Here is a 144,179-nt window from a genome sequence, read left to right on the forward strand (position 1 = left end):
GTACTTTATCCATGCATCAATGCCCTTTATGCAGCCTAATACTATACACCCATGGCAGCCGCTGTTCCCCTACAACAGTCATAATGTCCCAATGACAACTACATTCAGTGTTCCCTATAAGGTGCGCGGCTGCACGGCCGCGCATCTTCCACGGCCCCCCCGCTCACTGAACTTTAAAGCCTGCGCACTGTCAGTGCGGCGGGCAGACGTTTCTCAATCTCTTCCCTCACTCACCTTCACGGAGCGACCACCCAATGACAACTCCCGGAAGGTGAGAGAGGGAGGAGATAGCCCAGAGTATCAGAGTATCAGAGATGGCATGCAGGCCGTCCGCTGACAAGTGAGGTTGGTGCCGGGAGTGGACCAATCCAGTCACCTGACATGAGGTCAGGTGACTGAACTGGTCCAGTCCTGCGCCGTCACCGACCCCAGACAAAAGTGATCCGATCTTCACCACATGGCCACCTTCTCCTCCTCCTCCTCCTCCTGACGGTGAGTCGTCTCAGGTAGAGCAGAGAGTTGTAGCGGTGGGCTACCGCCCTCCGCTCTGTTTGCACGAAGTACAAGGGAAGGGGGGAGGCTGTGCGGCGCTTTTTACAAGGGAATGGGGGGGCGCTATCTAGAAGGGGGTCAGTGTGTAGCTATCTACAAGGGGGGCTGTGTGTGGCTATCTACATAGGGGGCTGTGTGTGGCTATCTACAAGGGGGGCTGTGTGTGACTATTTAAAAGGGGGGCTGTGTGTGGCTATCTACAAGGGGGGCTATGTGTGGCTATCTACAAGGGGGGGCTGTGTGTGGCAGTATATACAAGGGGGGCTGTGTGTCAGTATATACTGGGGTCTGTGTGGCAGTATATACGGGGCTCTGCGTGGCAGTATATACAAGGGGGTCTGTGTGGCAGTATATACAAGGGGGGCTGTGTGGCAATATATGCAAGGGGGATGTGTGGCAGTATATACAAGGGGGGCCTGTGTGGCAGTATATAAAAGGGGTCTGTGTGGCAGTATATATGGGGGTCTGTGTGGCAGTATATACAAGGGGGCTGTGTGGCAGTATATACAAGGGGGCTGTGTGGCAGTATATACAAAGGGGGCTGTGTGGCAGTATATACGGGGGTCTGTGTGGCAGTATATGCAAGAGGGGTTGTGTGGCAGTATATACAAGGGGGGGCTGTGTGGCAGTATATACAAGAGGGGTTGAGTGGCAGTATATACAAGGGGGGTTGTGTGGCAGTATATACAAGGGGCTCTGTGTGGCACTACATACAAGGGGGGCTGTGTGGCAGTATATACAGTATCAATAAATGAATAGAAATATCAGCTCATCCTCCCAGGTGTACGAAAAAGACAGCGATCTCCACGCTATAGGAACAGCATTCAAGAGGAAAAGATCAGAACTCCTTGTGGAAAAGAGAGGACGAACGTTTTATGTATTGTGTCAACTTTAAGCTGTTCAGCCTTTCCTCTGGCTATCTAAATAAATAAAGAAGATTTATTTTCAAAATTCCACAAGGAGTGCTGATCTTTTCCTCTTGAATGCAGTATATACAGTATCAACATGGGGTAGTATCTACATTGGGGTTGGGTGGCACTATCTACAGGGGGGTCTGTGTGGCGCTATCCACCTGGGGGGTCTGTGTGGCGCTATCTACAGGGGGGTATGTGTGGTGCTACCTACTGGGGGGGGGGTCTGTGTGGCCCAATCTACTTGGGGGGTCTGTGTGGCGCTATCTACAGGGTGGTCTGTGTGGCGCTATCTACAGGGGGTCTGTGTGATGATATCTACAGCAGGGTCTGTGTGTCGCTATCTACGGGGCGGTCTGTGTGGTGCTATCTACAGGGGTATGTGTGGCGCTATCTATAGGGGCAGTGGTGTAATGAGGGATTCTTTAATTGATTCCTTAAATTGATGTTTATAACGATCTATTTTTCTGCTTGACTTGTAATATTATAGTATTTAAAAAAGTAATTAAAACTAATTTAACATAAGTTTTCTTATTCTCTTATTTAGTCGCTATATTAGCGTTTACTGGGGGTATTACTTATGGTCATCAGATCGCCCACCATTGATGGAGACTCGCCCTGCTCCCTAACTGTCCCGCTCAGGAGCTCCCAAGACTTAGAGGGAACATTAACTACAATGCACTCAAAACCCTTTTTACCACTCACAAATGCCCACAATTACCTCAATCCTCTCCATGCCATTCACAATAACTTCATAACAGTATGCTCTGTCTCTAATCCCAGACACAGTGCCCCCATGAAAGACACAAAGTCCTTATGACAACATGACAGCCAAAAATTTCCCACTGGGGAAATGGAGATAGTGATGAATGTGTATTATGGAATGTCAAATGTGAAAAATACAAATTAATTTTTAATGCCCTTAAATATCTAAAACCAATATATGTACTACTAGACATATATCCTTATATACCGAGAAGGTATTACCACACCTCTGAAAGTCCAGAGCTAGAAACTAGCCTGATAATTGTCAATAATTAATAATAATATTAATTACCAGTCCTCTGATTCCTCTATTGCCGCTGACTGGAGGATTCCATATCTTGCTTCTCTTCACTTTCAAATAGGCATCTAGAAAAAAAACAAGAAAGAGGTGTGATAATACATTCCTGGTATATGCTATAGATGTACTGGACCAGAGATGTTAGTCTGCCTAGTTTCTGATAAAACAAAATGTATTTTTAAGAGGCAAGTAAACCCTTTCTGTGATATCTTCTGAGGAGCCAAACTAGACCTCCCACCTCAAGTCCTACCATGCAAGAGGATGCACAGACGACCCCATCCTGACTAGAAGCCTCAAGAAGCCATAAGTAGCATATATTCGTCTCTGAGCACAACCCCTAAATGAGTCCCCATGCACATGACTGTATTTTCTATCTGCGGACCCATTCATTTTTATAGGCCGTGGACACATTTCCGTATTTATACGGATGTCTGTCTAGGCCGTAGAAATGATCTGCAAAATATAGAACATGTCCTATTTCTGTCCACAATTGCGGCACAGACTCACCCATAGAAGTCTATGGGCGCGTGCAAAATTGCGGAGGGCTACGGATGTGCACCAAATTGTGAAAAACCACACCGAATTGTGGTGCAGTTTTTTTAGGCGGACTCTCCACTGCTAGAAATAGTTATAGAAAAAAGTTTATACTGATCAGGTTTTCCATTGTCAAAGCGACGCGTCCCTCTAGCGTCGGACTGAGATACCTTGGGGCCCCAGGAAAAAATCTCAAGGACCCACTCTCCATCTATACAGTAAATTAGCATGTCCACTTTTAATTGTATAATAATCTTTGTTATCATTGCACATACAGAACATATGATCAATAAGATCTAATAGGTAATTTGTTAATCAGTTGATAAGAAATAGACCCTAGTTGGCAAGTGGTTATCTCCAAAGTCATATCCAAATGGGGTTGTCCTCTGATAGACCTTTTGGACCCACCATAGGATCCTCTGGTGGGCCAGTCCGACCCTGCGTCCCTCTGCTCTGAGTACAGCTCGGCCTCCTGGGACGATGCTGCAGCAATCACATGGGATAAAACCTCACCCCAGGAGGCCATTCTGCACATAGAACAGAGGATCGCGCCGCTATGACAATGCCCAGAGCGAAGTATGAAGATTTCTATTATTTTTAAACCTTATTTTTTTCAGATTTGCAATTTCTGCAGCATTTCCACCATAAAAACCGCCACATTTGCCTATTTATTGCGGGTTTTACCTCCCCTTTGAATTCAATGGGGAAAACCTACAACAGAAGAGCAGCGATTCCGCAACATAAATTCATAGGCTGCGGATTGAAAGTACAGCAGCACAGGTCAATTTCTGAACAGTTTCTTGGCACATTTTTTCGCATATCACCCACTCTGCTGCTACTATAATACGCTGCGGATGATCCACAATGAAATCCCTTGCAGAAAATCTGTAGTGTTTTATGCTGTGTGTTACCCTACCCATAACCAGCAATTTCACCTGTGAGCCCACTCCCCTACATAATACTATATGACATGTCTACACTCTTCTTTACACTAGTATTTTAACCCTTAAAAGGGAATGCATCATCCGAAAATGACCCATTATCAAATTTTTTGTTAAACATATTTTTAAAGAATTTTTGGTGATGATGATTTTTTATTGACATTTTCCATGTCATTATCTATAATCAAAAATAATCCAAAAATTTTGCAGTTTTCACTTCGGCCACTAAACCTCATAATAGACTGACACCCTGCTCTGTAGAGATCACTTCTCAGCAGTCATTCCATTATGATCATAGGTAGGGCTAAACTAGAACTAAAAAGCAGCCCTTGCACACAAACCCCACCAGCTCACATACAATATGGCCCCCGTCACCGGCATATTGCAGAAAAATAGCAGCGACTATTGCTTTACTTTGGTCACACTCCTCGCCACTCACTTAAAGAGGCTCTGTCACCACATTATAAGTGCCTCATCTCCTACATAAGGAGATCGGCGCTGTAATGTAGGTGACAGTAATGCTTTTTATTTAGAAAAACGATCTATTTTAAACGACTTTATTAGCGATTTTTAGCTTTATGCTAATGAGTTTCTTAATGAACAAGTGGGCGTGTTTTTACTTTTGACCAAGTGGGCGTTGTACAGAGTGTATGACGCTGACCAATCAGTGACCAGTCAGCGTCATACACTCCTCTCCATTCATTTACACAGCAGCATCACGTTCTTACTAGAACACGATGTGCAGCCACATACACAAACATTAACGTTAATCAAGTGTCCTGATAATGAATATACATGACCTCCAGCCTGGACGTCATGTGTATTCAGAATCCTGACACTTCTGAATCTTTTCTGTGAGATTCCAGCAAGCCACGCGTAATCTCGCGAGATTACGAGGTAAACGAGATTTCATTTCCCTTGCTGGAAATCTCACAGAAAAGATTCAGAAGTGTCAGGATTCTAAATACACATGACGTCCTGGCTGGAGGTCATGTATATTCATTATCAGGACACTTGATTAACGTTAATGTCTGTGTATGTGGCTGCACATCGCGTTCTAGTAAGAACGCGATGCTGCTGTGTAAATGGAGATGAATGGTCACTGATTGGTCAGCGTCATACACTCCTCTGTACAATGCCCCACTTGGTCGAGAGTAAAAGCACGCCCACTTGGGCATTAAGAAACTCATTAGCAAAAAACAAAATCGCTAATAAAGTGGTAAAAATAGATCGTTTTTTTTAAATAAAAAGCATTACTGTCACCTACAATATAGCGCCGATCTCCTTATGTAGGAGATAGGCCACTTATAATGTGGTGACGGAGCCTCTTTAAATATGTAAACAACGTCATCAACACAAGGAGGAAAATAAAAGCAAACATAGAAATGCCTAGTCACACGGTCAGGGACAGGCGCATGCTACCACTAAACAAACACCAAAATAACCAATGATACCGCCATACAGTGACCATATAGTGGTCAGACACCAATTCTATACTGATGCTCTGCATAGTAATATTACACTGCAGACTATAGAGGAGAATACAGTAACTGACAGAATACATAATAATTGAAGAGGACCTATCAGCTCTCCTGACATGTCTGTTTTAACAAATACTTGTATTACCCATTAAATAACAATTTTGGAGCATCCTTTCTTAGGACTCTACATTGTGCTATTCTTCTGTTATTCCTACTGGAAATGTATTAATAAATTGACAACTGGGTGTTGCTTTTCCCCTTGTCAAACGGCTGTGTCTCTAACACACTCTAAAACTGTTCAATCATCACTGACAGTATCCATTTTTTTTTTACTTTTTGAGATGCATCTTCTATCTACCCTGTATACATAGAAGCTGTATCCTGCCGTCAAAGCCCTTTCCAACAGGTCAGCTGCACTGACGGCTCCAGTGAAACCTGGTCGAGGCATGTAGGATACAGCTAATAATGATCACACCTAAATTCACGAACCTGCTGACCTGACAGAATAGGTTTTGACGGCAGGATACAGCTTCCATGTAACCAGAGTACATATAAGCTGTATTTCAAAAGTTATTTTTTTTTTATAAAAACCAATGTAAAAGTTGGTTAAAATCAAATAAAACATTAAATAAATTAAAAGAAAATTGGCTTCAAACGCGTACATAGCCTTTACGTGTTTTAAAGGTTCTATTTTGAGTGTGCTTTCTATTATATCTTTGTAAAAAAAGAGTGAATGTTAAATTACTTGGTGTGAGAGAATATTATATATTCCTTGCTTTGCTTTCTTTTTCTTATTTTTGTGTTTTTGGGAGTGTATTATGCTTGTACGTGTAGTTTACTGTGTCAATTTTTTGTGACATATGCCATGAACAGAAGTGTAACTTGACGCTCCTGGGCCTCAATGCAAAAATGTGTAACAGGGCCCCCCTACCTACCATGTTCCATGTATATTAATGGTATTATATCTTTCAAAGGGGTCTCTTTGCAGCCTTTAAGCAAGAGTGCCCGGGTGCAACTGCACCCTAGATCAACTGGGTTACCACTATCAGGAACAAATGTTCACAGCTCCCTAATTCTAAAGAGGTTCTCTCATCAAGACAACCCCTGTGCATATGCCTATCAGGGCATATGGACGTCATAGTGGGGGTTGGCTGGCTCCACTGAATCTGGCGCGTCAATTCATTACATGGATAGTTATTTGCTTAAACAGCCGGTATGTAGTGCTACATTTACCTTGCAGTAGTGGCTTTACATTTTATCTTTGGTCTCCTCAGTAGGATCCAAACATATAGAGAACATCCGGGAAAAAAAGCCTCTGCCTCCCATTGCAATCAAAGGGGGGGGGCGATTTTGGCCGTTTATTGGCGCAGATTCCAACGCGTGTACGCACCAAAAAACTCTGTGTGAACGGGGCCTAAAAAGGAAACATTGTACTCACATGAAGAAAATGTATACCGAGCATCATAGGTACAGCCGTGTTCCTGCTGGTTACTTCATCAATCATGTACACTGTAGACAATTATAAGCCCTATGATGATGTCACAATGTTAGTTACAATAATCAGAATTCTACCTATAATCATAAAGCAACCTAAATTATTGGTTGTAATGGACAACCAGGCCAGTTTTTTTGTACCAAAACAAAATTATTAGTAGTAGCATTGCGGCCTATTCTTTATTTTTTTTAAATTAATTTCTAGACTGTTTTCCTTTAACGTACTGAGAGTAGAGGCTAATACAATTTACTTTTATACTTTTCATACTTTTACTGTATGTCTGACATAAAAGTTGATTTCTATTTTTATTTTAACCAACATTATGACATGTTCCTTTTTTGTTTCCTTTATTGTGTCAGTGGCAGCAGGTACTTTACTGTGTACATGCCAGCTTCAAAATGTATTATATTTAAAGGGAAACTACACTTTCAAACTTTTAATATGTCACGGGGCCCCGTGTTCATGGGGCTATAGAAAAAAATGTGTCCGCAATTTACCTGCAAAAATGCGAATACATTGCAGCCGCAAAAATACGGTTGCATGCATGATGCCTAACACTACAAATAGATCCTGTGTAGTATAATTCTGCAGTTATACTTCACTCCATCTATCCTCTACTTGGTTCTAATATACATTCAATAGGTCAGCAAGAAAAATGGGACAAAAAAAGGGAGTTTGACTGTGGAATTAGGCACCCTCCAAACGCCGTAAATGTGTGTACGGTCCGTGAATATGGCACAAACGGGCCACGGAGTATCATGCACTGGTCGTCCGCAATCACGGACCGCGCACACAGAAGATGTGCAGTGATTCCTATGAGCCCGGGCCGCAAATGCAACCCGGATAATGACATGTCCTATTTTTTTTGTGGTCTTGGCTCCAGGTAATAGGAAATTATGCATTTTATACTATCCGCAATTACGGATAGTATACGGCTGCAAGACTGCAGTCGTGTGCATGACGCTTAAGACTACACGTATAAGTGGTTGTTTATTGTCAGTTACCTTGGAGACTCATAGACCTGCATAGAAGCTGAAGACACAGAATGGTAGGGAATTTACAATATGGCTTAATTTTTCATTTTGGATATACTAGGGAAAAAAAAGAAAATTGATTACAAAAAGTGTACATAGCCTAAAAGTACACAAGACTTACTGCTTTAATATAATAAAAGATGACTAAGTCTAGTTTTAAAAATTATTGATTACTTACCGGTAATCGGTTTTTCATCAACCTACTATAGCACCCGTGGAGAGACATCCAGTCTTAGGAAGAACTCAGGATGAGAATCAGTTTTGTTTTGGTTTTTTTGCACCACCCAAGTGGAATTACATCACACCTTCATATATAGGGTATGTGCACACACACTAATTACGTCCGTAATTGACGGACGTATTTCGGCCGCAAGTCCCGGACCGAACACAGTGCAGGGAGCCGGGCTCCTAGCATCATACTTATGTACGACGCTAGGAGTCCCTGCCTCGCTGCAGGACAACTGTCCCGTACTGAAAACATGATTACAGTACGGGACAGTTGTCTTGCAGCGAGGCAGGGACTTCTAGCATCGTACATAAGTATGATGCTAGGAGCCCGGCTCCCTGCAGTGTGTTCGGTCCGGGACTTGCGGCCGAAATACGTCCGTCAATTACGGACGTAATTAGTGTGTGTGCACATACCCATACAGTATTTACAAGGAATCCCTTTGTATTCGTGTTGACAACTTTACAGTTTCTGAGGACTATATATGCTATAAGAATAGGGATGGTAACAGAGGGGTGCTGTCATAGGTTCATGAAAAAACGATTACTGGTAAGCAATCAATCTTTTACCCTTTCACCTATGACAGCACCCCTGGAGATGTACAATAGAAGTCAATATTTAGGGTGGGACCACAGCTTGTAGTACTTTTCTACCAAAGGCCAAGTCAGGGGCTGTATACAGCTGTAATCGGTAATACTTGAGGAAGGTGTGAGGAGAGCTCCATGTAGCAGCGTTGCATATCTGATTTAGGCATGCTTCTGCTCTCTCAGCCCAGGAAGTGGACACAGCCTTGGTAGAGTGACCCGGAAGAACTCTGGAGGCTGGAGATTCTGATTTACATAAGCTAAATGCATGGCCTGTTTAATCCATCGAGCTATAGTGGATCTACTGGCTGCCGAATCCTTGAAAGGACCCTTGAACTGAATAAACAATTTTTCTGAGGTTCTTAAATCATTAGTTATTTTCACGCCATCCCTGTGTATTACCTCATCATCCCTGTATATTAACCCCCATCATCCCTGTGTATTACCTCATCATCCATGTATTACCCCATCATCTCTGTATATAACCCCCATCATCCCTGTGTATTACCCCATTATACAACCCCCATTAAGTGTATTACCTCATCATCCCTGTATATAACGCCCATCATCCTGTGTATTACACCCCATTATCCCTGTGCATTACCCCGAACATCCTATACAGGGATGAAGGCGGTTATACAGAGCGATGAAGGGGATTATATACAGTGTTAATAGGGGTAATACACAGGGATGATGGGGGTTATACACAGGGACGATGGGAGTTATATTCAGGGATGATGGCCCCATAATTTCTGTATTTAACCCCCATCATCCCTGTATTTATATAACCCCCATCATCCATGTATTTATATAACCCCTGTAATAACTGTATATACCTACGGGGGGCGCCGTGGGCAATGAGAGGAGACGGGCAGGCAGTGCGGGAACTCCGAGATAGGATGAGGAGGGGGCGTGTACAAGCAGAGACGACGTTCCGTGTCTATGCTCAGCAAGCACTTCCTGCTGTGTAAAGACATGGCGTGTCATCAACTATGTTTACAGGCGGCGGGACCAGAGGAGGCGGAGATTTGAAGAGCTCATGAAACATCCTCCCGACCCACTGACTGTAAATGTAGTTGATGACATGCCGTGCCCTACGCAGCCGGAAGTGCTGGCTGAGCAAAGACACGGAACCTCACAGGAAATTAAAAATGTACTCTTGTTGCGGTCACGTGACCGCAAATCAGGACAGAGTAACGAAGCCAGAGGTAAATTTACATTATATTAGAAAGTTACTTATATATGTCCAATTAAGTTAAAATATAAGTAACATTTAATCCCGGACAACCCCTTTAATGCGGATATCTGAACCTTAAGGCCTCATTCACACGGCAGGGTTTCCCGGCCGGGTGCCGGCCGTTCATAAATCGGCCGGCACCCGGCTGCATTAGGAATAATAGACCCCTAATGGGGCTATTCACACGACCGATTTTTTGACGGCCGGAAAATCCGGCCGTCAAAAAATAGGACATGCTCTATCTTTGCCCGGACACCCGGCCGCCCGGCTCCCATAGAAGTCTATGGGGCCGGGTATTACACGGCCATCACCGGAATGTGTTCCGAGTGATGGCCGGGTTTCCCGGCGCTTGCGCTCTATCTCCTCCTCCTCACAGCGCAGAGTGCATGTCAGGAGGTGGAGTTGATGCCATTCTGACGAATGGCATCGCTGTACACTGTGTTGCAGGGCCGGGGTGTACAGCATGTGGAGGGAGCGCTGCGCTGGCTCCCTTCCCCTGCTTGTTAAAAGCACCCTGGCTCGGCGACACCTTCGATGGCGCCGCTAGTAGTAGTAGCAGCAGCTGCTGCTGCTACTACTGTAGCGACGCCACTATAGCAGAGCGGGGAGGTATCTCCCCGCTCTGCTATGTGCTAGCCGCACTTTAGCTCCTTGAAGGAGCGGAATCCCCGTGTTTTCGGGGATTCCGCTCCTGGACAGAGCGCTTGATGTCTCTGTCCATATCTGGGCAGTGACATCAGGGGAAACTCCTGAAGCGGAATCCCCGAACACATGGGGATTCCCCTTCAGGAGCTGCCGCTGATGTCACTGTCCGGATCTGCCCGGCCCGGCACGGATGCATAACTTTATGCAAACCGGCCGGGCAAAATGGCCGATTTTACCGGCCGACACTCGGGCTCGGGAACGACCCGGTCGTGTGAATCCCGCCTTAAGGTGTTAGGCTTGAGGTTTTTATTTACTCCTGCTTGGAGAAAATCTAATATCAAAGGGATATCTGGTTTGGTTAGAGGATTTATGTCTACACCTGCAAAATTTGTAAATGCTTTCCAGGCTCTTAGATATATTTCTGAGGTAACCTGTTTCCTGCTTGCTAGCAGAGTGGAAATGACAGACTCTGAGAACCCTATCTGTCTAAGGATTACCCTTTCAGTGAATTTCAGGGTGAATTACTGGGCCCTGGTATAGGAGATCTGGTATGATCGGGAGAATCCTGGGCTGGTCTGAGAACATTCTCCTTAAAGAGGCTCTGTCACCAGATTATCAAATCCCTATCTCCTATTGAATGTGATCGGCGCTGCAATGTAGATAACAGTAATGTTTTTTTTTGTTTTTTTTAAAACGATCATTTTTGGCTAAGTTACGAGCAATTTTATATTTATGCAAATGTGCCTTTCTAATGGACAACTGGGCGTGTTTTTTTCTTATTTCCAACTGGGCGTGTACTGTGTTTTTAGCAACTGGGCGTGTTTACTTATTTCACTGCACAATCACACTGTGCTGTGGATCATGCTGGGTTGGAACAATGAGAAGTGCAGGACGCTGATTGGTCAGTGATTGGTCAGCCTCAAACACTCCTCTGTACAACACCCAGTTGGTAAAAAGTAAAAACACGCCCAGTTGTCCATTGAGAGTCATTAGCATAAATCTAAACTAGCTCATAACTTGCTAAAAAATGAACGTTTTTCAAAATAAAAACCACTGCGGTTATCTACATTACAGCGCCAATCAGATTATGTAGGAGATAGGGCACTTATAATCTGGTGACAGAGCCTCTTTAAGCATGTAAACCATGGTCTCTTGACCAGAAGGGGGCTATTAGAATTATTGAAGCCTTGTCTTCCCTAATTTTCTGATCACCCTTGGGAGAAAACATGGGGGGGGGCATAACCCCTCTCTTGACTCCAACACTGGGAAAATGCATCTACTGCTGTTGGGTAGTCTGAGGGATCCAGAGAGAAGAATCTCCTGACTTTCCTGTTTTCTCTGGATGCAAACAGGTCTATTGAGGGAACCTCCCATTTGTAAACAATCTTCTGAAATATTTCGGCATTCAGAGACCATTCTGACTGGTGTAACCTTTTCCGGCTCAGGAAGTCTGCTACCTGGTTGTCCCTTCCCTTCAGGTGGACAGCTGAGAGGGTCACCAGGTGGCGCACTGCCAGAAAGAATACCTGGAAGATAAATCCATTAGTGGAAAGGATCTCGCCCTCCCCCCCACCCCCCGGATTATTTATATAAGCCACTGTCGTTGTGTTGTCTGAATATATTTTTAAACTCTAACCTGAAATTGCTGGTATAGAGTTTTTCATAGTCTGAAAAACTGCTGCCAGTTCCCTGAAGTTGAAGGACCTTTGTGCGGTCTGGTGGTCCCACTGATCCTGGAGAAAAAAAGGAGTCGTAATGAGCTCCCCAACCACAGGGGCTTGTGTTATATTGAGAGTAGGGGATGTTATCCATGGAATGCCCCTCTTGAGTTTCTCCCTGTTTAGTCACCATCTGAGGGATAGCCTGGCTGCGGATGAAATGTGGAGGAATTGATCTATGGAGAGATTGCTCTTGTCCCACTGATCTAGAATGTCCCATTGTAGAGCCCTGGATCTGAAATGAGCCCACAATACTGCTGGAATGCATGACGTCATGAGGCCCAGAACAGACATAGTTTTCCTGAAAGATGTTGTATGTGTTAAATAGATTTCTGAGACTCTGTCTATCAGGGGATTAATCTCCCCTTCTGGAAGGAAGGACATCTGCCTGGAGGAGTCTAGAAGAATCCCTAGAAAGACAAACCTGTTTGAGGGAATCAACTTTGATTTCTTCAGATTTATGTCCCACCCTAAGTTCGTTAGGATAGAACAAATTAGTTCTATCTGTTGAATCAGGGTCTTAGTTGTTTCTGCCACTATTAGGAAATCGTCCAGGTAGGGAATCAGGAGGATGTCCCTCGTCCTGATATATGCCATTTCCACTATTAATTTTGAAAACACCCTTGGGGCTTGTAAAAGGCCAAAGAGGAGGACTCTGTACTGGAGGTGAAAAAAAAACTGTTGAGGGTCACTGTTAGGGTATGTTCACACGAGGGCGTCCGTTACGGCTGAAATTACGGGGATGTTTCAGCCTGAAAACATCCCCGTAATTTCAGCCGTACCGGCATGTGCAGGCGCTTGAACGCCGCGTCCATTACGGCCGTAATTAGCGCTGCTATTCATTGGACTCAATGAATAACGGCTCCAATTACGGCCAAAGAAGTGACAGGTCACTTCTTTGACGCGGGCGTCTATTTACGCGCCGTCATTTGACAGTGGCGCGTAAATATACGCCTCGTGTGAACAGACAAACGTCTGCCCATTGCTTTCAATGGGCAGATGTTTGTCAGCGCTATTGAGGCGCTATTTTCAGACGTAATTCGGGGCAAAAACGCCCGAATTACGTCCGTAAATAGGCCGTGTGAACATACCCTTACTCTTAGATATTTCTGGTGGACTGCATATTGGTACATGATAATATGCATCCTCCAGATCTAGTGATGTCATCACACAGTCTTTGGAGAGGAGATTTATGGTTGATGAAATGCTCTCCATGGAAAAAATGTTGTAGGTGAAATAAGAATTCCGTTCTTTTAGATTTATTATGACCCTGTATTTCCCTTCTGAATTCTTCACCAGGAAGAGTGGGGAATAAAAGCCTTTGCCTGTTTCTGCACTTGGGACTTGAATTAGAAGTAACAGAATTTCTGACTCTAAGGGTATGTTCACACGTAGTCAACAAAAACGTCTGAAAATCCAGAGCTGTTTTCAAGGGAAAACAGACCCTGCTTTTCAGACGTTTTTTTACCAACTCGCATTTTTCGCGGCGTTTTCACGCTGTTTTCGTGGCGTTTTTTACGTCCGTTTTTGGAGCTGTTTTCATTGGAGTCTATGAGAAAACAGCTCCAAAAACGTCCAAAGAAGTGTCCTGCACTTCTTTTGACGAGGCTGTATTTTTCCGCGTCGTCGTTTGACAGCTGTCAAACGACGACGCGTAAATAACAGGTCGTCTGCACAGTACGTCGGCAAACCCATTCAAATGAATGGGCAGATGTTTGCCGACGTATTGGAGCCGTATTTTCAGACGTAAAACGAGGCATAATACGCCTCGTATACGTCTGAAATTTGGCCGTGTGAACATACCCTAATGCCCTTTGTTTATCTGGGTCTTTGTAGGAAAGAATCTGTTTGGAGGAAGAGTTCTGAATTCTGCAACATAACCGGTTTTTATAATTCCTCGGATCCATTCATTTGTTGACATTTTTTCCCAATTTTTGAAAAAAGGGACAGACGACCCCCCCCCCCCCACCATCTTCTGGCGTCAATGTTGCTGGTCTCTGTTTTTCGGGTCGTTTTGAGGCTTGAAAAGGAAGCCCTTGTTCTTCTTAGGAAACTTTGAGGTCTTAAACTCCTGTCCCCTGGGGTTAGGTCTTTTTTTAACCCCTTCAGGACTGAGCGTGTTTTGGCCTTAATGACGAAGCCGATTTTTCAAATCTGACGTGTCACTTTATGTGGTAATAACTTCGGAATGCTTTTACCTATCCAAGGGATTCTCAGAATGTTTTCTCATGACATATTGTATTTTAAGATAGTGAAAAAATTTGGTCGATAAATTCAATATTTATTTGTAAAAAAAAACACCAAGATTTGGAGAAAATTAGCAAAAATTAGCATTTTTCGAAGTTTAAATGTATCTACTTGTAAAACAGATAATAATACCACACAAAATAGTTACTAGTTTACATTTCCCATATATCTACTTTATGTTTGCATCGTTTTTTGAACATTCTTTTATTTTTCTAGGACGTTACAAGGCTTAGAACTTTAGCAGCAATTTCTCATATTTTCAAGAAAATGTCAAAAGGCTATTTTTTTCAGGCACCAGTTCAGAAGTGGCTTTGAGGGCCTTATATATTAGTAAGTCCACATAAATCACCCCATTTTGAAAACTGCATCCCTCAAAGTATTCAAAACAGCATTCAGAAAGTGTTTTAATCCTTTAGGCGTTTCACAGTTATTAAAGCAAAGTAGAGGTGAAATTTACAAATTCATTTTTTTTGCCAAAATTCATTTGTAATAAAAAAAAATCTGTACCACAGAAGGTTTTACCAGAGAAATGCAACTCAATATTTATTGCCCAGATTCTGTAGTTTTTAGAAATATCCCACATGTGGCCCTAGTGCGGTAATGGACTGAAACACAGGCCTCAGAAGCAAAGAAGCACCTAGTGGATTTTGGGGCCTCCTTTTTTTAGAATATATTTTAGGCACCATGTCAGGTTTGAAGAGGTCTTGTGGTGCCAAAACAGTAAAGACCCCCCAAAAGTGACCCCATTTTGGAAACTACACCCCTCAAGGAATTCATCTAGGGGTAAAGTTAGCATTTTAAACCCACAGTTTTTTTGCTAAATTTATTTGAATTAGTACATGAAGATGAAAATCTACTTTTTTTCTGAAAAAACGTACATTTTTTTAATTTTTACAAGGAGTAAAGGAGAAAAAACACCCCAACACATGTAAAGCAATTTCTCCCGATTATAGCAATACCCGATATGTGGTAAGAAACTGCTGTTTGGACCCACAGCAAGGCTCAGAAGAGACGGAGCACCATTTGGATTTCTGATTTTGCTGGAATAGTTTTCAGTGCCGTGTCACGTTTGAAATGCACTGGAGGGACCAAAACAGTGGAAACAGGTTTGAAGAGGTCTTGTGGTGCCAAATCAGTAAAGACCCCACAAAAGTGACCCCATTTTGGAAACTACACCCCTCAAGGAATTTTTCTAGAGGTAAAGTTAGCATTTTGATCCCACAGTTGTTTTGCGGAATTCATTGGAATTAGTCTGTAAAGGTAAAAATCGACTTTTTTTCTGAAAAAACTTAGACATTTTTAATTTTTACAAGGAATAAATGAGAAAAAGCACCCCAACATTTGTAAACCAGTTTCTCCCGATTACGTAAATACGCCATATATGGTAATAAACTGCTGTTTGGACCTACAACGGGGCTTAGAAGGGAAGGAGCACTATTTAGCTTTTGGAGCTCAAATTTAGCTGAAATGGTTTACGGGTGCCATGTAGAATTTGCAAAGCCCCTGAGAGACCAAAACAGTGGAAACCACACAAAAGTGACCCTATTTAGGAAACTAAACGACTTAAAAAAAAATCGATCTAGGAGTATAGTGAGCATTTAGACCCCACAGGTCTTTTGCAGAATTTATTAGAATTAGGATGTGAAAATGAATATCAACATTATTTCCACTAAAATGTTGAATTTTTTCAATTTCACAAAGGATAAAGGAGGAAAGAGCACCCCAACATTTGTAAAGCAATTTCTCCCGAGTACGGCTATAACCCCACATGTGGTCATAAATGATTTTTCATTAGAAAGTAATTAACCCTTTCCGGACTGATCCATATTTGCTTTTTCTTTTTTCCCTCTCCGATTACCAAGAGCCATAACTTTTTTATTTTTCCATCAATAGTGGTGTGAGGGCTTAGTTTTTATTGGTACCACTTTTTGGTACATACAACTTTTTGAGCACTATTTATTAAATTTTTTGGTAGAGCCAAGGTGACCAAAAAAAAAGCGATTTTGCCGTTTTAAATTCTTTATTTTTCACGGCGTTCACCGAGCGAGTTAAACAATGCTATATTGTACTAGTTTGGACTTTTACGGACGCAGCGATACCAATTTTGTGTATTTTTTTTACATTACTTTAGAGAAAAAATGGGAAAAGATTTTTTTTTTTACTTTAAATATTTATTTAATTTTTTTCACTAATAATAATCTACTTTTGTTTTTACACATTTTATTAGTCCCCCTAGGGGACTTGAACCAGCAATCATTTTACACTACGTGGGAACCCAGCCTAAGGATGTATTCAGATACTGTTGTTAAGATGCAGTTAGTATGGCATAAAAAACACTCCATAAATCATATTTTTAGTACGATATGGTGATCTTTCTATGCATATTGCATTTTTTTACTGCACCAGAATCACACCATATCGCAATAAAAACACTAGCGGCTTTCGGATGCCTTTTTATGCCTCTATCGCAACGTCTGAATATACCCTAAGGCAAGTTTTACCGCAAATTGCTGTGGTTTTGCAATGTGGTTTTCACCCATGCAGTTTCTACAGGTGAAACTGTAAAATAATTGTTTTACCTGTAAAAACCGAATGGGTGAAAACCGCATCGCAAATCCCCGGCAACTCACGGTAAAACCGTATGCTGTCGTGCCTGCAATTCTTGATGAGGTTTTTACTGCTCGGCCAAAAACAAATTATGCAGTGCACCATTAGGCCCCATGCACACGACCGTTGAATTTGACCATAATTGTGGACCGTAATTACGGTCCGCAATTACATACCGATGAACTTGTATTGCCCACAGACACCTTCCTGTATATTTACGGGAAGGTGTCCGTGCCGGAGAAAGGCTCCGTAAAAGATAGGACTTGTCCTATCTTTTGCTTTGTACGGACCGTGCTCCCATACTTTATATGGAAGCTCGGCCCGCAAATGCGGGTGGCTGTTCGCGGCTGTAATCACAGACAGTGATTACGGGCACGGCCATGTGCATGAGGCCTTAACGTACGTGTGGTTTTTGCTGATAAAACTGCCTTGTAAGGCCTCATTTAGACAGCCATAATTCTGAGACATTTTAAGCTTCGACTATCTGGACTTGTCCACACGTAACAGAATTGCTGGGTATTGCAGACGGAAAATACGCAGCGGAACACAGTAGCAGCATAATGGGTGTAATTTAACAATTTAATCCATTTCCGTCCTGAAATTCACATGCGGTGCGTTTTTTCCGGTTTGCAGCATGTGAATTTATTTTCCTGTTGTGGAAAGTGGAATGAATTGTTTTTCAGAGATGTCACCATCTCCCAGCATTGAAAAAAAACGCAGCAAAATACGCACCATTTTCTGCAGTAAAAAAACGCAGGAAACGGTGTGGTTTTTCCATAGCGGAACATCTACTAGTTCTAGCGGAAATTTTCTGAAGCAATTCTGTTATGTGTGGACAAGCCCTTAGGCCTCGTGCACACTTCAGACACCATTTTCACGGCCGTTTTTGACGGATCCGTGTGCCCGTTTTAGCGGCCGTGTGCATTCCTGTGTTTCCGTTTCCGAGCGCCGATCATGGTACTGTCCAGGGTGCTGAAAGAGTTAATGGGCTGCACTGATCGGAGGTAACTCTTTCAGCACCCTGGAGAGTACCATGCTCGGCGCTCGGAAAATACAATTATAATGAAATAAAAAAAAAAAAATATAAGTTCATACTTATTTTGCTCCTGTCCGGCCTCCAGCGATGAAGTTTCATCCATGTCACCGCTGCAGCCAATCACAGGCTGTAGTGGCGGTCACGCACGTCAGGATGACGTCAGGAGGCCGGCCTCCAGGGATGACACTTCATCCCACGTGCCGCCTCTGCAGCCAATCACAGGCTGCAGCGGCCTCTACAGCCAATCACAGGCTGCCGCGTCAGAAAGGAAGGTCGGACTGAAGGAAGAAGAGGGACTCGTCACCAAGACAACGACCGGGTACGTATGAACTGCTTTTTATTTTATTTTTAATCAGCAGCCTCTTTTCTCTATCAGTGATTGATAGAGACAAGTGGCTGCCGATTAGTGTAATATTTCTGTAATGTATTTCTGCCTGCCCGGCCGTTGCTAGGCAACGGCTCCGTCACACACGGACGGCACACGGATGCCTTCCGTGTGCCATCAGTTTTTTTGACGGTCCCATTGACTTGCATGGGCCTCACAGTCACGGAATCTCGGACCAAAGTAGGACATGCTGTACTTTGGATCGGAATGGAGAAACGGGACCGTCAAAAAAACTGAAGTGTGCATTGCCCCATTGAAATGAATGGGTCAGGGTGCTAGCCGTCAGAAAAACGGATAGCACCCTGAAGGAAAAAACTGAAGTGGGCAAGGGGCCTGAGGGCCCCAAGTCCCAGCCAGACCACAGGTTCAATGGCCTGAAGTAACCGCATCATAGATCCCGATAATGCAGTTAATTCGGGTCCCGTCATAACCAGGGTTGACAACATATTTGACAGAAAAATTGAAAAACCTGTAAAAACCGCATGGGTGAAAAATGAATGATAATGATAAGTAATAAATGTAACTATTAGAATAGTGATATGAACACAAGCAGCATGTACTGTGACCTCTAAAATTATGATTATTACAATCACAAAAATATGTACAAGATACTTAAAAAAATAATAATTCTGGACACTGGGAAAAAAAGACCTGTTTTTACGGACGGTGCAGGAATTTACAGACGGTTGACAACCCGTAACACGGTCGTTAAAATGTTGATGAAATACAGCAGTTTGAGACATTTTACAACTGCAACGATTTGCGGCAACACCACGTCTGCCAACGTGTTCCGCTAGGTGTAGTTCTGAGAAATGTCTGCTATCCATCTCCTTACTATACTGCTTGAATTAAAAGATATGTGAAAAAGAAAAAAACTTTACATGGGGCATCCTTACTTTTTTAACATGACTGTGTAAAAGCGTATACACACACATAATATATATATTTACACACACTTTTTTTGTCAAACGTAAGCCATACGTTTCGCACTGTCCGAAGTGTCCGTTGCTAAGGTGTGACAGAAACATGGCGCTTCCTGAGGCAACATAAGCAGTGTCCAATAACGATATAATATAAATTACGTCAGGGATAGACTACACAGACCAGCCGTACATCAGCAACAGAGAACTGAACTCGCTGGTAATGACGCTGCTGCGCACGCAGAGCACGCACAATAGCTTCCGCCCTCCTACTATACCCTACAGCCTATTCTGCCCTTAACAATCATGGCCGCCGACTTTCCCACACCACGTGACATTTGGTAAGCCTCCTTAGCGGTGGTCGCCGTCCAGCCGCTGTCACTCTGTGCCCGCCTCTTGTCACGTGACGCGGCCGCCAGCGCTCCTCCCCCCTGTTCATCGGTTCGAGCCCGTCCCCTGCCTGGCAGTGTCCGTCTCAGCCATGATGGTGAGTAGCGGGGGAAGGGCGGGGTATAGGTACCGCTAGTTGAGCTGTAGTTGTCGGTGGTGCTATAATGGAGTCGCGGTGGTCGGTAACTATGTCTTGTTTTTTCTCTACAGCAGGAAGGCCTGGATGACGGACCCGACTTCCTGTCAGAGGAGGACAGAGCGGTAAGTCTGCTTATATCCCAAATCTCACCCAAAGATTGTCCCCTCACTGGGAATTGACAAATGTCATTGGTCTTGGTTGGGCTCTGGTGCTCATCTCCACGCTGACTGTCCCGTTATTTTAGTGACTGCTGCAGGATCAGGATGTCCAGCGCACGTATTTTTCCACATTTTTGGGTGACTTTTTCGCCAGAGTCCATTGACGCTAATGCAAGGACTGTGGGTAAAAATATTCAGAAACCAGCAAGAAAAGACATGCTGCTTTTTTTTTAATTTCCCGTGAGCGTCCGAAAGCTCTGCTGGAGAAGAAATACGCCCCTGTCTTCCACTGACATCAATGGGGGGGGGGGGGGGGTGATTTCATCTGTTTTTTTGCGTTGATTCTGATATGGTTTCTGTCAAAAACTGACCCTGACCCTTCCAAAAGAACTCTTCTTGAAAACATCAAAATATACTTGCAAGCCCCAAAAACTGTCTGAAAATCTGCTCCAAAAATACCTGGATTTCGAGTGGGTTATTTCTTGAAATCGGCCCTATGTTTTTCTGACTCAAACGTATTCTGTGTGAACATGGCCTTAAAGTGGTGTGGTCGCTGCTATTATTTTACAAAGAACTGCTGAAAAACTGACAGAATCCGACTGGTTGCTATGGGGGACTAGTCCACTTTTCCTCGCACTGGTTTTGATGATCAGCTCGGCATCAGCCATGGGTTTTCCCCAGGTCAGACTGCGATGTTAAGCACATATTTATTTTGACTGGTTCGTAGACTTTACAGGGGACTGCAGGCTTTTTGTATGTATATTTTGTTTTAGGCTACATGCATGCAACGGTTTGTATTTTGCGGTCTGTAAACTGATCCGCAAAACACAGACAACACACGGATGAGCGGAATAGGGCATGCTATGAATTTTGTGGCTCTGTCCCATGTCACACATGGATCTAAAACCCGCGGTCATGTGCATGAGGCCATATAAATTAATAGATCGTTGTGCTATCCGTAAAAAAAAAAAAAAAAACACCGATGGCACATTGATAAGTGGTCGTGCGTGAGACTTTACTAACAGCATCAGGAAGTGGTCTTTACCTATGCTTTCACTTCGCTTCTTTACGTGCTTGGAATGCTTTTCTTGGTAGATTTTAGTGTTTGCAGTTAATTGGTTATCCTTTTAGGACATGTTTTGCTGCTTCTGTTAAAAAGCAGAACAGTTGGAGAATGCGTTTTTTTTTCAGTAATTATCACGCTGAGCGGATACCAAATGCTAAATAAATTCAATAGGAAACCGTATCAAGTGGTGTTTGTGTAATTTAAAGGCGGTTTTTCTCATAAATGTGTAATTTATTCTCCTTTAAAAAAAAAATTTTTAAAGTAGCTTTGCGACTCGTTTTGCATTTACAGCAAACCTGTGTCTCCATGGTAAGCAACATCAAGCCCTGTTTAGTCAGATCTTGTAGTTCTACTCTCCCATTATGGCCCAAAATTCTTACTAACCTACATACAGTTAGGTAAGCAAGAATTAGGGACGTATGGGTGGCAATATATCAGCAGGACCAGACTAACCTGACTAGGTAACCACCAACTCCTAAGTGGAGGCTTCATAAGAGCAAGCTTCCATAGGAAAAAAATAGTGGAGGCAAGGAGCGGAGGAGTGTAAGGAGGCAATCAAACACATTCGGACTTATGAAATGGAAAATGACATAGAAAACAGGTCTGTTCACATCTCCGTTTGGGGCCTCTGTCGCAGATCTAGCCGAAAACACCAGAAACCATAGTGCACAAGAGCCATGAACACTCAGACAGAAACCCCATAGGTCCCATTAAAATCAATGGGTTGTGTTGGCGGCCGGCTGGTGTCTGTCATACAATTGAACCTGCGCTTCTGTTTTCGTTGGTCTTCTCGGACAGCAGAACAGCGAAAATACCAACACAGATGTGAACAAATAATCAAAAGATTAAAAAATTGATAAATAATATTGGGGATCATGAAGGAGGTTGGTTATTTGATAAATGTCATATATGAATGATTAATACAACTTCTGTAAATGGGTATATAAGGTGGAAACTCATTGGGGTGGATAATTCTCACACAATTGGTAAATGGGGGAGACAACAACAAGAAAAATAAGAAATGACATCTATATGTTGGGATGTAGTGAGACTAGATGTAGATCCGTTCTATAGGATTATTGCCACAAATGTTAATTGGTGTTCAGGCCTTGAGACACTTTGCATCTGGTATTCCACTTTTCCTGTTCTAGCGGCGGTTATTGATTAAAGCCTAATCAGGTTTGTGCTGTCTTTTCTCAAATGGAAAGACTCCTCTTAAGGTCCTTTTACACGGGCCAATTATCGGGCAAACTATCGTTTATAGAATGTTCATTCTGGATTGCCCTGTCTAAACAGGGCACCAATCAGCAGATCAACGAGCAAACACTTGTTCATCTTCTGATCGTATCGTTTTAAAAAAACAAAATATCTTTAGTCTGCAGCACATTTCCCTGTGTAAACAGAGAGACTCACTGCCGACGTGATGATGATTATTATGTATGAGGACGAGTGGTTGGAGTAACGAGCGCTCGTCCCCATGCATAGCGCCTTGTGACTGTAGCAAACTATCGCCGATCACTAGCTGTCTCGTTGATCGGAGCTCGTTACACTGGCCAAAATTGGCCGGTGTAAGAGTACCTTTTAGGAAGGAAGGAGGCCAAGGAGTTTGGGACTGCCAGATAAGTCTCCAGGCTGTAGCCGAGGGTATTTGATCTCTGAAAGGCGAAGCTCTGTTTGTTTGTAACAGATTTTCTCAAAGGCTTTATAGAAAGTGTTGGATTCATCTTCTGAAACCGAGGAAAAAAACAGACCAATTCTTTTGCAGTAGTATTTAATGTTGGCTAAAGTTGGTGTCAAAATACCCCGTAAACAAATTTGCATATTGGGTCCCCATAGCAGAGCCCGTTTATCCACTTTTTTCTTTTAGAAAGTTCATTAAACTTTGGATGGAAAAACTAGTGTAGAGTTTAATCCAGTCAAACCGCTCAGGAGCAGAGTTGACATTTTTAACTGACCTCAATAGAAAACCACCCTAAAATAGTTCGCCACCAGTAGCAATTTGCTAGGCAAATTGGCTTCCTACTTATGTTAAAATGTTTACGTCTATAATTCTCTTGCATTTCTGAAATGTCAATGTTTAATGGGTGGAGAACATTCTTTGATTGTATCCTGCTAGGAGTTATTTAGTTTTCTGCTTAGTAATCTCTTGAAAGTGACCTACACTCTTGTGTGCTTTCTAATGTGATAATTTTCTGTTTTTTTCTCCTGTAAAGCCACGTGCAATTAATGTAGATCTGCAGCCTGATGCCACTTTGCAAGTTGATATATCTGATGCATTAAGTGAGAGAGACAAAGTGAAATTCACTGTGCATACAAAGGTAGGTGTTCTTGAACTACTAAAAAAAAAAAAAAAAACTGCTGAAATTCCTTCTTGGAATGCATTTAGAAAATTTAGCAAAACATTTATTATATGACATTTTTTTTCTGTTGACATTTACACTGAGTCCTCCACACTCTTGCCAGAAAGTAATTTCAGCAGATAAACAAACTGGAGGTGCAGATCCCCAAACCAGGTTGAGCGCTGCTTGGTAGAGCTAGACACCATTACGTTAAACCATTTATGGACGTCTGGTAGATGTCCCTGCTTAAAGGGGTTGTACAAAATTACCAGAACACGGCTGCATGAAAACCGCACCACACCTATCTAGAAGTTCTATTTGGTGCTGCAGATCTGCTATATTAAAGTGAATAGAGCTGAGCTGCAATAACACACACAACCTGTGGGAAGGCGTGGTGTTTTTATTTATTTTTTTCTGACTAATGGAACCATGTTTTTGTAATCTTGTACAACTCCTTTAAACCCTTCCCGCCAAATCACGTAACTGTACGGGTTAAGGGGAAGTATGGAGCGAGCTCATGGGCTGAGCTCGTACCATACACAGCGGGTGATGGCTGCTACACCTCACTGCAACGGGCAGAATCAAAGTTCACTTTGATTCAGTCCAACACCTTAAATGCCGCGGTCAATTGTTACTGCAGCATTTAAAGTGTTAGAATCAGGGGGGGCACCCCCTCAAACACGCCATCGCAACCCCTCGCGGTGCGATCGGCAGGTAACAACGGTTGCTATGGCAGCCTAGGGGCCTAACAAAGGCCTCCAGGTCCAGGTCTGCCATCTTTGCACTCCTTTGAGGCTTGGCCTCCGGCAGGGCTTCAAAGGAGACTGTCAGAATCACAATATACTGCAATACATTAATATTGCAGTATATCATGCAAGTGATCCAACGATCGCTGCTTCAAGTATCCTAGGGGCACTTATAAAAAAAAGTAAACAGTCAGTTTTTTTTTTTTTTTTGTTCCAATAAAATAAAGTATTAAAAGTTAAAGAAACCAAACCTTTTCCCTTTTTTTTTCCATATATATAATAATCTGTCTGTCTGTCACCTTAGCACTCCAAAAAAATGAAATAAAAAGATCAAGAAGTCGCATATACTCCAAAATGGGATCAGTGAAAGCTACAGCTCGCCCTGCAGAATTTAAGCCCTCACATCGCTAAATTTATGTTCTTTTTGCCCTTTTCACACCACAATTTTTTTTTTACATCTTCCCAGTACTTTTATGCGGTAGAATAAATGGTGCCATGAAAAACTACAACTCGTCCCGCACAAAACAAGCTTTTGTATGGCTATATAGACGGAAAAATAAAAAAATTATAGCTTTTGGAAGGTTGGGAAGAGAAAACAAAAGTAAAAATCCATAAAATGGCTGTGGAGGGAAGCGGTTAAGGTCTCTTTCACATGGCAGTATTTGGATGCCAAAGCCAGGAGTGACACCTAGAAAAAAAAAAGTATAAAAGAAAGATTTGTACCTCCTCCATGTTTTGGACCCACTCCTGGTTTTGGCTTACAAATACTGATGCAAAATACTGCAATGTGAAAGAGGCCTAAAGTGCATCGTTCTCATTACGGGTGCACTTTTAAGGGGTTGCATAGACCATCCCTTTCCATATGGCAAACTTTACCAAAGCAGAATGTTTTTGTAAAGAGCAAAACTTTTAAAGATTCACTGGAGCAATAAAACAAAATTTGACGTAAGTAGCTCCTGGAGAATAAGCACTGCATCTAGTCGTTCAGGATCATATATCCAACTTTTCAGGTTTCAGCAGTGCATCTAGCACCAGCATTAATGGATATGGTAGGAGTGGATCCCACCGCTGTCTAAATGTAAAGAAAAGCAGAATGTGGCCAATGGGAGCTGAAATTGTGAGTGCCACTGGCAGGTCGGTTGCTTGGTGGAGGGTTCAGAGGTTTTGATTCAGAATGATCATACATTTATGCCGCCTCCTAATAATGCCATGAATATTAGTGTTAGGAAAACCCCTTTGGAAGGGGCTGCATCTCGGCTCACATATGTTGTTTTTAAGGTTCTCATGCACACACCCGTATTCTGGTCAGTATTTGGAAGCCAAAACCAGTAGTGAAACATAAACCGAGAACCTATAATGGAAAGATTTGCACCTCTTCCGTGTTTTGGATCCACTCCTGGTTTTGGCTTCCAAATACTGACGTGTGCATGAGGCCTTAGTGCTTTGCTGGGCCGCACCCCACCTGAATGTTTGCTTTTTGTTTAGATCCTCGTATTTTATACTAGACTATCTAACTTGTTTTCCTTAATTATACGATTTTATCCTTGTGTGCCGAACACTATCGTTCTATGAAAAACACAGAAAAAAGCTTTTGAGTCATGTGCTTTTCAAATCTAAGAATAAGCATCTAAGAAATGTGCTAAACAGACATTTCTTTGTTGTTGCGCTCCCCACATTATGTTACCGTTCACTGATGGGATAGTGTCAGACTGCGTAGGGACATGCCGTTATCAGAAGGAATAACAGATTCTAGCCATTTTTTTTATTTTTTTTAAGGAAATCGTGCCATGACTATGGGCTGTCTGGTTTTGATGCTCAACCCCATTCAAGTAAATGGGGCTGAGCTATAATACTAGACACAACCTTGTACAAACATGGTGCTGTATTTGGGGGGGAGGCAAACCCTTTTTGCCAGTCCTGCAAAACCCCTCTGATTCTAAAGTAAACATTGTTTTTGAAGCCCACATTCGTACAACTTAATCTTTAATGAAAAGACCTATCTCTTGTTTAAAAGGTAACCTTCATTAAACCTTGGTTCAAGATAAAATAGTTACCTTTTTATATTGACACTAACTTTTCTAACTACTAATGCTAATCTAACAGTATACATGATATAGAACAACTTTGTAACTTACTGCTTAAATTTACTTTTTCCAGGCAAATTCTGTGAAGTTACTGCTGCTAGGTGTTTCCATTCCTGTGTTCTGCCCCCACCTGTCAAGCAAAACGTATCCCTAGTTAGGGTATGTTCACACGGCCTATTTCCGGCCGTTTTTCGGAAGCCGAACGCCTCCAAATATCTTACCATTGATTTCAATGAGAAAATAGCCGCGAAAAAGAAGTGCAGGACACTTCTTAGGACGTTTTTAGCTGTTTTTCATTGACTCCATAGAAAACCGCTCCAAAAAACGGCCGTAAAAATGCAGCGAAAATCACGAGTGGCATAAAAAATGCCAGGAGCTGTTTTCCCTTGAAAACAACTCCGTATTTTCAGATGTTTTTGACTCCGCGTGTGAACATACCCTTAGAGTGGAGGAGATGGGAAGGAAGTCAGGGGGGCGGTGGTTGGTGTCTCTGCCAAAGCACACTCCAGTGACTTCACAGCCTGTCCATAGAAGTCTATGGTGATGGGAGGGAGGAGCGGGAGCAAAGCGAGCATGACCCTGCAGCCCATAGAAATCTATGGGGGTGTGAGTAGGAGCAGAGAACACACACTCTGCAGCTTTTAAATTATGTGTGTGTGTATATATCTCTCGCTCTGCTAAATCATGCAGAATACAAATCTTATAATGTTCAGAAATAGTGGTGTTCCTCATGTACACACGACCGCTTATTATGAAAGGTTAGTTACGCTTTAATGTATTTGCAATGTAAATCTTATTGTGGTTTTTCTTTTTTTTTTTCTGTTTTATATTCAGAGTTCACTACCAAACTTCAAGCAGAATGAATTTTCAGTCGTCAGACAGCATGAGGAGTTCATATGGCTTCACGATTCCTTTGTGGAAAGTGAGGATTATGCTGGATATATTGTAAGTGTATAAATTGATACTGAATGTGGTACCAATCATTCTTGGTTTATAATATGTTAGTGTGGTATGTTTTTGTTTTTTTCCTCTCTGAAGAATTATAACTTTTTATTTTGAGTAGCGCTTCATATAAGATTATGGCTGTTTAATTTGTGTCGTTTCTCTTAAATCTCATTGTGTTTAAAATAATAATTTAAAAAAGCAAAGCTGCCAAGGCCATCTGTGCTGCAGAAATATTGGTCATGGCACCATATAATTACAGTAGAGCGAGGCAAAAATAACATTCTAATTTGGAAAGGTTGATCTTCCAAGTGGTGAATCTGTTGTGATGGAAAATAAGGTGAAACAGAGGAATAGATTTGTGTGGGTTTCTACTTCTAGTAATAAACACTTGACATGTGAGCTGTCATTCTTTGGCTCATTTTCTGAAAACACTTTCTGCAATATTTACTACCAAAACATTCTGATCCTATAGCCCTATAAGTCCACATTCATGCTTTAAGGTGTCCACAAATGTCTAAAGTGGCGTTGTTGGGAAGGGTCTCTGGTCAGGGCAAGTGTCCTTGCTTGTGCTTTAGGCAGGGTTAACGGCTATAGGGTGATGTACAGAAGTAGAGGAAATTCTGAAGATTTGTGGTGTGGTTTTTAAACCGCCACCCACACATAGCGGAAAAAATCTGCATAAGCATATAAGACTTTTAAATCTGCAGCATACTCCTTTTTTAAGGGAAATCTTGCTGATTTTTCACTGCTTGCAACAAAATTTGTGGTGGAATGTGCCAATGACCTGTGCACTTGAGCTAAAGGGAACTCCCGGAAAACAGGTGCTGCCGCACCTTCACCACCTTAGTGTCTGTTTCTTCCAGTAATACTGCCGGACAAACTGTAACCCTGCTTGACTGGCTCTGCCCTTCATTCAGCAATCGCTTACAAGAAAAATTTCCCAAAACGAAAAAAAATGCACATACAATTATATTTCTGTTGCAATAGATAGTGATGCGATTCCTTACCATAAGCACTTGGAGTGTGATTTGTAAACGTTTTGTATTTGTTAAAAAGTATCTGACCGCTCTACTGGCATTAGGCCTCATACCTACTTCAGTTTTTTTCGTCAGGGGGTGCTATCCGTTTTTTGAAATGCACAGCCCACATAGTGAAATCACAATCTAAGGCCTCATGCACACGACCATATTTTTTCCCACCCGTAAATACGGGTCCAGTGTCACACGTATTCGACCCGTTTTGCACCAGTATTTACGGACCCGTGCCCGTAAATACGGTTCCGGAATCGCCAGTAATCCACCCGTATTTACGGGCACGTTTTCGATGCAAAATTGCACTGCACTAATCGGCAGCCCCTTCTCTCTATCAGTGCAGGATAGCGAGAAGGGTCAGCCCTTTCCGAGGTAAAAGTAAAAGACATTCATACTTGCCCAGCCGTTGCCTTGGTGACGCGTCCCTCTCTTGACATCCAGCCCGACATCCCTGGATGACGTGGCAGTCCATGTGACCGCTGCAGCATGTGATTTGCCTGTGATTGGCTGCACCGGTCACATGGGCTGAAAAGTCATCCAGGGATGTCGGGCTGGATGTCGAGAAGGACGCGTCACCAAGGCAACGGCCGGGAGACCGGACTGGAGGAAGCAGGAAGTTATCGGTAAGTATGAACGTCCTTTTTTTTTTTTTTTTTTTTTTTTTTTTTTTTACAGGTTGCTCTATATTCTGATCGGAATTCACTGTCCAGGGTGCTGAAAGAGTTACTGCCGATCAGTTAACTCTTTCAGCACCCTGGACAGTGACTATTTACTGACGTCGCATAGCAACGCTCCCGTAATGACGGGTGGACACGTAGCCACCCGTCATTACGGGAGCTCCATAGACTTCTATGGACTGTCCGTGCCGTTATTACGGCCTGAAATAGGACATGTTCTATCTTTTTCAACTGCACGGGCACCTTCCCGTAAGAAAATAGGAAGGCACCCGTGGCCAATAGAAGTCTATGAGCCCGTTATTACGGGTCGTAATTACGACCCGTAATAACGGGAGTTTTTACGGTCGTGTTCATGAGGCCTAATAGTCTGCTATTTACTGCCACTATAACCACTGTGTGAACCGCTAAGTAAATAAATAACCAGTGCAGGGAAACATGGCTAAATAGTGTGGAGTTCCAACTCACCCAAAGAATAACTCTGTGCCCCAGCTCTCCTGACATGTCTGTTTTAGTAGATGCTTGTATTCCCATTCTAAAGAATATTTTCTTAAAATTCTACCATGTACCATTCCTTTTTTTTTTTTTTTAAATGTGCAAATGTATAAAAAGTGTCAACTGGGCACTACCATTCCCCTTGCCTATTTTCCTGTGGCATTGTAATGCAGTACCAGCAAAGTCAACGAGATTTTAAGTACTCATCTAAACGTTGCAGAATTTTTCTGCACGTAAAGTGACCTGTGGTGTGTATTTCAGTATCTGCAGCATGTACCTGTCAAGTTTATATAAACGCACGAAAATCTGCAGCATAAAACTGCACCGATTTCCAAATCAAAATGTAAAAACCACACTTATGCACCAAGGCCAGGTTCCCACGGGACAGATACGCTGCAAAAAAAAACACGCAGGGTATCCAACCTTTAACCCGCAGTACATTCAATCTGAAAAAACACCACATTGTGGTGCGGTTTTCGGATGGAATTTCCGCTGCGGTTAATAAAAAGCACTCATGCTTGCGTAAGCCGATACGGGGACACTTCCCTCCTGTGCAGTCTGGTCCGGCCTCCTTGGATGACACTGCAGCCCATGTGACCGCTGCAGCCTGTGATTGGCTACAGTGGCAGTCACATGGGATGTAACGTCGTCCCAGGAGACTGGCCCTCTGACGTCGTCCAGGCCAGCCTCCTGGGATGACTTATCATCCCTTGTGACCGCCGCTACAGCGTGTGATTGGCTGCAGCGGTCACATTGGATGCAGCATCATCCCAGGAGGGCGGATTGCAGGAAGGAGGGCGTTCTGGGTATGATTTAATTTTTTCCGTAGTTGCGATTATTGCGGCGTAATCTCTGCGATCATTCCGCAAAAGTTGCAAACACTTGGCTTTCTGTTGCAGGTTTTGCATCCCCATTGAATTCAATGGGGGAAAACCCACAACGGAAAATCAACAAAAACTTAGCATAAATTGACATGCTGCGGAATTGAATTACACACCGCTGATCAATTTATTTTTATTTATTTTTTAAAAGGTTTTCTTTTAACTTTTCTCAAAATACAAATGTACAAAAGTGCAACATTGCGCACAAAAACATACATGGCATACTGACCAACCACACTAGTGGGCAATAATCATCATCCTAGAGAATAATACAGTTAACAATGCAAAAGCCAGCATGGAAACTTAACGGATCACGTGTGCATATTCGTTTATTGCAAGGAAAACAGGATCACCATGTGACCTTCACTATTGCCCCAAACAAGACAGACAACCATTCACACTTCATTCACACCTGTAGATTAAACAGCAGTGTCCGAACTCTCCATCCACCTAGCCCATATCTTCCCGAATTTGTCGTGGTACCCTCTGCTAATGTATAACTTCTGATATAAGGGTATATACTTATTTACCAATTGCAACCAATGTTCTATACTAGGACACACCGTGGCCTTCCATATCATAATCTTCCGCGCACTAAACAAAACAAATCGGGAAAATATTTTGTCATAATACCCTTGTACTAACTCATTCATAATGCCCAAGAGGCACACCTGAGGGGAGAGAACCCGGGGAAACTCAGTTATCATGCAGAAACTCTACAACCCTTGACCAGAATAGTGAAATCCTAGGACAGGACCATACACAGTGAAGGTACGTGCCAACATCCGACTGACACTTAAAACAGCTGTCCGACCCAGAGGCCCCAATTCTCTGAAGTCTAACCGGAGTATAGTAAATTCTGTGTAAGAAACGCGACTGTATTAAAAAAATCTCGAGCACTAACTACGGAATCAAAGAAGGAATGCTCCACCTCCCTCCACTCCTCCTCCGACAAATCAGGGATATCTTTCTCCCACCCCAGGTATGCCCTATCAAAGGGATGTTTTACAGAGGACCGCAACAAGGCATATGTCTGAGTAAGGGTCGTAGGAAGGCCGATCAATTTTGTTAACCTTTACACTGCGTTTTTTTCCGCAGCGTGGAAATTAGATTTTCTAAATCTCATCCACTTTCTGCAGCAATTTCAGCGCACAATTTCGTTGTGGCATTTCCACAGCGTTTACGCTACGTGGGAACCCGGCCTTAGTGGGGATATTCCCTGTGGAATTATCTACGTTTACCTGCGGTTATAATGTGTATTTTCCACATCAAATTACGCAACGTGTACATTTAGCCTTAGGTTGCCTAAGGCAACGTTCGATTTAAAGGGATTGTCCAGTTTCAGCAAGTCAGTTATATTTTCTATTAAGTTATATAATTTTCCAATATACTGTCTGTATTCCTTGCCATTTTCAAGATCTTTGCTTGTTATTCAGTAGGAACATTCATTGTTTACTTCCAGTGGCTATAATTCTGTATGTGGTCATGTGATGAACCCACAGGTATATGGCTCGTTACAGTAACAATGTGTTTCCGAGCTCTGGCTTCTGTGTCCATCACATGACCATGGAGAGAATTTATCCACTGGAAGTAAACAATGAATGTTCTTACGGCTTTTGGGATCTCTGCTTTGTTATTCAGCAAGGAATTAATACAGAAATGATATTTTTTTTTTGGTAGCTTGAACCAGCGATTGTGATACTCGGTCTTCTATGAAGCCCTGGGCTTCCAAGGAGTACAGAGATGTCAGACCTTGGGGGCAGTCATCAGGCTGCCATGCCAACCAACGGCACCCCCAGATCACACTGCGGGTGGCCGCCGGAATGTTACAGGGGGTTGCCCCCCTGTTTTTAGTAATTTAAATGCCGCGGTCGCTATTTATGTTAGAAAAGTTGTTTTTTTTTTAAATTTATGCTGATTTAGATGTGATGGAGACCAAAGTCTAAATATGCCATCAAGTGTGAGGGTGGTGGGCAGTCTCCATTTTGTATTCTTTACATGTGTGTAATTTCGTGCAGCGGCCATCTTGTCTGGAGTTCCCATCTTGTTTCTTTTATAATGAATACAATTCATTGTTCCTTTAAGACTGTATTTCATGTTTTTTAGTTAGTTATCTTTGACCTTGGTTCTCATATGAAGCTTGCGGAGAAAGCACAGGGAGTGAGATGGGAGGGTGGCAAATATGCATGTGGGAATGCCTCCCCCATCTTACAGGAATATTCTTGCCAAGAGAGATAAGGCCACCTGTAAACCTGATGTGCGAAGAATTATAATGTTGTATCTGCAATGTATTGCATGTCTGTAACTGGCTGAATAAGAAATAAGTTTATCCCATGTATAAAAACCATGATCCGCAAGGTAGCAGCAGATATTTGCTGATGGATTTTTGATCTACCGGTCATATTGTCTCCTTATCGATGAGAATAAAAGACGCGCATTTCTATTCAGGTGACTTCTTGAATCTCCTTGATAAGAACATAAATTCTTCTAACAATTGACCACGGCATTTAACGGGTTAAACTAGCGGGCTCCCGTTCATTACGGGAGGGGCTCAGCATTTGTACATTGGTGTTTTCAATGGGGTGCTGTGTGCAGAAATACTTACCAATCTGTGCGTCATGTCGTTTTTGGGTCCAGCGCCGCCCATGTAATCACATTCCCACCTGGTCTGGAATTGCTGTTCTTTTGAGAAAACCGGATCTCGGGCTTTCAGTGCATTCCTATGGAGCCTCGTTCTGGCTCCCATTAAAACCTCACTCATCTTGCCCCTCTATTGTTAAAGTAAACTCTGTACCGCACAATGAGGCCCAAGTTTTATTGAACGTTTTGGTGCTTTTGCGATGCCGGTATATCACTTTTTTCAAACGGAAAGCTGTCTATTTTGGCCCACTGAGCAAGAGTAGGGGAGGATGGAGCAATCCATCGAAATGCAATAGCCTTGTGAGCCCTAAACAGTGTTTTCCCAAGGAGTGATGTGATCTAGTGGTGAGACCACAGGCGATCCTAATCCAGACAGCCACATAGGTATAATTTGGGTTCAAGGGGTAGAGGAGTCCCATGTATATAGCTGAGTGCTTACAATGAGGCAACAGAGGGACACGCCCAGTACATCTGTGGCATGGGAGTTAGAGACCAAGCCAGCATAATGTAACTTCAGGTATGAGGTAATCCTGATGAATGATGTAAAGCTGCATCAATTTATTAGCGGCAGGTGGGAGGTTTTTTGTTGTGCTTTTAATAAAAACATTTTTTTTGGTAGATAAATGCTCATGTCTCTATAGGGGAGTTTATCAACCAAAACAAAAACATGCAAGCACAACAAAAACCGAGTGAACCCAGCCTAACATTACATTCTAGTCCTCCCCGGTGAGGGAAGGAATATACTGTTCCCATTTTGAACGTGATGGGATCCAAGGCATGAAATTGGAATAGTAGATTGTATTTCTGAGACGTACTGGAAGCCGTAGATGGGGTCTGAAAGCCGTAATCCGAGGAGGATTAGAAACTAGCTCTGGGGTTTCTGGAAATCACACTCTGAAAGCATGCCTGAGTTGAAGGAACCTGTAAAACACTCGGTGGGGGATATTATATTGTTTCTGCAATGGTTAAAAAAATAAATATATCCAGTTTCCCTCCGTCAAGTGTGAATTATTTTTAATACCCAGGTTAAGCCAGAACACCCATCCCTGCATGAGCTCTTCCAGCGAGATGTTAGCAAGCACTGTACTGTTAGGCTGGGTTCACACTGAGTTTTTTGCAGGAGGAAAATCTGCGTCAAAATTCCGTTTGGAATTTTGAGGCAGATTTTGCTCTCCCTGCACGCCGATTTTCGCAGGGTTTTTCTCCCGCGGCCCTTAAGCGCCCCAGGCAAATAACGCAGCGAAATGCGCTTTCTCTGCTTCCCATTGATGTCAATGGGAGGTCAGAAGCGAAAACGCCTGAAGATCGGGCATGTCCCTGCTTTCTCCTGCGAGACGTTTTTTCCGCTCGTGGGGATAAAACACCTCCGCCTCACATTGAAATCAATGAGGCATTTTCGGCTGTTTTTTGGCGCGGTTTCCGCATCAAAAAACTCAGTGTGATCTCCCCCTTAGAGGTAACATATGTTTTCAGGATTATTTTTAATATAGATGGTGACATTGAACAAAAAACAACTCCAAAAAAATATATATATTTAAAGTTTAAACTTCATTTAAAAATGACTTTGACTAATTTTCCTCCAATCTTCATGAAATTTTAATTCTAGAAATGTTTTGTTATAAATGCAGATCCCACCCGCACCTCCAAGACCTGATTTTGATGCCTCCAGAGAGAAACTGCAAAAACTTGGAGAAGGGGAAGGTTCAATGACCAAGGAAGAGTTTACTAAAATGAAACAGGAGCTTGAAGCGTAAGTATTTCATTCATTCCTTATTTAAACCAGTGATTTATATTCATTAAGAATAAGTGTTCAGAAGTTCTTTAACAATGCCCTCTAGAGAAGTTTCTTCATCTAGGGGGCAAGTGTGGAAGACATTCTTTCAACTACTCCATCACACCTTAGATCAGGGGTTCCCCAGAACACAGCAGCAAGACCTGTCACTTTTACAGTAAAGATATCAAACTGATTTTGGCCTGTTTTTAACATGTTGCCAACACTTGATGTCTATCCTAGTCTTGAGCGGCTGGTCGTTGCCACATCATGACTAGTATAGACGTCATGCTGATTGCACGGGCACAACAAATGTGTCTGCAGGAACAGGGCAACAGCTGTAATACACAGCCGCAGCCCTGCTCTAATGGTCTAGATTAGAGAAATCCCTGATCTTTGCTGTTAACCCCTTGAATGCCACGATCAAATCTAATCGCAGCATTGAAAGGGAAAATGGCGGCTGTGTTGACTCTGGACTTGATATAACACATTGGACCAACACTTGCTCAGTGGTCCAAAGTCCTGTTTTCAGATGAAAGTAAATTTTGCATTTCATTTGGAATTCTCGGTCCCAGAGTCTGGAGGAAGAGGGGAGAGGCTCAATACAAGTTGCTTGCTGTCCAGTGTGAAGTTTCCACAGTCAGTGATGGTTTGGGCAGCCATGTCATCTGCTGGTGTTGGTCCAATGTGTTATATCAAGTCCAGACTCAACGCAGCGTTTAGCAGGAAATTTTATTGCAAGACTTGGCACCTGCCCACCCTGCCAAAAGTACCAATACCTGGTTTAATAACCACAGTATCACTGCGCTTGATTGGCCAGCAAACTTGCCTGACCTAAACCCCATAGAGAATCTATGGGGTATTGTCAAGAGGAAGATGAGACACCAGACCCAACAATGCAGACGAGCTGAAGGCCGCTATCAAGGCAACCTGGGCTTCCATAACACCTCAGCAGTGCCACAGGCTGATCGCCTCCATGCCACGCCGCATTGATGCAGTAATTCATGCAAAAGGAGCCCCGACCAAGTATTGAGGGCATATACTGTACAGACTTTTCAGTAGGCCAACATTTAGGTACTTGAAAATTAGAATATTATTTAAGCCCAATTTCAAAAATTATTTTGGGTTTTCATTACCTGTTACCCATAATCATTAACATTAAAAGAAAGCAATTCTGGAATTCACTGTGTAATAAATCTATATATTATAAGATTTGAATTACTGAAATAACTTTTTGACATTCTAATTCATTGAGAAGGACTAGTATGCCCGTATACTAAAGGTAAAAAATCAAAATCCTATGGGATTCAAAAAAGTAAAATTAATAAAAACAAAAGTAATGTTATAGAAAATAAAAAAAATACACACAATACACATTTTTACAATAAACTTTATAAAATGGAAGCCCCAAAACATAAAATAATAAATTTGCTATCGTCAAAACCGTAATGACCAAGGATTTTTGTTTTTACACTTACATTCTAGGAGATTTATATATTTTTTTTTCTGTCCGTATAAGTGCTTGTTTTTTTGCAGGACGACTTGTGTTTTTAAATTGCACCATTTTTGGGTGCATATAATATATTAACTTGTATTAACTTTATTTTAGGAAAGAATAAACCGCTATTCCAGCATTGCTTTTCACGTTCTAAATTTACAACGTTCACTGTGTGGCATAAATAACATGTTACCTTTATTCTATGGGTCGGCACAATTACGGGGATACCAAATATGTAAAAGTTTTATGTTTTGCTACGTTTACAAAATAAAAACCCTTTTTTAAAAAAAAAATACTTTTGCATCGCCATATTCCAAGACCCGTAACTTTTTTTTTTTTTCTGTCTGTAGCCATATGTGGGCTTGTTTTATGCGGGACAAGGTATAGTTTTCATTGGTAGTGTTTTGGAGTACATGGGGTATTGATTTAACTTAATTTATTTTTTATGGGGGGAATGGGAGTAAAGAATTTTGCCATTTGTATTGTCGCGTTTTTTTTGGACGCTGTTCACCCGGCGGTTTAAATGTGTTAACTTTTTATTGTTTGCGTCGTTACGATCATGGCGATACCATGTGTTTTTATTTTTGTGTGTTTTTCGCACTTTTTTCCCCAAAAAGTGGTTTTACTTAGTTTTTTTATTTTTACTGTAATCTAAGGCCTCCTGCACACTTCCATCACGGTTTCACGGCCGTCTTGACGGGTCCGTGAGCCCGTTTTAGCGGCCGTGTGATTTCCATGTGCACTCCATGTTTCCGGGCGCCGAGCATGGTACTGTCCAGGGTGCTGAAAGAGCATGGTTGTTCAGCGCTAGTCACTGTACAGGGTGCTGAAAGAGTTAATGGGCTGCACTGATCGGCGGTAACTCTCTCTCAGCACCCTGGACAGTGACTAGCGCTGAAGAATGACCATGCTCGGCGCTTGCAAAATACAATTTATGAAATAAAAAATAAAAAAATCAGTTCATACTTACCCAGAACTCACTGCGTTTTCCTCCTGTCGGCCTCCTGGGATGACGTTTCATCCCATGTCACCGCTTCAGCCAATCACAGGCTGTAATGGCGGTCACGCAAGTCTGGATGACGTCAGAAGGCCGGCCTCCAGGGATGATGCTTCATCCCACGTGACCGCCTCTGCAGCCAATCACAGGCTGCCGCGTCATACAGGAAGGTCGGACTGGAGGAAGAAGAGGGACTCGTCACCAAGACAACGACAGGGTATGAACGGCTTTTTATTTTTTTTATCAGCATCCTCTTCTCTCTATCAGTGATTGATAGAGACAAGTGGCTGCTGATTAGTGTAATATTTCTGTAATGTACTTCTGCCCACCCGGCCGTTGCTAGGCAACGGCTCCGTCACACATGGACGGCACACTGATGCCTTCCGTGTGCCTTCAGTTTTTTTGACAGTCCCTTTAACTTGCATGGGCCTCAGTCACGGAATTTCGGACCAAAGTAGGACATGCTCTACTTTTGTCGGAACGGAGCAACGGGACCGTAAAAAAACTGGTGTGCCTGGACCCATTGAAATGAATGGGTCAGGGTGCTAGCCGTCAGAAAAACAGCTAGTACCCTGAAGAAAGACTGAAGTGTGCACTAGGCCTAATTTTTTATTTTTTTGTCCCACTAGGGGACTTCACCATGCAATCTGCTGATCGCTTATATAAGTGTATATGTATATTTGGTATACCAAAGCATTGTTGCCGATCAGTGTAAAACTGACAGGGAATCTATTAGGCCATTGCTGAAAGCAGACCTGGGGGCCTTTTTTTTACGCTCTTGGCTACCATGGAAACCCAACAGCTCCCTGCAATTTCTTTGCAGTGGTGCCGATAGGGTGACAGAGGGAGCTGCCTCCCTCTGTTAAAGGCATTGGATGTCGCTATTGACAGCGGCATCTAATGGGCTAAACTGCCGGAATCGGAGCGCACTTCGATTGCGGCAGGAGCCTGGCTGTGTGTAACAGACGTTCTCCTGCCGCTGATCACGTCGGTTCACTGGCAGTACCCACGCGATCAGAGCGACTGATCTATCCATCCCTATGCGGGAACGAACACCTGCTTGTAACGGATATATCCGTCGCTCATCGTTAAGGGGTTAAATGATCACGTAAATGTCATAAAATTGCACCAGTTCAACTTGCAAAATTTGTTGAAAAGTTCAACTTGCAAAAAATGGTCTCATACAGCTACGTGAAACAAAAAATAAGTGCAGAGACGGGATGCAAAGAGAAAAACATAAAATAAATTGTTAAGAAAAAAATGCTGAAATCTGTAGCAAATAGTGCAATTTTGCTGATAACATTGCTGTGCAAATGCTGTCGTGTTACCTGCAGATTTAGATTATGTTCACACGGCAACGCAAAATACGTCTGAAATGACAGAGCTGTTTTTTTTTACAAGTGCACGCGTTTTTCGCGGTGTCCATTACGGACGTTATTGGCGCTGTTTTTCAATGGAGTCAATGAAAAACTGCTCCAATTACGTCCCAAGAATTGTCCTGCACTTCTTTGACGCGGGCGTAATTTTACGCGCCGTCTTTTGACAGCGACGAGTAAAATTACAGCTAGTCTGCACAGAACATCGTAAGACCCATTGCAAGCAATGGGCCGTTGTTTGCCGACGTATTGGAGACGTCTGTTCAGGCGTAATTTGAGGCGTTAAAACTCCTCCATTACGTCTGAAAATAGGTTGTGTGCACTTACCCTTAGTGTTAAACATTGATTAAATCTAAGTATATGTGCGCCTATGGATTCTCAGCAGTTTTTACTGCTTTTCTGCTGTAAAAACCTCAACAAAACCTGTTGCGGAATTTATTCCCCCTTAATGAAGTCTATGGGCCAAACACGCAGCATAATTTGACATACTGCAGAATCGAAAGACACCGCAGAACACTTTCCGCATGACTTTTCTGTAGTGTGGGCATGGGATTTTCTAAATCGCTCACTTTGCGTCTATTGTAAATGCTGCTGAATTTCTGCACAGAATTTCCTCTGAAAATTTTGCAGGGTTTCCTGTACGTGGGAACCCAGACTAAAGGGGTTAAAGATGCTTGGCAAACAGTCAACACTTAATCCAGAATATAGCTCATGCGCAAGAATTATAGAATACTTCACTATAGGGGGGTTCCCCAGAAATGGGAAAAAATAGTTCAGGTGTTCCCCCAAAGTATTAAGATTGATAATCACTTCCTTAGATGTTCAGTTTCTACTCTTTATTAGCTGATGCTTTAACATCCGCCTATAAAAAGAAAACTAAACCATGAAACCGGAAATAGCTCTGTATTCTCCTTCGTGGTACAAAAGATGGAGCTGTAAGTGATCCAGTGACTGCTCCGTTTACTAACTGCACTTTGCCTCATATTCTCCCACCACCGTAACCAGAGGTTTACCACTGATTACCAGTGAACAAATTTGTTGCTTCTGCACGGTAACTGGATCTTAACTCGTCCTGACTCCGGGGACACCTGTCGTCCAAGGATGATGCAGTGGATGCATAGGTACAGGTCCCGCAGCGGTCGCATGCCGAAACACGTGGCAGCCCTGGGGGGGGGGGCTACTGGGGAGCCCACGCTGAGAGATGTGCTTAAAGAGGCTCTGTCACCACATTATAAATGCCCTATCTTCTACATAATGTGATCGGCACTGTAATGTAGATTACAGCAGTGTTTTTTTATTTAGAAAAACTAACTTTTTGGACAGTTATGACCTATTTTAGCTTTATGCTAATGAGTTTCTTAATGGACAACTGGGCTTGTTTACTTTTTGACCAAGTGGGCTTCATACACTTCATACACTTCTCCCCATTCATTTACACAGCAGATAGCGTTCTTACTAGAACACTATGTGCAGCCACATAAACACGCTATAATGTTACTCAAGTGTCCTGACAGTGAATATACATTACCTCCAGCCAGGACGGGATGTCTATTCAGAATCCAGATACTTCTGTAGCGTTTGTTTGAGATTTACAGCAAGGCAATCACGTCCTGGCTGGAGGTAATGTCTATTCACTGTCAGGACACTTGAGTAACGTTCTAGTGTGTTTATGTGGCTGCACGTAGCGATATAGCTATATCTCTATCTGCTTTGTAAATGAATGAGGAGAAGTGTATGATGCTGATTGGTCCGCGTCATACACTTCTCTCCACAACACCCACTTGGTCAAAAAGTAATACACGCCCAGTTGTCCAAGCAACTCATTAGCATAAAGCTAAAATAGGTCATAACTCCGTCAAAAATGATTGTTCTTCTAAATGAAAAAAAACACTTCTGTAATCTACATTACAGCACCGATCACATCATGTATAAGATGGGGCACTTATAATGTGGTGACAGAGGCCACTTTAAGGCTATCTCTAAATGTAACACCGCCATCAGTTCCCTGTCACTGCAGGTGGGATGTATGAGACAGGAGCTGTCTGTCCTCAGACAAGATGTCCATAAGATCTCTGAAAGGACCACTGAGGTGGAAGCTAGAATCTCGACCCTGGAGGATGGCATGCTTAAAATTAACAAGGCATCTCGGAGGGCCGTGCAAGATTCCATGGCTCTGTGGGCAAAGGTGGATGATCTGGAGAATAGATCTAGACGCAACAATGTCCGTATTATTGGGGTCCCGGAGAAGGCAGAAGGAACTCACCCCACAGACTTTATTGAAGGCTGGTTTGCCCAACAATTTGGGAAGGAGGTATTGTCACCACTGTTTGCCGTTGAAAGGGCACATCGGGTGCCCACCAGACAATTACCGTCTGGATGGCTGCCGTGCCCAATTCTGGCCAAAGTTCTTCATTTTAAAGATCGGGATATGCTGGACCTCCGCAACAATGGATGTAAAATTTCTCTCTTTCCGGATTATTCGGCGGAGGTCTAGAAAAGGAGGGCCCGCTTTATGGATATCAAGAAACGCTTGAGAGAGTTGAAAGTGGTCTACTCTAAGCGGTTTCCCGCCAAACTTCAGGTGGCGGCTTTGGGCGGCACCCATTTCTTTGAGGATCCTAATAACGCCTTGCAGTGGCTTGATCCGCATGAGGGACAATTTTGCCTGGAGCCTGCACCCCCTGACGCGTGAGGTGTCTCCCCGGAGGGGCTTTTCTTTTTTTTTTTTTTTTGAGTTTTTTTTGTCTTTAATGGACCCTTTGACTGCTCAGTTTGTTTTGCAATGTCCTATTGCTGTGTTTTTGCTTCTGCCCCCCTTGGATTTATCCCAGGGGTGGCAGGGGGAGCGAGGGGTACTCCTTTTCTCACTGTTTATGCATAGGTTGGGTAATGTGCTACAGTAACGCTAAAGTGTTTGTTTTTTAGGCGACCCTGATTACTGTATTGATTTGTGGTAGTGATGTTTAGTTATGGGGCCGAAGGTTTTGGGGGGGAGGGGATTGAACCATACTGCATACTCTGGCTTCGGAGGTGGCGGGCCTTGTGGATACGTCTGCTATGTCTTAATGGTGAATTATGTCTGTGTCGCTGATAATTAGCTGGAATGTCAGAGGGCTCTCTGATGCTACCAAAAGACACGGTGTCTTTAGATTTATGTTGAAATGCCGCCCTGCCATATGCTGCCTGCGAGAAACGCATCTTACTGCGGACAAAATAGATTTACTGAAACGGCCGTGGATAACCTCTGCATATCATTCTGTTTATTCTCATAATTCTAGAGGAGTTAGCATCTTGATGCATAGAGACATATCTTTCCAGGGCATGGCGCAGAGTATTGATGTGCAAGGCTTCTATATTTGTTTGCTTTGCAGAATTGACAAACAGCGTCTTGTCCTTGTGTCAGTATGTATTCCTCCTCCATTTTCCTCGGCCTTGCTGAAAGAGATATTGGCTTTTGTAGCCTTGCACCCTGGCGTCCCCTGTCTCTTGGTTGGAGAATTTAATAATGTCCCTGATTCGGCCTGGGATAGATGTAGAGTTGCAGGCCAATCTGTAGGATCGTCACGAACTCCTTTTGGGGTCCTTCTCACTGAATTAGGCCTTATAGATTTATGGAGGGTTAAACATCCCCAGGATAGGCAGTTTTCCTGTTGCTCTTCAACATATGCTTCGCTATCAAGAATTGATTTGCCCCTTTGCAGCCTGACTCTGCTCCCTAGGATAGGGGAAGTGGAATATATGTCTAGGTCCCTGTTGGACCACTCTCCCTTGCGGGTAGTTCTGAAACCTGTGGTGGGATATAATGGCTCTGGGGGGTGGAAGCTTAACCCGTTTTGGTAATCTATTATGCACGATAGGGAACAGGTTCCAAGGTTGCTACGGGAATATTTAGAATTTAATGCGGGGTCGGCATCGGTGCATTCGGTATGGGAGGCTATGAAAGCCTACTTGAGAGGGATAGTAATTAAGTCCATCAATATTACGAAGTCCAAGTCAAAGGCTCTGGATGATAAATTGCATGCGGATGTGACCGCTGTGGAGGTAGATTTTCTAGCTAATCCTGTGTCTGATACCAGTGAGCGCTTGAAACCGGCTCAGACGTGCCTGAGAACCCACCTTTTAGAGGCGGCAGATAGGAAGAGACAGTTTGCTAACAGAGGTTCTATGTGGAGGGGGAAAAGGTTGGCCACATGTCTGTAATTTCTAAAGCTCAGCATGAGTCTTCCCACATTGCCGCTTTGAAAGACTATATACGGGCACCTAAATCTCTGATACCCCAGAGGTCTTGGGAATCTTAGTCCTTTTATGCTTCCTTGTACTCCTCAAAGGTGTCTCCTACTACTGCAGATATTAGAGGTTTCCTGGGAACTGATGATCTCCCTGGTCTAAACAGTGAGGATAAGGCCCTGTTAGATGGCCCTCTTAGCTGGGAGGAATTGCAGGAGGCTGTGCGAGGTATAGCCAATGAGAGAGCCCCGGGAGTGGACGGCTTGCCCATGGAAGTATATAAAAACTATGGGGAAGTGTTGTTGCCTAGGCTGCTAGGTGATTCAATAGTTCCTGCAGGTGGGATATTTGCAAGGAATCCATGCAAGAGGCCACCATTGTAGTGCTTCACAAAGAGGGTAAGGACCCACTTCTTCCCGAGTCCTACCGTCCTATCTCTTTGTCTACAGACGTCAAAATTCTCGCAAAAGCCCTGGCCAGCAGGTTAAATAAGGTAATTTCCTCCATTAATTATGATGATCAAACAGGCTTTATGCCAGGTAAGGCGACATCTATTAATATTCGGCGTCTGTTTCTTACTTTACAGATTCCGCCTGATGTAGGTAGCAGAGCCATCCTGTCGTTGGATGCCGCTAAGGCATTCGACAGTGTTGAATGGCCCTATCTGTGGCACACGCTTGAAAGTATGTGGGTCGGTCCGGTTTTCACTTCCTGGGTTAAAGTTTTGTACTCCGGTCCCAAGGCTAGAATTGGGGCTAATGGAGGTCTATCGGAGAGATTTCAGCTCCATAGGGGTACACGACAAGTGTGTCCCACTTTCGCCCCTTTTGTTTGCAATTGCTATTGAGCTTTTGGCGGCAGCGAACCGGAGAAAGCCGAACCGGCTTTCTCCGGCGATTTTTAAAGGATTCACGTATGGGAATTATGTAAGTAAAATTGCCTTGTATGCGGATGATGCGTTGTTCTTTTTGGGAGATACGGGACCCTCTTTAACAGCGGTTATGTCCTTGGTGGATGAGTTTGGATGTCTATCTGAGCCTGTGGCAACAATAGGGAGCTCTGTCCAATGTGTTGCACAAATGCGGTACTTTGGGATAGGGGTGACACGGTGGATATCTGATTTTTGAGGATTTGAATCTCATGCCTTTGCTACACAAATTTAAACTTAAAATAGGTGCGTGGTGTAAACTCTCTTTCTGTCATAGGCTGTGTGAATCTTATAAAAATTATTCTGATGCTGCAATTGCTTTACTTGGTACATAATGCACTGGTGTGGATATAGCTCACCAGGTTCCACAGGATAAGCGCTCTTTTCCGAGACCTTATTTGGCGAAGGAACCGCCCTAGACTGCGGCTGGAAGTTTTGCAAAGGCCCAAAACTGAGGGGCTACTGGCTCTCTCGAATCCATGGATTTATTTTTGGGTAGCTCAGTGTCAGCACCTTTAAAGTTTGGGGTGCTCGTTCTGGGGAAGACGCATCTACGGTTATATTGCAGTATCTTTTGAAATGTGACATTTTATTGGAGGCTGAGTGGGCGTCTCTCGGGTAGACTATCTGTGTTTCCAACGTTGGATCTCATTCATAAAACCTGGGGGAAAGTTAAGCCATTGAGGGGTGACGGGATACACGGAGTATATTACCAAATGGGGAAACAGACTGCTTCCTGAGGTCATGGGCCTAGACAGTTTGGAGTACTGGATGGAGGCACGGCTTACGAGGGTATCTCAATTGACAAGTGGGTCTACCTTCTAAATCCTTTCAGCAGTTCCTCTTAATGTTCGATATAGAGGGTTCTATAGGTGCAGTGAAGGAAATAAGTATTTGATCCCTTGCTGATTTTGTAAGTTTGCCCACTGTCAAAGACATGAACAGTCTAGAATTTTTAGGCTAGGTTAATTTTACCAGTGAGATAGATTATATTAACAAAAAAACAGAAAATCAGTCAAAATTATATATATTTATTTGCATTGTGCACAGAGAAATAAGTATTTGATCCCCTACCAACCATTAAGAGTTCAGCCTCCTCCAGACCAGTTACATGCTCCAAATCAACTTGGTGCCTGCATTAAAGACAGCTGTCTTAAATGGTCACCTGTATAAAAGACTCCTTTCCACAGACTCAATTAATCAGTCTGACTCTAACCTCTACAACATGGGCAAGACCAAAGAGCTTTCTAAGGATGTCAGGGACAAGATCATAGACCTGCACAAGGCTGTAATGGGCTACAAAACCATAAGTAAGACGCTGGGTGAGGAGACAACTCTTGGTGCAATAGTAAGAAAATGGAAGACATACATAAATGACTGTCAATCGACATCGATCTGGGGTTCCATGCAAAATCTCACCTCGTGGGGTTTTCTTGATCCTGAGGAAGGTGGGAGCTCAGCCGAAAACTACACGGGGGGAACTTGTTAATGATCTCAAGACAGCTGGGACCACAGTCACCAAGAATATCATTGGTAACACATTACGCCGTAATGGATTAAAATCCTGCAGTGCCAGCAAGGTCCCCCTGCTCAAGAAGGCACATGTACAGGCCCGTCTGAAGTTTGCAAATGAACATCTGGATGATTCCGAGAGTGATTGGGATAAGGTGCTGTGGTCAGATGAGACTAAAATTGAGCTCTTTGGCATTAACTCAACTCGCCGTGTTTGGAGGAAGAGAAATGCTGCCTATGACCCAAAGAACACCGTCCCCACTGTCAAGCATGGAGGTGGAAACATTATGTTTTGGGGTTGTTTCTCTGCTAAGGGCACAGGACTACTTCACCGCATCAATGGGAGAATGGATGGAGCCATGTACCGTCAAATCCTGAGTGACAACCTCCTTCCCTCCACCAGGACATTGAAAATGGCTCGTGGCTGGGTCTTCCAGCACGACAATGACCCGAAACATACAGCCAAGGCAACAAAGGAGTGGCTCAAAAAGAAGCACATTAAGGTCATGGAGTGGCCTAGCCAGTCTCCAGACCTTAATCCCATCAAAAACTTATGGAGGGAGCTGAAGATCCGAGTTGCCAAGCGACAGCCTCGAAATCTTAATGATTTACAGATGATCTGCAAAGAGGAGTGGGCCAAAATTCCATCTAACATGTGTGCAAACCTCATCATCAACTACAAAAAACGTCTGACTGCTGTGCTTGCCAACAAGGGTTTTTCCACCAAGTATTAAGTCTTGTTTGCCATAGGGATCAAATCCTTATTTCTCTGTGCACAATGCAAATAAATATATATAATTTTGACAATGTGATTTTCAGTTTTTTTTTAATATAATCTATCTCTCACTGGTAAAATTAACCTAGCCTAAAAATTCTAGACTGTTCATGTCTTTGACAGTGAGCAAACTTGCAAAATCAGCAAGGGATCAAATACTTATTTCCTTCACTGTATTTACAATTGAGGCACAGTTTCAGGCACAGTTCTCACAGGTTCAAGTGACTATACAACAAGATAATATTGTCCAAGCTCTTGGGTATACCATCTCCTGCTGACTACTTTTTTGGATAGTTATCCTTTGGTAGCTATGCGTAAATGGGATAGGGATATACCAGGGATTGATGAAGACCAGTGGTCCACTATAATGGAAGCTGTTCCGAATGTTTCGCTGAGTGAGGGCGGTATGCTCTCACAGCTCAATATACTTCACCGGGTGTGTATAAAATGCCGGAGCTGTTACATCGGATGGTAATTCGGCCTGATGCTATGTGTCCAAGATGTGGTTTGGAGCCTGCCGATCTCCTCCATATGCTGTGGGATTGCCCGCAACTTGATATATACTGGTCTGGCCTACTTGCAATTGTGGGGAAGGTGTTCTCTATATCTGTCTAGGGATCCAAAGGTATGTCTCTTAGGTTGTGTAGACCGTCTGCCTTTGGACTCGAATGGGAAACTGGCAGTGGGATGAGTACTGTATGTGCCCCAGAAACTCATAGCGCAGGGTTGGATTCAGCCTTCTCCCCCAAAGGTTCAGGAGTTTGTGGCTAGAGTGAACCAGTTGCTCATTGATGAAAAGGCGATATTTCTTAAGAGGCGCATCTGCCAGGTTTGACAAACACTGGTTGCCATGGTTACATACTGATGGGTTGGCAAGTTCCGGACTGCTAGGGGGTGGGGCTGTTGGGATTCGGAGGTAAATCAATTCTTGAATATTTGATTTGGGTCTGTGTCAATGGGGTAATACTTACTTGGGTGGAGAGTGGGTTATGATATCCTCTGCTACAGAGGGGTGTATGGCATGTAGATTATATCTGCTAGCGGAAGTAAAACATATGTTCCTGCCCTGCGTGGTGATTTTTTTCTGTATGACAAATGTATACGTTCATTTTCCTTTTTATGGTGTACGGTTGACCATTCGTGGGGGGGGGGGGGGTGTCCTATTTCTGGACTGTTGTAATTGTTGAAAATGTGCAATAAAAAGTATTTGACTAAAAAAAAGAAGTAAATGGGAGTTACGGAAACCACTTGGCAGTGAGCTACAATGTTTCCGTAGCTCCAAGTTTGTGGCCATTAGCCTGAAGTCTGATGTGATCACCGCCTTGCATTCGGACTGCTTGCATAAGACTGAGGTAAAGGGGTTTTCCAAAAACTGACTAGTCTGAAGCTGGCCACTTCTGGTATTGCGGCTCAGGCTCATTTATTTAAATGTTGCTGAGCTGCAATACCCAGACAGACATGAGTGGCCCTATTTGTAACAAAAAACGTATCTTCGAAATCTACCCTTTTTAACAATTCTTAGTAATAGTTTGAATGTAATCTACTCCATTGGTGAACACTTTTTGCTTTATAATGGTAAAACCAGGATCATATCGTTTACCTTACGAGCATCAAAGAAAACTACCTGTTGGTGCACAGATACAAGATACAATATTTCACATGATTCAAACTATTTGCAATCAGTTTTCCATTGATTGAAATATCCATTCTTCTATGCCCCTTTTCCCAACAAGAACCATCAAAAAAGCTTTGGAATGCTCAGCCGATTGGGGAACAAGTTTTACTTCTATAGCATCTTAAGAGTTCTCAAGTATGGTACTGGCAACAGAACCTTGAAGGAATTGCAAGTGAGCATATGCATCTACATGATCAGATGGTTCCATTTAGTTCATTAATAGATTTAGTAACTGCATTGATTTATATATTAAACGTGATGTCTTTTTGTTTGCAGAGAGTATCTGGCTATTTTCAAGAAAACTGTGGCAATGCATGAAGTGTTCCTGTGTCGTGTGGCAGCCCATCCTATTCTTAGAAAAGATTTAAATTTTCATGTCTTTTTGGAGTACAATCAAGATGTAAGTTGCATACTGTCATATCTCAGATGTAAGTTATAGACCAAGTACGTCACTTAAAGGGGCTGTCTTAACAGACATTGGTATATCGCTAGGATGTACTAGCAGTGTCTGATTGCTTTGCCTTCCACCAATTGCTAGAACATAATGGTGGTAGCGCTAGAAAAATACCTTTTTGCCTTCTGTTCAGGCATATGGTTGATCATTAAGGGTATGTTCACATGGCAAACAAAAACTGCTGTAAAATACGGAGCTGTTTTCAAGGGAAAACCGCTCCTGATTTTCAGCCGTCTTTATGCATAAAGCGTTTTTTTATGCTTTTTTTTGGCTGTTTTTGAAGCTGGTTTTCTATTGAGACCATGAAAAACATCTCAAGAAGAGACGGGCGTTTTCCCCACTGAAATCAGTGGGCAGATGTTTAGAGGTGTTCAGCCCCTGTATTTTCAGCCGTTTTTCTGGGCGTTAACGGCCTGAAAAACGGCTGAAAAGCCGTGTGAAAATACCCTATTGGGGTTTTCCCGGAACAAAAAAAAAATCACCTATGCACAGGCTGGGTCATTTTCTGATCTGCTTGGACCTCAACTGATCGAGAGAACAGGGGTCCTGATCTTTTCGATCCTCCTTACTGCACGCCCCACGGTTCTGATTGACAGCGATGAGCACTTCACGTGTCAGCCGCAACCCGTATAAATACTCAGCATTATCTGTATATAGCTACCCTGTACATTAAGCAGGGCAGCATGTTCACTACATACAGTGTACAGATGAGTTACTAAAACACCTGAGCGCTCATTCCCAAACTTTGAATGGAGCATCAGCACGCATGCTTGACCACTGCTCCATTCAATGTCTTCACTGCAGTCAAGCAGTGAGGAGGAACAGCGGGTTCAGGACTCCGGTGCTCACGATTAGTTGGGGTCCCAGCGGTGGGTCCTTCAGTGATCAGAAAATTCAAAACAATCCTGTGGATTCTAGAGATACCCCTTAATGACCGGCCGTTTGGGGTAGTTCTTCTGGAGTGCCGACGTGAAAAGGTGGCACTTCAGAAGAACTTTTCCCGCATTGTGCAGAGTGCTCCTGAAGCCTGGGCTGTTGCTAACAGCCTCGGACTTCAGGACAACGATCGGAGACCACTAGCATTGGTCCCCGATCATATTTAACCCCTTTCCATCTGCACTTCTTCCCACCTAGATTGTCTCGTAGTATCTATATGCTGGTGTACATGCTGTAAATCTCACTTGATCTTTAGTAGTGATTGATATGCCCTAGTACAAAGGCTGATAGTTGGGTGGGTAAGAATTTGTGCTTTTAAATTAGAAAATATTAATCCTTGAATTAGGCCATAATAGGAAAAAAACTTGTTTAAAACATGTTAACTGCCTTTTAAGAAAAGTCCCATCCTAACTAAACTTTTTAAATACTTTTTACGTCTCAAGTTTTGATCGGTCATCGTCCAAGCACTGAGACCCCCCACCGATTGGGTGAGCGCTGTGCAGCTTAGTTTCTGATCGGCTTTTCAAGTGAAGTTTTTAAGTTTAGTTGCTCTTTAAGATTTTACTGCAACCTAGATTATGTCCACACTACAGCCATAGAGAACAGCAAGGACGTGTAAAGAAGTCAACTCCATTGCCCAACGTGACCTTTTTATTTATTTATTTTAGTTTAATTCAACATTTTACAAAAACATGAGAAGCAATTGGAGAATATATGAAGTGGGTAGTAACATCACCAGCAGATAAGCCGTATATCACAATAATATACACATAGTAATATGAGCTGGTCATCGAATTGCTAATCTCCATAAATGAAATATATGGAGTGACCGGAGTGTAAGAAGTCTACCAAACCAAAAGTAGACATTTTAACAAAACCTAAGGCCTATGTCATATTCTCTGTTATGTATAACTGACATATCAGGTTATCAACACTTTATGAAAGATGGTTATCAGAAACATTGGATATCCCACCATTGACCCCAGATTTTACGAAATTTATCAGGGCAGCCCGTGTGATAAAGTAATTGCTCATAGGAAATGATAGTATTGACAAGAGTTTTCCATGCCGATCGCTATGGTGGCATATCTGCCATCCAGTGCATAGCTATCGTTTTCCTTGCAAAAAAGTTTCTCTAAAAAAAAAATACATGTATAATGTGACCAGAGTTCCTCCTCCAGAAGCCCTAACAAGGCAATTTTCTGTGTGAACAGCAAAGGGGATGGTAGCGTAGGTGCAATAACATCGTAGACTTGTTTACAAAAAACCGAAACAAATGAACATTCCCAAATGAGGTGTCAAAAATCCACCTCCGAGTGATAACATCTTTGGCAATCTGATGGGAGGGCAAAAACATTTAATTTTAAGAGAGCCAATTTCCCCAGGATGAGGGCTGCAATTCAGGATATAGACTGGGAAGAACTAATGTCAAATAATGGAACAAATGATAAATGGGAGATTTTCAAATCTACTTTGAGTTATTATAGTGCAAAATTTATTCCTACAGGTAATAAGTATAAACGACTCAAATTAAACCCCACATGGCTTACACCTTCTGTGAAAGGGGCAATACATGACAAAAAAAGGGCATTTAAAAAATACAAATCTGAGGGTACAGCTGTAGCCTTTGTAAAATATAAAGAGCTTAATAAAATCTGTAAAAATGTAATAAAATTAGCAAAAATACAAAATGAAAGGCAGGTGGCCAAGGATAGTAAAACAAATCCTAAAAAATTCTTCAAGCATATAAATGCAAAAAAGCCAAGGTCTGAACATGTAGGACCCCTAGATAATGGTAATGGGGAGTTGATCACAGGGGATCAAGAGAAGGCAGAGTTACTAAATGGGTTCTTTAGCTCTGTATATACAACAGAAGAAAGAGCAGCTGATGTAGCCGCTGCCGGTGCTGTTAATATATCAGTTGATATACTGAATTGGATGAATGTAGAGATGGTCCAAGCTAAATTAAATAAAATAAATGTGCACAAGGCTCCGGGACCAGATGGGTTACACCCTAGAATTCTTAAAGAGCTTAGTTCAGTTATTTCTGTCCCCCTTTTCATAATATTCAGAGAATCTCTAGTGACAGGTATAGTGCCAAGGGACTGGCGCAGGGCAAATGTGGTGCCTATTTTCAAAAAGGGCTCTAGGTCTTCCCCGGGTAATTATAGACCAGTAAGCTTAACATCCATCGTGGGGAAAATGTTTGAGGGGCTATTGAGGGACTATATACAGGATTATGTGACAATAAATAGCATTATAAGTGACAGCCAGCACGGTTTTACTAAGGACAGAAGTTGTCAAACTAACCTAATCTGTTTTTATGAAGAGGTGAGCAGAAGTCTAGACAGAGGGGCCGCTGTGGATTTAGTGTTTTTGGACTTTGCAAAGGCATTTGACACTGTCCCCCATAGGCGCCTAATGGGTAAATTAAGGACTATAGGTTTAGAAAATATAGTTTGTAATTGGATTGAGAATTGGCTCAAGGACCGTATCCAGAGGGTTGTGGTCAATGATTCCTTCTCTGAATGGTCCCCGGTTATAAGTGGTGTACCCCAGGGTTCAGTGCTGGGACCACTATTATTCAACTTATTTATTAATGATATAGAGGAAGGGATTAATAGCACTATTTCTATTTTTGCAGATGACACCAAGCTATGTAATATAGTTCAGACTATGGAAGATGTTCATGAATTACAGGCAGATTTAAACAAACTAAGTGTTTGGGCGTCCACTTGGCAAATGAAGTTTAATGTAGATAAATGTAAAGTTATGCATCTTGGTACCAACAACCTGCATGCATCATATGTCCTAGGGGGCGCTACACTGGCGGATTCACTTGTTGAGAAGGATCTGGGTGTACTTGTAAATCATAAACTCAATAACAGCATGCAGTGTCAATCAGCTGCTTCAAAGGCCAGCAGGATATTGTCGTGTATTAAAAGAGGCATGGACTCGCGGGACAGGGATGTAATAATGCCACTTTACAAAGCATTAGTGAGGCCTCATCTAGAATATGCAGTTCAGTTCTGGGCTCCAGTTCATAGAAAGGATGCCCTGGAGTTGGAAAAAATACAAAGAAGAGCAACGAAGCTAATAAGGGGCATGGAGAATTTAAGTTATGAGGAAAGATTGAAAGAATTAAACCTATTTAGCCTTGAAAAAAGACGACTAAGGGGGGACATGATTAACTTATATAAATATATTAATGGCACATACAAAAAATATGGTGAAATCCTGTTCCTTGTAAAACCCCCTCAAAAAACAAGGGGGCACTCCCTCCGTCTGGAGAAAAAAAGGTTCAAGCTGCAGAGGCGACAAGGCTTCTTTACAGTGAGAACTGTGAATTTATGGAATAGCCTACCGCAGGAGCTGGTCACAGCAGGGACAGGAGATGGCTTTAAAAAAGGGTTAGATAATTTCCTAGAACAAAAAAATATTAGCTCCTATGTGTAGAAATTTTTCCTTCCCTTTTCCCTTCCCTTGGTTGAACTTGATGGACATGTGTCTTTTTTTCAGCCGTACTAACTATGTAACTATGTGAGTTCTACCCATTCGGTATAGGTGTGAGAAGTCTGGTGGATAATATATAACTGAATAAGTCTATTATTGATTGCCGGAGACACCAATAAATGTGAACATAACAGGTCATTCACGTAGTCAGGGGGGAAAGATCTCATAATTGTATTTTCCGCTTATCAAGTACTGGGAGTGTAAGTTATCCTGGCTGAGAGCAAATGAGTATATAGGGCCGAGATGATGCCTCTGGGGCCCTGAGACTTCAATAGTCAATAAAGGGTTAATTAGAGATAATTGTTGTGCTAGGTGGAAATTGTACCTGTAGGGCATGGCGGAGCTGCAAGTATCTGTACCATTGTAACCCTGGAACATGGTAGGTATCCTGCATCTGTGTGAATATAAGTTGAACAATTCCCAGATCTGAGTCAGCCAGTGTTTGAATAGCGGGTAAAGTAGGGTTATGCCACAGAGGTAATTCAGGAATAGTGTCCTTATAAGCAAGTACTGTTTTAGACGTATGCCAAATTGTTAATGCCGCATTGTTTTTGAAGAAGTAAGGTAATTCGCGTAGTGAATCCTGGATATTCTAAAAAACTAAGCAAGCTATGACCCGCTACCACAGATGCCAAATCTGCATCAGAAAGAGGAGCATTACGCACCCGGTCTCATATATTACGGAGTTGACCAGCCAGGTAATATACATGAATGTCTGACAAAGCCATACCTCCATCAGTTTTAGGACGTTGTAAGGTAGTGAATTTAAGTTTGGATCTAGATGAACGTAATGACTAAGGAATTAAGGGATTGGAAGAAGGACATGGGTACCACATCAGGCATATGTTGCAACACATACGTACATTTAGGTTGTTCTACCATTTTAACTAATTTTATGCGGCCTGCTACGGATAATGCTAATTTGGACCATGATCTAAATTTGTCTATCTGTCCTAATAGCGGAGTAATAGAAGTTGCATGGGCACGATTGTGATGAAGAACCATATTAATCCCAATATATTTAAACTGGGAGACTGTTTCAAGACCATATTGTCGAGTGCAACGGACCAGGAGTGGGATTTCTAACCATGTACATTATAGCCGATTTCTGCCAATTTAATTTTAGTCCTGAGTATCGTGAAAAAGTATTAGGTAATTGGATAGGTGGGGGGCGTGTCTAACTCCCGCCGCGAGCAGTCGCATGCTGTAAGAGCTCCGTCCCAGCTTCAGTGTTTCTGCACTAATCCTGCTGTAAAACTTCCCGCAAATACTCCTTGAACTCGGGGCACTCGCAGGCATAGCAGAGGAGAGCTCAAAATGAGCAAGACACGCCAGTCGGCGGCTGCTGACCGCCTCAAAGAGTTTGCAAGATCGAGTAGCCATCATGGCGCCGTTACTCCTGGACAGCAGCATGAGGAGGCGGACCCTCCAGGAGATGAGGGTTTGGAACCATCATTGAAGCAAGTTACAGCACAGCTCCTGACTGCTATACGTGAGTCTACCACTTCTCTTACTGGGAAAATTGATGAGGTTAAGGTTGACCTTGGATTGATGTGTCAGGACCTCCAGAAACTAAGAGATTGGGTACGAGATACCGAAAATCGGATATCTCAAATAGAGGATGATTCTGCCCCTGTGGTGCGGCAAATTGGGGCCCTGGAAAGGGCGGCGGATGCATGGGCACAAAGATCGGACGATCTCGAGAACAGGATGTGCAGGAATAATCGTATCCTGGGCTTGCCAGAATGTACTGAAGGCAAGGATCCGGGGATATTTATGGAGCAATGGCTCAAAGATACACTACACTATCTGCGGCTTATGCGGTTGAACGGGCACATCGCGTTCCTGCCAGACCGCCCCCGCCGGGGGCCATGCCTAGGCCTATGTTGGTTCAATTACTCAGCAGTAAAGATGGAGATGCCATTTTGAGAGCTGCCAAAAGGGCCGGATCACTCAACACCGCCACGGTCGCGATTTTTCCAGATTTCTCTGCTTCACTTCAGAAAGCTCGGGCTACTTTTGTTGGAGTTAAACGACGGTTGAGAGATCTTCAGATTCAATATTCCATGGTCTTCCCGGCACGACTCCGTCGTTCATGACAGATCTATCTTTTTCAACACTCCGGGAGAGGCTGACGAATGGCTGAATAGCCTAAATATTCCGGATCCAAGACCGTGATTGTTATGTTACCTGATCTTTTGAGCCATGGTCATGGGGACTCGGTGACTTTCGTGGAGCTGCGATTTGCCTTTGGGACTTCATCGGGATTTCTTCTTTTTTGACCGATCCAGTTTGCTGCTCTGTGGTATACTATATGCATATCTGACATGACTTCACTGTGTGTATACTCTTTCTGACCACTGTACTTTTCCCTATTGATTGTATTGCTGTTTCTGGTTGGGGGCCCTGAGCTGTCCTTGGGCGGGCTGTTGGCCCGTCCTGGGGCGACTTATGGTCCCATATCCAGTGCGATGATCATTGTGCACTGAGTTTTACATGACTGGGAGCCCCCAGTCCTATTATTGCGGGTTCTTGTATGACAGGTTATATACCTGTCTTGTGTGGGTTGGAGATGCTGGAGGGAGGAGGATGGAGCAATAGTCTGTGCAGAGTTTCCAGTTTCACACAGACTACCCCCGTGTTTCAGAGGGGATATACTATTCCCCTAGTTAGACGTGTCTTCTAGCTTTGCAAGGGGACTGATTTCCCCTCCTTTATTTTCGTTTTGTTGGTAAAAACTTTTTTATTTTTATTCAAGGGTCATTCATTTAGCGGTGCATGATGTCTTTAAGTGTTCTGTCTTGGAATGTGCGAGGATTGGGAGAGCCACGTAAACGCAATCAAGTTTTCTCCCAGATCCGAGCACGAGGCCCACAAGTAATATGTTTGCAAGAAACGCATTTAATGCCAGACACCATTACATTTATGAGAGAGCCATGGGTACAATGGTCAACACATTCCACGTATTCCTCCTATTCCATACTAATTCATAAATCCCTGAGATGGGAGTCATGAAGAAGGACCCAGACGGGATATATATTTTTGTGCATGCCTGGATTGAGAGTCAACCTTTTGTCTTCCTGCGTGTATATATTCCTCCTGCACAATCCCTAGCGATCCTCTATGAGGCAGCCAATTTTGCATCAGCGTATCCCCAAGCTAAGGTCCTCTGCATGGGAGATGCTAATTCTGTAGCTAACCCTACAATGGACAGATTTCGACTGGGTGGGGGAACTGATCCTCCCTGTGTATCTAGACCCCTTCCTTTATTTTCATTTCTGGAAGAGAGAGGTTGGTATGATCTTTTGAGATATATGTGGCCTGATGTCCTGGAATATACTTTGTTATACCCCGGGGAGAAATGCACTGTCCCGTATTGACTACATCTGCAGTAATGTACGGGCGTGTTCGGTGCTTTCTTCTGTAGAACATTTACCCCGTGCGTTTTCTGATCACTCTCCTATAATGGCTAGATTGACCACGTCCCAGAGTAGGAGCCACACATGCAGGAAATTACATCCATTTTGGTTAACTCCATTTACCCAGCAGGATCGCATTCCTGATCAACTTCAGGGCAACGTGAATGGCACAAACCACTCCGCTTACTGGGATACACTGAAAGCCTATCTGAGGGGCTGTCTTCAGTCCTCCATTTCATATATAAAAAGGGAATCCGTTAAAAGGGAACAGGATTTAGCTAACTCCTGCAAAGTACTGGAAGCCACTTATGTCTCGGACCCTTCGGAAGACAATAGTCAGCTGGTTACAGGCGGGTAGACAATATTTGTTGTATTTGACCAAAAAAAGCAAGCGTAGAATGTTCTTTGCAAATCAGAAATATTTTGAACAAGGAAACCAATCTAGCAGCCTGTTAGCACACTTAGTCCATCAGAACACTTCCTCCCCAGCTATTTTGAAAATTAGAAGCCCTAATGGTGTTGTTCTCACTGCTACGTCGGATATACTTTCTGCATTCTCTGATTTCTACAAAGATTTATATGTCTCTAGGTTTACAAAGTCTGCAGAAGAATTACGGGTATACTGTGAATCTATCACCTGCCCCTCTATAACTAATGAACAGAAACTCCTACTTGATGGCATGATCATTATAGAAGAGCTAAATGAGGCAGTGACGGATATGTCTAAGGGGAAAGCCTCGGGGCCTGATGGCATACCTTTTGGAGGTTTATTTGAGATACAAAGAGCAGTTACTCCCAGAACTCCTTCATACTTACCATAAATCTTTGTTAGCAGTGTCCCTGCCTGACTCATTTTATGAGGCCACAGTAGTGGTGATACTTAAGCCAGATAAGGATCCCTTCGAATGTTCTTCCTATAGACCCATAGCATTGCTTAACATGGACTATAAAATATTGACCAAGGTATTGGCAAATAGGCTTAATGGTATTCTGCCTTCTATTATCCATCCTGACCAGGCTGGGTTTATACAAGGGAGAAGTACATCGGACAACCTACGCAGAGTCCAAATTGTCTCCCAGATTGCATCGCGACAGGGTGCGGACTGGGCCTTGGCATCTTTGGATGCAGCCAAGGCCTTTGACTCCATTGAGTGGCCATACTTACTCCATATTCTGCGTGGGTTTGGATTTGGTCCTGTGTTTTGTCAGTGGGTCTCCTTATTGTATTTACATCCCAGAGCGGCGGTGTTTTTAAATGGACAGCTCTCTCCATATTTTAATTTAGCTCGGGGTACCAGACAGGATTGTCCACTCTCCCCTTTATTATTTGCTATTGCTGTGGAACCCCTGGCTATTTTACTTAGATCTGATGTGGTTTACTGGGGCATACCCCTAAGCTCTGCGGAGCACCGAGTGGCATTGTATGCTGATGACCTGTTGCTATTCATGTAATCTCCTGATGAATCCTTAGATACAGTGAAGGAAATAAGTATTTGATCCCTTGCTGATTTTGTAAGTTTGCCCACTGTCAAAAGACATGAACAGTCTAGAATTTTTAGGCTAGGTTAATTTTACCAGTGAGAGATAGATAGATTTAAAAAAAAAACAGAAAATCTGTCAATTATATATATTTATTTGCATTGTGCACAGAGAAATAAGGATTTGATCCCTTTGGCAAACAAGACTTAATACTTGGTGGCAAAACCCTTGTTGGCAAGCACAGCAGTCAGACGTTTTTTGTAGTTGATGATGAGGTTTGCACACATGTTAGATGGAATTTTGGCCCAGTCCTCTTTGCAGATCATCTGTAAATCATTAAGATTTCGAGGCTGTCGCTTGGCAACTCGGATCTTCAGCTCCCTCCATAAGTTTTCGATGGGGTTAAGGTCTGGAGACTGGCTAGGCCACTCCATGACCTTAATGTGCTTCTTTTTGAGCCACTCCTTTGTTGCCTTGGCTGTATGTTTCGGGTCATTGTCGTGCTGGAAAACCCAGCCACGAGCCATTTTTAATGTCCTGGTGGAGGGAAGGAGGTTGTCACTCAGGATTTGACGGTACATGGCTCCATCCATTCTCCCATTGATGCGGTGAAGTAGTCCTGTGCCTTTAGCAGAGAAACACCCCCAAAACATAATGTTTCCACCTCCATGCTTGACAGTGGGGACGGTGTTCTTTGGGTCATAGGCAGCATTTCTCTTCCTCCAAACACGGCGAGTTGAGTTAATGCCAAAGAGCTCAATTTTAGTCTCATCTGACCACAGCACCTTCTCCCAATCACTCTCGGAATCATCCAGATGTTCATTTGCAAACTTCAGACGGGCCTGTACATGTGCCTTCTTGAGCAGGGGGACCTTGCGGGCACTGCAGGATTTTAATCCATTACGGTGTAATGTGTTACCAATGGTTTTCTTGGTGACTGTGGTCCCAGCTGCCTTGAGATCATTAACAAGTTCCCCCCGTGTAGTTTTCAGCTGAGCTCTCACCTTCCTCAGGATCAAGGTTAACCCACGAGGTGAGATTTTGCATGGAGCCCCAGATCAATGTCGATTGACAGTCATTTTGTATGTCTTCCATTTTCTTACTATTGCACCAACAGTTGTCTCCTTCTCATCCAGCGTCTTACTTATGGTTTTGTAGCCCATTCCAGCCTTGTGCAGGTCTATGAACTTGTTCCTGACATCCTTAGAAAGCTCTTTGGTCTTGCCCATGTTGTAGAGGTTAGAGTCAGACTGATTGAGTCTGTGGAGAGGAGCCTTTTTATACAGGTGACCCTTTAAGACAGCTGTCTTTAATGCAGGCACCAAGTTGATTTGGAGCGTGTAACTGGTCTGGAGGAGGCTGAACTCTTAATGGTTGGTAGGGGATCAAATACTTATTTCTCTGTGCACAATGCAAATAAATTATATATAATTTTGACAGATTTTTCTTTTTTTTTTCTTTTTTTATATAATCTATCTCTCACTGGTAAAATTAACCTAGCCTAAAAATTCTAGACTGTTCATGTCTTTTGACAGTGGGCAAACTTACAAAATCAGCAAGGGATCAAATACTTATTTCCTTCACTGTATGTGATCTGTTTTATATACTATGTTTTAGTTTATTTCTTGTATGTTTGAGATTTATTGTAATGTCATGCATTGCTGACATATTGTAACACGCACTTTTGTATTACTATTGGGCATGTCCGCTGCGCGGGGGCCCAGAAGTTTCTTTTACCATTTGTGTTTATGTACCTCCTTCAATAAAATGAGTTTAAAAAAAAAAGTAATTGGATAGGTAAGTGAAAGGAATCTCAGGGGTTTCTTAAAAAAAAAAAAAAGGACCATATCATCGGCATATAAACCCACCAGTCGTCCTATCCTTCCATGTGATGCCCGTAATGTCTGGTGAGGAGCGGAGTCTAAGTTCTATTGCTGCAGCAAATAAAGCTGGAGATAAGGGACAACCCCGTCTCGTGCCACGAGCTAGAGGGAAAGGGAGGGAGGGAACGTTGTTAACAGCCACATTAGCTATAGGGGATGCATAAATCAGTCTAATCCATATTTGAAACTGGGGACCAAAGCCAAAACGTGTCAAGCAGGCACATAGAAAGGACCGTTCCACAGAATCGAATGCCTTCATTGTATCCAAAGAGGCAATTGCCCATGCCATATCATGTTCTCTGCATAACTGTATAATAGTTTGCACCTTCCTAATTTATAGTAGTGGACTTTCCTGGCATAAACCCAGCCTGATCTGAGTGGATTATAGAAAGGATAACCTCATTTATTCTTCTGGCTAGCATCTTAGTCAAGATTTTGTAGTCTACATTGACCAGTGATATGGGCCTATAGGAGCCACACTCAAGAGGGTTTTAGTAGCACAATCGTAGCATCATATAATGTAGAGGGAACTGAATGTAAGTGTGAGGCTTGATTAAGGATATCCAGTAGGAGTCGGCCATAGTGTCCAAATGCCTTCTATAAACATCTATAGATAGCCCATCGGGGCCAGGAGACTTATTCAAGGCCAAATCCCGTATTTCATCCTGAACCTCTGCTACTGTAAATGGGGCATCTAAACTGGATACTTGTTCAGTGTTCTTTAAAATCACATTTTCTGTTTTGTGGTTTCTGTTTCAACCCTTTTTAGTAGAAGAATTAAACTGTATAGTAGTAATAAAATGCTGGGGGAAGGAGAATTGTTTTTTTCAGGGGAGCCTCCTCACCACCTTTTACACATTCAGACACTGTTGTAGTAGAGAAAAAATGCCTTCCTTCCACATTGCACTGAGGAACCTATGGCAGCCATCTTTCTTTTGAACATAGGCTAAGCCTCTGAATTAGGCCTCATGCACTCTTCCTTCACCGTTTTATTGGCCGTTTTTGACGGATCTATGTGCCCGTTTTGTTATCCATGTTCACTCCGTTTTTCCGAGCGCCGAGCATGGTACTGTCCAGGGTGCTGAAAGAGTATTGTTCAGCGCTAGTCGCTGTACAAGGTGCTGAAAGAGTTAATGGGCTGCACTGATCGGCAGTAACTCTTTCAGCACCCTGGACAGTGACTAGTGCTTAAGAATGACCATGCTCGGCGCTTGCAAAATACAATTCTAATGAAATAAAAAATAAAATCCGTTCATACTTACCCATAACTCCCTGCTTTTTCCTCCTGTCCGGCCTCCTGGGATGATGTTTCATCCCATGTCACCGCTGCAGCCAATCACAGGCTGTAGTGGCGGTCACATGGGATAAAAGCCATAACAGAATGCCGGACTGGATGACGTCAGAAGGCCAGCCTCCTGGGATGACGCTTCATCCCATGTGACCGCCTCTGCAGCCAATCACAGGCTGCAGCGGCCACATGGACTGCCGAGTCATACAGGAAGGTTGGACTAGAGGAAGAAGAGGGACTTGTCACCAAGACAACGACCGGGGTACGTATGAACTGCTTTTTTATTTTTATCAGCAGCCTTCTTCTCTATCAGTGCTGGATAGAAAGAAGTGGCTGCCGATTAGTGTAATAGCTCTAATGTACTTCTGCCCACCCGCCCGTTGCTAGGCAACTGCTCCGTAACACACGGACGGCACACGGATACCGTCCGTGGTGTGGCCTTCAGTTTTTTGACGGCTTCATTAACTTGCATGGGCCTCACGGTCACGGAATCTCGGACCAAAGTAGGACATGCTCTACTTTGGATCGAAACGGAGCAACGGGACCGTCAAAAAAACAAGTGTGCATGGCCCCATTGAAATGAATGGGTCAGGGTGCTAGTCGTCCGAAAAACGGCTAGCACCCTGACGGAAAAGACTGAAGTGGGCATGAAGCCTTAATCCTTGTTTAGGCCTATACATCATTTTTATTATCCATATTGTACTTACAACCCTCAGGGAAACCAGTGAGAAGAGCAAATAGAAAACAAAATTGGATAGTGTCTTTAACCCCTTCAGGACCAAGCTCATTTTGGCCTTCAGGACCAGACCCATTTTTTCAAATCTGACATATTTCACTTTATGTGGTAATAACTCCGGAACGCTTTTACCTATCAAAGCGATTCTGAGATTGTTTTCTTGTGACACATTGGACTTTATGATAGTGGAAAAATGTGGTCGATAAATTCAATATTTACCAGTGAAAAACACCAAAATTTGGTGAAAAATGGCAAAAATTTGCATTTTTCTAAATGTAAATGTATCTGCTTGTAAGACAGGCAGTTATACCACACAAAATTGTTGCTAATTAACATCCCCCATATGTCTACTTTAGATTGGCATCGTTTTTTGAACATCCTTTTATTTTTCTAGGACGTTACAAGGCTTAGAACTTTAGCAGCAATTTCTCACATTTTCAAGAAAATTTCAAAAGGCTATTTTTACAGGGGCCAGTTCAGTTGTGAAGCGGCTTTTAGGGCCTTATATATTAGAAACCGCCAAAAAGTCACCCCATTTTAAAATCTTCACCCCTCAAAGTATTCAAAACAGCATTTAGAAAGTTTCTTAACCCTTTAAACGTTTCACAGGAATTAAAGCAACGTAGAGGTGAAATTTTCAAATTTCATTTTTTTTTTGCAGAAATTCATTTTTATTCTATTTTTTTTGTGTAACAAGTTTTTTACCAGAGAAACGCAACTCAATATTTATTGCCCAGATTCTGCAGTTTTTAGAAATATCCCACATGTGGCCCTAGTGTGGTAATGGACTGAAGCACTGGCCTCAGAAGCAAAGGAGCACCCAGTGGATTTTGGGCCTCCTTTTTATTAGAAAATATTTTAGGCACCATGTCAGGTTTCAAGGGCTCTTTCGGTGCCAAAACAGTGGAAATCCACCAAAAGTGACCCCATTTTGGAAACTACACCCCTTGAGGAAATTATCTGGGGTATAGTGAGCATTTTGACCCCGCAGGTTTTTTTGCAGAAATTATTGGAAGTAGGCCGTGAAAATAAAAATAGTCATTCTTTCAAAGATTATGTAGGTTTAGCTAATTTTTTCTAATTTCCACGAGGACTAAAGGAGAAAAAGCACCACAACATTTGTAAAGCAATTTCTCCCGAGTAAAACAATACCCCACATGTGGTTATAAACGGATGTTTGGACACACGGCGGAGCTTAGAAGGGAAAGAGCGCCATTTGGCTTTTGGAGCTCAAATTTAGCAGGAATGGTTTGCGCAGGCCATGTCGCATTTGCAAAGCCCCTGAGGTACCAAAACAGTGAAAACGCCAAAAAAGTGACTCCATTGAGAAAACTACACCCCTTGAGGAATCCATCTAGGGGTGTAGTGAGCATTTTGCCCCCACAGGTGTTTCATAGATTTTATTAGAATTGGGCAGTGAAAATAAAAAAAATCCTTTTTCTTCAATAAGACGTAGCTTTAGCTCCAAATTTTTAATTTTCTCAACAAATAAAGGAAAAAAAGAACCCCAACGCTTGTAAAGCAACTTCTCTGGAGTACGGCAATACCCCACACGTGGTCGTAAAATGCTGTTTGGGCACACGGCAGGGCTCAGAAGGGAAGGAGCGCCATTTGCTTTTGGTGTACAGATTTTGCTGCATTTGGTTTCTGGTCGCTATGTTGCATTTGCAAAGTCCCTGTGGGACCAAAACAGTGGATCCCCCCCAGAAGTGACCCCATTTTGGAAACAACACCCTCAAGGTATTCACCTAGGGGTGTAGTGAGCATGTTAACCCCACAGGTGTTTTGCAGAAATTCATGTGCACACGATGTGGGAGAATGAAAATGGGAATTTTTCCTTAGATACGCCAATATGTGGTGCCCGGCTTGTGCCACCATAACAAGACAACTCTCAATTATTATGCGGTGTTTCCCTGTTTTAGAATCACCCTACATGTGGCCCTAATCTTTTACCTGGACATTCGACAGGGCTCAGGAGTGAAAGTGTACCATGTAAAATTGAGGCCTAATTTGGCGACTTATAAAGTATTGGTTCACAATTGCAGAGGCTTTGATGTGAAATAATAAAAGAAACCCCTGAGAAGTGACCCCATTTTGGAAACTGCACCCCTCAAGGCATTTATTAAGAGGTGTAGTGAGCATTTTCACCCCACGTGTCTTTTCCATAAATGATTGCGCTGCGGAAGGTACAAATTAAAATGTTTCCCTAGATATGCCAATTCAGTGTCAAATATGTCATGACCAGCTTGTGCCACTTTTTTTTTTTATATACACCGTTCACCGTACGTTATAAACTACATGTTACCTTTATTCTGCGGGTCAGTACGATTCCGGCGATACCAAATTTATAGAACTTTTTTATAACTTTTTGCACAATAAAATTACTTTTGGAAAGAGAATGTATTTTTTCTATCGCCAAGTTGTGAGAGCCATAACTTTTACATTTTTTCATCGATGGAGCTGTGTGAGGGCTTGTTTTTTTGCGAGACGAGGTATAGATTTTATCGGTACCATTTTTGGATACATGCGACTTTTTGATCACTTTTTATTTCAATTTTTGGAAGACAGTGACCAAAAAAACAGTAATTATGGCAGTGTTTTGTTTTTTTACGGCGTTCACTGCGCTGGATAAATAACAACATAATATTTTTATAGTTCAGGTCGTTACGGTCGCTGCGATACCAAATATGTATGGCTTTATTATTTTTTTCAATAATAAATGACTTGATAAGGGAAAAAGGGCGATTGTGTTTTGTGTTATTATTTGAAACTTTTATTGTATGTTTTCCAGCTTTTATTTTTACTTTTTTTACACTTTTTTTTACACTTTTCTTTAGTCCCACTAGGGGACTTGAATGTCCAACTGTTTGTTTGATGTTCTAATACATTGCACTACCTATGTAGTGCAATGTATTGGAACTGTCAGTTGTTCACTGACCGCAAGCCGATCAGGCTCCGCCTCTGGGCGGGGCCTAATCAGCTTACGTAATGGCAGACAGGAGTCCATTGTTAGGGCTCCTGTTGCCATGGTAGCAGTCGCCAGCCTTGCCATCGCATGGCAAGGCTGCCGATTTTCTACAAACCTCTAGGATGCAGCGATCACAATGGATCGCTGCATCGAAGGGGTTAATGCCAGGAATCGGAGCTAGCTCCGGTTCCTGGCGATAGATCGGGGTGTCCGCTGTAACATACAGCGGACACCCACTGCTGATGATGCCGACTCAGCTTCTGAGCCGGAAGCTGAGCCGGCGCCATCTTGCGATGTTACCGGAAGCCTCCTGGGCCCCGCCGACGGGGCATAGGAGGATTCCGTTACAGGCTGATCGGGAGGTAAGCATTAGCCCTCCGATCGCCTTTGCAGCCACCGGCAACCCAGCGATCACGTTGCTGGGGTGCCGGTGGCTATAAACTCCTCACATGCTGCGATCTCTATTGAACGCAGCATGTGAGGGGTTAATCGGTCGGATCGGAGGCTAGCTCCGGTACTGGCCGATACCTTAGGGTGCCAGCTGTAACATACAGCTGTCACCCGGTGGTGATGTCGCTGGCTCAGCTCCTGAGCCAGCTTCATCTCCATGACGTACATTTACGTGAAAAGGCGGTAAGCCACCGATTTTAATGACGTTTATATACGTGATCCGGAGGGAAGGGGTTAAGGCTGGGTTCACACGGAGTTGTTTGCAGGAGGAAAATCTGCCTCAAAATTCTGTTTGGAATTTTGAGGCAGATTTTCCTCTGCCTGCACGCCGTTGTTCACAGCGATTTTTCGCTTGCGGCCATTGAGCGCCGCGGGCCTAAAATGCTGCAAAATATGCTTTCTCTGCCTCAGTGATTTCAATGGGAGGTCAGAGGCGTAAACGCCTGAAGATAGGGCATGTCCCTTTCTCCCACAAGCTGTTTTTTCCGCTTGCGGGAAAAAACACCTCCGCCTCCCATTGAAATCAATGGGAGGCGTTTTCGGCCATTTTTTGGCGAGTTTTGCGGCGTGGTTTCCGCGTCAAAAAACTCGTCAAACTGTGTGAACTGGCCCTAAAGGGGTATTTTTAACCTAGCTAGGCCGTGTCTGTAACTTTCGTGAGAATGAACGGAGAGAGCCATGGTCACCCCTGTCATCGTACCCCCACATTCTGGAGATGGATGCAGATGCTCTGAGACCCACACCTCTCTGTCATTTATGGCATATCCTGTGGATTTGCCATACATGTATACATTGGGAATACCCCCTTCAGGAATATGCGGTAGTAGAATATTAATATCCAAGTAAAGAATTTATTCTGTGCAATTTAAATGTGAATTTGTTTTAAAGTAGCATTGGTGCAAATAAAATTTGTCATTGTGTTGGAGGCCGTAAACATTGACCCAATAAATGTTATTTGTGTGTTTACAGTTAAGTGTTCGAGGGAAAAATAAGAAGGAAAAACTGGAAGATTTCTTTAAAAGTGTAGTGAAATCGGCTGATGGAGTCATTGTTTCTGGGACAAAGGTGAGCTAAATGTTTTTCACTATTGTGCATAGTGTTATAAACAAACGCTGACAACTTCTTCTCTTTTCCGATTTGTCTTTCAAGGATGTAGATGATTTCTTTGATCACGAGAGGACATTTCTTGTCGAATATCACAACCGAGTAAAGGATGCAAGTGCAAAGTCTGATAAGATGACGAGATCCCACAAATGCAAGTTTCTTCATTAAAATTATAATTTATTGCGAATAGAAATAGTTTTTTCTAAGTCTGACATAAACCTAGTATAATCCGTTGAAAGATTGTTTATTTTTTTGGTAAGATTTAATCCATTCCCATCACTGATCTGTAGATTTACGTCGGCGAAGGGTATTTAAATATGGCACCCGCTCAGTAGAGCGGGTGTGATGGCCGCCCGGTCTCTGCTGTGTTACAAGCGAGCATTTGACCCCTCCGGTGTCAGATGTGACTACCGGCATTTGAGGGGTTTTTACTGCCCCTTTCACTTCGGGGCCGGTCACCGGCTCCCATGTGGCAAGATTGCAGGAGCCAGTGTATCCCTCTAGCAGCTGGGAGCTTTCTGAACGCTCCCAGACCTGCTATAGGAAGATTGCTATTGAGACCTGCCTGTGGTAAGTCTCAATAGCAATGCACTGATTTTCCATACTGCCATACTGTGATATTTCAGTCTATGGCAAAAGCGATCTAATCGCAGGTTCAAGCTCTCTAGGGGGGCTAAATAGGAGTAAAAAAAAAAAAAAGCCCAAAACTACCCGATATATAAAAATATTTATCTAATATGGTGAACGCCATAGCGGGGGAAAAAACTATCAATGGCCGAATCGCAGTTTTGTTTTTTTTTTTGGCCAATTCAAATGCCAAAAAATGTGATCGAAATGCCTGACATTCCCCAAAATGGTTTTAATAAAAACGACCATGTACAAAAAGACGCCTTACACAGCTCTATACGCAGAAATTGATGGCGGTTAAAAAATAATAATTCAAAGTTTGAAAGACTAAAAAATTTTTGTAAGGTACTAAAACTTAACAAACTATACATTTGGGATCACCGTGATCGGATTAAGCCACAGAATAAAGATGTCATTTTCACTGTACAGAACACCATAAAAACAAAACCCATAAGAACATGGAGGGACTGCTGTTTTTTCCCAATTCCACCCCATTCAGAATTTTTTTTTTTTCCAGCTTCCCAGTACATCACACAATATTAAATCGTACGATTACAAAATACAACTTGAAAATTAAGCCCTCATATGGCTGTCAACGAACAAATAAAATTATGAGCTTTTGAAGGCAGGGAAGCAGAAACAAAAGCATAAAAACAAAAATTATTCTGGTCCTGAAACGGTTAATGTCTGCCAGGTTTGTCAAAATAAGATCAGACCGCTTTAGTGAGAGAGGCACAGATTAAATTCTATGAACACCTTTGAAAGGGATTTATTTATATATATATATATATATATATATATATATATATATATATATATATAATTTTTTTTTTTTTTTTAATAAAGGTCAGTCAGTGTGTTTGCAACTTTATAATTAGTTTTTTTTTTAAAAATGTTTGTTTATTGAGATGCTTTCACTGAACCTGACACGCAGGATCCACCTGCTATCCGGCACATCTAAGTTCATAACTTAGATTTGATAGATTACAGGACACGCAGGACCTGCTGACACTGAACCAGTCAAGTCCGTGGGATTGACGTATTGTTCGCTAAGACCTGAATCAATCTGCTCTGTAAGCAGAATAGTGTAGCTGTATCTCAAAGTAAGAATAATCTTACAGAAGAACTAATTATGAAGTTGCACCAAACTGCCCTTTTTTATATAAAAAAATAAATCCTTATCAAAGGTGTACATAGCCTTTTTAAGTCGTCCTAAGCCTAATTTTTTTTCTGCACCCAGTACGGTGGCAATGCCGGTTTGTGCTGATAAACACAATTTAGATTCACTGCAGTATTTAAAGATGTTACAGTGGGATAACTATCGCCTATCCATAGAATAGGTGATAAGTGTTTGTTTGATTACTGTGGGACCCGTCGTTTACGCTCTATTAATTCTCGAAGGGATTTTGCACTGGAAACTGAACGTGATGAGCGCATTGCGTTCAGATTCCGGTCAGTCACTTACACAGGGGCCTATGCAGCTATTATTGAAAAAAATTGCAGATCTCGGTATGATAATGGCGTTTCATGAAGCCAAAACTTTTAAGGAAGTTTTGCCTACACCAGACAACCACTTCTCTGCAAACTTATCAAACATGTTCTAATCTAATATACCTGATATGGATCAACTTTGTAATTTACTTACTGTTCACAGAATTTGCATGGATAAAGAAAAATGCTAAGTTACTGCCACTAGGTGTCTCCCTTCCTGTAATCTGCTGGCCAAACCCCCCCCCTCCCCCCCCTGTTGTCGAGCAAAGTTCATCCCTGGTTACTGAGCAGAATAGACAGACTGCAGATGGTTGGGATGTGTCTCTTCACAGTCTGCCATTAGAAGTCTATGGAGAAGAGAGGGTGGAGCAGAGTGAGTTAGACCGACACGCTGTCAATACAAGTCTGGAGTAAGTGAAAAAGGTACACTCAAACATGCTGCAGCAGCTCCTGGTTAGTTCTCACCCTAGTGCTGGGATTCTCAGCTACACTGCTCATTACGGCTGTATAAACTCCTCCATGCTGCAGCAGCTTCTGTTTACACTCCTCAACGTTGAACTTGCAACACCAAGAAGGAAAAGTTCTGGAATTATGGAAATCACAGGATCGATATGCAAATGATGAAAAAATGGAAATCAAAATATTACTAACATCTTCGTTTATTCGGTATAGAGTGCGAGTGCCACGTGCAGAAATACTTGCCCTAGCACGCGTTGGCATGCTATCAATGAGGTTAATGGTTGTCTGAGGAATGTTATGCCACACTGAATGCACTTGAACACGCAAATCATCAAGTTTGGCGACTGGTAGCTCCCTTTGCAATTGCCAACCAATGACATCCCACATGTGCTCGATGGGAGACCAGTCCAGATATACTGCAGGCCATGGTAGCACATTTAAGCCACACAGGCTGCTCGCAGGAGCAGCATGCGGCCTGTTTTTGTCCTGTTGAAAACTAGCTTCTGGGACACTTTGGAGAAATGGCTAGACTAGAGGGGTCTGACTACTGTATGTTATGCCAACTCGCACCAGTAGGACAGGTGTGACGTTCCCTTGTTAAGGCCTCTTCATGGCATTGCCCACGTGGTCTCCAGACCAATCATTGCATCCGAGACAAAAGCGGGACTCCTCACTGAAAGGGATAGACCTCCATTGCCGTCTTGTTGTGCACCATGATAGCCATTGAGAGCGGTGGTGTATGGTCAATGGAACACATGTAGCTGGACGTCTGGCTCGTAGCCCAATGTCGTATCCGCCTTCTGATTGGTTGTGTCTTCCAATCAGACTATTCGTCCATGCAGAGGTTCGCCTCTGCACTACTTGCTGTCATTCCCGTTCGTTATTGTTCTCCCAACCTCTGAGACGTGCAACGTTGAACGGTGCTGACCTCGGCCTAGACGCATATCTATCTGCCTGAGTGATAAATAAAGGTCTCTCAGTTAAGGGATTCTGTCCCCCTCAGTCTGTGCCAAGTGGTGATAACTGGCACGTCGACAAACCGGCATCGCACAATCATCCCACACTACTTGATCCGGTTTTTGATGTTTCAGGTGGCTTATAAAAACTTTCCTTTAAATCTGACTCTTATGCTTCTCCCACATGCCACAGATTGGAGCGAGGTGCTTAAAGGGAATGTGTTGCCAGCAAAACATGTGTTTTTTTGTTTTTTTTTTAATTAAACATTTAGTGTGTAGGTGATTAAACATTGTTCAAATTTTTTTTATTTTTTTCACGAGTCAGGAAATATTATAAATTAGATTCTAATTTATAATATTTCCCATTGCTGGTCACTAGATGGAGCTATTCCCAAAATTGCAGCATTGCATGTGGTAAAGCAACCACATTGCTTTTTGCTGCAAAATTGGGGAAAAAAGCACTCGCTCTAGTGAGCTCTGAGAATCCCCCCCCCCTCCTTTATCCTGGCTAGTGCCGGGATAAACGAGGGGTTTGAACGGTCTAACCTCCTACACTGTGTGTCGCCATTTTTTGAGCTAACACACAGTGTAGTAGGTTTACATACAGTAGTAAACACACACAAACACGAACATACACAGAAATCTCTTACCTGCTCCTGCCGCCGCGGCTCCGTCCGCTCCGTCTGCTGCCGCTGGTCCAAGTGCACAAGTCCGGAAGCCGCGACCGGAAGTAGTAATCTTACTGTCCGGCCGCGACTTCCGGTCCACAGGAAAATGGCGCCGGACGGCGCGCATTTCAAATTGGACTGTGTGGGAGCGGCGCATGCGCAGTTCCCACACAGACGGCGTACACAGAAGTGGATGGGACGGGACCCGTTCGCAGTCCCTATGGGACTGTGGCTGCCGTATTCCATGTCTGTATGTGTCGTTAATCGACACATACAGAAATGGAAAAAAAAATGGCAGCCCCCATAGGGAAGAAAAAGTGTAAAAATAAGAAAAAGTAAAACACAAACACACAAATATAAACGTTTTTAATAAAGCACTAACATCTTTAACATATTAAAAAAAAAATTGTGATGACACTGTTCCTTTAAGAATTTGATCATTTGCTGATCTTAGATTCACCTGCTACTTCCTTGACTTGCATAACCTTATGCCTTGTCCTTCTTGGTGTTGCAATTTCAATGTTGGGTGTATATATGTGATAACAGAGCAGAATTCTCCTTTTCTAGCTCTATATGTGCAGTGTATATAAGACCACAGTTAGGCTCCGTCCACTAGCACAGAAACAACTGAGAATTGGAGAGAGCCTGCAGAGGGGAGAACTGCTAAAAAAATAAATAATATAATGGCCAGAAATGGTGGTGTTCCTCATGTACACACACATGACAGATTATTCTGAAAAGTTAGGTACGCTTTAACCGAACAGACTTCGTAACCCAGTAACTGAGCACATATGGCAGCTGATGAATTTATAAATTCAAGTGATTAAAAATGAACTTGCAGCACAAGTGGAAAAGTTTTTCTCTTGGGTTACATTTTCTTTTCCTCTTGCTTTAGGTGTTGCTGACGATTACAACCGAATAGGCTCCTCCATGTACGCGTTGGGAACCCAGGATAACACTGACATATGCAAGTAAGATACATATGTACATAGAAATCTTTGACTGCATCTTTGGAGGCAGTCTTTGACCAGTTTTTCGGGAATCTCTAATACAACCGTTCCTTTAACCCCCTTCACGCTCGAGGACATGCCTGTACTTCCTGGTGCAGGGAGGGTGAATTGTGGAGGGGGCTCATGCGCTGAGCACACTCCATACGCTCTGGGTGTCAGCTGTGTATTACAGCTGACACCCTGGACTAGCTGCCAGGAACAGTGATCGCAGCATATGAGCCGTTAGAAAGAGGGGTGGTCCCCTCCGAAAGCCCCTCAGCCCCCGATTGCAGAGTGCCAATGGTTGTCATGGCAGCTCGGGGGCCCAATTAAAGCCCAAGGTCAGCCGCCTTTCTGCCTCAGAAGCCTGTAAAAATTACTATTAACAGCGATCTGACGATCACTGGTTTAAATCCTCTAAGGGGACAAACGGGTAAAAAAATTGAACAAAGTTTTCAGTAGTGTACCGAAAAAATAACAAAAGTTTAAAAAAAAATCCTTACGAAATGTTAAAACTGGTATCACGTCTGTGAAAGTTCAAACTATTACAATCTAACGTTGTTCAACCTTCTTGGTCAACGCTGTAAAAAGAAAATATTACTCCCAAATTTGCTGTTTTTTGGTTTCCTTAGCTCCCCCAAAAAATGGCATAACTGTGGGGTACATGCGACTTTATAATAAAAACCACAGCTCGCCTTGAGAGAAAAAAATAAGCCCTCACACGGCTCAATCAACGGAAAAATAAAATTACGGCTTTCAGAATATGGTGCCGCTAAACTTTTTTTAACAAATAGTTTTTTAGTCGTAAAACATAAAAAAAATTGGTATTGCCGTAATCGTATCAACCCTTAGAATAGAGTGAACATGTCTTTTTTACCACACAATGAATGTCGTAGAAACAAAACCCCCAAAAAATGGCGCAATAACGTTTTTTTGCTTCTCACCCCGCTAATAATTTTTTGGCAGTTTCCCAGTACATTAAATGGTGCCATGAAAAACAACAATTTGTCCTGCTAAAAGCAAGCACTCATGGCTGTCGATTTAAAAAAAAAAAAAAAAAAAAAAAACCTTTTAGAAGGCGGGGAAGAAAAAAGGAAAATCAAAAATTGTCCATGTCATTAAAAAAGGGCTTAATAGTACAAATGCCAAAAAATGCTGAGTATAAGAACTCAAGCTTGATAACCGCACTTCCACCCTCCTGAAGAATGTCAAAACTTGCACATTTACTGTCCTCCAACTAGATATAAATTTTATGTTTGCAGCCGACACAGGAAGTTTATAACCAGTGTAAATGACAACTCCACTTCCTACATTTATTCCCAGTGATAACATGATAAATCACGAGGTTTCCTGTGTAGTCAGTTTGTTCTAGTTGACATGTTCCCCACTACATTTTGTAGGTTCTTAAAGCCGTAGAAAATACTGTAGCCACAAAGTTGATGTGACAAAACAAATCTCATCCACACGCTGCGTAAATAGTGGAAAAACTGCTCAAACTGACCTGCAGTGCAGAATTTTATTCCGCAGCATGTCCATTATATTTTGCGTAAACGCTGCTTATTTTTTGAGGCAAAACCCCTAAAAAATTGCGGCAGTTGTGTCTTTTGCAGTGCGTTCGCAGAGATTCCGCCTAAACGCAACTCAGAAGGAAAAAAAAAAAGCTTATACTTACCCAAGATTCTGTGTTGCTTCATCCAGACTGGCCTCCTGGGATGGCTCTTCATCCAATGTGACCGCCGCTGCAGCTGTCTCCTGGGATGAATGGTCATCCCAGTAGGCCGGCCTGTGCTGCAATTTTCTGAAGTTGACATTCCGAGTGAAATACTTCAACACAGTTTATTTTTATTGCCCAGAATTCCCTGCGCCGCATAGGGTGGATATGCTGTGTTATTTTACGCAGCGTATCGGCACTCTGAACTTACCTTAAAACAATCAAAAACAAGCCCTCTCTATTGGGGGAGGGGGGAATTATTTCTATAGCCAAAAAGTTATTGCTGTTAATCTTGCATGAACTATACGTTGCCTGTCTGGTCACTGAAGAGTGGGCAATACTTAATAAAATCCCCCACTACTTTTTCTTTTTTTTTTCTCCAACAGATTTTTCCTAAGAGTGTCTGAATTGTTCGACAAGACTCGTGTATGTATTTCAGTTCTCACTACCGCTATGGCAATTTCCTCAAAATTAAGTGACTGTAGCTGAGCCGTGTCAGAATGACCTTGACATTCTTTGTGGCAGTGAAAATGAAACCTTTGATTTATGGTTCTAGACGTGAAATCCGGCTTAATCCCCTTAAACAGAGGAATCATCACCTCGTGTACCAGTGTTGCAGACCATTGCTTCTTTATTTCTTATTCAGAAACATTGGTCCACGTTTATTAAGCGGTGTACGCCCGGTTTTAGTGTACACGGCGCCTCTAATAATTCAGTTTTTAACGGTAAAATGTGCAACTTTTTCTCATAGCTTGCCAAATTTGGTGAGCAACGAGAATAGTGGGCATAGTCTTCACGTAGTTTTGGCTACATTTATACATGACCTCCAGCTTGGACGTCATGTGTATTCAGAATCCTGACACTTCTGAATCTTTTCTGTGAGATTTCCAGCAAGCCACGCGTAATCTCGCGAGATTACGATGTAAACGAGATTTCGTTTCCCTTGCTGGAAATCCCACAGAAAAGATTCAGAAGTGTCAGGATTCTGAATACACATGACGTCCAGGCTGGAGGTCATGTATATTCATTATCAGGACACTTGAGTAACGTTAATGTCTGTGTATGTGGCTGCACATCGTGTTCTAGTAAGAACGCGATGCTCCTGTGTAAATGAATGGAGAGGGGTGCATGTCGCTGATTGGTCAGCGTCATACACTCCTCTGTACAACTGGGCGTTGTAGATAACAGTGATGCTTTTTATTTAGAAAAACTATCTATTTTAAACCACTTTATTAGCGATTTTTAGCTTTATGCTAATGAGGTTCTTAATGCCCAAGTGCACGTGTTTTTACTTTTGACCAAGTGGGCCTTGGTCGAAAGTAAAAACATGTCCACTTGGGCATTAAGAAACTCATTAGCATAAAGCTAAAAATCGCTAATAAAGTGTTTTAAAATAGATAGTTTTTCTAAATAAAAAGCATCACTGTCATCTACATTATAGCGCCCATCTCCTTATGTATGAGATAGGGCACTTATAATGTAGTGACAGTCTCTTTAAATTCACAATTATTAAAAAATAATAATTCATCTTTTTTGGTCAACAATATGGCCAAAAAAACCTACAAATACATACAATCGATGTAGAAAACATTTAAAAACAATCTCTTGTAGAGCCATCAAAGTCCTAATCAATAAGTTATCCACAAATTTTTATCAAGTGTCCAGCAAGGATTAAGTATCTAGAATCAGACCCCAATGTAAAAAAAAACAAAAAACACAGATCCTATGTTAGGAAGCACTGGTAAGCGACTTACCAAGCTATCCGTGCACAAACCATTCATTTGGAAGCCGAAGGTTAATGGTATCCAGCCAGGTGAGCTGATCTAACATTTATCCTCTATTTAGTGTAAAATTGATAAATTGTGATCAGTGGGGGTCTTACTGCTGTGAACCCCCCCCCAGCCGCAGCAAAGAGGTCTTTTAAATGGAGCTGCAGTCAAGCTCCATACCATAGACTAAAGAGCGGTAACACATGCTTGACCACACTGTTCACTCCAGCGGTTTTTGGGTGTCCCAGCATTCAGCCTACACCGATCTAACATTTATCAACTTTCCAGTGGATAGATAAATTTTTAGGCTGGAACACCCATTTTATATATATTTATACTATTCAGCTGTGATACAAAGCTTTTAAATCCCCCTTCATAGACTTTTTTTTTTTTTTTTTTTTTTTTTTAATCCGGTAACTTTTTATTAAAACAAACAAGTTTTTTAAATTTTCCACAATACAAGCGTATTCCATCCCCCTACAAGCACTTACAGTACCTGCAATGACCCCCTTCATAGACTTATTAGGAGACATATCAAAACTGATGCAAAGGAAAATGTGGAGCAGTTGCCCATGCCAACCAGTCAGGTGGCTGATCTATTTTTGCTACAGCCTCTGAAGAATGAGCGGTGGAATCTGATTAGCCGTCCTGGGCAACTACTCCACTTTACCTTTGCACCAGTTTTGCTATATATTCCCCCATAGAGTTCAATGATAAAAATTCTGGTTGCCTACAGGTATACTTCCTGAGATTTCTGTTTTAGGAGATGCTTGCGTTTCCCATAAAATAACCATGCTGGTGCGCCTGTTCTTTAGAGTGCGCCATTGCTGTTATTCCTCCTGAAAATGTATGAATTAAGTGACAGTTGGGCATTACCATAGTGTCTCCCCACACGGTCTGGCACTGTCAGCACTTATTGGACAGTGTGTGGGGACATGCCCCATTGACAAGGTGAATTGTAACATCCAGTTGTCAATTTATTAACCGATTTCTTGAAGGCATACCAGAGTACTCCACGTAGTGTCGTTCAAGAAAAAAAATGCTTTAGGCCGTGTTACCACGCAGCGTAAAGGCTGTGGAATATCCGCAACTTATTTCTGTTCGGAAATTCTGCAGCATTTACAGTAGCAGCAAAGTGGATGAGATATAGATAATCTCATGCCCGCGCTAGGGGAAAAAAACGCAGCATAAACCTTAATAAATTGACCTGCAGTGCAGAGTTTAAATCCGCAGCATGTCCATTTATGCTGCGTTTTTGTTGCTTTTCTGTTGCGGGTTTTCCCACATTGAATTCAATGAGGATGCAAAACCCGCAAAAAAGCCAAATTTTGCGACTCTTGCGGCAGAATCCCAGCGATTCCGCTACAAAAATCGAAACTCAGGGAAATATGTAAATAAATCATACTTACCCAGAACGCTCCCCTTCTTCCTGCAGTCTGGCCTCCTGGGATGAGGTTGCATCCCATGTGACTGCTGCAGCCAATCCCAGGAGTCCAGACTACGTGCAGAGAATAGGGAGGGGGTAAGTATAAACTACCTTTTTATTCCGCAGCGGAAATTCCGTCTGAAAAAACGCACCACGATGTGGTGCGGTTTTTCGGACCGAAGGTGCTGCAGGTTTTTACGCAGTGTATCAGACCCATGGGAACCCGGCCTTAGAAGTATTTTGAGGGGAATGCAAGTAGTTACTACAACTGATAAATTAAAAAAACCTGCGCTCTGACTACTATAAAATTGGTCCAAAGTCTGCTGAGATCTCCCAATACCTTTAAAGTAAAATAAAAAAAATTGTAACTGGACATTTAAGGGTGGACATTCATCTTGAGGGATCTGATGGATTAGTCAAGACAAAAACAATGTCCCAACTGTATGTGCCTCATTTGTATCTATCATCTTGCCTCTTTTTTTTTTTTTTTTCCTCTTAGAAAATTGAGGCCCGGATATCAGCTGATGAAGACCTGAAGCTTTCCGATCTCCTAAAATATTATTTAAGGGAATCGCAAGCTGCTAAGGTAACTGGTTTAGTGTTTCTGTTATTTAAAACCTGTTAAGGCTTTGTTCGGACTTGTATTAATGGGTTACCTCAAGCTTTCCAGTGGTTGTTTTTTTTTTTTTTTTAACAGGATGAATACGCTAAATCTTGTGTACCACCCAAAAACTTTAAATCTGAAACCTGATGGACCCCATTTGAATCACTGGTCTCCATCAGGATTTCTTGGTAACCGTTCTCACATGTTCTCTGCTCACACGTCATGGTTTCCACCTATAAGAGACTTGCATGATCGTTAAAGGGGTCTTACGACTGTTTCTGCTGAGCACTAGATACGTTCAGTAAGGCTAACGATGATCCAGGTATAGGAGTGTAAGTTTGTAAAAAAATGACCACTGCCCCCAGCAGCTTCTTGTATTCGTCTATATCTGGGTTGGTAGGTGGGCTTACAGCCCACACATGTGACTGCAATTCAGAGCAGCCTGGTTCAAGCTCCCAGAGCCACAGGAGCAGCGTAACTTTACTGAAAAATAATTCTATCTGTAGAAGGAGGAGCACATCCATCCAGATAAGAAAAGCAAGAGTTTGTCAGCTCACCGTGCATAATTCCCCTTTAGGGCTCGTCCACACGCTGCGGAATTGCCATGTTTTCTCCGTCCGAAATTTTGGACAGATAAAACGCAGCAGAATACAGTAACTTCACAGTGGATGAGATTTAACATCTCATCCACACGCTATGTAAAAATTTTGAGCTGAAATTCACATGCGGTGCGTATTTTTCGGACCGTAGCATGTCCTTTCCTGCTGCGGAATGTGGACAGAATTGCTGCGTTTTTCAGAGGACATGTCACCATCTCCCAGCATTGGGAAAAACGCAGCAATTTACGCAGCAATTTACGCAGCGGAATATCTGTTTATCATAGGAATTACTGCTGAAATTTTCTGCAGAGATTCCATTGTGTGTGGACAAGCCCTTAGGTTTCACATGGTCTAAGTTGCAGGGAAGACCGTAAGGCCCAGTTGGAGTCCTTTTTGGTTTTTTTTTACACTGATTTTGTTGCAGAAAGCGCGTCTGAATCAACACCAAGGAACTGTTAAAACTGCCTCCCATTGATTTCAATGGGGGGGGGGGCGGAGGCGGAGGCGTTATTTTTTCCGCAGCGGCTTTTATTTGCTTGCGGTAAATTTCACACAAACTTTACCGAAGTGTCAGGATTCTGAATAGACATCACGTCCTGGTAGTGATGTCTATTCACTGTCAGGACACTTCAGTAACGTTAATATGTGAGTAAGTGACTGCATATAGTGATCTAGCTAGATCACTATGTGCTGTGAAAATGAATGGAGAGAAGTATATGACGCTGATTGGTCAGCGATATACACTTCTCTCCACAACGCCCACTTGGTCAAAAAGTAAAACACGCCCAGTTGTCCACTCGGACATAAGTCACTAGCATAACTCTAAAATGGGTCATAACTTTGATCGTTTTTCTAAATAAAAAAACACTGCTGTAATCTACATTACAGCGCCTATCACATTATGTACAAGATAGGGCACTTATAATATAGTGACCGAGCCTCTTTAAGTCTACGTTAGATCACATTTTAATGCATGCAGACGGAATAGCAGGATAGTTTAGATCAAGGGTCTCAAGCCCGCGGGCCGCTTGTGGCCCCTGAGGCTGTCATCTGCGGCCCGTGGGACACAGAGCCGCTAGTATCGGCTCTGCTACGGGACTATGTGGAATTCCCTGACATTGCTGTCCATATATGGACCGTGTTGTCAGGGTCTTCCCCAGTGCGGAGTCCCGGGCAGAGCGCTAGTATCGGCTCTGCTCAGGGACTCTGGAATTCCCTGACATCGCTGTCTATATATGGACACGCGATGTCTGGGACTTCCCCAGAGCTGGACAATGATGTAAGGAGCGCAGCTGGAGTCCCAGTAGGAGCGCTACTAGCGCTCTGCCTGGGACTCCAGCACTGGGGTTGCCCCTGACATCTCTGTCCATATATGAACAGTGATGTCAGGAGCAGAGCTGGAATCCTAGGCAGAGTGCTAGACGCGGCTCTGCTCCAGGACTCCAGCTCCGGGCAAGCCCCTGACATCAATGTCCATATATGGACACTGATCTCCGTTTCTTCCCCAGAGTTCCGGAGCAGAGCCTATACTTGTGCTCTGCTCTGGGACACCGGCTCTGGGGTTGCCCCCAACATCACATTCCGGTCCAGGAGGATCCCCTGACATCACTCTGTATGGACAGTGACATCATGGGCTCCTGCAGCAGAGGAATCCCGTGCCAAAGCGTTGGCAAAGCTCTAGCTGGGGATTCCACTCCTAGAGGGAGCCCCAATGGAGCTGTCTACAAGGGGTGTGTGTTTGTCACCATCTACAAGGGGTGTGTGGTACTATCTACAAGGGTCGTGCGTGTGGCACTGCATCTACAAGGAGCACTGTGGGTGTGTGGCAGTATCTACAGAGGACACTGTAGATACTGCCACACACCCCTAGATAATGGCAGTATCTACAGAGGGCACTGTGGCACTATCTAAAAAGGGGCTGCCCAATCTTGACATTTGTGTATTTGCCAAACGCTGCCAACTGAGCCGCCGGACTGCATTTAGCAACACTTAAGCTGGAAAACGGGATTGTTGAAATAAGCACGTGGAGAAATCTCGCAAATTTCCGTTAAGTTTAAACCTAGGGGTATTATAGTAGTGTAGTATTATAGTAATGTAGTATAGTAGTTCAAATAACTAATTGATTAACAATAATTTTGTATTGTATCAACTTTGAAAGTAATGTGGCCCGTCACATTTTTTTTCTATATGTGGCCCACTTACCCGGCCAAGTTTGAGACCCCTGGTTTAGATGAAGTTGGAAGCAAGCTATGTTGCCCGCTTCTGTGCACTGCGCCTGCCCGGAGCGGACTTAGCGATCTTTTTGGAACGGTCTGGTTCTATCACAGGATGGCATAAAAGATCTGCACGTGGCCGACCACCACAGGAGAGGACTCCAGGTGGTTGTGTACATGGGCAACACCTCTCTAAGATGTATTCTAGGCAGGAGGATAACTCGAGATAATTAGATTAATTATAATGTATTCTAGAAAATGGCACTATTTCCCATACATTTAGATGCAGTCTTATTTGCAGGACTACACCTTTAGCTGCTTTGTTTCCGGACTTAAAATATACATACTTAAATGCTGCCAGATCTTATCAGCATTGCACAGGAATACAAAAGTGAAAGGCGATAAATCATTTGTCCCCTTGAAATATTCCTACTCTCAAGCCTTAGTGTGACCTTTGTGTCTCAAAGACCGGCTATGTTTTCAGCACTTCAGTGAATTTGTAGTCAGATGGTGAAATGTGCTTTAAAGGGAATGTGTCGCTAGAAATTTTATTTATTTATTTATTTTTTTCATTTAAACAATTACAATTTGAGTGATTACACATTGTTTTAATTTTTTCACAAGGAAATATTATAAATTAGATTCTAATTTATAACATTTCCATGTGCTGGACACTAGAGGGAGCAGTTCCCAAAATTGCTGCATGGACACTGTAAAGCAACATCATTGATTTATGCTGCAAATTTGGGGTGGACACAATCTCTCTAGTGTCCTCACACAATCCCCCCTCCCTTCTGGCTAGTGCCAGGAGAAGGAGGGGTTTGAATCTTGAAACCTCCTACACTGTGTGCCGCCATTTTCTGAGCGACTGTAGGAGGATTGGATATAGGGCTCAGCAGACAGTATAACACGAACGTAATACACACATCACATACATGAACATAAATTACCTGCTCCTGCCGCCGCCTCCACTCCTATTCCTTCCGCTTCCTTGAACATATGGCTGGAAATCGTCATCTTACTGTCCGGCAGCGGCTTCCGTTCCACATGAAAATGGCGCCGGATTTCGTTCTGCGAACGAGCTTCGTTTTGGTCTGTGTGGGAGCGGCGCATGCGCCGTTCCCACACAGACCGTGTACGCTTCAGAGAATGGAATGGTTCCCGTTTGCATTCTCTATGGGGTTGCATGTGCCGTATTCTATCTCTGTATGTGTCGGTAATCGACACAGACAGAGATGGGGGGGGGATGGCAGCCCCCATAGAGAAGTAAAAACACAGTAAAAAGTAGAACATGAGTACACCAATAAATAAAATTAGTTAATATATTAAAAGCAATATAATAAAAAAAAATCATGACACCTTCCCTTTAAACCATCTTGACTGTCATCCACATTAAGAAATCGATATCCTTTAGTAGATCCACACTACCGTCCACTGCCGGATGAATGCAGCTTCTATAAGGATCCATGGGATAGGCTATGTAGAGTTCACTATAGGGTAAAATCACAGTTTTGGTGCAGTTTTTTTAACCAAAGCCAGAAGTGGATCTGAAGGAAAGGTGTATAGAAAAGACTGATGCATCTCCATTCTTTGGTGTCCACTCCTGTGTTTGGCTCAAAAAACTGATCCAAAAACTGCATCAAACTCGTTGTGTCCTGGCCTTACAGAGGTTTAGTGGCCTCCAGATGAACCTGATCCTTGCTGGTACTCCTGTGCTACTGGTTAACTCCTCGGGATAGAGGGAACATTTATATAGAGCAGGGCAGTATTTCTTTCCAGTGTTCAGACCCCTAGTTGAATATAATGTTCCCCCCCCCTATCACATTTCAATAACTTTTTTTTTAGTTGAAGGAAAGGATATGATTAATACCCTTCTAAAAAAAGATTCTTAATGACAAAGGCAGAAAATAATAATTGCTGCCGTTCTGATAACTATTCTCATTTTCAGGATCTCTTGTACAGAAGATCTCGCTCTTTGGTAGATTATGAAAATGCCAATAAAGCACTAGATAAAGCAAGGGCTAAAAACAAGGATGTGCTGTCGGCGGAAACCACTCAGCAATTGTGCTGCCAGAAGTTTGAAAAAATCTCTGAATCTGCTAAACAAGGTAACACAATAAAGTATGAATTATCTTCGAGATGTCTCTACCCATAATGGCTCATCTATGCAACGTGCTCTAATAATAGTCCAGTAACCTTCCAATTTAAATTGAAACGATAAGCAACTTGGACTGTATGTTTTATAATAGAGCGACTCTGAATAGTTGGTAATTCTCTGTACACACTGCATTAGTCTAGGGAGGGGTAAAAAAACAAGTCCTTTTGTGGTTTTTGAAGAATTGCTCAATTGCATTTTTTTTTTCTGCACAGTGGATTGTCGTGTGACTCATTAAAAATGTGACCTGCTTTTGCATACTTGTAATTGCAAAATGATCACGCCCTTATTTCTACATTCTAAAATAAAACTGGAAAAAATTCTTTGTGGGGTGGAATCAGAATGAAACGGCAATTCCTCTATTTATTTATTATTTTTTTTGTGGGGGGCGGGGGTTCGTTTTTACATCATTTACCGTGCCGTAAACGACATGTTAACTTTATTCTATGGGTCAATAAGACTACAGCGATACCAAATTTATACAGTATATATTTGTACAGGTTTTGTGTTTTTTTAGTACTTTTACAAGGAAAAAAAAACTAATTGCTAAAAATTAAAATTGTGGTGTTGCCATAACAAAGCATTTTCAAAAGCGCTGACACGTTTCTAAGCTTTTTCCTTTTTTTTTTTTTTTTAAATGGAAAGATACAAAACAGGAAGAACAGATTCCAGGAACAGGCATCTGATAGAGGCGTTGGCAACAACATTGTAGATGAAATTCAACATCTGTTTTTAAAAAATAAAAAATAAATAACCCAAAAAAACACTAGCAATAACCGAGTTCTGTAAAGCGCAAATCCACCCGTTCTATTTGTTCAAGTCTATTACATCTCTGTATAACTAACATTTTATTTAAAATCGTTGCTAATGTAATAAAGCAAATGTCTGATAGCTGAGGTATCAAGAAAGGACGCACGGTCACTGAGGAAGGGGGTAATCGTTTCTAACCCCACCACGTAAATTAACGTGCTAATGGCATGCAGTTCCAATTGGCAGGATCGGGCTGTCACACTGACAGCCCCTGTTTGTACTGTGACTGGTAACTGAAAAGTCACTAAATATCCTGATGATGACTGGCGCAAGGTCGAAACGCGTTGCATTCCTGAATCGCAAATAAAGAACCTTTTTTTTTTTTTGTTTTAAAAATGAAAGTACTTGGGGGCGTGGCTGACTTCCGCCGCGAGCAGTCGCATGCTGTGAGAGCTCCGTCCCGGCTCCGGTGTTTCTGCATTAATCCTGCTGTAAAACTTCCCGCAAAAACTTCTTGAACGTGGGGCAATCGCAGGCACAGTAGAGGAGAGCTCAAAATGAGCAAGACACGCAATTCGGCGGCCGCTGACCGCCTTAAAGAGTTCGCCAGAGCAAGTAGCCATCATGGCGCCGTTACTCCTGGACAGCAGCATGACGAGGCGGACCCTCAGGGAGATGAGGATCCGGAACCATCACTGAAACAAGTCACAGCACAGCTCCTGACTGCTATACGTGAGTCTACTACTTCTCTTACTGGGAAAATAAATGAGGTTAAGGTGGACCTTGGATTGATGCGTCAGGATCTCCAGAAGCTAAGAGACCGGGTTCGTGATACCGAAACTCGGATCTCGCAAATAGAGGATGATTCTGCTCCTGTGGCGCGGCAAATCGGGGCCTTGGAAAGGGCTGCAGAAGCATGGGCGCAAAGATCGGATGATCTTGAGAATAGGATGCGCAGGAATAATGTTCGTATCCTGGGCCTGCCAGAGCGTGCTGAAGGCAGAGATCCAGGGACATTTATGGAGCAATGGCTCAAAGATACGCTGCCTGATGCTACACTGTCTGCGGCCTATGCGGTTGAACGAGCACATCGCGTTCCCGCCAGACCACCACCGCCAGGGGCCATGCCTAGGCCTATGTTGGTTCGCTTACTCAGCAGCAAAGATAGAGACGCCATTTTGAGAGCTGCGCGCCAAAAAGGCCAGATCACACACAACGCCGCTACGGTCACGATTTTTCCAGATTTCTCTGCAGCACTCCAGAAAGCTCGAGCTACATTTGTCGGCATTAAACGACGGTTGAGAGATCTTCAGATTCAATACTCCATGGTCTTCCCAGCACGGCTCAGAGTTGTACATCATGATAAATCTATCTTTTTCAATACTCCGGGAGAGGCTGACGAATGGCTGAACAGCCGAAATAACCTAGGCCCCAGACCATGATTGTGGTTTTACTATCCGACACCTAGAATCGTGGACACGGAGACTCTGGGACTTTTGTGGAGCTGAGGACTGCTCCGGGAACTTTTATTATCCTCTTCTCTTGACGTTGATCCAGGTTGCTGCGTTGTGGTATAATATATGCATATCTGATACGTTTTCATTGAATGTATGCTCTCTCTAACCACTGTATTTTACTTTTGCTTATATTGTTGATATTGGATTGGGATTGTCCATGAATGGGTTGCTAGACCGATCTGAGGCGACTAGATACTCCATATTATTGCGGGTTCTAATGTGACGGGTTGTATGCCTGTCTTATGTGGGTTGGAGACGCTGGAGGAGGGAAGTTGGAGTAATAGTCTGTGTGGAGTTTCCAGTCTCACACAGGCTACCCCCGTGATTCAGAAGGGATATATTCCCCTAGTTCGGAAGATTTTCTTGATAGGGCGACTGAGTTCACCCTCCTACTATTGTTGTTTTGTTAAATCTTCTACTTTTGTATTTTAAGGATCGTTCATTTAGCGGTGCATGATGTTTCTAAGTGTTATGTCTTGGAATGTGCGGGGACTGGGAGAGCCACGTAAACGCAATCAAATCTTCTCACAGATCAGGGCAAGAGGCCCGCAAATAATATGTTTGCAAGAAACGCACTTAATGTCAGACACTATTAAATTTATGAGGAAGCCATGGATACAATGGTCAGCTCACTCCACGCACTCCTCATATTCCAGGGGGGTCTCCTTGTTAATTCACAAGTCCCTAAGGTGGGAGCCAGGAGTTATGCAAAAAGACCCAGATGGGAGATATATTTTTGTACATGCCTGGATAGAGAGTCATCCTTTTGTCATACTGGGTATTTATATTCCCCCGACACAATCCCTAGCGGTACTATATGAGGCAGCCAAATTTGCATCAGAGTATCCCCAAGCTACGGTCCTCTGCATGGGAGACTATAATACTGTAGCAAATCCTACATTGGACAGATTTCGTCCGGATGTGGGGACAGATCCCCCCGGTATAGCTAGACCCCCTTCTTTATTGCTATTTCTGGAAGAGGTGGGATGGCATGATCTATGGAGGTATATGTGGCCGGATGTTCTAGAATATACTTGTTATACCCCGGGGAGAAATGCATTGTCCCGGATTGACTACATTTGCGGTAATGTACGAGCATGTTCGATGCTCTCATCTGTAGAACATTTACCCCGGGTGTTTTCTGACCACTCCCCTATGATGGTTAAATTGGTCACGTCCCAGAGAAGGAGCCATATCTGTAGGAAAATACATCCATTTTGGTTAACTCAATTTACCCAGCAGGATCGCATTCCCGATCAAATTCATATTTACACACAGGGCAACGGAAATGGTACAAATCACTCAGCTTACTGGGATGCATTAAAAGCCTATTTGAGGGGCTGTCTCCAGTCCTCCATTTCTTATATTAAAAAGGAATCGGTTAAAAGGGAACAGGAACTAGCTAACTTCTGCAAGGTACTAGAGGCCACTTATGTCTCGGACCCATCGGAGAACAATAGGGTCAGCTGGTTAAAAGCGGGAAGACAATATTTGCTGTATTTGACGGAAAAAAGCAAGCGTAAAATGTTCTTTGCAAACCAGAAGTATTTTGAACAGGGAAACCAATCCAGCAGCCTGTTAGCACACCTCATCCATCAGAATACTTCCTCCCCAGCTATCTTGAAAATTAGAAGCCCTAATGGGGTTATTCTCACTGCTACGTCAGATATACTTTCTGCATTTTCTGATTTTTACAAAGACTTATATGTCTCTAGAACTACGGAAACGGCAGAAGAGTTGCAGGTATATTGTGAATCTGTCCCCTGCCCCTCTATAACTAATGAACAGAGTCTCCTACTTGATAGTATGATCACGATAGAAGAGCTGAATGAGGCAGTGACTGATATGTCTAAGGGGAAAGCCTCGGGACCGGATGGAATACCTTTAGAAGTTTATTTGAAATACCAAGAGCAGTTACTCCCAGAACTCCTTCAGACCTACCATAAATCCTTGTTAGCGGGGTCCCTGCCCGACTCCTTCTATGAAGCCACAGTAGTGGTGATACTTAAACCAGATAAAGATCCCTTGGACTGTTCTTCCTATCGGCCTATAGCATTACTTAACGTAGATTATAAAATTTTAACTAAGGTATTGGCAAATAGACTTAATGGTATTATGCCCTCTATTATCCATCCTGATCAGGCCGGGTTTATACAGGGGAGAAGTACGTCGGACAACCTACGCAGAGTCCAAATTGTTTCTCAGATTGCATCGCGGCAGGGTGCGGACTGGGCCTTGGCATCTTTGGATGCAGCAAAGGCCTTTGACTCTATTGAATGGCCATATCTACTTCAAGTTCTGCGGAGGTTTGGATTTGGCCCTGTGTTCTGTCATTGGGTCTCCTTATTGTATCTTCATCCCAGAGCAGCGGTGTTCTTAAACGGACAGCTCTCCCCATACTTTGATTTGGCTCGTGGTACCAGACAGGGGTGTCCGCTTTCACCTTTATTATTTGCAATCGCTGTAGAACCCTTAGCTATTCGACTTAGATCGGATGTGGTTTACCGGGGTATACCCCTAGACTCTGCGGAACACCGAGTGGCATTATATGCTGACGACCTGTTGCTATTTATGTCATCTCCTGATGAGTCCCTAGATGAAGCAATGACCATAATTGATAGGTTTGGAGATTTTTCTGGACTGTCCATTAACTGGGGCAAGTCGTGTCTGATGTACTTTTCCCCGCGCAGAAATGGTATGGTGGGATCATTGGTAGGGGGTTTGAGGGTGGTTCCTAGTTTTAAGTATTTGGGAATTCAAATCACGAGATTGGATGCTGACATGATACAGGCAAATGTTGCTCCCCTAATACCGATGTTTCGAGACAAATTTAAGATTTGGTCAGGATTACCTCTTTCCGTAGCAGGACGTATCAATCTTATCAAAATGGTGGTTCAGCCTAAATGTCTTTATATTCTGCAACACATATTTGTATATATCCCAAGGGCATTTTTCCAAGAAATAGACTCGCAACTAATTAAATTCATATGGGGATCTTCTAGATCTAAGCTACAGCTAGCAAAATTGCAACGACCCAGAGATCTAGGGGGAATGGCCCTCTCTGATTTATATTTATACTACCTGGCGGGTCAGCTCAAGTATATGGCTGCCTGGGTGTCACCTGAAGTACCGGAAGGATTGGAACTATGTCTGGCAAAATACTTAGATATTCCTAAACTCTGGCCTGTATTAGAACCCTCACTTCCCCTTAGTAGGAAATCTTTACCGATACATAGGGTGGCTCGTAATGTCTGGTCGGCGGCACTTAAGATCTCAGGAGAAGACCAAATAATAGCGGAAACACCCCTATGGCAGAATGAGGCACTAGATCAGTTACTCTCCTCACAGGATGATACATTTTGGTCGACACTAGGGGTAAATACGGTGGGAGATCTATTTGTGAATAATGTGATGCTGTCCTTTACTCAAGTTGAGGAAACCTATCAAGCTCCGAGAAGAGCTTTCTATAAGTATTTACAATTGCGCCATTCACTACTGACCCAGTATAGGGGAAGAGAAACACCTATTTCCACCTATCCCTTGATTGGGGTTATTAGATCACAGGGACCTGGAGGATTAATCTCATCTATCTATTCTTACCTTATACATGCGAAGGCAAATAAAGCGGATCTCCCAGCAATGGGCAGGTGGCAGACCTTGATCCCATCCCTAGATGAGGATTCTAGATTGGATCTACTAGAGTCACATAGATTCGTCTCTCCTGCTATTAACAACAAGCTTATACAGCTCTACATCATACACCAGAGCTATCTTACCCCGGTCAGTCTTTTTAAAATGGGTAGACGGCCTAACCCCAGTTGTCATAGGTGTCCTTATGAACCTGCGGATTTTCATCACATGATATGGGAATGTCCTCTGCTTCAGGTTTTCTGGACTGAAGTTACTGACCTGTTATCCCGGGTATTGGAAGTTCCAGTTAGACTGGAACCAGGAGTTTGTCTATTTGGATTGGTGGAGGATGGGATGTATGCTCATACAACACGTACGTGCCTTCGAGAGACGTTATTTATAGCTAGGAAGGCTATTGCTATTAGGTGGATGAATCCTCGTACTCCCACTAAATCTATGTGGATAGAAATGATTAATTCCATGATACCTTATGAACGAATTGTGTATGTTAATAGAAGATGTCCGGATAAATTTCATAGGGTGTGGGATCAGTGGTGTAATTCTGAACTCACATCCTACTCCAACAATGCTTTATCTAGGGCTCTTGAAGCAGCCCCCACTTAATGTGTGTTGTAAAGGGAAGGGAGGAGGTTGCCTCTCCTATCTGTTTGGGTAATGTATAAGCTTTAAGATGAGATGCGATATTATAGGTACCCTAGATCGCTTAGATGGAATCGAGATTTGTGGGATCTCTGTCTTCTGCATATGGTGATATATTATTGCTTCTAAAATATGGAGCACCATGCACTATGAACGATTGTGAAAAGGTTTTTTGTATACTATGTTTTAGTTTATTACCTGTTTAAATTTGAAAGAGATTGTAATGCCATGCATTGCTGATATGATATTGTAACACGCACTTTTGTATTTAATGTAGGGCATGTCCGCTGTGCGGGGGCCCAGAAATGTCTTGTATCATGGTGTTTATGTATCTCCTTCAATAAAACGAGTTTAAAAAAAAAAAAATCAAAGTACTTTCCCAGGGATTTTAAGCTTTTATTTTTTGACGTTTGATCATTGTGAACACAGGAGCGCCCAAAATTAGTCCCTTTTCTGTTTCCACTGGTTCTGTCTTGACTGGGGAACTCAAGGTCTAGCAAACTGGACCATAGAGTCAAACTCCTCACGCATCAAAATTTAGTGGTGCCGCTGAACCTGCACAACTCAAAGCTGATTTATCGTTGATAATGTTGGAATACAGTTAAAATTACCTTTTACATGCAGGGTAGTTACCTTAGAGCGCAGTTCCTTTTTTATTTATTTTGTTCCCCCATTTTTCGAAAGCATAATTTTCAATAATTAAATGTAAAAAAAAATTTTGGGGGGGGGTAGATAAAGAAATAAAATCGCCTTTAGAACGCTGCATTGCAAGAGGTCAAATGTTTTTAGTATCAAGGCCCAAAACACCCCTGTCATGACAGGTTAAAGTTGCTTGCGCTCGTATGTGCACATAAAAACAATTCCTGTTCTTTTCTATATAATCTCATGTAGTTCTCATTTGTGTGCACCGTATAGATATCAGGTGAAAATTGTTCATCACATGCTTGAATTTTGAGTGAGACAACTTGTAGATTTCTGTGTATGCAGGCCTGTGAAAATAAGTACAGTCCACATGAACTAAGCTGGTTTCTGAACCGATTTCCCCCATTCTCTCTAAGGGTATGTGCACACGTAGTGTTTTCAGGCATAGGGGAGTTTACGCCTCCAAAAACGCCTGAAAAAATGGAAACCGAACGCCTACAAACATCTGTCCATTGATTTCAATTGGAAATACGGCATTCTGTTCCGACGGCATTTTTTTTATGCCTCATTTTTTTTTAAAACGGCGCATAAAAAGATGCCCACAAAAAAGTGCATGACATTTTTGGAGCCGCTTTTAATTGACTCCAAAAACACCACGAAAAAACGTGCGTTTCTAAAACATCTGAATCAGGGGCTGGTTTCCCTTGAAACTTGCTCCGTATTTTCAGGCGTTTTTGATTTTGTGTGTGCACATACCCTAAGGCCTTGGTCACACATTGGTCTTGGCTTTGAAAAAAAAAAAATGCCTGCAAAATCGGCAGATTTGGATCCAGGAGAGCAGACCTCGTTCCTGATTTTGGCTTGAAAAATACAGTACATACAAAATCTGCACTGTTTGAACAAAACCCTAACGGCTTATTCAGCCGAACGTATAATACGTCCATGCTATGCGCGTGATTTTCACGAGCGTCGCATGGACCTATGTTAGTCAATGGGGCCGGTCAGACTGTCCGTGATTTTCACACAGCGTTTGTCCGCTGCGTAAAAACTCACCACGTCCTATATTTGTCCGTTTTTCGCGCATCATGCACCCATTGAAGTCAATGAGTGCGTGAAAACCGCACACAGATGCACTTCCTTGTGATGCGCGCTACAGTAGTCAAAACTATGAATGAAAACAGAAAAGCACCACATGCTTTTCTGTTTACAAACCTAAAAACAGAGTGTCATAATGATGGCGGCTGTGCGAAAATCACGCAGCCACGCATCATATGCTGCTGACACACGGAGCTTTTATGGACCTTTTTCGCGCGCGCGCAAAACGCCACGTTTTTTGCGCGCGTAAAACGCACACGCTCCTGTGAATCCGGCCTAACAGTAAGGGCTTGTCCACATGTAACTGAATTACTGCGTATTTTCCATCTGGAATTGCGAACAGAACATACGCAGCAGAATACAGTAACAGAAAAGTGGGTGAGATTTAACAAATCTCATCCACACGCTGCGTAAAATTTCCACCCAGAAATTCACCTGCGGTGCCTATTTTTCGTTCCGCAGCATGTCCAATCGGCACAGTTTCTGCAGTAAAAAACACAGGAAATGGTGCGGAATTTCTGCTAGTTTCTGCAGCAATTCCATTACGTGTGTACAAGCCCTTACTCTACATCTACAGATTAATCCCAACAAACAAATCCGATATGGATCAGGCAGAGTCTGGGTTGTTTTTTGCTTTTTTTTGTTGTTGGGAATCTGCATTTAACAATCTGATTTAATTTTTTATTTAGAACTTACAGACTTTAAAACCAGAAGAGTTGCTGCATTTCGGAAAAATCTAGTAGAGCTTGCTGAACTGGAACTTAAGCACGCCAAGGTATACGTTTCTCATTTCTCATTTCCGGTTTCCTTCGTGCCCCAGTGTCCTGCACTTTCATAATACCCTGATAATTGTTGCAATGGTAAAGCTCTGGGAAATGTGCCAAACAACCATTCTGAGAAGGATTCTTGTCTAGGAGAACATGCTACTAATTTTGTTAAGGGTGAGGTGTTCACTGTGTGACACAAAGCAACAGTTTTATATTCTTTTTGCCTTTTGTATTGAGAATGCTTCTAAAATGAACCAAAAAGCTACCTGGAAGTGTTTCTCTTCAGGAATGTAGAAGTCCTTGCTCTCCTTTTCCCTTTAGTTTGCTCTTTCTGTACGTTTGAACGTGGCATATTTGTTGCATATTTTCTTAAAGTGAGCAAAAAGCATTTATATGCTTATGCTGTAGAGTTTACCCCTTCCCCCTGCTTGCATTCTGTGCCCTAATGTCCAAGCCATTTTTTACATTTTTCCATTGTCACATTCGAAGAGCTGTAACTTTTTTTTATTTTTGCATCGGCATAGCTGTATAAGGTCTTGTTTTTTGCGGGACGACTTGCAGTTTTTATTGGTACCATTTGAGAGTAGATGCGACTTTTTGATCACTTTTTATCACATTTTTTTAAAGTCAGGATTAACAGAAAACAGCAATTTTTCCATTGTTTTTTATTTTATTTTTTACGGCGTTCAGAGTGCGGGTTAAATAATGTAACAGCTTTATAGTCTGGGTCGTTACGGACGTGGCGATACCAAATATGTGTAACTTTTTTGCTTTATTGTAGTTTTTTTTAATAGTAAAGCATTTTGTAAGGGGAAAAAGTGGGTTTTTCATATTTTTTGTTTCACTTTTTTTTTAAATTAACTATTAAACTTTTTTACTAGTCCCACTAGGGGACTTCACTATCCTCCGATCGCTATTATAATACACTGCAATACTTTTGTATTGCAGTGTATTACTGCCTGTCCGTTTAAAACGGACAGGCATCTGCTAGGTCATGCCTGCGGCATGATCTAGCAGGCATTCGCTCCAGGCAGACCTGGGGGTCTTTATTAGACCCCCGGCTGCCATAGAAGACACAGACACTCGGCGATTTTATCGCCGGGTGTCAGTGAGATGAGAGGGAGCTCCCTCCCTCTCTCCAAAACCATTCAGATGCGGTGCTCGCTATTGTGCACCGCATCTGAAGGGTTAAACGGGTTAGATCGATACTAATATCGATCTCACCCGGCAGAGCAGGGACGCCCCCAGCCCTCAGCTGCCTCTGGCAGCTGAGAGCAGGGAGATTTCACGGCTCCCTGCTCTGTTTACTTTATTCTACAGCAGCGACGTAGAATAGCGGCGCTCTAGAATAAAGCCCACTAATGACCGCCGTAAAAAGGCGTATCGGCGGTCATTAAGGGGTTAATAAAAGTTATATTCCTTGTTATCGTTTACCTAAATTTTAAAATCTCTTGAATGCCCTGTCTGTTTTTCTGCAGATTTGGGCATGGATTTTACCTATTGCAGATTTTTTCTGCTACCCATGACCTGTTCTGGTAGAACTTGACAAACACTAAAGGCTGGGTTCAGTAACGGGCGTTGTCATGGCGACCTGTTCCTCTGCCTCTGTTCCAAGTGTGGCCAGGCCTCCTGGGATGACATTTTATCCCATGTGTCTGCTGCAGCCAGTCATCAAAGTCTTCAAAGTTCCTCATGTGTTTGCAGCACTAGAGATTCTTACTGTTTACTTACAATCTATGTTTCCTATCATTTACAGGGTAACTTGCAGCTGCTGCAGAGTTGCTTGGCTGTCTTAAATGGTAAACCATAAAGCACACGCCGTCCTTATTTGAGCGTTAACCAGACCCTCAAGACGCCTCCAAGAGCTGCCACATTTTCCATGGATTGGTCAAATAGGTATTGCCAGCTCCTTCGAGGATGTCCCCGTACAGACATTGGGCTACCTCCATGTTCGAAACGGCATTGTGTTGCAAGCCCACACTTGGTGTATCCACATGTACCTTTATTTAGTCATTGTACGCTTTCTAGTACACCACAGATACAATCTCCCTTTTTTTGGATGAAATTCAGCAATTAAATGCTCTGTGTAATGAATTGTGTTACATAACCATGCCAATCTTATTTACCAATGTATGTAACTCTTGGATGATTGACATTCACGGTTCGAATGGATTAACATTGCCATTAGTTGTTCACATCGTATACCTTGTCCAAGTTCAATGTAATGATTTTTTATGTTTTTTTTTTGTTTTTTTTTAAGCCTACGTTATCTTGATTTACTGAACTATATTTTTTTTAATTAAACGTTTTCTTGGATATTTCAAAGCGTTCCAATTATCTTTAAAAAATTTCGGTTCATATTGCTAATGCATCAGTATGTATGCCTTAACTTGTAGACTTCTCAAATATTGTAAAATAAACTGTGAATTCAATGATTTTTTTAATTGACATCGTCCTGGTGTTCCCTGGTGTAGAGGAGATATGATTCATTTTAAAGAGACTGCTTATTGGGCCTCATTCATCAAAACTGTTTTACAGAAACTCTGTTACCAATGACAACCAATCAGAACTCCGCATTCGCTCTACTAGAGCAATTTAAGAAATAAACGAGGCCCATCATAGTCTTCCCTACCAGTTGAGTAGTACTTTTTGTGGAGGGCAATAAAGATGTGCGTGAGCATGTCCAACATAGCATATTCAAATAAACCCAGAATTTTGATAGTGGAGGCTGATGTACGCACAGGCTTGTCCAGAAACACAGGACTGTTTCCAGACTTTCCAGTTCCAATAAAAAAACTTTATACATGGTAAGTGACGTGACACCGGATCTGTGGTCGATGCCCGGTGCATGGCACCATCTAACTGGGTGTGCAAATACGCAGAACAATGAGTACTGGCACAGAGAAAATGCATAACCGCTGCACCAACCGCTTTGGATTTGATCGGTATTGGGGTTAGATAAGCTGTCAGAGGCACATGGTAGCCAATTATTAGCAGAGCAGTCAGTCCAGCTGACCGATTCGGCCTACAGCGACGATATGCAGCTTCTATGTATATTGCATTTGCAAAGAAACTGCGTCTCTAAACTTTCTTATCCCATTTTTCCCCTAAAGTAATATGAATTTTATTTTGACATAATTAGTATCACCGCTTTTGCAAAAGTCAAACTATTTTACCTGTAGGATGAACACCGTAAAAAAGAGAAAGCAAAGCAGCTCTCAAAAATAATTGGGTTTATTTATCCAACATCCACTACAACATTTCACCTTTTATTTATGAAGGCATTTTCAAGCAATGTGTGTTTTTATATATACTCATGTATTCTTAGAGGGTAAAGCCGAAACAATCAGTGTTACAAATCAATACATGGTTATAAAACGATATCCAGTTATGCAACCATCGTATTATGGTATACAGTGACCGGTGAAATTTCAATAGTGTTAATACGAGTTATGACATGATGCAATAATTATATAATCCAACATAAATAACATATAAAATTCAGTGTTTACAGTTAATTGAGTATAAACCGTGTAATAATTAAAAAACAGCTGGCACTCACCAATCTAGAAAGAAGAATCATTATGATAGGACTCGTGTGTTACACGTTTCCAGCTATCGGCGGTCTAAATTTCGAACAGCGCATGCCCATAGGTAACTAACCAATTGGGCCAAAACAAACGTGATCAATGGTCACCAAGACAACACAGAACAACAAAGCCAAGAATACATTGCATGAGTCATCTATACAGAGACTCAGCAGCGTGTGTGCGTCACTCATCTACTAATGCGCTAGCGCCATCTTAAAGAAGGGAATGCCAGTATGTTGGTAAGTTAAAATGTAAATTTAATCGATCTACTGTGGAGGATGATTGCGTACAAGGACTAAATGGGTAATTTGTGTACTGCCACAACGAAGGGTAAAAACTGTGTGTCCGCCCAAAAAAGGCCAACGTCAGACGACATGTTCACTAGATACAGATTTAAAGGCTTTCCATTCCTAGGCACGGGTTATATAGCTCTATCCATAAGAGAATATCTTGTGCTGAGCATCCACTTCATCATCAAGTGGATATATCATCCACAGGAAGACCTTTTAGTGGATACCGTTCAAGGATTGAGATTGGCCTTAAAGGACACCATTCATTAATACATATATTTTTTTTTATATATAAGGTCCGTACCGTATCAAGTGTAGACGTCACGAGCCCTATTGTGAATGTAAACCGGATCGAATATAATTTGGTTGCAAACCGATCTCCCTCATAGATATAAATAGGTAAATTCAAAATAAAGCAACATTTGTTGTCATTCGGCATTATTGTATCATGAGTCCGTGTCCATTGGAACACCAAGTGTGAAGATTATTTTTATTAATAAACCATCTAATTTTTGCATAAATATACACTTAAAGGAACACGTGTGTGTGTGTGTGTGTATATATAAAAAAAGTTAACAGCAAAATAGGAGTCCAAAACGTCTTATTTCAGATCGTGAGAATCCAGTCACCATAGCATAATGTCAATCTAAAAAGAGAAAAAGGGAAATGTCACAATACAGTCACCTAAACAAATAATCAAAGGCTAACACACATAATATTCCATTAACCAATTCTCAACGATATTCGTAGAATTCAAGAGGGAGATCCCAGGCAAGGGGAATGAACTTAGACATATCATACTGAGTAAAAGATCCAATAATATAATCGAGGAAGAGACAAATAGAGTGTTTACTTCTATTGGTTCTACCTATAGACATTGTGTGGATAGTCCACATTTAGGCCATCTGGGTGTAAGGAGTTGAGTTTGGTAATCCATTGTAATTCACGTGGTTTTAAAATCAATTACCTATTGCCACCCCGTTTCAATTGGGAAACCCCATCAATGATGGTAAATTTAACCCCTTCCCCCTGCTGGCATTCTGGGCCCTAATGTCCAAGCCATTTTTTAGATTTTTCCATTGTCACATTCGAAGAGCTGTAACTTTTTTATTTTTGCGTCGGCATAGCTGTATAAGGTCTTGTTTTTTGCGGGACGACTTGCAGTTTTTATTGGTACCATTTGAGAGTAGATGCGACTTTTTGATCACTTTCTATCACATTTTTTTTAAGTCAGGATTAACAGAAAACAGCAATTTTTCCATTGTTTTTTATTTTATTTTTTATGGCGTTCACCGTGCGGGTTAAATAACGTAACAGCTTTATAGTCGGGGTCGTTACGGACGCGGCGATACCAAATATGTGTAACTTTTTTGCTTTATTGTAGTTTTTTTTAATAGTAAAGCATTTTGTAAGGGGAAAAGCTGGGTTTTTCATTTTTTTTTTTTCACTTTTTTTTTAAATTAACTTTATTAAACTTTTTTTACTTTTTTATTAGTCCCACTAGGGGACTTCACTATCCTCCGATCGCTATTATAATACACTGCAATACTTTTGTATTGCAGTGTATTACTGCCTGTCCGTTTAAAACGGACAGGCATCTGCTAGGTCATGCCTGCGGCATGATCTAGCAGGCATTCGCTGCAGGCAGACCTGGGGGTCTTTATTAGACCCCCGGCTGCCATAGAAGACACAGAGACACGGCGATTTTATCGCCGGGTGTCAGTGAGATGAGAGGGAGCTCCCTCCCTCTCTCCAAAACCATTCAGATGCGGTGCTCGCTATTGTGCACCGCATCTGAAGGGTTAAACAGGTGAGATCGATACTAATATCGATCTCACCCGGCAGAGCAGGGACGCTCCCAGCCCTCAGCTGCTTCTGGCAGCTGAGAGCAGGGAGATTTCACGGCTCCCTGCTCTGTTTACTTTATTCTACAGCAGCGACGTAGTTTGGCGGCGCTCTAGAATAAAGCCCACTAATGACCGCCGTAAAAAGACGTATCGGCGGTCATTAAGGGGTTAAGGTTCTGGAGCTGATGTCCAGCCTCAATGAAGTGTCGTGCTACAGGTAACTCCGCTTTTTTCGTCCGTATACTAGATTTTTCAGATTATTTAATCTTAAGCGACATTCTGTTGTCGTTTCACCCACATAAATCAAATTACACGGACACTGCAGTATATATATCACGAAGTCACTTTTACACGTGTAAAAGGAATTAATGCTAAAGGATTTGGGTGTCTTCGGATGTGTATAAATATCACCCTTAATCATTAGAGGACAGTTGTCGCAGGAAATGCAAGGAAAACAGCCTTTGTGTGTCCTGCAAGACTCCACTGTTCACATTACCAACATCTGTTTTTACGAATTTATCTCTTAAATTGAAAGATTATCTGTATGAAAATAGAGAACAAAATTCTACAATCTTGTCATAATAATTACCCAAAACATGCCAGTGTTTGTTAATAATTCCTGCAACATTAGAACTTCCTTTGTGAAAGGTGGACACCATTGAAAGTCTTTTGTTTTTAGCCACTCTATTTTTACTCTGCCTTAACTCGTTTCTATTGAATCGTTGTATTTTATTTAAATGTTCTTCAATAATCCTTTTCGGGTAACCCCTATTCAAAAAAAAATATTGTTATTTGACTCGGTCTGATATCAAGATTACTTGGGTCATCCACTATCCTCTTTACCCTAAGCAATTGGCTAAAGTGTAGGGACCTAATCATCCCGCTTGGGTGATGTCTGTCAAAACTCAACAATGTATTACAATCAGCTGGTTTTACATGTAAGTTAGTCTTTAGTCTACCATTTTGTATGAAGAGCATGGTGTCCAAAAATGTTAAGTTGGTATCCGAAACCATTCTTGTAAATTTAATATCGGGGTCTATATTGTTAAGGACTTCAAAAAATTGATCTAAACCAGTCATATCCCCAGTCCAAATGAGGAAGACGTTGTCAATGTATCTCCACCACTTCAGCACAAAGCTGTAGTGATGGGATACATAGATTGACATCTCCTCAAGGTCCGCCATGACTATGTTGGCATATGTGGGTGCCACATTCGACCCCATGGCGGTACCTCTTAATTGTAGAAAGAATTCATCATTAAATAAGAAGTAATTGCATGTCAACACAATCTCCAGTAGTCCCATAAGGAAACTTTTACATTCAAGTGAAAAGTCAGTCTGATCTAGTGCCCTTTTTCCAACACTGTTCAGGTTCATGGTTAATTGCCGTATAAAGGCTGGTCACGTCAAATTAGACCAATTTAACCCCTGTGGGAATAGAAACTTCACTAATCTTACACAAAAAGTCTGTGGTGTCTCTAATGTAGGACTTAGCTGAAGTAGCGAACCTTTAAAGGACTTTATCTAAGAAAATCGCCATCGGACTTAATAGGGAATCCCTGCCCGAGACTATAGGTCTAGCTGGAGGTGAGGTCAAACTTTTATGTACTTTAGGTAGGCAATACAACATAGGTGTAATAGGAAATTTAGGAATAAGAAATTAATGTAAATCTGCATCTATCACATCGTTCGCAAAAGCATCTATCAGAATTTGCATGCGTTTTTTATGTCCCTTCTGGGATCCAGTGTCATCCTTCTATAAACATATGCATCCCCAAGTTGTCTGTAAACCTGCAAATATGCCGTTCGGTCCATAACGACGACCACACCTCCTTTTTCAGCAGGTTTGATAACTAGGTCGTTGTTATGGACCAAATCATCAAGGGCCCTTTTCTCTCCAAACGTTAAATTGTATTGTGTCCGCATTCTTAAACTGGTTAGACATTCATTTTTAGATTTCTCAACATCTTTTAATACAGATAGAATAAACTTTTCAACCACCTGTAGGTGGCTGAAAGTTTCTTTTGTTAAATAAATCCCATTCTTTGAGACACAATTCCTGACATTTTATAGTATCCTTCTGTCCAGTAGGTAACCCCTGTTGAGAGAACCACGCTTTCAGGCGTACCGATCTGAAAAAATTATTTAGATCAACGTCCAATTGTAACCAATTTATGTTGGTAACCGGACAAAATGATAGGCTTTTACTTCACACAGACAATTCCATGGGTGACAAACAATGTGTAGAGATATTTACCACTGATTTACATTGGAAGGCATCCTCCTCCCCGTTTGTGATGTAAATTTCATATATTTTATACTTCTTGTTCTTGAACCACCTCCTTGTACAACGTTGCTTTCTTCTGGGTTCTTTAGAGGCACACCTAAAAAAAAATCATCATTGGTTGAACGTCCAGCTTTATTTCTAGGCATCCTTTCTTGTAAGTCCCTACGTATGGGTTTCTTTTGTTGTATTTGTTGTTGCTCCTGCTTCCAATTATAGACCCTTCTGTTCGCATAGTCATACCTATCACGGAACCATTTATGACGCTTGATCTCTTCCTGTGCTTATTGAAATTTATGAAGGATAGAATGAAATCTTTCAATATATGTTGTGAATTCATCATCAGCCATCAGTGTTCGCAATTTCTCCTCTGATTCTATCTTTCTTTTTTGACAATTTTCAATTTCAATCTGCAAAAACTCTATAAGTAAAATAACATCTAAGGCATATTTTGTTCGATAATCCTTCCAATCTAGTGCAGAAGTCGATGTTATTAGGAAATAAATTTGGTTTAAGATGTGACCTCAGTCCACGAGGTATAATTTGATGTCTAATATTCACCCAATAATGACAGATGTAATTTTAAGCTGATATTCCTCCAGAATTCATACTCAAAGCTGCGTTTGATATCCACCTTTGCTGGAACACCCAAGAATGCCCCATTTCCCAGAGAACCTCCCAAAATACTGTTCACATCGTCAGTGGTATAAGAAAAGATGTTGGATGAAATATTCAATGTCTCTACGGACTCCATGTTACTCACGTGCTCGACCTCCAGGTCAAATGGTATACAAAAAGGCAGAGGATTGGAGAAACCACAGTGCTGCTCCAATCCTCTGCCTTTTTGTAAAAAAGTCAAATGTACCCCAAAATAATACCAATAAAAATTACAGCCCTCGCATCGCTCAATTGACGGAAAAATAAAGCAGTTTTGGCTGTACGTGTTTAATATTGTGTAGGTCCCCCACATGCTGCCAAAATAGCTCTGACCTGTCGAGGCATGGGCTCAACAAGACCTCTGAAGGTTCCTGTGGTAGCTGGCACCAAGACGTTAGCAGCAGACCCTTGAAGTCCTGTAAGTTGTGAGGTGGGGCATCCATGGGTCGGACTTGTATTTCCACCACACCACAGAAGCTCAATTGGCTTGAGATCTGGGGAATGTTAAGGCTCACACAGCTTGTACTTTTTATCATGTTCCTCAAACCATTCCTGAACAATTTTTGCAGTGTGGCAGGGTACATTATCCGCAACAATGTTTAGGCGGGTGGTACGTGTCAAAGTAATATCCGCAAGAATGCCAGCACCCAAGGTTTCCCAGCAGAACATTGCCCAGATCACATTGCCTCTGCCAGCTTTCTCTCTGCCCATAGTGCATCCTGGTGCCATCTCTTCCCCAGGTAAGCAGCGCACAGGCACCTAGCCATCTGCGTGATATAGATCAAAACCTGATTCCTCAAACCAGGCCACCTTTTTCCATGGTCCAGTTTTGATCCTCATCTGGCCATTGTAGGTGATTTTGGTGTTTGGACAGTTGTCAGCATGGGCACTCTGCCCGATCTTAAGCGAGGCAGCCCCAAATGTAGAAAGCTGTGATGTACTGTGTGTTTACATTTGATAGTGCTGAGCAAAGGTTGGGGTCCACTGCATTAAAGTATCCAGGGGTCTGACCTAATGACACTAGTAACAGATTATCTGTGGATGCCCTTACTTTTCAAAGTTACGCTTGCCATTTTTGTGAAGTGCCCATGGTCATGTGAATGGTGACAAACGGAAACCATTAGAAATGTTTCCGTCACCATTGATATCAATGGTGATGCAAACGGAAAGAAGCTAAGGTTTCCGTTTGACTTTCCGTTGAGAGGTTCACCTGATGGAACCCCTTAACGGAAAGCCAGCGCTGATGTGAACAGGCCCTTAGCAGAGCCTTAGGACCTGTTCACATCTGTGTTGAAGCCTCTGTCGCAGATCCGGCAGAAAATAACGGAAACAACAGCGCAGCATACACCCTGATGGAATCCTGTCAAAACCCATTAAAGTCATAAAACAGAAACAACGCTTCCGGTATTTTTATAGTTCTGCTCCTCTGATGGAGCAGAACAACGCAAAGAGCAATATCGGTATGAACCTGCCCTTAGGTTTTCTGCTTCTCGATGTAACACTTTTTAAATGTTTCCATTCATTGACAACAAGCAGAGATCCTGAAAATGAGGAATTGAAACACAAAATCTTAAAAAAAAAGTGACAAGGTTTCATTACAAATTAATGAAGCTTTATTTACATACAAGAGCTCAACCCTCACTGATTGCCAATTGTTCAAAGATAAGAGGTACATGACCACTACTACGGAGACTAGAAGGGGCTCTCACGACTACAGGAATACTGCCAAGAATGGAGTGAAATAGCCCACTGGAACTTCCACACCGGACTCTTCACCCGCTGCAGTTCAGTATCACTCAGGAAAACGGAGCTACAGAACAGTCGACTATTCGTGACAAGAACACAGCGAGCGGAGACCCACTGCGTCATATCAGCTAGCGTCAGTAACGACGCATCCACCCAGTCTGCGTTACGTAGCTCCTCCCTCCTCTGGCTTTACGGATGGGCACTACGTCATTGCAAGCGCGACTGGGAACGAGGGACGTCATTGCTGTGCGACACGCATTGCAACTGTTTGGTTTCGCCAGAAAAAGGTAAAATATTTTTGTTATGATTATTACTTGGGAAACATGTTGTAGCACCTGTTACTATGTATCACTAGAGGCTTCAGAGCAGCGCACTCTGGCAGGTTTTATATATGACATCTGAAGAGCCACATGTGTATCCTGGATTCAGATTCAACTGGCCCCGAATGTAGCGATCCTAATCCCGATCAGATTAGTGCTCTGATATGGAGTTGTCCTCTTCTGTCTAGTTGCTCGAAATTCAACCTGGAAAGCTGGGCGAAAACCAGTATGGCTGTCATTACAACCCCCATAGAAGTCTCCACCCAGCTTTCCTAGAGTTATGAATATCAAATCTGATGAATATCTGCATTACTTGGTAGAGTTTCCCCTCAAGAGTCTGGTAAAGCTGGGTATCGGCTCCTGCTCTGATGACAGCCATGTTTTGTTCGACATAGTTTTCCCAGAAGTTAATAATAATAAATAGTTGAGGAGAATTTTTAGATTAGGAATAATCAAGACTTGGCATTACCCTGAAGGGATATTTAAGGCAATTTGTATAAATTCTACTCGCAGTATACATCTAATGTGCCTATACACATTCTCCCACATATGATAGGTGATAAATATCTGATTGGTGGGGGTCACGAGAATGGGCTTACCTTGCTGTTCCTAGGGGCCCCATATAAATGGAGCGGTACTACGCATCCCAGACCACCACTCCATTAATTTCTTTAGGGCTGCCGAGCGCTGTCTTTGGCGGCCCCATAGAATTGAATGGAGCGTTGGCCGAGCATGCGCAGTATCTCTCCATTCATATGGGGCTCCCAGAAATGGCAAGGTAAGCCCGTGATCAGTGGGGGTCCGAGCGGTCAGACCTCCACCGATCAGATGTTTATCACCTATGCATCCTTATTCATGGTCGTGCGATGCGGGTGCTGTGAGGCAGGATTATGATGTATTCGTGGGATGCACGGTCCCCTCCGGCTGCTGATTGACAGCTTTCTCCCTGTTACTGTTCATAGAGAGAAAGCTGCCAATCAGCAGCTGGAGGGCGGTTGGGATCGTGCATATCATGAATACACTGGACTCCTTCCCCACGGCACTCGCATCACGCTGCAACAATTAAACAAAATTTTCTAAAACAGCACGTTCAAACATAAGTAAGACAGCTGAAATGAGAGACGGCAGCATAAAGGGGCTGATAGGTTCCCTTTAAGTTATACCAAGTTGATGAGGAGTGAGTTATAAAAAGTGTTTCTGTTTGTGCTTTGTAATATTATAGTCCATTACTGACCTAACTGCAGCAAATCTTTATGCTTGTAGGGCACCTGAGCACAACATATATTTTACAAGGATTACACTGGGTAAACCTGATTCATCATGAACCGGTTACAGCAAGAATACGACGCCTATGCAATTGAAGAACCTAGTGATGAGGACCGTGGTAGTAGCAGGTACTGATCATGTGTAGTTATCATAAAGCAGTATTTATTCATTTAGTTCCCACGTTCTAATCACGGACTGTTGTTGTTGGTCTACTAATCCACATCTATACAGACTAGCACATATACATATAGAATAATGGACGTATCCCATGCACAGAGCTGCCTGTATGTACATATGGAAGTAAATAAATAGTAGCTCTGCCCTGGAGATTTCCTGTGGACAGAATATTAGAGGAAAACTCCTGTCCTTAGGGGGGGGGGGGGGTGCATGACTTAGGGAATCAAGATACACCAAAGAGAGAAGCCAATTTGTCATGCACCACCCTCTCAGACCTTGCACTAGGCACAATGATTTTTGCAGGAATGTTTCTTTAAGGCAAGGGCTACAAAGCAATATTTGGTCCCGTGCAAGTCTTGGAAAAATTGCATGACTACTGCTCTGCCACCGAACTGTTGGGAAACACGGTCAATGGCAACTTTGTGACACTTAGAAAAAAGCTGATTGTCGATGTATAGCCCTTGCCAAATATATACTGTGAGGATGAGTGTAAGGACTGACCCTGTAGTGTGAACATTAATATACATTAACCATATCTCAGCTCTCTTAGACCGGTCATTTGTTTTGTTGAACAGGCATCTATTTAATTATGAGTTCTCCCTTTTAACTTTAATGGGATTTGTAATGAATATTCTTCTTTCTGCCTTGGAAGTTCTGAAGATGAATTAGAAGTTCTTTTACACGGTACTCCTAAGCAGAAACGCAAGTTGATTCGTGAATGTCTTACTGGTGAAAGTGAGTCTTCCAGTGAAGATGAATTTGAGAAGGAGATGGAGAAGGAGCTAAGTTCTACACTGAAAACAATGGAGGGGAGATGGCAAATGCCAGGTTTGTTTTTTTGTTTATAAAATAAGAAATAATAGGCTTGAGCTCAGTTTATACTGGCTTCTTGAGTTTCGTTTTTACAGGATCCACAATGGATACGTTTTGCGATGGATATCATTCATTTATAATACTATTTCATCAGGGAAAGGAAATTTGATGGAACGGTACTTGAGGGCAATGTGAGCAAAGCAGAAGTTCAAGCCAATTTTTAGAGAATAACATTGGTACCGATACAATGTATGTTTATAATGTGGAAACTGTGTATGAGACAGGTGCACAGGTGTCGGCTTCTCCACAGCCTTTTAGGATTTGCCTCTGGAATGCTGTCATTTCAACAAGGTTCTAATCCTGGTTTTTATAGGATGGGATTTTTTTCTTTGCTTTGCTAGTCCTGTATGACCAGATCCTGTCACTTTAATTGGTTGAATAATCAAGAGGGTGACAATCTGATCTATGTCTGAACAGTCATCTAATGTCTATGCTCCAGCAGTCCGTTTTCAATCATATCTTTCACTCTGCCCACTATAATGCCTTTTTTCCATAGAATTATTCTCATAAATACTGATGGTGTAATTTGAAGTCCACCACCTAGACTTAATCTTTAACAATCTTGCGTAGTGTATTAATTGAGATAAAAGAGATAGATCCAGAGTTTATACATAAAATATAACTTTTACTATATTTTTTTTTTCTAGGAAATTACTAACACACATAAATTGTATAAATATAGTGGATTCATATGTTGCGTATTCAAACATCATTTTTCAGCAAGTCACATTGCATCTCGTATGACGTGTTCAAACATTGTTTTCCGAGAATTTTCAGCAAGTCAGACCTCAAAATATTCACCCAAAAGGGTTCTTTACATATACTAATGCCTTTTCAAAGAGAGCTTCCCAGATATCCCATTTTATGTATTTTTGTATAGATGACAAATGTAAAAATTTAATTAAGGTGTCAATGCCCCCCTATCCTTTGGAGAAACACGAACTATAAAAATGAATGACACACCAAAACCATACTGACACAACACTGACAGTCATATGTATGAAAAATGGCCCGTTTTTTGCGAGTGCAAATTGGAAACTCTTGTGTGAATAAGGCCTAAGGCACACGACCATATTTTCATCTATGAGTAAATACTGTCCGTAAATACGGATCCGTAGGCATCCGTATTTATGTATTGGTATCCGCAAATACGGTCTGTATTGCATTCGTAGCCGTCCGTATTTACGGAAGCTCCCATAGACTTCTATGGAAGAGTTCGTGCTGTAATTACTGACAAAAATAGGTCAGGTTGTATAATTTTTTCAGCACGGACACCCATCAGTAAATATACTGAAAGGTGTCAATGGCCAATAGAAATGAATGGATCCGTAATTACGGATGAAAAAAATGGTCGTGTGAATGGGGCCTAAGGCCTCATGCACACGACCATGCCCGTAATGACAGGCCGCAATCATGGGCATGGCCGGCCGCCGCGGCAGCCCGCGTTTTTGCGCCGTTCTCTCATACAAAGTATTACGGTCCACAATTACGGAGATTTTTTACGGTCATGTGCATGGGGCCCAAGTATGTATGTATGTTACAACCCATAGGACCTCATGCATGTAGCCCTTTACTGGTTGTATCTGAAGAGCGGTGCATTATTAAAAATATTTGACAAATCAGGTTTACTTATTTTCTTGGCAAATTGACTTCTTATTTTTTTGTTGTTTATCTGGTGCATTAATTAATTTATGACCGTTTTGTATTATAGATGCCTCTACAAGCGCTGCCACAGCATCAGCAGAAGGCGACAAACAGCAGTATTATGATGATGTATACTTTGACTCTGACTCTGAGGAGGAAGGTAATAAAGATACTTTTAGCATCTCATAAATAGCAGGATGTCTATAATCACGTTTGTACCAATTATAACTCTGAATTAAGATAAAACTAATGATGTTACATTAAAAGCCTCAGCTGATTGCCAGGGGTCGTAATTACCGCTGTAGCAGCCATGGCGGCTGCTACGGGGTTCAAAGCATTAGGGGGCCCGTGGCGCCCGCTGGGACATGGGTCCCCCCATGCCCGGTGGCGCTGCTAGCAGCTGCTACAGTGGTAGCGTCGCCGCATTCAATAGTATCTTTGTCCTTAGGACGCAGATACTGTTAAACACTATGGCAGAGCAGGGAAGAATCTCCCTGCTCTGCCATTTACTAGGTTACAGGCCGCGTTTGGCCTTTAGCCTATCAGGCCAGCGTGATGAAGTCACTGGATCACGCAGGCCTGCGCAAGGATCCCATCGGTGTTGAGGATGCTGTGGAGCAGCTCCGTTCGTCGTGGGAATGGGGACTAGGTGTGTATAATTTTTGGGTTTTATTTGTTGGGGGGCTCTATCTACAGGGGTGTTGTATGGCACTGTCTACAGTTGGGCTGTATGGCACTATCTATATTCTAGAGTCCAGCAGCACCAGTGTTTTGCAAAAGCGGGTGCACGTCCCAGGGATCCAACCTTCGTCCCTTCTGGATACAAAATGTTACAAATTATCTACTTTATTATCACCAGGGCTAATAAAGTAGCTCATTTTTTACAGTTATTTTGGAGTGCTGCCTATTTTTTAAATGTTATATATACTGTATGTATGTGTGTTTTTGGCTTGAAAAAGATCCCATTGAGTTCGGTTGAAACGTTGCTGGGGTGAATAAAACACACCACTTTAAATTCACAATCCTAGAGATATATATACATCTCAAAATGTGATTTTCCTCACCATCCAGCATCCTGTAGTTCTCTGTAAATGTTCAAAACTCTTCGGTTACCACAAATAATCTCTGCAGCTGTAGCTTCTCGCTCAAGGTGGAGCAGCGGGGGGGAAGACATCTGATCAGGACACATAGCACAGCACTGAAGTCACACAAGAAGGAGCCTGTCCACCCTGCAAGCATGGAGAGAGAACATGTACATTTGCAGAAAATAAAGGCACACATTTTCTGGCTGCACTACATCTGGATGTACACTTTAAATTCCACTGACTTTTTTATCTCAAAATTCCAGCTAGCTGCTTAATTTTGCAATTGATAAATGTCTTGATCAATACAAATTAATTGCTTACATTTCTTCCTAGAGGCTGAAAAAGGAAAGAAGCAAAATCATAAACAAAAGCGCAAAATACTGACTAATGATGACCTGCTGTATGATCCACATCAGGATGACCGGGATCAGGAATGGGTAGATGCCAAACGAAGAGGGTAAGGCCATAATATAACTTTTTGTTTACAAGATGATATTTCACTGTTCTAAGGATAGGAAATACATGTCTACCCAAAATGATGGGGCGGGCAGATCATTGACATAACAGATCATGTATGTGCCCTGTATGCTTAAAGAGGCTCTGTCACCAGATTTTGCAACCCCTATCTCCTATTGCAGCGGATCGGCGCTGCAATGTAGATAAGAGTAACGTTTTTGTTTTGACGAATCAGCATCATCCACTTCTCTTCGTTACCACCCAGCTTCTGGCAGTGCACAGACACACAGCGTGTTCTCGAGAGATCACGCTGTGACATCATACACTTCTATTCACAACGCCCAGCTAGTAAAAGAAGTAAAAATGCCCCAATGTACATACACAATACACGCCCAGTTGTACTTTAACTTTAAACACGCCCAGAACTTTAGAAAGCCTCATTTGCATAAATATAAAAATGGTCATAACTTGGCCAAAAATGCTCGTTTAAAAAAAACCAAAAACGTTACTCTTATCTACATTGCAGCGCCGATCTGCTGCAATAGGAGATAGGGGTTGCAAAATCTGGTGACAGAGCCTCTTTAAAGTGCTTTTATGTTATAGTCAATTAGCCTGTATGGCGGCTCACGGTTCCTTATTATGAGGCTGTGTCACTGTGGGGTGTTTTCGCACTATACCTCCGTAATATTGCATATGATAGAACGTGCCAATATTTTCTCACAAATTCTTTATGAATCCTTGTGCAAAAGCCTTCATATAAAATTGGGGAGATACAGTATAGGAGCTAGATTTCTATGGGTGCTGTATTATGGATTACTTGGGATTTTTCTAATCCACCTTTTCAATTTATAGTTACAGAAATATCAGAAAACCGAGGCAATCACAAACCCATCCAACCAAGCAAAAATCGCTATCCAGCAGTGATGCCGTTTTAAACTGCCCAGCCTGTATGACCACCCTTTGCTTAGATTGTCAAAGGTATGTGCACTTAATATGTATTTAACAGGGTATTCCAGTTTCAGCAAACAAATGTAATTTTTTGCATGATGAAAAGTTATACAATTTTCTTGTATACTTTCTGTATCAATTTCTCATGGTTATCAAGAACTCTGCTTTCTGTCATTCAATTGGTGCCTTCATTGTGTACTCCCGGGGTATAAAAATCTGTGATGGACACAGAGGTGCACCGCTTGTTACAAGACACAGCTCTGATAACTGTACTGTACCTGTAACGAGCCGTGCACCTGTATATCCATACATGACCAGGACAGATTTTTATCCCATGTGAGTAAATTGTGTAGATTCCTATTGTATGACACTAAACAGAGATCTTGAAAATCATAAGGAGTTGATACAGAAAGTATATTGCATGACTTTTTATTTGCTGAAACCCGAATACCCTAAGTGTGTGTGGTGTAGTCTTTTACTTGAAGACTGTATGCATGCATTATGAATCCCATGGTATAATATCTTTTGCAGACACGAATCCTATAGGACCCAATACAGAGCCATGTTTGTGATGAATTGTGCTGTCAACAAGGAGGAGATTTTAAAGTTTCCAGAACAGCCCATAAAGAACAGACGACGGGAGAGAAAGAAAATGAAGACTCCCGCTGCAGATTCATCAATAGCAACACAAAGTAAAGATGTGGAATTGTACCACCCTGTCAAATGCACTCAGTGTTCCACAGAAGTTGCCGTTTATGACAAAGAGGAAGTCTACCATTTCTTCAATGTTTTGGCAAGCCACAGCTAGGATAGAAACATTTACTTTATCTGTCTGTGATGCTGCATATCACTCAGGCTGGGTTCACATGGAGTTTTTTGCAGGAGGAGAATCTGCCTCAAAATTCTGTTTGGAATTTTGAGGCAGATTTTCCTCTGCCTGCACGGCTATTTTCGCTGCATTTTTCGCCCTCGGCCATTGAGCGCCGCTGGCATAAAACGCAGCGAAATACGCTTTCTCTGCCTCTCATTGATGTCAATGGGAGGTCAGAGGCGTAAACGCCCGAAGATAGGGCATGTCCCTTCTTTTTCCCAGGAGCCGGTTTTTCCGCTCGCGGGAAAAAATGCCTCTTCTTCCCATTGAAATCAATGAGAGGCATTTTCGGCCATTTTTTGGCGCGTTTTACGACACGGTTTCCATGTAAAAAAACTCTGTGTGGACTGGCCCTTACAGTTTTATATTTTATTATTTTTAAATAGATTTGCATTTTTTCCATTGATATATATATTTTTTGGAGATTATCATATTCCTGCTATCAATATGAAAATCCAATCAATATTACATGGACTTTTATCACAGGACTCGCTGAATGTGACTTCATAGAGACTTTAAGAAAAATGGAGACATGGAAATGTATATTTTTTTTCTAAATCATTCCAGAGACCCACAGCTTTATATCCTAGTACACATTGATATAATTAAAAAAAAAAGCATTTCATACTGGCTCATATATTAATACATGTAAGTAATTAATGTGTGCAATACTTTCCTTCACAATTAGAAATGCAAGAAAAAATGGAGCAGCACTGTAGCGGATGAGCCTCCTGGCCGGTGCCAAGCTTCAGAGGAGATTTATTCACCAGATGTCAATCGCCATAACGTTTCACTCGCTCTATGAGAGCATTGAAAATTCTCTCATAGAGCGAGTGAAACGTTATAGTGATTGATATCTGGTGAATAGATTTCCCTTTTTTTTTTGAGTGCTGCTTCCCAGCTATTTCTTCCTTCACAATTATATATTAATATATGCTCCGGAATTCACATGTTTGTTTGTTTTTTTTTGCCTTCAGACCTATTCATGTCTGATTATTTAAAAACAGGAAGTATTTGGCAAACTTGATATCTCATGGGACTACAGTCTGCTTTCCCGGCATCATCTCTTAGATTATAGGCCTGTATAATCGTATCATCATGTTCCAGGCTCTTGCTCCCCTCCCCTTTACCATTTATGTCCCAGATAGTCATTGTTATTTCTCTCCCATTGTAAAGTGCCTACTTTTTTTTCCTGGTGTTTTTCTTATTTTCTTTTAATACAATTATAAACAACAAAGACAAATACACTTATATACATACGATCTTCATAAAATTGTCCCATCTGCATCATCTAGACAGCACAGACTGAGATGTAAAATGAAGTAGGGTGAGTTCCAGTGTAGGAAGAAAAACGTATTGACATATCCTTGATACTCGCCTGAAGACATCTTTCCAATATAACTATTTTACGGCACGCCCACCAATAATGTATAAGACTGCCTTTTGCATTACATTTACGCCAGCATAGATTAAAGTAGCCAGAAAAAGATTTTGCTATTCTAGCCGGAGTTAGGCTTCGTTCACATCTGAATTGGTGTCCCGTTCTGACGTTCCGTCTGAGCTTTCCGTCAGAACGGGGCCCTGAGCAGACACAAACTGACAACGACGGAAACCAGAGGTTTCCGTCTCCATCACCATTGATTTCAATGGTGACGGAACCGGTGCCACTGGTTTCCATTTGTCTCTTTTGTGCACCAGAACAGTCGTTTTGCCGGAAGCAATAGCGTAGTCGACTACACTATTGCTTCCGGCAAAACGACGGGTCCGGTGCACAAAAGAGGCAAACAGAAACCATGGGCACCAGATCCGTCACCATTGAAATCAATTTGATGGTGACGGAAACCTCTGGTTTCCGTCGGTGTCAGTTTGTGTCTACTCAGAGCCCCGTTCTGACGGAAAGCTCAGACGGAACGTTAGAACGGGACACCAACGCAGATGTGAACGAAGCCTTAAATACCATTTCAATTGCAACTCACGAATAGCCTCTGAATGATTTATACAGAATGTAAAGTGAGCTGACCTTTTCATCTCTCTCTGCCAGGTTTGGAAAGAGAACTTTTTTTTAAGGTGTTTTCCCAACTAATCCTATAATTCATTTTGCCTCTGTACATAGAAGTCAAGATTCCTTTATAAATAATAGAGCTACATCCCTTTGTTCTTTTCTCTGAGTGCATCAGTTCATTAAATCTATAATTATTCAACCTATCCAGCAGTTTATAGGTGTTAATGAATGCTCTAATGCGTAGGTGATGGACAAAAACAGACTTTGAAAGATCATATTTAGGCCTTATTCACACAAACGTGTTATACGTCTGTGATACGCGCGTCGCACGGACCTATGTTAGTGAATGGGGCCGTTCAGACTGTCCGTGATTTTCACACAGCGTATGTGCACTGCGTAAAACTCACGACATGTCCTATTCTTGCCCGTGTTTCGCGCAGCACGCACCCATTGAAGTCAATGGATGTGTGCAAATGGCGCACGGCACACGTAAGCACTTCCGGGTGACGCGCGTGATTCGCGCAACAGCTGTTAAAGAAGAGAAGGGAAACCTAAAATTCCCTCCTTCTTTACTGTGTCGTCACATAAAAAGGGAGTGTCATAATGATGCCGGCTGAGCGAAAATCACACAGCCACGCACCATATACACATGTCACACTGAACTTTTGCGCGTGCAAAACTCAGTTTTTTTTGCGTGCGCAAAACTGACACGTTCGTGTGAATAAGGCCCCATGCCCACTTCAGTTTTTTCCTTCAGGGTGCTATCCGTTTTTGTCACTGATAGCACCCTGAACCCATTTATTTCAATGGGGCCATGCACACTTCAGTTTTTTTGACGGTCCGTTGCTCTGTTCCGTTCCAAAGTAGAGCATGTCCTACTTTGGTCCGAGAATCCGTGACCGTGAGGCCCATGCAAGTCAAAGGGGCCGTCAAAAAAACTGAAGGCACACGGAAGACATCCGTGTGCCGTCCGTGTGTGACGGAGCCGTTGCCTAGCAACCGCCGGATGGGCAGAAAAACATTACAAAAATATTACACTAATCGGCAGACACTTGTCTCTATCAATCACTGATCGAGAAAAGAGGCTGCTGACTAAAAATAAAATAAAAAGCATTTCATACGTACCCGGTCGTTGTCTTGGTGACGAGTCCCTCTTCTTCCTCCAGTCCGACCTTCTTTTCTGACGCGGCAGCCTGTGATTGGCTGCAGAGGCCGCTGCAGCCTGTGATTGGCTGCAGAGGCGGTCACGTGGGATGAAGCGTCATCCCTGGAGGCCGGCCTTCTGACGTGCGTGACCGCCGCTGCAGCCAATCACAGGCTGACATGGATGAAACGTCATCGCTGGAGGCTGGACAGGAGGAATGTAAGTATGAACTTATTTTCTATTTTTTTTTATTACATTAAAATTGTGTTTTCCGCGTGCCGAGCATGGTACTGTCAAGGTTGCTGAAAGAGTTACCGCCGATCAGTGCAGCCCATTAACTCTTTCAGCACCCTGGACAGTACCATGCTCGGCGCACGGAAACACTGAGTGCACACGGAAATCACACGGCCGCTAAAACGGGTTCACGGACCCGTCAAAAGCGGCCGTGAAAACGGTGATGTAAATGTGCACGAGGCCTTAGGGTTAGACACCATCTCTGTAAAAGCTAACGGTTTCCAATCTTCACAAGTGTCATGTAGTAATTTAATTCTAGCCTCCCCTCATAGATTGAGGTGAAAGTCTGGAAGCAAGTCACAAAAGTATTCCAGATGGAAATCTGACAAGGTAACCTTTGTACCATTATTGGCGGATACAGTCTTATTCCAAACTTTACGTTTAAGATTTGTTGACTCTCACTTTGGGATGGAGTCTTTAGGACCCAATAAATTATATATAACGTGACAGAAGCCTGTGCAAGTTCTATTTGGGCCCACCTAACTTGTGTTGTTGCTTTTCTAAACTGGATATGAATTTTGCTGAAACAAGTTTATTTAAAAAAATATATCCAGAACACATAGCGCAAAGTGTATTTCCCTTTAAATGAAAAAAAATCTGTAGTTCATATACATTTTTGATAACGTAGGACTTATTGGATTAACAGCAATATTGGTTGTTTTATATCCCTTTTTAGTTTGCTTTTGCTTTATTACATATTTTTGGGAATTATACCATGTTGTGAAATCTTGACCCATTATAATTTGTTTTTATGATCTTATTCCAGGATTGCACAAGAGAATTACACAAGTGTGTTTGTGAGTAATAGTTGAACTTCTTGAGGCCCAAGCTCATTTTAGCCTTCAGGACCAGACCTATTTTTTTTTTCAAATCTGACGTGAATTTATGTGGTTATGACTTGGGAATGCTTTTACCTATCAAAGCGATTCTGAGATTGTTTTTTCATAACTTATTGTACTTTATCATAGTGGAAAAATGTGGTTGATAAATTCAATATTTATTATTGAAAAACACCAAAATTTTGTGAAAAATTAGCATTTTTCTAAATTTAAATGTATCTGCTTGTAAGACCGTAATACCACACAAAATTGTTGCTAATTAACATCCCCCATATGTCTACTTTAGATTGGCATAATTTTTTGAAAATCCTTTTATTTTTCTAGGATATTACAAGGCTTAGAACTTTTGCAGCAATTTCTCACATTTTCAAGAAAATTTCAAAAGGCAATTTTTACAGGGGCCAGTTCAGTTGTGAAGTGGCTTTTAGGGCCTTATATATTAGAAAACCCCAATAAGTCACCCCATTTTAAAAACTTCACCTCTCAAAGTATTCAAAACTGCATTTAGAAAGTTTCTTAACCCTTTAGACGTTTCACAGGAATTAAAGCAAAGCAGAGGTGAAATTTTCAAATTAATTTATTTTTTTTGCAGAAATTCATTTTTTGTCTATTTTTTTTGTAACAAGTTTTACCAGGGAAATGCAACTCAATATTTATTTTCCAGATTCTATTTTTAGAAATATTCCACATGTGGCCCTAGTGTGCTAATGGACTGAAACACAGGCCTCACAAGCAAAGGAGCACCTAGAGGATCTTGGGGCCTCCTTTTTTATTAGAAAATATTTTAGGTACCATGTCGGGTTTCAAGGGCTCTTGCGGTGCCAAAACAGTGGAAATCCCCCAAAAGTGACCCCATTTTGAAAACTACACCCCTTGAGGAAATTATCTAGGGGTATAGTGAGCATTTTGACCCCACAGGTTTTTTCATAAATGATTGAAATTAGGCTGTGAAAATTAAAATCAACATTCTTTCAAAGAAAATGTAGGTTTAGCAAATTTTTTCTAATTTCCACAAGGACTAAAGGAGAAAAAGCACTGCAACATTTTTAAAGAAATTTCTCATTTGCAAAGACCAAAACAGTGGATCCCTCCCCCCCCCAGAAGTGACCCCAGGGGTGTAGTGAGCATGTTAACCCTGCAGTTGTTTGGCAGAAATTAGTGTGCAATCGATGTTGCAGAGTGAAAATTGGATTTTTTCCATAGATATGCCAATATGTGGTGCCCAGCTTGTGCCACCATAACAAGACAGCTCTCTAATTATTATGCTGTGTTTCCCGGTTTTAGAAACACCCTACATGTGGCCCTAATCATTTCCCTGGACATTCGACCAGGCTCAGGAGTGAAAGAGCACCATGTAAAATTGAGGCTCTGATTTGAAATAATAAAAGAAGCCCCTGACAAGTGACCCCATTTTGGAAACTGCACCCCTCAAGCCATTTATTAAGGGGTGTAGTGAGCATTTTCACCCCACAGGTCTTTTCCATAAATGATTGCGCTGCGCAAGGTGCAAAGTAAAAATTAAAATTTTTCCCTAGATATGCCAATTCAGTGGCAAATATGTCGTGCCCAGCTTGCTCCACTGGGGGGACACACACCAAAAATTGTTAAAAGGGTTCTCTCGGGTATGGCGATGCCATATATCTGGAAGTAAACTGCTGTTTGGGCACGCTGTAAGGCTCAGAAGGGAGGTAGCGCCATTTGGCTTTTGCAGCGTGGATTTTGATCACATTTGCAAGATCAAATGTGATCTTGTGATGTGCATGTGATAAGTAGCTATAGAGCCCCAGCCTTAATGCGGTGAGTGTCAGCAAAATTTTTGGCTACACCTACGAATAGAAACCTACAAACATTGACTGGGAGGCTTTTAACAGTGCTCTAGATATTGTGTTTATATGTAAAAAGGTAAGGCTATGTTCACACACTTTGGATTTTCGATGCAGAAGCCGCACTTAAAATCTGCAACTAAAGTGAAGAGCACTGTATGTGAATGTAGTTTTATAAAACCTCACACACATGCTCTAGAAATATTTCCAGAACTGCTTCTTTAAAAAAGAAACGCTGTGAGGGTGCACTTACATGAGACATTTTTGTTAAACGCATCAAAAATGCGTGATTTTTTTAATGCATATTTTAGAAAATATTCAAAAATGTGTTATGGAAATGCACCCTAAGGACTCATGAACATGACCGTGCTTTTGTGGCCGCAATTTATCTGCATTTTTTCAGATAAATAGCAGACCCATTCATTTCAATGGCCCCATGCACATGACTGTGCTTTTTGCGGATCCTGGCTGGGGCCGCAAAAACTCAAGACAAGTCATTATACAGTCTGAAATTGTGGCACAGACTCACCAATAGAAGTCCATGGGACCGTGGAAATTGTGGACGGCATACGGGTTGCCGTCCGTGTGTATGCGTAATTGCGGACAGGTTCCCTAGCGACGCAAGGAACTTTCCCAGACGTCTAGACACTAGTCTGAGAAGAATCAATTAATGCACAGTACAGAGCAGAGTTCAGAGAAGAAGGATGTCATTGTCAGTACTGCAAATTGAACAACTCATCACTCTGGTGCATGACCACCCATGCATTTGGGTTAGGCAGCAGGGTGGGCACCAGGACGGCAACCTCAAAGACTGGGCCTGGGAAGAGGTTGCTGCGGAACTGCATGCATAAGAGTGGAAGAAGGCGACAAGGGCACAGTGCAAAAGGCGTAAGTATCATCCAATACCTATGCCCCTTCGCCCTTTTCACCCTAGTTGTTTTTTTTATGTGATTTTCTTACAGTTAAAATCCGATGGAACACCTGCCGGGACCAGTTCTGTCAGGAGCTAAAGAAGAAGGGGTAGGGTGGGGACGGGCACAGTTCAAAGCACCCATTTTTATATGCCCAGGAACTTCAGTTTTTGACAGATGTAATGGAGGTTGGCCCGTAAGTATACATTACATATATTTGTCTAGTGATGCATTGATCTATGCTACATAGCAGGGATGCCCCAGTCAGCTAGCATACTTCCATCCGTAAATTTCTGCTATGTGAATTGTGTGTAGTTAGAGCATCCTTTCTTTTTCCACAGTGAAAATCTTATTACCAGTGACCATAATAAATCTATCTGGGCAATGGCAAGTTTTTTGTCCCAAGAAATTAAATTCAGGCGACCTATCTTCTGAGGCAGCATTTGTTTTCTCCACGGAAAACATACCACTTCATCAATTTGATGTACAAACGGCATTCACAGATTTACAAAAAACTTACAAACAGTATGTAAGATCTTGCTGGGAAATAGCTAGCTTAGAAACGTACATCCAACAGAAAATCATATATAGAGGTTTATGTATAAATATAACTCCCAATTCCTATTGTGATACTACTTTCATTAAGGGCTGGGAACAATTACTGACTGATTCACTCTTTACGCATGTTGCATTATCTGCTGGATTTCGAAAAGAGAGATTTCCTAAAAATTGGTTCACAATTGGAAAAGGAAATTGGTGATATTCAAACCTTTAATTCAGCACCCGAATTCACTGACTGTGAAATTAAATTATTAAAAAACAGAAAATTTGCAAAGAGAGATTAAGGATAGGAACCATCGAAAATACATTCGAGATTGAAGAGATTTTTACACAGGACAAGCATATACTTACTGCACTCGTGTCTCTTCCACTCCATTCTCAAATCGCGAAATAAGATCTGTGGATTTTTCGGAGTTCGACGTGTCAGGCACATACGAATCTAGGCCAACTTTTGATGATAGTAGACTGGGGGCAAAACGTAAAAATCAAAAATAGAAAATATAATCCATCTAAAAGAACTCCAATTTTGCCTCAAAAACCATATCTAGCATGCTCGGGCAACAATGTCCAACGTACTACTGTGCCTTCCTTAGCCTCCTCCTCTTCACTTTCCCTATCAACACCTTTGACAGCAAATATACCAACAACCCCATTCACTATGGGGGTAAATACAGGTGGAATTGCCCCACCAATACTTTTCCTTGTTTAGGAATAGCCAATGTATCATTGAGTCAAATCAAGCAATAAAAGTCAGTAAGAAGAACTATACTCCAGATGAAATGCAGAGCTGCAATATGTCATCTGTCCAACTGAGCTCACATCAGGAAACACTTTTGCTGAAAGGTTTGTCCTATACTCCCACTCCTGCTTTTGATGAGTTCACTTGGACAAATGATATAAATCTTTTTGCAAGGAAACTTGCTTTGCACAAACATTTTAAGGCTAATGACTCCGATACGGAATCTCTTGTTCATACTGAACTCAGGACCCTTCGTGTTCTGGAAGATTTTTTTGATTTTTTTTAAACTCGTTTTATTAAGAACTGTTGCAGTAACAAGTATAAAATCAGTCACACATCTCTGATTGTAAAATACATCACATTGGATCAAGGAAATTTACATACAGCAAGTTAAGTAATGAGAGCATACAGAACATTCCAGGAATATAATATGCCATAAATAATTACACCTAGACTGGTTTACTTTGACGTATGTAAGACTATTATAATAAAAGGACAAAAAACAAGAACAGAAATAAAAGAAAACAAAACAGCCTAGGACCTGTGTCACCCATGGGCATCTAATAAATCAGGCACAGTAAGTTCAAGGAGATACATAATATAAATGCGGGTCACTTATGTTACTATCTCACAGTATCTGGTGAAACAGCAGAGGGGTTGACTGTCAAAGGGGAGTTGTTCCAAACATCCCAAACGTTAAAAAACGTAGTACTACAACCACGATTCAGAAATACAACCTTCTCGAAAGGTATTACCGAATTTACCAATCCCTTCCAATGACCAATGGATGGAAGTTGATCATTCATTCAATGCTGTGCTATAGTTTTTCGTGCTAGAAACAGAGTTTCTCTCAAAAAAATTCTAGTATGGTGATTCCATGTCTCCCCATCCAGTATACCAAACAAACATATCTTAGGACATAAAGGGATACCTACAAGGACGATAACAGGGATAGTATGTCATTCCAAAAGTCCCTAGTGATGGTACATGACCATATCATATGCCAAAAATCTGCCTCCGGAACATGGCATCTCAGACAGTCTGAAGAAGGCAATCGTCCCATTTTGAATATCCTAACCAGGGTCAGATATGCCTGGTGTATTATACATAACTGGATCATTTTATTATTTGCGAATGGGGAAACATGAAGATGGGACTCCAAAATATCATTCCAATCATCTGTCTGAATTATAGGAATCCACCGTTTCCATCTACTTTCTATAGCAAGTGGTGTGGAATTCACCATGATGGATAACAAATGGGTATAGAGAGCAGATATCAGGCCTCGTGGACCCTGGGAGTTAAGAATCCCTATCAGTGGGAAGGAAGAGATTGTTAAGTTACTTCTCAAGTGATGGAATTGGGTTTGTAAAATATGACGAATCTGCAGATACCTATGAAAATGGGTGCGTGGTATGTCATACTTAGTCTGCAACTGAGTGAATGAAATTAGGACATTATCCTCATATAGGTTCCCTATAGTTTCAATAGCTGGAGACAACCGTGGTGGCATTAAAGGAAAGTAAGAGGCATTGTTCCATAAAGGCATTTCAGACACAATATCATTGTAACCCAGCTGCTTTTTCGCTTGTCTCCAAAACACACGAGCCAGCTTGTGTAAGGGCAAGGGTTTAATATGGGCAGGGAGAGAATTTACTTCAAGGGAGCCGAGCAAACATTGACTCCCAAGTACATGAGCCAAATGGTGCTCTGAGTTGGGAAGATCCTTTTCAGGCATCCAGGAACTTAAGGTTTTCAGCTGACCCGCTAAATAATATAAATACAAATCTGGTAGAGCCGTCCCTGCCAGTGCTTTAGGCCCTTGAAGCGTGGACAACCTAAGTTTATGTCGAGAATTTCCCCATATAAACGGTGATAAACAAGGAGTTAAGCTGTTTAAAAAAGGATTTAGGTACGACAACCGGACTGTGCTGAAGGGCATATAAAAATTTAGGCAACAAAATCATTTTAACCAGGTTTATAGGGCCAGATACCGATAAAGGCAGTTTACCCCATGCGTGAAATTTAGAACGGGTGAAGTCCAATAGCGGTAACTTGTTTAAGGAAAGGTCAACATCTGGAAGTTTAGTTATAAATATGCCCAGATATTTTAAATTGTCTACTAGAGGCAACGGCGACACCTCAGACAGGCCAGGGGGCTCTACTTTGGACAGGGACATAAGAGATGATTTCCCCCAATTAATAGAAAGACCGGAATATTGTCCAAAACGTTCAATAATATTAATAACCGAGGGAAGGGTATCCTGCACTCTATCCATGAAAAGCACCATGTCATCTGCATAGAGACCAATGGTGTCCATACGATCTGCTATGGTTATACCTGTGATAAGTGGAGAGGAACGTATCTGCAATGCTAATGCCTCAATTGCCAAACTAAATAAAGTGGGTGATAAGGGGCATCCCTGACGTGTACCCCTTTGAAGAGCAAATGACGGGGATAGTATATTATTCACCAAGACATTAGTCCGGGGCGAAGCATATATTATTCGAATCCATTTACGAAAAACGGGACCGAAACCAAATTTTTCCAGACAAGCAAATAAAAAAGGCCATTCAATGGAATCAAAAGCCTTTGTTGCATCCAGAGACGCCAAAGCCCAAGTGTTGTCCTGCAATGCACTATATTGAACTATCATGTGAACCCTCCTAATACTTATAGATGTGCTTTTATCCGGCATGAAGCCGGTTTGAGCCGGGTGTATCAAATCCAAGATGACCGTATTCAGTCTTTGAGCAAGGATTTTAGTTAGGATCTTTTAATCAACATTTACCAGCAAAATGGGGCGGTAAGAACTACAGTCCAAGGGGTCCTTTCCGGGTTTAAGCAAAACCACTATGGTGGCATCATAAAATGTAGATGGCAATGCCCCAGAAGCAATGGCAGACTCAAAGACCTTCTATAACTGAGGTGTTAAATGGTCACTGTATTTACTATAAATCTCTATAGGGAGGCCATCTGGACCGGGGGCTTTACCCTTAGCCATAGCTTTGATGGCCAGGGTAATTTTATCTATCGTTATATCAGCATCCAAAAAAGCCCGTTGAGTGTCCGTAAGCTGCGAGAAAGATAAATCTGAAAGATAAGCTGATATATCCATATCAGTTACCGCCAATGTAGTCTTATAAAAGGAAGTATAATAATCATGAAAGCATTGAGTCAAAAGTTCTGCTTCCATGAGAGTATCCCCTGAGGGGGCCCTAAGCTTCAAAACCGCATTTGAGGCCGAGTGTTGCTTCACCATGAATGCTAATAATTTGCAAGACTGATTCCCCAGTTCAAAATATGACTGTCTAGAAAAAAATAACTTACGTTTAGATTTAGCATGTTGTTGTTGGGCGTATAATCTCTGAAAGCTCAACCATTCAGACCTGTGTGCATCAGTAGGATCAGAGACATAGGACCGTTCAGCTAATGTCAGCTTATTTGTCAGAATCTCCTCATCCTGGGCAGACGTACGTTTAATATAAGAAATAGTAGAGGAATAACATCCTCGCAAGTATGCTTTAAGAGTATGTGTTCTGGAAGATTTATCAAACGAAAATGAATATGCAGTTGGTATGGCTTGTAAGGGTGCGTCCCTGCTTACCTCTCTCCGGAGGACAGTGCAGGGACACGAGCTGTCGGGCAGCTGAAGTGGCAGCAGCTCCGGACGAAGGGGCGTCTTGGGCGTCATGGCAACGGCCGCACTGCCGACAGCCATGGCGCCTGCGCCGAACAAGGAGCAGGGCGAACTCTCGCGCGGCGAGAGTGGAAGGAGGAGGGGAAGCACGGGAAGCAAGAGGGGCGGGGCGGAGAGTGGCGCGAAAGAGGAAAAGGAAGCAGCAGAGAGCGAGGGTGGGTGAAGAAGGAGGAGGACGGAGAGGAACAAGAGAACAGGAGAAAGGAGCAGAGAGGAGCCGAGTCTTAGAGAGACAGAGGAGAGGCGGTAGAGGCTGCTGGATTCGCAGCTGCAGAGAAGAGGGTTGACAGTGTGGCAGCAGGAGGAGATTGAGAGGAGGAACGTGCCTCCCTGCAGTGGAACGGAACGACAGGAGTGCACCAAACGGAGGACTGCCTGAGCAGGAGTGGAGTGGAGCATCAGCATCCACTACAGGTACCAGCCACACACACACGTAGCCTAACTAGGACCCTCAGGCCTCCCCAGGCAAAGTCCCATTAGCCGCAGTACTACCTGACACTCCAAGCGTAGTAAGGTCCGCGCCTACCCTGGTTACCAATTACGTGAAAGACTAGCCTTACACTAACTTCGGCTGTTGTAGCCTGAATCAGGCCTAGTACCGGCTCGCAACCTCCGTAACCGCGCCAGGGTCCCTGCGTGTCCGCCAGAGTGAGCAACGCCTGTAACCCTGCATGTAACTGTTATTGCTAAAACACCGCATGTAACCCTGCATGGAACTGTTATTGCTAAAACACCGCATGTAACCCTGCATGGAACTGTTATTGCTAAAACACTGCATGTAACCCTGCATGGAACTGTTATTGACGAAGTACCGCATGTAACCTTGCATAGAACTGTTATTTATGAAGCTTGTTGGAGCAGGAGCAGACAGAAGGAACGGTCGGGTTGACGGGACTTTGTTGGACTATTAGCTGGACTTCGTGTAACTCGTAGCGTCAGCCCGCCAGTTCAGTTGCGTCCTAGGGGGTCCACCGTTCGGACCACCGACTGAGGAGAGAGAGGGTTTGTCATGAAAGGTAGCGGATAGCTCCGCAAGGACCCGTGACGGTGCTAGTAGGTACGTTAGTCGCTGATTCCCACAACGCGATCCGTGGGCCGAGAGTGTGACTCTTACCCTAGGGTAGGCTGTCCGTAGCAGGTAGCTCCCGCCGTGACTGTCAGCGGCGTATCCTTAGCCAAGCCGGCAACGTGGGGTCAGGCACAACCTCTCTCCGGGGGACTTTCAGCGGGATTGAAGTCCTCAACCTCAGGCTTCCTGTCTGCTCCATAGAGAAGAAGTTATTGTTAATTGCTCTCCGCAGTAAAGAAGTTTCCCAAGCAGAAGGTGTGTTTTGTTCATTGTGTACCAACCGCGGTAGTTCCTCCTACATAAATTGGCGTAGTCGGCAGGATCCGGAACCTCGCCGCGATGGAACCGTCCAGCAGTGGGACCTTACCGCCGACCCCAACCGTCATGATACCCATGGGGCCGCACTAATGAACATCCCCAAGTTTGACGGGAAGAGTGTATCGATCGTGGACTGGACGGAACGAGTTCGCACCTCGGCCCGATTATTCCAAGTACCGGTGACCCACCAAGCCGACCTGGCCTTCAACTCACTCGAAGGGGATGCGAGACAAGCTGTCTTGGTTTTACCGCTAGAACACCGCGACACGCTAGAGGCAATCATCAGCCGATTAGAGTCTCTATATGGAGATGTCGCTTCAGCCGCCGACCTCCGGAAGAAATTTTATACCAGGGTACAGAGGAACGGGGAATCGCTCCAGCAATTCGCAGTAGGATTACAAGGAATGTGGAGTCGACTAGTACGGAAGGATCCCGCGGGGTGCGCGGCCTTAACAGAGCCGGACCGAATAGTGCGAGACCAGTTTGTATCCGGGCTAGACAGCCGGACCCTGAGGCGCGCCGCGAGGGACCTCGTTCAGGTCAACCCCGCCGCCACGATGAGTGAGGTGTTACGAGAAGCACTCGAAGTTCACCGAGAAGAGCTGGGAGAGGCGAGTATGGCCCTGCAAAACGTGGGTACAACCGAGCCATCTTCAAGGGTGACCGGACGGCCAGAAGCAGTGTTCACAGAATTCGCCCGCGATGTCAAGGAGGCTATTCGGGAATTGAAGACCGATGTTGCTCAACTAAGAGTAATGGCCGATCGACCGGAACATCTTCCTCGTCCGCCCCGATCGACCCAAGGAGGGCCTCGACGCTGTTGGCAGTGTGACCAGCCGGGTCATTTCGCCAGAGATTGCAGGATGAGACGCTATCCAAGGCGAGAGCAGCCACCTTTAAACTAAGATACCCCGCCGCTGAGGGCCAAGCTGCGGGCATTCCATCGACGGGCCCAAAAGGAAGGGTTGCACTTTTGACAGGAAAATGCCCCGTAGTGACAGCCAAGATCGGGGGGGTTAACGTTCCTTGCCTTATTGACACTGGGTCGGAAGTAACCACCATGACTTATCAGTTGTTCCATGAACAATTCCAAGGTGACCAGACTCTAGAAGCCCCTTGGATTGAACTTACGGCGGCTAATAGCCTGCCAATTCCCATTGCGGGTGTTACGTGGTTAGAAGTAGAAGTATTTAATCGTAATTTTCCCCGTGCTTGTATTGTGGTAGTACAGAGGTATACCTGTTATAATTGCCAGGTATTGCCAGGTATACCAGGTATACCTGTTATAATTGGCACGAATTTGTTGCAGGAAATACATGGTATGATGTTTAACAAGACGAGCGGTGCCCGGTGGGAGGAGCTGGCAACCAACCGGACCACCCGGCAAACTTTGTTTCAGGTGCATCAAATCTGTCAACGACAGGCTGACTTGAAGACGCTACAGGGCTGAGTGGGGTCGGTGAGGGCCCCAGGTAAAGCGGTGCTGCAAGTCCCACCTCTACAGGAAGTCACCATTCCTCTCTCCGTAGGGACTCATCACCGCTTAAAGGATGCCATGGTCATGGTGGAACCCATGCGAAGTCTCAAGAGTACACCACCCTGGGTGATAGGAAGAACGGTGTGTCGGATAACCAAAGGAATGGCGACCGTCAGGGTGTTGAATCCGACCCAAGGGGTGATCGAGATACCAGCCGGCACGGTACTAGCTAGCGTTGAGATGGTGAGGCCCGAGGACGTGACGGACCCGGCCATGGCCGAAACGTTAAAAGAGACATCATCAAGAGATGAAGGGAGTGAGACCGACGTGAACGAACAGACTGATCGACTGTGGCGCCAACTCGAGCTGGACGGAATAGCCCCGGATATCAAGTCAGAGGAGCAACTGAGGACGCTTCTGCAACGCTTCGGCTAGGTTTTCGCTCAGCACGAAGAGGACTTTGGATGCACCACTACCATTGAACATGGGATTCACACGGGGGCGGCACCGCCCATCAGAGAGCGATATCGCAATATACCTCCCGCGCTGTACCGAGAGGTAAAAGAGCTCCTCCAGAAGATGTTAGACGGACAGGTGATTCGTCAGAGTCAGAGCCCATTGGCCGCCCCGATTGTGCTGGTAAGGAAGAAGGATGGGTCGCTCCGGTTCTGTGTGGATTACCGCAAGTTGAACGCCTGTACGCATAGGGATGCCTATCCACTGCCCCGAGTGGAAGAATCATTAACCGCCATGCAGGAGGCTTGATATTACACAACGCTCGATTTAGCAAGTGGGTATTGGCAGGTACCCATGAAAGAAGCGGATAAGGAGAAGACGGCGTTCATCACTCCCTCAGGCTTGTTCGAATTCAACCGGATGCCGTTCGGGCTAACCAATGCGCCCAGTACTTTCCAACGGCTAATGGAGCATTGTCTGGGGGATCTAAATTATGAGTCAGTCTTGATCTATTTGGACGATATTGTCATTTTTTCAAAGACCTTCCCAGAACATCTGCAGCATCTACAGATCGTGTTGGAACGATTGGGAAGGTATGGACTCAAACTAAAACCAAGCAAATGCCGACGGGGCCACCAGCAGATCAAATACTTGGGCCATGTCGTGAATGCAACAGGAATTGCACCCGACCCAGATAAGATTAAAGCCATACAGGAGTGGGCCACTCCGCAGAACACTACGGAAGTACGAGCCTACCTCGGGTTGGTCGGTTACTATCGGAGGTACATCCGAGACTTCTCCAAAATTGCAAGTCCTCTGAATCAGCTCCTCTGTGGACAACCCACCCAAAAGAAGGGGAGCCGAAGCCCCAGTGTAGTGGAACAATTGCAGGAGCCACAACAAGCGGCATTTGAAGCATTGAAGGCACGACTAGTGACCGCACCCATACTCGCTTTCGCAGACTTCGCCCAGCCATTCCGGCTGTACACTGACGCCAGCCTGAAGGGACTGGGAGCGGTACTGGCCCAGCAGCAAGGGGATGTGGAACGCGTCATCGCCTATGGTAGTCGTAGTCTGCGACCGTCAGAACGCAATCCAACCAATTATAGCTCGTTCAGGCTCGAGTTATTGGCCATCGTGTGGGCTGTTACCGAACGGTTTGCCGAATACCTGGTCGGGAGTCGAGTGGAAATTTACACGGATAACAATCCCCTGGCGTACCTGGGAACTGCAAAATTGGGGGCGATGGAACAACGCTGGATAGCCCGACTGGCTCGATTCAACTATACCATTCGTTACAAGCCCGGTAAGAAACATACCAACGCCGATGCACTCTCCCGACAGCCGTGTGAGACCCCGGTCGGAGATGTGGACGAGGAGCAAGAAAAAATAGAGATACCCCCACTGAGTGTGGTTAATCCCTCGATGCAACAACAGCAGGTAGTGACCGCAATACAAGGGGTTGAGGATCTTACTGAGATGTATGATAGGGCTGATTGGAAGAAGCGGCAGCAGCAAGACCAGGACATCAAAACCATCGATAAGTGGGTGCGGCGACAGGAAAGACCCACGGCAGCGGAGCGAAACAGGTTGTCAACACCAGCTAAAGCATTGGTTCGGCAGCTGGTAGAACACCGTGATGGAGTATTATACAGAAGAGTGTGGGCCCCACGGGAATCTCGCGATATATGGCAGTTGGTCTTGCCCATCGCCGACGTCAAGCCCGTGTGCAAGTGGATGCACGAGAACAGAGGTCATTTTGCAGTGGAAAAGACTGTACAGAACATCAGGAATCACTTCTATGCTTCAAACCTGGAAGAAATAATGAGGGGTGTCTACCAGGAATGCCCAGAGTGTGTCTTACACAGGGCGATAGAACAGGCAGAGAGGCCCATGACCATCGTGACGGGTGAACCACTCGAACTACTGACGGTAGACTTCTTAACAGTCCAAGAAGTCACATCGGGCACCGATATGCGTTAGTATGCTTGGACCATTTTTCAAAATTTGCCGTGGTAATTCCTACGAGGGACCAGATGGCGACGACTACCGCGGCTGCATTGTGGAAGCATGTCATCCGTCCGTACGGGTGCCCCAGACGCATCTTGTCGGATCAAGGACCGAATTTTGAGTCGGATCTCTTCCAAGAGCTGTGTATCTTACACGGAATGCGGAAATCCAGGACGACCGTCAAGAACGATGGCCCAAGTATGTGGACGACCTGGTATGGGCCTATAACAACACTGTGCATCGAGCTACCGGGTATACCCCATATCAATTGATGTTCGGCCGACCAAGCCGAGCTCCGTTGGATCTTCTGTTAGAAACGCCAGAGGTGGGGGGCAATCGATCCCCGTCACAATGGATCCAGGAACATCAACGGCGGTTGAACGCAGCGAAGGACGAAATGGAGAGAGTTCGGCCCACAGAGAGCCTACCCTTCGTAGAAGAACGACAGCTACCGTGTTTCCCCGATAGTAAGACACCCCCGATTGTAAGACGTATCGGGGGTTTCAGGGGGGTCGGCTAATATAAGCCGTACCCCGAAAGTAAGACATATGTCTTACTTTCGGGGAAACACGGGGGTATTGCCGCCTCCTGCCCACTTCCGCGCCGCCCCCCTCTCCATACGTCACCGCGCCGAAATACGGTAATGCAGGATAGAGAGAAGGGACAGCCTTTTCTGTAATAAAAGTTAAAGAAATTCATACTTACCCGGCCGTTGTCTTGGTGACGCGTCCCTCTCTTCACATCCAGCCCGACATCCCTGGATGACGCGGCAGTCCATGTGACCGCTGCATCCTGTGATTGACCTGTGATTGGCTGCAGCGGTCACATGCCCTGAAACGTCATCCAGGACGTATGCTACGGTATATTTTTTTCCAATATAAGACATACCCCGAAAGTAAGACATAGTGGGGCTTTTGGGGATAAAAAGAAAGTAATACACTGTCTTACTTTTGGGGAAACACGGTAGCATTTCATACGGGAGATCGGGTGCTGGTGCGAAATCGCAGGGCAGCACGTGGCCGTAAGCTGGAGCCCCGATGGGAGAGGAAACCATATGTGGTGGTAAACCGCGTCGACCCCGGGCTTCCTGTGTATGAAGTGAGACCAGAGGGTGACCAGGGACCAAGTAGAAGGCTGCATCGCAACCTGTTACGGCCATGTACCTTTCTGACACCAGAACCAGTCACATCATGAAGGCAAGAAGAACCGCAGAGTGCTTCACCGACAAATATTGACGGAGATTGGTGGTTGGTGGTTCCATCAGACGACCCTAGTGTGTCCTGGGCGTCACGACCGACCAGGACGGAGAACCAAACGGAGTGTAGTGTGTGGAGACACCTGCAACGGTATTGAATCGTGTACTGCGTTATCCACAGAGGTGCACTCGTAACCGACAACCGGCCTATTTACAAGACTATGAAGTTTAGTGCAGAGGACTGCACTTGTTAACAAGGAGGGAAGTGTAAGGGTGCGTCCCTGCTTACCTCTCTCCGGAGGACAGTGCAGGGACACGAGCTGTCGGGCGGCTGAAGTGGCTGCAGCTCCGGACGAAGGAGCGTCTTGGGCGTCATGGCAACGGCCGCACTGCCGACAGCCATGACGCCTGCGCCGAACAAGGAGCAGGGCGAGTGGAAGCAAGAGGGGCGGAGAGTTGCGCGAAAGAGGAGAAGGAAGCAGCAGAGAGCGAGGGTGGGTGAAGAAGGAGGAGGACGGAGAGGAACAAGAGAACAGGAGAAAGGAGCAGAGAAGAGCCGAGTCTTAGAGAGACAGAGGAGAGGCGGTAGAGGCTGCTGGATTCGCAGCTGCAGAGAAGAGGGTTGACAGTGTGGCAGCAGGAGGAGATTGAGAGGAGGAACGTGCCTCCCTGCAGTGGAACGGAACGACAGGAGTGCACCAAACGGAGGACTGCCTGAGCAAGAGTGGAGTGGAGCATCAGCATCCACTACAGGTACCAGCCACACACACACGTAGCCTAACTAGGACCCTCAGGCCTCCCCAGGCAAAGTCCCATTAGCCGCAGTACTACCTGACACTCCAAGCGTAGTACGGTCCGCGCCTACCCTGGTTACCAATTACGTGAAAGACTAGCCTTACACTAACTTCGGCTGTTGTAGCCTGAATCAGGCCTAGTACCGGCTTGCAACCTCCGTAACCACGCCAGGGTCCCTGCGTGTCCGCCAGAGTGAGCAACGCCTGTAACCCTGCATGTAACTGTTATTGCTAAAACACCGCATGTAACCCTACATGGAACTGTTATTGCTAAAACACCGCATGTAACCCTGCATGGAACTGTTATTGCTAAAACACTGCATGTAACCCTGCATGGAACTGTTATTGACGAAGTACCGCATGTAACCTTGCATAGAACTGTTATTTATGAAGCTTGTTGGAGCAGGAGCAGACAGAAGGAACGGTCGGGTTGACGGGACTTTGTTGGACTATTAGCTGGACTTCGTGTAACTCGTAGCGTCAGCCCGCCCGTTCAGTTGCGTCCTAGGGGGTCCACCGTTCGGACCACCGACTGAGGAGAGAGAGGGTTTGTCATGAAAGGTAGCGGATAGCTCCGCAAGGACCCGTGACGGTGCTAGTAGGTACGTTAGTCGCTGATTCCCACGACGCGATCCGTGGGCCGAGAGTGTGACTCTTACCCTAGGGTAGGCTGTCCGTAGCGGGTAGCTCCCGCCGTGACTGACAGCGGCGTATCCTTAACCAAGCCGGCAACGTGGGGTCAGGCACAACCTCTCTCCGGGGGACTTCCAGCGGGATCGAAGTCCTCAACCTCAGGCTTCCTGTCTGCTCCATAGAGAAGAAGTTATTGTTAATTGCTCTCCGCAGTAAAGAAGTTGCCCAAGCAGAAGGTGTGTCTTGTTCATTGTGTACCAACCGCGGTAGTTCATCCTACAGGCTACTGGCCCCTTTTCATCCTTACGACCTAGGTCACAAATGACACCACCATTTTCATGGTACGCACACATTGACATTTTTGTAAAAATTGTCAGTGCTGAGCTATGTAAACTTAAATCTGACAAATTTAAAGCCTTAAGTAATCTCAGCAAATCGGAGCAAGTCGCTCTGGACGAACTTTGCAAAAATCAAGAAATAATATTCAAGTCATCCAATAAGGGGGCAATATTGTCATCATGGACTGAGCAGGCTATGTTTCTATGGTTCATAGGCTATTGGATGACGCATCTACTTATCCTGTTTTGGCCAAAAATCCTACTGATCGTTTTCTAGCCGACTTGCGCTGTCTACTAACTGACGCTAAATCAAAAGGTCTTATCTCTTCAGATGAGTTTAAATTGATGTTTAATTCTAGCCCTAACCTATCGACATTTTACGCATTGCCTAAAATACATAAGGACACCCGACCTATACCCGGTAGACCCATTGTTTCGGGGAATGACAATCTCACATAAGGGATTAGCATGTATATGGATGAAATCCTTTCACCTTTTGTTACAGCTTTACCTTCTTTTCTGCGGGACACCAAGGACACTCTCACTGGATCCAGGAGATAAATGTTTCATCGACTACTCTGATAGCAAGCATTGACGTGGAATCCCTTTAGACTAATATCAAGCACGATTTAGGTCTTAGTGCCATGCAACACTTTTTGAACACCAAAGGTACTCAGTTTCAGGCACATAACAGATTCACCTTATAACTTCTCAAATTTTTACTCACTCACAATTATTTTCTTTTTGATGGGACATTTTACCATCAACTGAAAGGCACTGCCATGGGCACATTTTGTGCACCCACTTATGCTAATTAATTTTTAGGGTGGTGGGAACACACTTTGGTTTTCACCGATGATCTTTTTTTCACTTGTCACATTTTATTTTGGGGAGGTATATTGATGATATTCTTATTCTTTGTGATGGGGACAAGACAAAATGATCATTCTGAAGTCTCCTGTTCTTTAGATCTTTCTATGTCGCCCATGAGCCTGTTTTAACTGATATCAATCAGAAACAATCACATTACTACTATATCTATTATTATTGTGGTCACATATATGGTATCTATATTTATTTATTTATATATTTTTGTATTATTATAGTTTGTTTCCATTTTGGTTTGACACTTATCCTTTATACACATCGTTAATTCCTCTTATTATCCTGACAGGTGCATTTAGAACAGTTCAAAACTCAGTGATCCACGTTCCCAATAGGGAAATGTCATTTAGTCTGCTATTCGTCTGAGGGATTCACTGTAGAATCTAAATGTTCAGACATGCGCAAACATACTTAATAATAATAATAATAATAATAATCTTTATTTATATAGCGCCAACATATTACGCAGCACTTTACAATTTAGAGGGAACATGAAACAAACAATATCATACTTCTTTATGAGACTGTTCAGAGAATCGGCTGTATCACCAGCTTTGCTGTAATGTGCCTGCGCGCCCAGTCCGTATTATTTGGAGTACTCTCCAGTGTCTCTGATTGGCGTGTGAACTAGCCAATCTCACTAGACGGGGGCTTGTCTACTTTCAGACAATTCTATTGGGCCCATATGCAGGCGCACCCATTTGTCTGAATACCTGAGGTTTTAAAGGAAGGGAAATTCAAGCGCGCCATCATCAGCCCCATTAATCCCCTGAAGACGCTACGTTTGTAGCGAAACATGCCGGGAGGGGGGGGCTGTCATGGTATTAATTTCATTGTTAGGCTAGCGTGATAATTGAAATCTAATAGTTATTGTAACGTCCGTGGTCGCTGACCACAAACTCCTTCCGTCCGGACGTTGCCCTTCTCTCCAGAGATGTCTGCTCATGCGGCGGTCCTGTTCCACAGTTACCACCAGGGTGCGCTCGCGAGCTCAGTCCAGACAAGGAGTCAGGTCGCACACAGATAGGAGATTGAACTGATTGCTCCCAGAGCACCCTGGACTATAAGAAGGGATGTGCCTCTCCCTGCAATGCCTGAGCCATGTTGTCATTTCCCTAATTTGTCTATGCAAATGGTCTCCTAAATGTTTTCCAGTTTCCAATGTTTCCCGTTCCTGCTACCTGTAACCCGCACTATCCTGGTCAAGTGCTGCGTTGAGCTGAAGTCGTGCTGTACTGTGTTCCATGCCAACTACCAGGGTCTTTCTAGTTTTTCATTGCATCCACAACATGTCTCCTATGCACAGTATTCCGGCTACTATACCCCACAACATGGGCATAGTTCGGCACGAAGTGATATTAGCGTAGTACCACCTGCCACCTCCGGTAGTCGTGATTTTTTTGAGTTAAAAATATATTTTATATATTGTATTATATTTTGCTTAATGTTTTTATTTTTTTATACATAAAGTTTTTTCCAAAAATTTAGTATTCATCTCACTTTTGATCATAATGTTGGCAGGTGTGTAAATATTGTATGTGTTGTATGTTTGATGGTAATGTACTACCTTTGATGTTAAAGGGGTTGTCCATGCATGGGAAGTTTTTACAAACTGATGACCTATCCACAAGATAGGTCACCAGTATATGATAGTTGGGGGTCCCACACCAGAACCCCGCACAAATTGCCTGTTCCGGCCTACTCCGGGCACCAGATATTATGCACTGTATGCAATATTTGTTGAAGGAAGCAGATGGCTCCATACACTGCATAGCGGCCGTGCCGCAGTACTGCAGCTCGGCTGCTATACTGTGACAGGAGCCATCTGCTTCCGGCACAGACATCCAATGCCCAGGTCTGAGAATAGGTCACCAGTATTAAAAAAACGAAAAGTGCGTTAATTTTTATATACGGGTATACGGACACACATGAGAAAAAAAACACACATCTTTTATAATATGTTCCACCGTTTATCAACATTTTGATCCTTTTTCTCAGTTTTTTTTACATGGGATAATGAGGTATTCGTTAGTATTTCTGTACAGAATAACCTAAAAAAACACAAAAAACAATTGATGTACGCATGTGCTGCTGCAGCTCACCATCCAACACAGCATCGTGAATCCGGCAGAAGTTGTGGAGAATCACACTGGCTTGGATAACCAGCGTCAGGACTCATCTGCAGAGAGGACTGCAATACCCGCCACTCACTGCTCAGAATCCCAAAGGCACACTCAACATACCACCTCACACAGGTAAGGCGGTAGTTAAAAATATGCCTCCAAGTCATGCCTGGGGACTGGAAGTATCACGTGGGAGGAAAGTCTAAAGCCTTCATCAGCCACAATACAAATGGTGCTGTAGGTCCTGAAGATCCCGACAGATGTCTCGGTTCTGGAAGGGCAAGCTGGTTGGACTGAAGCCGTTAACCCATTCTGGAAGCCCTGAAGATGACCGCATCAGCAGAGCTCCCATAGGCCCCTATATCCACAATTATAAACTGGTAGTCATTGTCAGCCAAGGCCAACAGCACCACCGAGAAATAAGGCTTATAATTGAAGTATAGGGACCCTAAGTGAGGCAGGTTCTTCACATGAATGTTTCCCATCCAGCACGCCAACACAGCTGAGAAACTGTGTCGATTGGTAGAAGCCATGGGCAATCCAAAGCCAGTCTTCTGCCTTGTGCTGTGGCATCACCACCACTCTCAGTCGCTGCCAGATCAATTCGCAGGTCAGTCTGATGATCCGCAAAATGGTGGAGGAACCCAGCAGAAACTCGAAATGCAGTGATGCAAATGAGTTCCCGGTTGCCAGGAATCTGTGGAAGAAATAAAAAAGGATTTATTAGTGGTAGCAGTACCAGGACGACATGGCTGCAATAGGCAAAGGGCAAAACTACTTTTATACTATCTGTGACATGCTGGCAATAGGTAAAGGGGACAACTACGCTTATATTATCTGTAACGACCAGCAGATTTATGGACCCACTGGGCCGGATTGGTGCAGGGCCACCTGTAAGGGCATTGTCTAAGCAGCCTCCCCGGTCTTCACCCTTTAATCCCTCTACAGGGATCTGGTCTTCGCTGCGGGGAGGCTTCCAGGTCTCTAACTCTTGAGGTGGTCCTAGCGGAGTAGCTGCTGGCCAAACAAGCTAGGCAGACACAGGCAGATTGTACCTTGGTGGTAGTAGACAGGAGCTGGATTACTGGAAGCAGGCTGGTGCCGGATTGCTGGAAGCACGCTGGTGCCGGATTGTTGGAGGCCCGCTGATGCCAGATTGCTGGAAACACCCAGAGGGTACAGGATACCAACAAGTAACAGGCTTAGGATAAAGGACACCAACAGGTAATGGACTCAGGATACAGGATATGAAACCTTCGCGAGGTAACACTAGGTTTGTCCAACTTTGCTCAGGCACTGGGGAAAGGGGCAGGGTCACTTATAAGGACCAGGGTGTACAGGGATATGTTGGGGACATTTCTACTGGTGTGCACTGGCTCTTTAAGAACTGGCACGAGCGAGCACTCGCACCCTACATGCACAGTCTGGGAAAGGAGGCAGTAAGCAGAGTGCGCCGGCGGCCCTGGGAAGGAAGGCGCCGAGGATGCACAGTCCTGCGGCCACGGCTGCCGGTAAGAGGGGGTGCCGGAGATCAGCGGCCGTGGGCATTACACTATCTCTGCCAGGGCGGCAACTACGCTTATATTATCTGTGCCATGGCTGCAATAAGCAAAGGGGACAACTAAGTTTATATTATCTGTGCCTTGGAGACATGGGGGAAATGGGCAAAGGGGATGCACCGTCGCATGGTGGTGTTCTGGAAGGTGAGTCCAGGACGCAAGTCCACCAGCAGACAATCAAAGACGTGGGTGGACAGACGACAGTAGCTGTGGAACTTGTCCGGTTCTGATAAAGGGCAGAGTACAGGGTGTGGAAATGACCCTTCCTAGGCTGCTGGGGTGAACCCAATACCTCCTCCTCCTTCTCTTGGGTTCTTCTTCCAGCATTGGTGCTTGCTGTCCGAATTGCCGAGTAAGGAATCAGTCTAGGAGAACATCATCTAAAGGATCGCAGGACATCTTTGCAGTGAAGGAATCACCAGAAGCCAGAGCTAGATCAGCAGAGGAAACCGACAGAGCTCTCAACAAGGCAAAAACGCAAGTGAAATGGTGCCAGAGCCATCGTGTGAGAATCTCAGGAGGTTAGGACTACTATTATGTGACCACCTCAGGTGACTGGGACTACTAGTGACATCATTTCCAACCTTCCGCAAAGATTTGCGGATCCGTGATTTCTGATGACACATGGAAGGACTGCAGAAGGTCTTTCACTGACAAATTCTCCGCAAATGCTGACAACGAATCTGTGCTTTTGCGGACTGCAAATACATTAGGGTTGTGTGCATAAGGCCTAAAGGCCCTATTACACCGGCCGATAAGCGGCCAGTGCAGTGAGCACTGGTCAACGAGATCGTTCCCATTCATTATTATCACGTTGGCAGCGCATCTCCCTGTTTACACAGGGAGATGTGCTGCCGACAACGATAATATTTTACTTTTTTAAAATGATACGATCAGCAGATGATTGAGCGTTTGCTCGTTCATCTGCTGATCGCTGCCTGTTTATACAGGGCAATTATCGTCAACGAGCTTTCTATGAACGCTCGTCTGCACGATAATCGCCCAGTGTAAAACCCCCGATTAGCAAAACTAATTGTTTATGATTTGCTGCATACAAGGACAACATTTGGAATTAGTATTTTTTTGTGGACTGCCCCTTTAATTGCATACCATGGAAAATTCCCACAGGCCTCTCATTTGGGTTCAGTATTTAAACAGGGGGGGGGGGACATCTGAAAGCCAATCAGATCATATGAATGTTTACAGTAGTATGTTTACGTAAGTGTGGAAGAGGTCAGTGACATTGGCGGGGAGTGAAGGTTTATGGGAAACAGTATAAGAGATATTGGAACATTTAGACTCTGCAGCTAGTAGTAACATGAGGCTCCGGATAAACCAAAGCCATCTGTTGTTTTTACATCCTGTCATTGGGTAAGGCTCACTCGGCGCATGTTACAGGCTAAAAAATACGAGGCAGATTTCTAGAGAAAACATCCTCTGAAATCCAGGAAATCCAGGTATTTTGGGGGCTGATTTTCGAAGCGATTTTCCATTTTGCAAGCGTATTTGAGGTGTTTATTTTGAGGCATATTTTAGATGGGTTGTTTTTTTTAGCGTGATTAGGAAAAATCATCAATGGGTAAAATCAGCTTGTAAAACGCTTGAAGAACTGCCATGTCACTTTTTTATAAGCCTCTTTTAAACGCTGCAATATTTTTATTTAGTAGCATAAAAATACGCCTTATATGAACTATATACATTCTTCCTATTGGAATAAAAGGGAAGCTGTTTGCTGGCGTATTTCAAGTGTATTTAGATGTGTAATCCAAGCGGTTTACGTGCTGAAATACGCCTGAAAATATGCAGTGTGAATTTAGCCTAAGTGTATGTTAACACGGGCTATTTTCGAACGTTTTTCGGGCCGTAAACATCCCGAAAAACGGCCTAAAAACCAGAAGCAGAACTCCTCCAAACATCTGCCCATTGATTTTAATGGGAAAAAACTTCATTCTGTCCCGACGGGACGTTTTCGACGCGGCAATTCTGGAAAACGGCTGCATTAAAAAAACGCCTGTGAAAAAGAAGTGCATGTCACTTCTTGAACTATTTTTCATTGACTCAATAGAAAAACAGCTCCAAAACGGCCGCAAAAAACGCTAGTTGCTTAAAAAACGACTGAAAATCAGGAGCTGTAATCCTTTTAAAACAGCTACGTATTTTCAGCCGTATTTTAGGACGAAGAAAAAACACAGAAGAAGAAAGGAAGCAATACGCTAACTATTTACAAGGAGAAGGAAAGAGGAGAGACGCTCACTACTTACCGGGAGAACGAAGTACCCATTACTTACCAGGAGAAGGAAATAGGATGGAATTGTCCCAGGAGAAGTCGGGTGGTGAGGTCGTCGCTGGAATGGAACTAGGGTCGGATGCAGGAACGAGGCCAAGGAGGAAGATCGTGGTTCCCAGGCGTCTTCGGGATGCCAGTAATCCGGGTAAGTCGGTTCCCTACCGAAAAAGGTTCTCCCAGGTGCCCCAGTCCCACGCCAGGCCTGAGGGTCCGCCTAGCCCCCCTCCCGCATCCGTCCACCATCCTCCCCCCCAGCCTCGTACTGTTCTGTCCTCTGCCCGTTCCCGACTTGCTCGGGTTCCCCTACCTGCCGCAAGCTGCTGCCCTCTTCCAGCGCTGGTACACACTCTCTCCGTGCGCCCGTACCGCGTGGCCGGAAGTCCTCATCAGCGTCACTTCCGGCGGCGCCGGAAGTGAGCGGTTTGGCCGGAGACGCTACGCTCTCTGCCCTCAGCGTTCCCCCAACACAGTATAACCACCCAGCACATTTCTCCCGTCCTCCGCCACCTCCGGTCCCCCCCCCCTTTCCCAGGTACAGCCAGGTGGGTGGGGGCCCCCGCCCCTGTATGTTCTCAACCCCCCGCCCCTTACCCTAATTGGGCTCCCCCTCCAGCCCAATTTTACCCCACTAACCCTGCCCTTAACAGTTTGTACACATCCCACCCCCCCGCCCCACGTATTTTCCCGGGCACCTCTCAACAGGGTTTTTACCCGTTCAATGGGACACATGTTCAAGGGGAGGGCAATTTTCAAGGTGCCCCTACGGGCATGCTAAACGCTCACCAGGTTAATAACCCACCCATTCCCACCTTATGGGACCCTCCCAACCCTTGGTGGGGCCAAAGCTCCAACCTTGAGTATAGTTCCCAACAACAGGGGCAAACCGGGGCTAATATGGGCCCATGGGGTGATAGAAATGTATCAGGCAACATATACTCGCACAGTGTTTGTCATTGCAGAGAACAGAGCAGCGATCGACCACAACAAGCAGCTGACGGAGGTCGGACGGAGATAACGGGCAGCAGCAACGCAGAAGGGGGGTCACGGTGAGAGGGGAGCCCTTGAGGTCCAGCAGCTTGGTGAGTCCGATTCATCCGAAGGGGACTTGTGGTCAGAGGGGGAGGATACCAGCAGCGAGGGCAGGATGCTTAAAGTAAAGGTAACTCAGGAGAAGGAAGGGCGGGGGGTCAGGCTAAGAATATGTCATTAGTGGAAAAAGTGTTAGCGGCGGGCGGTCAGGATACTTACGCATGCTCATTGTCCCCAACATATGCACATTTGCCACAGAAAATCTTGAAACGTATTAGGGAAGGGAAGTACATAGATATTTTTGATTTATCAAGGGAAGCGGTAGCGGCAAAGGAGGAGAGAAGTGGTCAGTCGGATAGGAAACAGTGAAGGACCATTGTGGAGTGGATCAAGGGGTTCCTAGTTTACGCCAGTGTATGGGTAGAATCCAGACCGGAGCAATGCATCAACATCTTAAAGTACATGGACTTGGTGGTTGATGCGCATGCCTTTTACGGGGGTCAGGGCTGGTTGGAGTACGACAGGGCTTTTAGGAAAAAGATGGTAGGAAGTAAGATTTTGAGTTTTGGCCAGAAGGATTTGGATTTATGGTCCAGATTGATGGGGAGAGAGAGGGCTCAGGTGGGAACAGGGGCCAAGGGGCCCAACCAAGTCAGCAAGGGCAGAATGGTTTGTTGGGCATATAACGAAAGGAACTGTAATCGGGGGTTTGCATGTAGATTTAGACACGCGTGCTCCAAGTGTGGGGCAGGGCATCCCCAGGTGGAGTGCGCGGGGAAAAAATTTGAAGGTAAACCCAGTAATTCCTTTCGTGGGTTTGCAAAAGGCGCAGTCACCAGTGAACATAAACAGGCTAAGTGAGTGGCTAAGGCTTTATCCCGATAGGGAAAAAGCAGGATTTTTGGAGGAGGGGTTTAAGTTTGGTTTTAAATTACCTGTTGAGGGGGAGGTGCAAGGGTCCAAAAATTTAGAAACTTGAGATCGGCTGATGTATTACCAGGAGTGTTGGAGGAGAAGTTGTGGAAGGAGGTAGGGTTAGGGAGAATAGAGAGGCCTTTTGATGCTCCACCGGTCGAGGGCATGGTGGTATCACCGTTGGGAGTGGTCCCCAAGAAAGTAGAGGGTAAGTACAGGATGATTCAGCACCTGTCTTACCCAAGAGGGGGGTCAGTTAACGATGCAATAGGGAAGGAAGTAAGCGAGGTACATTATCAGTCATTTGAGTCAGCGGTAGAAAAGGTAAGAGGATGTGGAAAGGGGGCATTGATGTCCAAAGTAGATATTGAATCCGCTTTTAGATTGTTACCATTGCATCCGGAGAGTTTTAAATACACAGGGTGTTGTTTCAAGGGAAAGTTTTTTGTAGATAAATGTTTACCCATGGGTTGCGCCATTCATGCGCGTATTTTGAAGCATTCAGTTCGTTTTTGCATTGGTGTTTGCAGAAGGTGTGCGGGTGGGAGACAATTGCCCACTACCTGGATGATTTTATGTTAGTAGGACCAGCAGGGTCAGAAATTTGCCAGGTAATGTTACAGAAGTTTATAGCGCTACTGCAGGATTTGGGGGTCCCCATAGCACAAGAAAAGACAGTGGAGCCAGTAACAAAGTTGTCATATCTAGGCATAGAAATAGACTCATTGGAAGGCCAATGTAGGTTACCTGTCGAGAAGGTGAAAGCATTGTTGGAGGAGGTAAGGGAGGTGAAAACCAGCGGGAAGGTGACATTAAGAAAGATGCAGTCGCTGCTGGGTTCCCTTAATTTTGCATGTAGGGTGATTCCTATGGGCAAAGTATTTTCCAGGCGTTTACAGTTAAGCACGGCAGGAGTGAAGGCAGGAGAACATAAAATTAGAATAACAAGGGCATTAAGAGACGATCTGCAGGTTTGGGAGAGTTTCTTGGTGAAATTTAATGGAGTGCGGGTTTGGCTACGGGAACCATGCTCCAATCCGAAGTTGAGATTGTTCTCAGACGCTTCAGGGTCAGTTGGCTTCGGATCCTTTTTTGACGGAAAGCGGTGTGCAGGGGTGTGGCCAGACGGTTGGGCAGAAAAGGGGTGGTTGGGGAACATGACATTGCTGGAACTATTCCCAATAGTGGTAGCAGTGGAACTATGGAAGAAACAGTTGAGGAACAGGTGGGTAATTTTTTGGACAGACAATATGAGTGTGGTGTCGGCCGTGAACAATCTATCCAGTAGCTCCCCCCCTGTGTTGGCACTGTTAAGGCATTTGGTAGGGAAGTGCATGGAGTGGAATATCAACTTCAGAGCTGAACATGTCCCAGGGGTCAATAACTCGATTGCGGATGCTTTGTCAAGGGGGAAGTGGGAGTTATTTTTCCAATTAGTACCAAATGCGGAGCGAACAGGATATGTGTGCCCTAACAATATTTGGCAGGTGCTGACCCAAGTCTAGAAAAACTGGTGGAAAAATCGTTGGCGCCAAACACATGGAAGACATACATGAAAGAATGGAAGAAGTGGGAGGTTTTCAGGAGGAACGAAGGCGGGAGTCCGGTGCAGTGTTTATGGAAGCTGCTGGGTAACATGTGGAGGGATGGCGCAGCAAAAGGTAGGGCCGCCACCTTGGTGGTGGCATTATCATTTATTACAAAGGTAAGAGGGGAGGAGGATCCTACAAAGGTTTTTGCAATTAGACGGGTGTTGAAGGGTTGGTCAAGGTCACAGCCGCGAGGAGTAGACAAGAGGGAGCCATTGGACTCAGGCAGAGTAAAGAGGCTGGTGGCAGCATTGGGGGCAATTTAAAGCTGCATTCACATTGGCTTTTGCGGGTGCTTTCAGGTTAGGGGAATTGGTGTCCACTTCAAAGAAGGGTAAAGATGGGTTACAGCTCGAAGACACAAAATGGGATGGTGCAACTGTTAAGTGCCTTATCAGAAAGTCCAAGACTGATCAAAACGGGAAAGGGTCATGGGTGACTATGCTAAGGAAAGGGGGGGCAGTTTGTCCAGTGGGGGCAGTAAAGGATTATTTGGTCTCACGAGGAGCAGAGGTAGGAGCTTTCCTTAAAGAGGCTCTGTCACCAGATTTTGCAACCCCTATCTGCTATTGCAGCAGATAGGCGCTGCAATGTAGATTACAGTAACGTTTTTATTTTTAAAAAACGAGCATTTTTGGCCAAGTTATGACCATTTTCGTATTTATGCAAATGAGGCTTGCAAAAGTACAACTGGGCGTGTTGAAAAGTAAAAGTACAACTGGGCGTGTATTATGTGCGTACATCGGGGCGTGTTTACTACTTTTACTAGCTGGGCGTTCTGATGAGAAGCATCATCCACTTCTCTTCACAACGCCCAGCTTCTGGCAGTGCAGCACTGTGACGTCACTCACAGGTCCTGCATCGTGTCGGCACCAGAGGCTACAGATGATTCTGCAGCAGCATCTGCGTTTGCAGGTAAGTCGATGTAGCTACTAGTAACGCCCAGCTAGTAATAGTAGTAAACACGCCCCGATGTACGCACATAATACACGCCCAGTTGTACTTTTACTTTTCAACACGCCCAGTTGTACTTTTGCAAGCCTCATTTGCATAAATACGAAAATGGTCATAACTTGGCCAAAAATGCTCGTTTTTTAAAAATAAAAACGTTACTGTAATCTACATTGCAGCGCCTATCTGCTGCAATAGCAGATAGGGGCTGCAAAATCTGGTGACAGAGCCTCTTTAAGCACAAGGATGGTAGTGCCCTGTCCACTTTCCAGTTTTGTCAGATACTTAAGAGGACAGCGGCGGCAGCGGGGCTAGAAAAAGACAGAATTGGTTCACATTCTTTCAGAATTGGGGCGGCATCAGAAGCAGCAGCGGCGGGATCAGATGAGGGGAGCATTAAGCGTTTGGGGAGATGGAAATCCAATGCCTTCCGCACTTATATTCGTCCATTGCCATGTTAATGATTGTATGTTGTCTCTCCCACAGAGGAAAAAAGTATATGGGTGATTGGACACTCCTTCGTGTACTGGGCCGGGGAGAGGGCAAGGATGAGACCGTATGGATTAAAACTGGGCCTGCCGAGCGACGGGGTCAAGGTGAAGTGGTTCGGGAGACGTGGTCTTCGATGGCTCCAGATGAGAAAGCTGGTGGAGGAAGCGGCAGAATGGGGGTGCCCGCAGGTGATCGTGATACATACCGGGGGGAACGACTTGACTAGTACCAAAGCTTGGGTACTAGTTAACAAGATGAAGGTGGATGTTGCCGTATGGAAAGAAAGGTGGCCGGGGGTAAAGTTTTTGTGGTCAGAAATGATCCAAAGGCGGAGTTGGATGGGGGCAAAATCAACAGCGGCCATTGAAAAGGTCAGAAAGAAGGTCAACAAGGCCATGAAGGACTTTATGGTGGAGACGGAAGGAGTTTTTATTCAGCACAAGGACATTGATTTTGGGTGCCAAGGAATGTACAGGAATGATGGCGTACACTTATCTGATGTGGGACTAAACATATTTAACAACAATCTGCAGGAAGGACTGGAGGACTGGTGGAAAGGAGTTTTTATGGGGTAAAAAAGGTAAGATCGGCAGAGGAGCCTACCTTTTTTGTTGGCGGATCGTGGCACTGCACTCCTGCTAAGAGCGGTTTCGGTGGTGGACCACGGCGAGTTTTACCACTAGTTATACGGCGGGGTGAACTCGCACGTGGGGGGACACTAGTTATACGGCAGGTCCCCATGATGTTTTGGGCCTGGGCAGTCACGAAAGCCGGACGACGGTCCGACGGCTGCCTGGGGGGACAGCCGTGGCAGGGGGCACGGCTGTCCTTGTTTACAGGATGCGAGCTGGGGGCAGGCGGGCCCCAGCTCAGGGAGTGCCGTGTCGCGATTGAAGTCAGGCTCCTCTTGCGCTGTATTGCCTATGGTTAATGTGGTTTTAATAAATCGTGGCGCATGCCACAATTTACTTGCCAATTTAAGAATGATGTGTTTTTAATATTTAAAGTTGATATTAAGGGTTTAGCACGTGCACACCTTATTTAGGACGAGGGACGACTAGGCCCGAGGAAGCATAAGGTGGGCCAGGGCGTCCCTGATGAGGGTGGTTATAGGAAGCAAGGGATATAAAATGGTGCTGGCCGCATGGCCAATGGCACCAGCATGGCTGGAGGGAGAGGGTGAACTCATTGTTCACTGTGAGATAAGTGGAGAAAGGGGAGTGATAGTGGAAAGAACTATAGGAGCGCATAAGTAATGAGGATAGGGGAGGGGGAGCAGGATAAGGGTTTATAAGTCCAGAAAGCAGAGAGGTAAGACATTACTTACCAGGAGAAGAAAAGACCCACCCAACCCTCCCTTGTTAGAAATAATGTTATGTTATGTTATGTTATGTTATGTTAGGTTATGCTACGTTATGGTAGGCTAGGGTATGTTATGCTATGTAATGCGATGTGATGTAAAGCCAGGGCGGATCGTGGCACTGCACTCCTGCTAAGAGCGGTTTCGGTGGTGGACCACGGCGAGTTTTACCACTAGTTATACGGCGGGGTGAACTCGCACGTGGGGGGACACTAGTTATACGGCAGGTCCCCATGATGTTTTGGGACTGGGCAGTCACGAAAGCCGGACGACGGTCCGACGGCTGCCTGGGGGGACAGCCGTGGCAGGGGGCACGGTTGTCCTTGTTTACAGGATGCGAGCTGGGGGCAGGCGGGCCCCAGCTCAGGGAGTGCCGTGTCGCGATTGAAGTCAGGCTCCTCTTGCGCTGTATTGCCTATGGTTAATGTGGTTTTAATAAATCGTGGCGCATGCCACAATTTACTTGCCAATTTAAGAATGATGTGTTTTTAATGTTTAAAGTTGTTACTAAGGGTTTAGCACGTGCACACCTTATTTGTTAAGTGTGTGAACATACCCTAAAGGAACACTAAACAAAAGTAATTTTTCTGGACACCCTGGCAGTAATCCAATTGGGTTACACCACAGTCATCCTCTCCCACGCCTGGAATTGCTGAAAACAAAAAACGACTGCTAGCATTTAACTGTGCGCAGCAGCAAACAGAGAAAGAATTCAGTGTCACTTTACATTTGATCCATCCGCGCAGATGACCTATTAAGGGCTCGTCGTAGGGATCTCCAACAAACACTTTCCTCCTTCTCTGTGCTGTTCTTCTCTTTGGATAATCCGCTCATTTATGAAATCTCTGGGCGTCACCGCAGTGTTCCCTCTGTACTGTGCAATATGGAAAGAAAAGAGTAACGGGTGTACATAGAGGGAATCCATCAGGAAACTTAGCCTACTTTCACAGTCTGTGGGATTTTTTTTACGTTTTAACACTATCATTTCCAGAGCTCGTGAACTGTGATATCAGCTCTCACAGCTGGAGGATTGATGCAGGCTACAAAAAAACAACTCCTCCTTCCCTCATTCCCCCGCCTTATTTCCTGCTGAGCTTTTTCTCACATAAGGCTGAACAAATGTGTATTCACAATAGACTGGCTGGAACATTGAGAAGGAAACAAGAGAAGTGACTCCAAAAAGGGGAACCTGTGAGATACCAAGAGAAAAGTATTCATCCTATCGAAACAATGGCTGCTAGTACTGCCCAACTTGGAAACTTAGCTATCACTACCCAAGTAGTTCCAGCAAGTGAGAACAGCGTTCCAGGACTTGCCACTCTCCCTTCAACTCAGAACTGGGCTCAGGTGCTGTCACAGAAGAAAAAACAACCCATTAAGTCGCTGAGTGCAGTAAATATTCTTATAGGGGTGTTGCAGTTGACGGTTGGGGCCTCCATGCATGTGGCTGAGAATAATTACCCTTCGCTTGTTTCACGCATTGGAGTCTATTTTGGAAGTCTGGTGTTTATTTCGAGTGGAATCATTACTGTGGTTTTTGCAAGCGAGGAAAATATTCTCAAGATAAAAACTGGTCTTTTCAGCCACGGGATAAATGCAGCATGTGCCGCAATTGAAATTATTTTATATGCAATCCAGGTGCATACAGATACTCAGGCGTGTTGGGTGCCCACAGACGAGCATTCCAAAAACAACTGGTGCACCGTGGGT

General features: G+C 43.4%; 2 protein-coding genes across 3 annotated transcripts; both read left to right on the top strand.

The window, feature by feature from the left end:
• The first annotated feature begins 19,945 nt into the window (after nucleotides 1-19,945).
• Nucleotides 19,946-95,322, top strand: LOC142664638 (sorting nexin-6). 2 transcript variants are annotated; one of them, XM_075843815.1, is made up of 14 exons: nucleotides 19,949-20,103; nucleotides 20,217-20,267; nucleotides 23,583-23,687; nucleotides 27,373-27,483; nucleotides 34,833-34,954; nucleotides 48,240-48,363; nucleotides 66,059-66,154; nucleotides 66,239-66,344; nucleotides 71,290-71,365; nucleotides 73,481-73,520; nucleotides 76,789-76,875; nucleotides 81,654-81,813; nucleotides 90,844-90,929; nucleotides 92,678-95,322. In XM_075843815.1, exons 1-14 carry the CDS (start codon nucleotides 20,098-20,100, stop codon nucleotides 92,729-92,731), a joined length of 1,224 nt encoding a protein of 407 aa, XP_075699930.1. In that variant the 5' UTR covers nucleotides 19,949-20,097; the 3' UTR covers nucleotides 92,732-95,322. The 2 variants fall into 2 exon arrangements, with proteins under 2 accessions (XP_075699931.1, XP_075699930.1); XM_075843816.1 differs by lacking the exons at nucleotides 90,844-90,929; nucleotides 92,678-95,322 and adding an exon at nucleotides 82,506-82,604 and having other exon boundaries at nucleotides 19,946-20,103.
• A 6,196-nt stretch (nucleotides 95,323-101,518) lies between these two features.
• On the top strand, nucleotides 101,519-110,658 carry EAPP (E2F associated phosphoprotein). Its single transcript, XM_075844736.1, has 7 exons — nucleotides 101,519-101,622; nucleotides 102,919-103,049; nucleotides 103,751-103,926; nucleotides 105,683-105,775; nucleotides 107,034-107,157; nucleotides 108,009-108,134; nucleotides 108,636-110,658. The coding sequence occupies exons 2-7, from the start codon at nucleotides 102,976-102,978 to the stop codon at nucleotides 108,910-108,912; spliced, it is 870 nt and encodes a 289-aa protein (XP_075700851.1). The 5' UTR covers nucleotides 101,519-101,622; nucleotides 102,919-102,975; the 3' UTR covers nucleotides 108,913-110,658.
• The last annotated feature ends 33,521 nt before the right edge of the window (nucleotides 110,659-144,179 follow it).

This window comes from Rhinoderma darwinii, chromosome 12 (genome assembly GCF_050947455.1).
Source record: "Rhinoderma darwinii isolate aRhiDar2 chromosome 12, aRhiDar2.hap1, whole genome shotgun sequence".
NCBI lineage: Eukaryota > Metazoa > Chordata > Amphibia > Anura > Rhinodermatidae > Rhinoderma > Rhinoderma darwinii.

What these genes read in the sequence shown, in the direction of transcription:
- LOC142664638 (XM_075843815.1), top strand. An exon ending in AGGATTATGCTGGATATATT is followed by an intron (nt 27,484 to 34,832) that starts GTAAGTGTATAA and finishes TTATAAATGCAG; the next exon opens with ATCCCACCCGCACCTCCAAG. An exon ending in TCATTGTTTCTGGGACAAAG is followed by an intron (nt 66,155 to 66,238) that starts GTGAGCTAAATG and finishes TTGTCTTTCAAG; the next exon opens with GATGTAGATGATTTCTTTGA.
- EAPP (XM_075844736.1), top strand. Translation starts at nt 102,976, where the DNA reads ATGAACCGGTTACAGCAAGAATACGACGCCTATGCAATTGAAGAACCT. An exon ending in CTCTGACTCTGAGGAGGAAG is followed by an intron (nt 105,776 to 107,033) that starts GTAATAAAGATA and finishes ATTTCTTCCTAG; the next exon opens with AGGCTGAAAAAGGAAAGAAG. An exon ending in GTAGATGCCAAACGAAGAGG is followed by an intron (nt 107,158 to 108,008) that starts GTAAGGCCATAA and finishes TTCAATTTATAG; the next exon opens with TTACAGAAATATCAGAAAAC.